This window comes from Choloepus didactylus, chromosome 9, assembly GCF_015220235.1.
Source record: "Choloepus didactylus isolate mChoDid1 chromosome 9, mChoDid1.pri, whole genome shotgun sequence".
In the NCBI taxonomy this organism is placed as follows: Eukaryota; Metazoa; Chordata; class Mammalia; order Pilosa; family Megalonychidae; genus Choloepus; species Choloepus didactylus.
Window position 1 is genome coordinate 19,888,707 of NC_051315.1, and position 144,179 is coordinate 20,032,885.

The 144,179-nt window shown below is 37.9% G+C and overlaps 1 protein-coding gene across 5 annotated transcripts; it reads left to right on the forward strand.

Annotated features, from left to right (window-relative positions):
* Positions 1 to 10,161: 10,161 nt before the first annotated feature.
* On the forward strand, positions 10,162 to 98,586 carry SLC35F5 (solute carrier family 35 member F5). Of its 5 annotated transcripts, none has more exons than XM_037849776.1 (16): positions 10,162 to 10,252; positions 55,115 to 55,205; positions 55,354 to 55,495; positions 57,988 to 58,131; positions 63,549 to 63,611; positions 66,795 to 66,879; positions 67,645 to 67,835; positions 70,452 to 70,533; positions 71,468 to 71,555; positions 75,583 to 75,647; positions 80,890 to 80,994; positions 83,645 to 83,804; positions 89,766 to 89,856; positions 93,206 to 93,360; positions 93,893 to 93,986; positions 97,758 to 98,584. In XM_037849776.1, exons 3-15 carry the CDS (start codon positions 55,361 to 55,363, stop codon positions 93,966 to 93,968), a joined length of 1,440 nt encoding a protein of 479 aa, XP_037705704.1. In that variant the 5' UTR covers positions 10,162 to 10,252; positions 55,115 to 55,205; positions 55,354 to 55,360; the 3' UTR covers positions 93,969 to 93,986; positions 97,758 to 98,584. The 5 variants fall into 5 exon arrangements, with proteins under 5 accessions (XP_037705704.1, XP_037705703.1, XP_037705707.1 ...); XM_037849775.1 differs by lacking the exon at positions 10,162 to 10,252 and adding an exon at positions 53,986 to 54,273 and having other exon boundaries at positions 97,758 to 98,585; XM_037849779.1 differs by lacking the exons at positions 10,162 to 10,252; positions 93,893 to 93,986 and adding an exon at positions 53,986 to 54,273 and having other exon boundaries at positions 97,758 to 98,586.
* The last annotated feature ends 45,593 nt before the right edge of the window (positions 98,587 to 144,179 follow it).

Below are 144,179 nucleotides of genomic sequence, written 5' to 3' on the forward strand. Positions count from 1 at the left end.
ATTTTCCATTGCATGTATATACCACATTTTGTTTATCCATTCATTGGTTGATGGACACTTGGTTGCTTTCATCTTTTGGTCATTGTGAATAATTCTGCTATGAACATCAGTGTCTAAGTCTCTGTTCATGTCTCTTGATTTCAATTCTTTGGGCTATACACATTGGTCCTTTTGTGTCTGGCTTATTTCATTTAGCATAATGTTTTCCGGATTCAACTATGGTTTAGGAGGTATCAGAATTCCATTCCTTTTTATGGCTGAATTATATTCCATTGCCTATATTTACCACATTTTGTTTAGCCATTCACCTGTCAACGAACACTTGAGTTGCCCCCAGTCATGTTTAGCCTTTTGAGAAATTGCCAAATGGTTTCTCAGCAGGGCTGCACTATTTACATTCTCAACAGCAGTTTATGAAGGTTCTATAATTTGTCTGTTTTACTATAGCCATCCCAGTGAGTCTGAACTGCTATCTCATTGTGATTTTTATTTGTATTTCCTTAATGCTGAGCATCTTTTTTTTAAAATTCAGTTTTATTGAGATATATTTACATACCACACAATCATCCATGGTGTACAATCAACAGTTCACAGTACCATCATATAGTTGTGCATTCATCACCCCAATCTATTTTCGAACATTTTCCTTATACCAGAAAGAATCAGAATAAGAATAAAAAAAAAAAGTAAAAAACAACACCAAATCATCCCCCCCATCCCACCCTATTTTTCATTTAGGTTTTGTCCCCATTTTTCTACTCATCTATCCATACAATGGATAAAGGGAGTGCCATCCACAAAGTTTTCACAATCACACTGTCACCCCTTGTAACCTACACTGTTATACAATCATCTTCAAGAGTCAAGGCTACTGGGTTGGAGTTTGGTAGTTTCAGGTATTTACTTCTAGTTATTCCAGTACATTAAAACCTAAGAGATGTTATCTATATAGTGCATAAGAATGTCCACAGAGTGACCTCTCCACTCCATTTGGAATCTCTCAGCCACTGAAGCTTTATTTCATTTCGCATCCCCCTTTTGGTCAAGAAGATGTTCTCAATCCCACGATGCCGGGTCCAGATTCATCCCCAGGAGTCATATCCTGCATTGCCAGGGAGATTTACACCCCTGACAGTCAGGTCCCACACAGAGGGGAGGGCAGTGAAATCACCTGCCAGGGTGGCTTAGTTGATGCTGAGCATCTTTTCATGTGTTTATTGACCAATTGTTTATCTTCTTTGGAAAAATATTTATTCATATCTTTTACCCATTTTCAAGCTGGGTTGCTATCTTTTTATTATTGAGTCATAAGTTTTTTATATCTATCCCAGTTAAAAGTCCCTTATCAATAGATGTATGATTTGGAAAAATTTTCTCCTATTCTGTGGGTTGTCTTTTCACTTTCTTGACAGTATCCTTTAAACCACAAATGTGTTGAATTTGATGGTGTCTAATTTATCTGTTTTTTCTTTTGTTGTTTGTGCTTTTAGCATCTTATCTAAGAAACCATTGCCTAACCCAGAGTCAACATTTATACCTATGTTTTCTTCTAAGAGTTTAATGGTTTCTCTCTTACATTTAGGTCTTTGATCCATTTCAAGCTAATTTTTTAAACTTTTTATTTTGAAATACTTTCAAATTACAGGAAGCTAATTTTTTTTAATGGTGTGATAATTTGTTGGCCTATAAGCTCTCTCTGTTGGTGAAGAGCTGTAATTTCTCTTTGTATCCCCTGAAAACATTTAGAGCAGGGTTTTTACAAACCATTAGGATTCATGAAACTCAATCAGCAACTCAGAACAAGGACTTTTCTAAAAAATGAAATAGTATAGAGAAATATCAGATGGCAAAAATGTAGTTAAGATAGATATTATTTTAAGGAACTTTAGCTTCAGATTTATGTGTGTGTGCGCATGTGCGTGCATGAGCTCATGTGTGTATCCATGTTTGTACTGAGTTGAGATGGAAAGCATAATTCTTACATTTGATACAGTTTGCTTGGAAAACATTGATCTGGAGTACTGTGTCTCCCTCCCATTAGGTGATAATTGAAAGAGTAAATTAATAAGAGAATGATCAAAGGTTGCTTTCTTTTTGTCTGTAGCATTCTGTCTTCCTAGGAATGCATTTGTTGGATAAAATGACTCTGGGAACACAGATTTTAGGAGTGCAGGTGACCTCACCCTCCAGCAGGACTCAACTTGCCCTTGGCCTTTGGCACTTTCAAGTGAAAATAAAGATAAGAAAATGCCAGCTCCCAATGGGGACGTTCTCTCTCCTCTGGCTGCTTGTCAAGGGTAATTCCAGTTTTAGATAGACAGTCTGACTCACAGTCATTTGGCTTCTTTGGTTTGTAGGGTGAGTCTTGTCAATCATCTTGCTCTGGGCATATCATTCCAACAACGAACCTCCTCCAAGAAAAGCAACACTTAAATTAGTAGATGAACAATGTGAAATTGTTTAAAGTAGACACATAGGTACAAACAAATATGTAGAAGGCCCCCAGGGAAATATTCAGAAAAATTAGAGATTCAGTTCTATTTAACAAATAAATTTTGAGAGAACAACAACAACAAAATGCCATCATTACTAATTCTGTGGTATACATAACAAACCTTAATATTTTCATGAATAAATATGCTAATGTGTAATCTTTAGCATCAGCTATAGAAGGTTTAAATGTACCATACCTTAGTATTCCAATAACTAAGTTGCTAGGAATCTTGAATCAGAACTGATATTAAGTAATGAAAGCAAAACATAACTACTATTTGAAGGATTTAATCAGAACATAGAATTTAGTGGGGAAAAGGCTTTTAGAGAGCTTTAGGGACTTGCTCAAGGTTATACATTTCACCAGTTGAGGGCAAACCTGAAATTAGAACCCAGCTTCCAGATTTCTCTTCCAGTGCTCCTTCTACTTTGCTGTTCTCTAGTGTTTTCCTTAAATTCTTCGGGAAGCTACATCAATGAGGTCACAATTAATGAACCATAATTAATTCATCCATTTATCAAAAGTGAATTGAATGCCTGCTATGCGTCAGGCTCTTTTCTGTGACAAAGTTCCTGTCTTCATGAAACTCACTTTTAGTGGGGGTGACAGAAAATGAGCTATTAAACAAAAATTAACAATGAAGGTCTTGCAAAGAAAAGCATAATAAAGGAGCAGCACTTTAGTTCTTTGGTTAATAGGAATTTGTGAAAATGGTCACGTTACCTGGATGGAAAACATAAAACTGGGTGGAATATGAAAGTCCCAATTCCAGCTCAAATCCCTTTCCTCCATTCTGTGTTGAACAGTACCGAAAGAGTGGAAGACATTGAAAAGATTTAGTTTCTTCTCTGCCCTGGGGCTACTCTGCTTCCTTGAATTGAAGGATTTAGGGAGGGAAATTACATCATAGGCCATGGAATGCCTCAGATGAGCTGGAGCCAAACTGCCACTGTTCTAGGTGAGTAGTTTAACCACTTTTTGAATTTCAAAAAGGAAAAAGTTTGCAGAAGAGAAAAAACACTATCTGTTTTCATTGTACAGCCAACAACATTAATAAGAATCGTCTTCTTAGGAAGAGGGAAAATACTGATTAGAGACACTGGTTTAAACAGCACCACTGAGAAAAAGGGTTGGAGCAACTTCATTTGATACAGCAAAGTTCCAACACCAAAAGAAACGAGCAAAAACAAGCAAACAAACAAAAAAGATTAAACAGCTGCTCCTGTCCCGTACAATTCCAGAGATAGGTTCTTTTGCTACATTTGCCCCATGACCATCTCAGTGGTGTGGGACTACCTTCCTGAAAGGCAGATTAGTGACTTAGGAACCGAGGAGCAGATCAAAAATTAAAGTTGGATGATCATGATCACAGACACAAAGACCTACTTGCCTTTCTTCAGTGCTTGAAATAACAGAGCAAAGAGTGATAAATCTTTTTTTTTTCCTTCATTTTATTGAGATATATTCACATACCACGCAGTCATACAAAACAAATCGTACATTCGATTGTTCACAGTACCATTACATAGTTGTACATTCATCACCTAAATCAATCCCTGACACCTTCATTAGCACACACACAAAAATAACAAGAATAATAATTAAAGTGAAAAAGAGCAATTGAAGTAAAAAAGAACACTGGGTACCTTTGTCTGTTTGTTTGTTTACTTCCCCTATTTTTCTACTCATCCATCCATAAACTAGACAAAGTGGAGTGTGGTCCTCATGGCTTTCCCAATCCCATTGTCACCCCTCATAAGCTACATTTTTATACAATTGTCTTTGAGATTCATGGGTTCTGGGTTGTAGTTTGATAGTTTCAGGTATCCACCACCAGCTACCCCAATTCTTTAGAACCTAAAAAGGGTTGTCTAAATTGTGCGTAAGAGTGCCCACCAGAGTGACCTCTCGGCTCCTTTTGGAATTTCTCTGCCACTGAAGCTTATTTCATTTCCTTTCACATCCCCCTTTTGGTCAAGAAGATGTTCTCCGTCCCACGATGAGTGGTAAATCTTTTATTCTGAATTGGCTAGTACAGATCTTGGAACTGATGGAGGAAGAAATCTTCACTCCAGCCCTAAATCCAAAGTTATTCACTTGGATGCACATTACTTAAATATAGTAAGCATGAGATTTTTCATTTATGTAATAGAAAAGATATTAACATTATACCTATCTCATTGGTATAATGGAGTAATACACATTGGTAAGCACATGAGTTCTCAACACAGAACCAGGCACGTGGGTAATCAATCAATAACTTTTACAGTTAGCAATCACATCAGCAACACGAATCAAATAGAGTCACAGCTGGATCATCAAAGCTACTTGAGAGCCACTCCAGGAAGGGATCCTGAAAACCTCCCATAATTCAAAATGTGAACAATTCAAGAGAGATTTTCCCCTTAATAAGTGTAATGCAAAATACACCAGGCACATATGCCTAGAGCTTGGTAGTGCATTTCTTACATCAAAATTACTCTTTAATGCACAGTAACCCGTTTTTAGTGTGGGGAATTTATATTATTTCAAATTACGTAGATGAAATGAGACTTTAATTTTTTGTCTCTCACTGTTTCAAATTTGCTAATTCAAATTTGTGTGAAATAGAACTGCCCTGTTTACCAAAGGCCACCCAGTAACAGAGAAGGCCTGTTAAAAGGAAAGAGCTCAGAGTGTTTCAACATACCCAAATAGACAGGAAAACAATGGAAACTGCAAATCCTGAAAGACCCGGAATTTAAATTATTGGAATTATTTTTACAACCATGGAGTCTCTAAAATGATAAATTTTATCTATAAAAAACCTACACAGAATGTGAAATGAAAACCTACAGCAGAATGTGAAATGATGAAAAACTCCTCTGATGGGAAAGGAGAACACAAAAGGAAGGAGAAAAATAAAACCCTATGAACTGCATGGACAAAAGCAAAATTTCTAATAAAGATTTACAATTGGCCTACAAGCCTTGGATCCACATGCTTTCACATCTGCCTCACGGAGGTGTACAAAAGCCCTTCCCAGGACCTGAGATCCAGATTCCATGCTTAAAGCTAGGCCTATAATCACATGAAGGTCCAAAGGTGTTTAGGACATTATAGCTTTACTACCACAATTCTGATGTCAGATCTGGAAGAGAGGGTTTTGGTTTTTATTGGGAGGAGGGATTACTTTTAGTTTTTGGCTTAGACTTAGATCTTCAGCTATTCGTATTTCAGTTTTTTCAAAATAGGTCCAGACAGCAACTGAATTATATTCATGGGAAAAGTTCTTTAAAACCCCACATAATTAGAAACTTGCATAATTCTAGATTCTCAGAGCACATAAACTTATTACATTGCTGAGCATTTCTTACAGCAAATTTTTAGACACTTTTAAAAATGAACTTTAAATTTTGGAATAAATTATATTTACAGAAAAGTTGCAAAGATTGTGCAGAGAGATTCCATACACTTTTCACCGAGTTTTCCCTGCTGCTGGCATCTTACGTGACCATGGTACATGTCAAAATTAAGAAACCAACATTGGTACTATTCAGTAAACTCAAGGCTTTATTTGGATTTCACTAATTTTTCATTTAGTGCCCACTATTTCTTCCAGAACCCAATCCATTTTTAAATACTTTTAGTTTAGGGAAAATTCAAATTATTTGAAATTTGTGCAAACTAATAATATGTTTATATCATGCTGTTTCAAATTTGCTATATTTAAACTAGTAGGAAATGTTACTGCCCTGTTTATCCAAAGACTATCCATAGACTTTTTTTTTTAAATGACAGAAAATAATACTTCATTCACTAATATAATAATATAACAAAGTCTGGAAAGCAAGATATAAACCAACATTTCCTTTCTTTATTTTTACATTACCCAACTGTTTATCTCCATAGGAAATGCTGAGTAGTAAAAAGTTTGATAACATTTTTCAGAAGCTCTATCAAAATATTTCAAATTTATTTCAAGTTATCCATAGGTTTTAACACCAGAATTGTGTTAAATCAATAAAATTGTGTTAATTTAATCTACTGCAGTGGCCTCAGTCAGTGGTGTTCTAATTGGAGTGGGTGGAAATGCATGAGCTGTACTTTAGAGTGATTTCAGCTGGAGATTTCATTTGAAGAAAAACCACTAGTAAAGAATATCCAGAGAAAATCACCAGAATAATTTAACAAATACTAATATCAAACAAACACCAGATGTGATCATGTTATAAAAAGCACTCAGAAAATCGTCTAGACAGACACCATTTTTTATATAAATAGTTTAAATAAATATTTTTACTGCAAGAACACACAAGCAAAATATGTAGCTGTACATATAGCAGAAAGGGAAGCTGACAGCTCTCTTAAGGTCTGGGAGTAGGGATATGTTGAAGCCTTTTTGTACAGGCTTGCAAGAGTCAATTGTGTGTGTCTCTTCCCATCTCTATATTCAATGATGTCATGTTGGTAGGAGTGTTTACATCACAGAAATTGGCAAATCAGGGCTTTTAAAAATTTATTCAGAGAGCCGGTTTTTTAGAACATTATTGTCTGGAAGTCATACAGCATCATTTCCACTGCATTCCATTTGTCCAAGCAAGTCCCAGGGCTGGCCCAGAGTCAACATGGGAGAGGAAATAGCCTCTACCTCTTGATCAGAGGAGTGGCAAAGAATTTGTGGCCATCTTTATTTAATTCAGCAGTCTGTCCTCCGGACACAAACTGTTTACATTCTTTCCACGTACAAACTGTATTCACCTTTCCCAAGATACCCCAATGTCTCATTTCATGGAAACATCAGGCTCAAAGTCCAGTATTTCATGACCTGCAGCATGTGCAGGTGTACATGGAGCCCCTCTGGTGAGGCTCCTTTGGATCTGGAGGCCGGGGAACTGTTTTGTGGTCTCCCCCCACCCCCATGCCAAACATACAGTGGTAAGGCAGGAACAGGAAAACTACAACAGACACGCCCATCCAACAGCAGGAAGAGCAAGTCCATAGTGATTCTGAAATCCACCTGGACACATGCTGTCAGCCCCCCACCCTTCATTCCCAAGACTGGGAACTGAATACCCAAGATGACCAACTGCTCATCCTCCAAGAACACTCCATGTGACTTCTCTTCATTCAGTAGTGTTCTAGTTTGCTAATGCTGCTGGAATGCAAAACACCAGAGATGGATTGGCTTTTATGAAAGGGGGTTTATTTGGTTACACAGTTGCAGTCTTAAGGCCATAAAGTGTCCAAGGTAACACATCAGCAATCGGGTACCTTCACTGGAGGATGGCCAATGGTGTCCGGAAAACCCCTGTTAGCTGGAAAGACACATGGCTGGCGTCTGCTCCAAGTTCTGGTTTCAAAATGGCTTTCTCCCAGGACATTCCTCTCTAGGTTTCAGCTTCTCTCCGAAATGTCACTCTCATTTGCTCTTGGGGCATTTTTCCTCTTAGCTTCTCTGGAGCATAAGTCTGCTTTCAAAGGCCATCTCCAAAATGTCTCTGTAAACTGCAGTTCCTCTCTCAGCTCCTGTGCATTCTTCAAAGTGTCCCTCTTGGCTGTAGCTCCTCTTCAAAACGTCACTCACAGCTGCACTGAGTTCCCTCTGCTGTCAGCTCAGTTATATGGCTTCACTGATCAACTTAGACCCACCCTGAATGGGGGGAGAAACACCTCCATAGAAATTATACAATCAGAGTCATCGCCCACAGCTGGGTGGGGTGCATTCCAAAGAAACACTCAAAGAATTACAATCTAATCAATACTGATAACGTCTGTCCACACAAGATTACATTAAAGATAACGGCGTTTGGGGGGACATAATACATTCAAACTGGCATAAGTAGTTTCATCTAAAATTCTTTGCAGCATGGCAGCTGGCTTCCAAGAGGGCAAAAGCAGAAACTGCCAGGCCTCTTACAGTGTCACCGTCACCCAGTGTTGCCTGATTTAGCAAATAAAAATATAGGATGCCCAATTAAATTTGAATTTCAGATAAAAAATAAATGCATTTTTAGTGTAAGTATGCCCCATTTTATTGTTTATCTGAAATCAAATTTAGCTGGGCATGCTGTACTTTATCTGGCAACCCTACTTCCCTCACATTCTAAAGGTCAGAGCAAGCAAAAAGCCAGCTCACATTCAAGGATAGGAGAAAGAGACTTGACCTTTTGATGGATGAGTGGCATGCACGTCAAGGGGGGGAGGAATTCATGGTGGACATCTTTGCAAACTACCACACTTCAGCAAAAGCCTTTGAAATGTGCATCTCACTACAAAGCCAGTGGTTCTATTCCTACGGATTTTTCTAAGCACACTATTAAAGATGTGCCATATCGGTGTTCACTGTAGAATAGCTTATAACAGGGAAAAACAGAAAACAACCTAGTTGTGCAAAGATAAGAGATTATAACTAAATTATGATAAATCCACACAACAGTGCTATGGAACTATTAAAAGTGATTGTTGTGGAACATTCACATGTATTTAGTCTTCCTTCTAAAAACTATTGAACTTCTATGTGCCAGGCACTGTGTTAGGCCTTAGGATACAGTGGAAGACAACACAGAGCTCATCTCTGGTCTCAGGCATCTTACAGACTGGAGGGGCAAGATTGATATTAAGCAGATAATCACACACCTGACTAACTGACTATCTGTGACACCAAAGGACAATTCCTGGGTAATAGGAAATTATCTCAAGTGCTAACTACTGGGGACTGGCTTGGGGGAAGGGGCAGGAAATAAAGTGAAATCTTCCCGAAAGAAGTGACAATTGACCTGGGGTTAACCAGGCAAAGGGTAGGGAAAGAGAGTACCAGGCAGAGTGAACAGTTGAAGGATTATTAATAAATATTTATTGACATGGAAATGTGATCATAATATATAGTTAGATATGAGGTGCTAATTAGACACCCAAGTGGAGATGCTAAATAGTACACAAGTTGGAAGCCTGAGGAAGGTTAGAGCTGGATATATACATTTGGGAGCTACCAGCCTATATCAGTGGGGTGGGCAAGGATGTAAGAAAATCAGGAAGGTATGGGATTATGAAAACCAAGAGAAAGTTTCAAGAGGGAGAGAGCAGTCGCTTGGAATGTGAAGGAGGTTTGACTAAGATGAAGGCAGAGAAAAGACCATTGTATTTGGCGACATGGAAGTCATTGGTGATCCTTCTGAAAGTTTCAGATTTAGTGGGGAGGACAGAATCCTGACTGAAATGGATCAAAGAAGGAAAATAGGTAACATTCATTTGAGCAATTTTGCTGTCAGGGGAGCAGAAGATTTGGGCAGCAACTAGACAGGAATGGGAAGTCAAGAGCAGGTTTGTTTGCTGATGGAAATGATCTCGCAAAGAGAGCAATCAATAGTGCTATTTGCAGGAGTGAAAGTTCTTGAGCAGGTGAGAGGAGATGAAATCTAGAGCCCAGGTGAAGGGTTAGTCTTAGCTAGGAGCAGAGACACTTTCTGCTCTGGAAGCAGGAGGAAAGACAGAGAGTGGGTCCCAGTTCAGGAGCCTGGGGAGGTGCAGTGTCAGGAAGATGCGAGAGTGCTTGTTTCTTCTATCTCGTGAAGTATGAATCAAAGCATTAGTAAGAATGGGAGGGAGGGAGAGAGAGACATTAGAAACATACTAGAATAATTCTTCAAATGTACTTTACATTGCAGGTCGACTACAATAATTTGCCCAACAAACTCTACAGTTTCTCAAGATCCCAAACAAGAAAAGGAATGAAAGGAAGCCACAATAAGCAATGAGAACAACAGTGCATTGATCAAGGTGAGTTTACTGAAGGATTTTCTTTATAATCCCAAAGGGAATTAGTAATCATGTGTTAAAATTCATCAATGTGAATTTAGCAATTAGGAAAATTCCCAAGTCTTAAAAGGGGATTACACATCAAAGTCTTTTCAAAGGCATCCATCCTAGAATTAACAGAGACCCAGTGATGTCTGTTTTACTGACTTAATCAGTGCATTGAATTGTTTGTCTCTATCAGCAAGATGACAAAAGGTAGTTGGATGGCACATCTACCATGACCAAAGCAGCTCAGACATGCACAGACTCCTGTCTCTTGATAAAATGTAATACACTACCTTAAATTGCATAAACTACTTACATTTACACCAAAAGCTGATGATCCTGGGAGTGTTTTTTCAGAAGCTATTAGAAAAATGAAATTTGAGTAAAGTTTTTGGGTCATCAGTGTTCTATATTTAGAATCTTCAAAAATTCAAAGATCCTAGCAATTTGTCACCAAGAAAGAAAGGAAATGGGGTATTCCAGTTTGTATTGTGTCCCCCAAAATGCCATTATCTTCGATGCAGTCTTGTGTGGGCAGACGTATTAGTGTTGATTAGATTGTAATTCTTTGATTGAGTGTTTCCATGAAGATGCGACCCACCCAACTGTGGGTGATAGCTCTGGTTGGATAATTTCCATGAAGGCATGGCTCTGTCCATTCAGTGTGGGCCTTGATTAGTTTACTGGATCACTATATAAGCTCAGACAGAAGGAGCGAGCTTGCTACAGCCAAGAGGGACACTTAGAAGGACACACAGGAGCTGAGAGAGGAATGTCCTGGGAGAAAGCCATTTTGAAACCAGAACTCTGGAGCAGACACCAGCCACATGCCTTCCCAGCTAACAGCGGTTTTCCCGACACCATTGGCCATCCTTCAGTGAAGGTACCCAATTGTTGATGTGTTACCTTGGACACTTTATGGCCTTAAGACTGTAACTTTGTAAACAAATAAAACCCCTTTATAAAAGCCAATCCATTTCTGGTGTTTTGCGAAAAGGCAGCATTAGCAAACTGGAACAATAACATAAACTTCCATCTTAAGAAATGAGAAAAAGAAGAGCAAAGTAAACCCAAAACTAGCATATAGGAAATAATAAAGATTAGAGCAGAGATAAATGAAAGAGAATAGAAAAACAATAGAGAAAATTAACAAAACAAAAAGCTGGTTCTTTGAAAAGTTCAACAAAATGGTCAAACATTGCCAGACTGACCAAGGAAAAAGAGAGAAGACTCAAATTACTAAAGTAATGAATAAAAGAGAGAAAATTACTATTAACCTTATAGAAATTGAAAGAATTATAAAGGAATACTATGAGTAAGTGTATGCCAATAAATTAGATAACATAGATGAAATGAACAAATTCCTAGAAAGACACAAACTACCAAACTAACTTGAGAAGAAATAGAAAATCCAAGTAGACTTACAACAAGGACAGAGATTGAATTTACTAAATCAAAAACTATTAAAAAAAAAAAAAAAGTACAGGCCCAAAGAGCTTCACTGGTGAATTCTTCTAAACATTTAAAGAAGAATTAGTGCCAGTTCTTCCAAATTCTTCCAAAAAAAGAAGAGGAGGGGACACTTCCCAACTCATTCTATGGTGCTAGCATGCTAGCATTATCCTGATACCAACACCAGACAAAGATATCAGAAGAAAGAAAACTAGAGACCAAGATCCCTTATGAATTAGATGCAAAAATCCTCATAAAAATACTACCAAAGTAATACCCTCTCTTTGCTAAGGAACAGTTTTCTCATGGGTTAGGCATTGCACTCCTGTGGCCACCAATTCTTTGCCCAGGCAGCCACAATTTGACTGTTCTCCTACAGTGCTCTGTAGGAGACTTCTGTGAGCTGCCTTCCACATGCAGAGTAAATTCTGGGATGGTGAACCTGTGATGAGTATCCTGGTTCAGTCCCTCAGGATGCCACCAGGTGGAGTGTGCCGGACATAAATGCTCCCAGTACTCTGTTTCCTCCAGAACTGGGACGAAGGACTTGCTCTGGGAGCACAGACCAGCTCTGCACCAAGTGAGGGGATGAGGGAAGGGCCAGCCAGGGCACCATTTTTAAGTAGCTTTTTTCTTGACTCAGTACTCGTTCTGTATCTGCAGGCCTTTAACTGTTCTCTGGAACTCTGAGAAAAATGTTTCTGCCAGTCTTGCTGGTTGGCCAAAGCTTCTGTAGGGGGATGGAGCCCTGTAGCTTCACACTCCACCATATTGATCAGGGAGAGGCTGGTAGATTGAACTATATACCCCAATTTAGACACATTCTTAATCTTAATCTGCATTCCTGTGGGTATGAACCTGTTGTAAATAAATCTTAAAGGTGTTATTATTAAGATGTGGCCCATTTGAAATGAGGGTGGGTCGTACTCCAGATTCTGGCATCTTTTATAAGCAGAAGAAATCCAGGCATAGTCAGAGAATGCCATGGAGAGGAGCTCGGAGCTAGAAGTCAAAGGAATTCAGAAGATGCCTGGCAGGGATACAAACCAAGGAACTCCAAGGATCACTAGCAGCCAGTATCGGAATGTTACAGACATTTGAGAGAAAGCATTGCCTTGCTGATGCCTTAATTTGGATTGATAGCCTCAAAACTGTGAGCCAATAAATTCCCTTCATTTAAACCAGCCCATTGTGTGGTATTTGTCATAGCAGACAGGAAAACTAAGACACCGGGAATGTCTTAAATGTCTCCTTTATTTTTGAAAGATAATTTTGCTATGTATGGAATTCTCGATTGACAATCCTTTTCTTTCAGCATTATGAACATGCTATCTCACTGTCTTCTGGCCTGCATGGTTTCTGATGAGAAATTTACTGTTAATCTTATCGTGGCTCTCTTGGGCATAACAGGTTGATACTCTTTACTGCTTTCAAGATTTTCTCTTCGTCTTTTGAAGTTGATCGTAATGTGTTTCAGTGTGGATCTCTTTGAGTTTATCCTCCTTGGAGTTCATTGAACTTTCTGCATATTCAGATTAGTGATTTCATCAAATTTTGAATAATATTCCTTCAAATATTCTTTGTTCCCCTTTCTCTCTCTCCACACCTTCTGGGACTTTCATGTGAATGTTGGCTTCCTTGAGCGCAGGTCTCTGAGACCCTGTTCATTTCTCTTTACTCCTTTTTCTTTTCTTTCTCAGAATGGGTAATCTTAATTAACTTCTCTTCAAATTCTCTGATTCTTTCCTTTGCCTGCTCAAGTCTGCCACTGAGCCATAAAAAAAATTAACTTTTTTCATTTCAGCTAATATACTTTTCAACTCTCAAATTTCTATTTGGTTCTTTTTCATAATTTCTATCTCTTTGTTGATATTCTCTATTTGATGAGACATGGTTCTCATGCATTCCTATAGTTCTTCATCCATGGCTTTCTTCAGTTCTTTGACAATATTTTAGATAGTTGATTAATGTATTTATCTAGTAAGACAAACATCTGGGCTTACTTGGGGACAGTTTCTATTGATTTCTTTTTTTACATGTATGGAACATACTTTTTTTTATTATTGCATGTCTCACAATTATTGGATGTTTAAAATAACATAATGTGATGAACAGATTCCCCTACCACCAGCCCAAGGTTTTGTTGTTGTTGTTGCTATTTTTTTGGTTTGTTTGTTTAGTGACTTTATGAACTAATTCTATAACATCTTTATTTTTTGTCATGCATGGCCGCTGAAGTCTCTGCTCAGTGAGCCTAGTGGTCAGCTAATTATTGAACAGAAATTTACTTAACTGCCTAAATTCAATATGTCTCATAATATTTGAAGAGAGGGTCTGTATGCATTTGGGGGTATGCCTTCTACACTCAGTCAGACATTTAGAAGTTCTCCCTTAGCCTTCCCTTTCTGCTTGCACTGAGCCTCAATATCAGCTAGATGTGAAAGCATAGTGCCTTTTCAGCTCTTTCCTGAGCATGCTGCCCAGTTCTGGGCATGCAAGCAGCTGTATACATGCACAGAGACTTCTAATTTCCCAGAAATGTGTTGGAGGATATCTCAATTCCTGGCTTTCCCTTTTAAGCTTTTTGGTTAATTTGTTCCATATGCTATACACCATCTTAGGAAGCCATGATGTTATATAGTTGCCTATACTTGATTTCAACAAACACTCTGGGAGAAAAGACTTTTTTCACTGTGATGGTTCAGAGTCAGGTCAAATACAGATAAGCTTGCAAGTGAGTTCTTCCTGCAAGACCAGACTGGTCAAATTATGACAGTTCTCTAGGAATGAGATTTCAAAGACGCTCCAACCCTCCAGTGGCTACAAGGCTGCCACTTTTGAATACCAACGTGGGCTGTTAGTTTTCAAGGCTACCACAGAGGTGGGTAGCAGGGGATGGGACTATGGCAAGTTAAAACACCACAAAGCTCATTGTTCTTACTGAGATTCAACCATTTTACTTGAGTAAATGCTCCCTGGATTGCTGCAAACCTTTGTTAATTTCCTGTGTTCTGGAAATACTGATGTTGGCAATTTTTACCAGTTTTCTCATTGCTTTTAAGGAGGAAAGCATTTTTGGAGGTCTTTTTCTGCTATTTTCACTGATGACACTTTTGATTGTTTTCTTTATCATTTTTGTAATATATTCTGAGCATTCTTTAATGTTTGGGGCAGGTCTAAATTTTTTTTTAATGTTCCTAAAGTTGAGCTCTGGGAACATGTATTGATTTATTATATGGAAATATATGGAAATCTTTTTTTATTAATTTTAGCTATAAATAACTTGTTTGGACAGTTACTTCATATTTAGGAGAGACTCAAGGATTATGGCATTGAATGCATCCCTGTCTAATTTTTTGGTATTATTCAATGATACTTTTTATATATTTATCTAATTTGACCACTTTATTTAAAATTGCAATCCCCTCTCTAAAACTCCTGATTTATCTTCCCTTTCATTTTTTTACACAGCACCTTCCTCTACTCCCATGTAAGAACCATAAAGGCAAGGATATTCATTGGTTTGTTTGTTTAACAATGTCGAATACTCAGGGACCTAGAACTTTGACTGGTTCATAGTAAGCACTCAGTATTTGAATAGATGAACCAATAATATCCCTACTTGAATTGCACTCTGAGGACTATTTATAGCCCAAGTGCTAACTCATCCTTAGACCCACAGACATTTCCTGAGCACTTGTCTGCTATGTCCTGGTATAATAAGACACAATTCCTGACCTCCATATTGGAATCAAAGAACGGCAATAAAATCTCAGTGAGGTTTTCCTTGTCTTTATAGAAGCGGAAATAACTGGGAGAAGAAGAGAAAGAGTGGTGTGGACAGTATCTGAGGGCTTAAGAGAGAAGGAAGGACTGAGAACTCATTAATTCAGGCTGGGGGCACAGGGCAGGGAGATGAGAAGTCCTAAAGGAAATGAGGACTTGCATTTAGGATATTGCAATTGGTTTGAAGTGGCTGGAAGGATGGATGTTTGGAAGTGGTGAAGAATGAGGTGGTAGGGTAAATAAAGCTCAACAGCTAAAGAGATTTGTCTGCCATTTTAGCGAGGTTGCCCTCCATCTCTGGGACCAGGGAGAGCCACTATTTTTCTTTTTCAGGCAATTGATGTGGATTTTGATTGGGTTGTGTGAAGAGTGGAAAAATCCAGATATACCTTTGGAGGCTGGTTTATGATGATTATTTTTGTTTTATGCTTTCACTTGAAGTAAAACTGATCATTTTTCTAAACTAAAAAGGAGCTTTGTGTTCCCAAATTCTTGGAAATCCTGTTTCAGTTATAAAAGTGTAAAATATAAGACATGTAAAGTATAAGACAAATTTTATGCTGAACTCCTCTGGTTTTGTGGAAAAGGCAACCACAAATCATTTTTTTTTTCCTAAAATCACTGTTATTGTCCTAGATTATTTTGCAAGTGCATGTTTCAGTGAATGAAACCTACAGTGGTTATGCCTGCTGATGAAAGTTATGTTATTATGGATGGAGCAGATACAATTTTGGTTAGGAAGAACTGTTCTTCTCATGAAGAAATAATGAGTGTGTGCCTCATTTCTTGGAGCTCCTCTCAAAGAGCAGGTGACTAAGTGGTATAGGTAGCAGCTGCCTACACCATGGGACTCATGGTAACGCTTTCATTAAAATCATTGCCACCAGGATCAGGGGAAAGATGCCTATTGATCCAGTTCCTGTCCCTGATATAACATTTTATGGGCTCAGAGATGATCCCTTAGGGCATATTGCTATTCATTATGATGTTGCTCTGGCCCTTCCATGGCTGTTCTTTCTGTCCTGTACATTTTTGTTCAAATCCCAACAAAAATGGAAAAAAGGACACTGGCTTCAGAATTAGTCACTTATTAGCAACAGTAGCAGAAATAACAATAGCAGCTAACAATTATCAAGGGTTTACCATGCACAAGCCTAATCTCATGCAGTCTTCACAACACCTGACAAGGTAGGTGCTGCTATAATCTGCCTGTTTTAGGAAACCAAAACACAGACCACATGACCTTGGGTGAAATTTTTACGTCTCCTTTTTCTACTGTAAAATGAGAACAGGAAAATTATGCCTAAAGTTATGCCTATTTTTCATTTAATTCCCATAAGTGAGAAAACATATAAAATTCTTAGCACAGACGCTTGATGAAAGGTAATTACACTTTTGATATACCTGATCTATATGATGGAATTACTTTTCAGGTATATAAAGACAGTTCTCTCTCCAAGCTCCCCCAAATTCCTTTACCTTCCTATTGTTTTCACATTCATTATCCACCCTGATCACATCCTGAAGTGCTTCCCTACAGTGTTTGGGGTCCGTACCCCCCACTTCTCATTAAAAGGACAGTGTTGTTCAAAAGAGCTCAGGGAGCTCTCCAGCCTGAAAATGCACCCAAAGACATAACTTATTTGACTGTAAGGAAAAAAAGGAACACCCTGCTACCAGGAACACCAAAACCCTAAACCCCATTTGTTTTTGTTTTCTCATTTTTACATTATTTATTGTGAAATATAACATATATACAGAAAGGTGATAACTTTCAAAGTATGATTACCAAGTAATTATATAGGTAATTTCACAGACTATTATGGTAAACCTCATTTGTTTTTTCCCAGCTCAGAGCCACACAGATGACACTTACATGTGTGAACTCTAAGACATGTGAGAAAAGGAAGTGGCCAGAAGAGAATAAAATTAGAGGAGAGTAGACAAGAACTTCAGAGCTACTGAGCCCTACTGGGAAGGGAGAGTCCAGAGAATGCCCCCCACCCCCACCCCAGGACAACACTAGTTCAACACCCAAGTCCACAGTCCCTTCATGGCGGATGTACTGGAAGGACTCTGAGGTTGGTTCAGTCATGGTAACCAAGGATCCCTCAATGGCAATGTGAGCAGCTGGCTGTATGTGTGCCTGTTCCTGCCCAGGTCTGGGTTTCACCAGCCAGGCAACCTAAATCATCCAAATCCCTGAAAGTTATCAGGAGGGAAACTCCTCTTTCCCAGATTTGTTCTTGACAGATCCTCCTGGTAAAGTTTTATATGATACTCATTATTGATGACACTAATCAATAGATTTGGACAGCTGTCATTTTTCTTATATCCAAGAATCAGGAAGACAGGAGAAGAATTAAACTAATGACAACATTATTAATAATAACTATACTCAAAAAATGAAAGAAAGAAATGCATTTCAGAAAGATTACAGACATAGCTAAAAACAAAACAAAACAAAACAAAACAAATAAACCAAAAGAAACCCTTCTCAGGCACAGTTATTATTCTCTTTGGGGCTCCTTGTCTGGGCACTAGGTATGTTTTTTTAGGTCTGCAATGGAGGGCTAGGAAGAAGGATCTTGGTAAATTTCATGAGAAGCATTGAATATAGTTCATACCACCAAATTCCCCAGGAATTGGAGATGACCATGGTCCAGTTCCTTCACCACCTAAAGGAGGCAGCTAAGGTTGCAAGAGGTTCTATGACTTTCTCAAGACTATGCGTCCACTTTGAAAGGAGCCAGGGTTAGAAGAGTTCACATGTTAAATGACTCGGGGTAAATTTTTGTGCGTGTGTGTGTGTGGTTAAGTATTGTGCCAGTTTGAATGTATTATGTCCCCCAAAATGCCATTATCTTGATGTAATCTTGTGTGGGGAGACATATTAGTGTTGATTAGATTGTAATTCTTTGATTGTTTCCATGGAGATGCAACCCAACCAACTATGGGTGATAACTCTGATTGGATAATTTCCATCGAGGTGTGGCCCTGCCCATCTGGTGTGGGCCTTGATTAGTTTACTAGAGCACAGTACAAGCTCAGACAGAAGGAGTGAGCTTGCTACAGCCAAGAGGGACACTTTGAAGAATGCACAGGAGCTGAGAGAGGAGGTGCAGTTTACAGAGACATTTTGGAGACAGCCTTTGAAAGCAGACTTTTGCTCTAGAGAAGCTAAGAGAGGACAAATACCCCAAGTGCAGCTAAGAGTGACATTTTTGAGGAACTGCAGCCTAGAGAGGAATGTCCTGGGAGAAAGCCATTTTGGTACCAGAACTTCAGAGCAGATGCCAGCCACGTGCCTTCCCAGCTAACAGAGGTTTTCCGGACACCACTGGCCATCCTCCAGTGAAAGACCCGATTGCTGATGTGTTACCTTGGACACTTTATGGTCTTAAGACTGTAACTGTGTAACCAAATAAACCCCCTTTATAAAAGCCAACCCATTTCTGGTGTTTTGCATCCCACCAGCACTAGCAAACTAGAACAAGTATTAACAGAAAATACAGAGAAATAGAAGGACAAAGAAGCAGGAAATAGGGGTCATTAAAAACACCGAATACACATTTACTGAGCTGACCTTTGGTTTCTTGGACACAGGCATGAGTTTTACAGTCACACAGGACAAGGAAGACCCTGTTGATTGTTAGGCCAGAATCACTGTGTCATATCAGTGTGCTATGGGGACTGCTTAATATTAAAACAAAACAAAAGAAAACATTTCTAATGCAAAATTTTCAGTATTCCTTTGAGGCTCTCTGCAGTTCTTTTCAGATTCAACTTTAATGAGGAATTGTTTCTACTTGCTATGCCCTCCTTCATCTTCATTTCCTCAATAAGTCACTACTTTCTTACATTTCTCTTTCCCAATCAGAGACCTGATGCATCCTCATTTGTACTCTAGTAGAAAGTCTATTATCCAGGGGAATTCTCCCAGTTATAGGTCTCTCTGTATGTGTAGATGTATAAAAAAAATACAGAAAGGAAATACACCTAAATATTACCAGTATTATTATGTAGATTGTGAGGTTAAAGGGGACTTTAATTGATATTTTGCTTTTCTTTCTGTATTTTTAAAATTTTCTTCAATTCTGTCAAAAAAAGAAAACCATTTTTAATATAAATATCATATATATGTATGTTTGTGCATTTGTATATATGTATATGTATATACACATATATCTGTATATGCATGTGTATGTGTGTATATCTTAGCATAGTTCTGGAAATTTTCTTTTAGTAGATTCAGTAAGATTTCCATAGAACTTGTAACATCACACCCTTTCTCCCTAGATATCAGCTCCAACATTTTCTGTTACATACAAAGGTTTATGAAGAATGGAGCATAATTTCAAGAGACACAACACTGATTCTTTGCTGACCAATTTTCTGATTCATGGATTATGTCATCCTCTCCCTGATATGAACTGTAAAATATGGAAAATACAGTGTTGTCTTCCTTTAAACCTTTAGGAATGTCAAAGAGAAAGAGTACATGGGTTCAAAGCATTATTTTTGGGCTATTTTGTGACAAGTAGTAACATGTATGCAGTTGAAGAGCATGCTGTTCATTGAATGCTTTTGTTGTCAAAATTAAATGGTTTTAATTATATCATTTACCTTTTTCTGCAAAACAATAGTGTGTTATAGAGGATGTGAGGCATTAATTTTTGCTCAGTTGAATGCAAAGGAGGCTCTGACACAAAATATTCAATGTGATTACTACCCAAATGTTGAGTCCAGTTGGAAAATACAGAGCTGACATTATGATGTTACTAACCGAGAAAGAGTCATATCATTGCTTTCAGATTTTCAATAAATATGCCAAGTAACCAAGTATCAATGAGCTCAGTAAATATACATGAATTAGTCCAAATAAATAATGAAGGAAATGAAACATAAATGGAAATGAACTAAGATAGAATCTACTAAAATCCTATAATGAATTTAAGGGGAAATTTAGGCTTCAAAAATAAGCCATTATAAAAGGTATGTGCTAAGATATTAACAAATCCCTTTTGAAATTCTTGCCTGATTGCCATCAGCCTCAGAATCTTTTCTAAGATGTTTTATTTCTTACACTTTAAACAAGAGACTTCTGACCCACGTAAGTGGACTGCTATACATATATGCCATTAAACAGCAATCTGTACTCAAATTCCTGATTGTTGTTGTCATTATTGTTAATGTAACACAATGTTTTGAAAGGTATCAGACTGCATTCTACAAAGGTTGCAGTTTACCTGCCAGCCGGGATTCCTGAAAGCACAAACCTCTCTGTGGACTTACTTTGAGTGTTACCTGGGATAGGGATCTTATTGTTTTTTTATGTATGGAAACTTTCAATGATTATTAATAATTAGTTACACAATAAGGAGAAATGAATAATATCAATAACATTAATACTACGAAACCCTTAGGCTTTATGTGAAGAAACACGAAGGCATAAAGGAATTAAGCAGTTTGGTTTCTGAAATTAGCCTTATTATTTGTTAAGATTTATATTTCATGTTTTGTGATTTTGAAAGTTGCCTCAAAACTCCTCAGCTTGGCATTCCATCATAAATTCAGCATTCCTTCTCTGTTCAGTTCCTCAGTGTTTTCCTGCAAGGCCCTAGTCCTGCACCCCTCAATGTCCTTTAATTGCCTAGACCAGAGCAGGACTATACCCCTCCAATAACAATTTATTATTATCTCAGGGCCCAACTGAGGCTCATATGCTTAGCCAGACCCCACAATTCCATGAAGATCCTTTACTGACTTTTAATTTCCTTCCTTCCTTCCTTCCACAAATAGTTATTGAGTGCTACTATGGATTGAATTGTGCCCTTCAAAAACATATATCAAGTCTTAACCTCAGGTCCCACGAATGTGATCCAGTGTGGAAATTTGAACATGTTATTAGTGAAGATGAGGCTGAAATGGATTAGTATGGATCCCAATCCAACGTGACCGGTGTCCTTAAAGAAGAGGAAATTTGGACACAGTCATAGGAAACAGAGAGAGAAGACGACCATGTGACAGAGGCAGAAATTGAATTACACCGCAAGTGAAAGAAACCCATGGATGGCTGGCAAGCCACCTCCAGAAGCCAGAAGAGAAGCATGGAACAGACGTTCCTGACAGACTTCAAAGGAAGCATGGCCTTGCTGACACCTTGATTCGGACTTCCAGCCTCCAGAACTGTGAGACAATACATTTCCATTACTTTAAGCCATATAGTTTTCAGCCCTGTGTTACAGCAGCTTTAGAAAACTAAGCAAGTGCCCACCATGGCGCAGACACTGTTTTTGGCCTTGTTATAAAATGACATTAGAGCATTTCAAATGAAGTGAGAAGTCAATCATGCATGAATTTCGAGATAAAGTATTCCAACTGAGGGCCTGCCAAGACCTGTGTTAGCTATCTATCGCTGCAAAACAAATGATCCCAAAACATTTATTGTCTCCCTCAGTCTCTGTGGGCTAAGAATTTGAATGTGACAACTGGGTGGCTCTGACTCAGAGTCTTTTAAGATGTTGCTGTTGAGATGTTGCTCACAGCCATAGTCATCCAAAGGCCTGACTGGGGCTGAAGGATCCACTTCCAAGATGGTTCACTCACACAGTGCTGGTTGTTGGCAGGAGACCTCAGTTCTTCCCCATACGGGCCTCTCCATGGACTGCTCGAGCATCCTTGTGACATGGTGGCTGACTGGCTTCCTCCAGAGCAAGTATAGGGGGCAAAGTAGAAGCCACATGTCTTTTATGACTTAGCTCCAGAAGTCACACACCATCATCTCTACAATACCTGTTGTTACACAGGTCAACACTAACCAGCATGGAAGGGGACTATCCAGTGGTGTGATGCTATGGGGATGGGAATCATCAACTTGGAGTTGGCTGATCAGGACAGAGGTTGGCAAGTTCAAGGAACAGGAAGGAGCCCAGTATGATTGCAGGGGGATGAGTGAGGGGGCATGTGGGAAGAGACAGGGGCAGAGGGGCAGAAGGAGATCAACTCATGTGGGGCTAAATAGGCCAAAGTAGAGACTTCTGATTGTACACTGATTATGAAGGGAAGCCATTGGAAGGTGGCAGGATAATTTATTGAATTAGTAAATTCTGTTTGTTTGTCCAGTGTTTTTCTTTCCCCCCTCACGTGCAGCAGGTAGCCTAAGCTTTGTCATTCTTGGCCTCAGGACTTCTGACTGGGCTGCAGGCAGAAGCAGTATAAGACCAAGGGCTCTTCTAGGGTTGGTAGAAGCCTAACATCTCTGAAAGGCTTTTGTTAGGTTTCCTCCAGGTAATGGGGAGAGGAAACATTGCTTTGAGAAGCTCCGAGGCTGGGAAAGAAGAAGGATCCTAGAGGCATTGAAAACTATTTGAAATCATGGGCTATGGATTCCCCAGCTTTGCTTTCTTGCAGTGACCCTGGGAGGATGCGGGTCAAGACCTCAGAGGAGAATGGTTTTGTAGGGTCTTCAAGGGGAGGGAGGGACCTGAAGCAGCAGAGTCACAGGACTCAAAGTGTGGCTGTGAGGTAGGTAAATTGCCAGGAACCAGCAAGGTACCATGCTATCCCCAGGACTTTTGCAAAACTGTCCTCTGGGGAGAGGTCCCCAAAGTCACTGAAGTTGGGTTTCTCACCAGTCTGGTAGGACAGAGACTCATAGTCATAATTAAAATGGTTTAAAGAAAGGAAAGGAATATCATATTTCTTAGACAACTCATTTTGTGCACTGATATTCATTTATAATACACAACAAATGTGTTTTAATTACATCCCTATTAAAGTTTGCTGCTTGATGTTGAGATATAGTTCTTGCTTTACCTTTAAACACATCACTTGGATGCAGTCATTTGGAATGGGGCTAGATTCCCACAAGAATAGTGCCTCTGCTCATCTGCATGGTAATAATCAAATGATCAGTCAGCCTCCACTTGGGTTGCAGCATTCAGTCTCTCCAGCTGGGGCTTCTAGCACCAAGTACTACAGACATCTCCTGAAAGAGGACAAGCTGAAACAAAATGCCAACTTCTAGCTCAAGTAAAGCCACCCTTGCTGAGGCTTCTCATTTGGTGGCCACAGCCACTCTAGTAGGACATTCCAGGGCCCATAGACTGGAGTATCCATACCTGAAGTGTAGCTTGCTGTTCATTGCTGCAGTTAAACCTTCTTTGTCTATAGCTGGTCATTGATAGTGGGGTTGAAATGTACCCTGGAGAAGACAGCTGAGAAAGCGGTGGCTTCTTATCTGGGTAATTGCATGTTGCAGGAGATAATGTCCATGGCTGTACTGCAGGTTAGGAGGTTGAGCTGGCTGGGCTCACTAGTGCTGATGACTGATTTGCATTTGGGAAGAGGAGACTGAGGGCTGCTGCCTCAAACCTGGCAGGAACTCCCAGAGATGGTGTGTGTGAGTGTGTGTGTGTGTGTGTGTGTGTGTGTGTGTGTGTGTGTGTGTGACAGAAATAGCTGGCCTGTCTTAATAGGCATAAGAACCTGTGTGTGTTAATCTTTGTTGCAGTTGATGTTTCTAGTGAAAAAGACACCACGAATCTGAGATTTGCATGTAGGAAGTTTATGGGGGCATGCTTTTAGTATCAGCACCGTTGAGGGAGTGAAGGAAAGAGGAATAAGCAAAAAGAGAAATTGAATGGCTATGCAGTCCCAGCAAAGGGTTCAGCTAATCGCACAAGGAGCACTGGAGCAAGGCGTGCCCTGCAGAATTGTCCTGATTGAGGCATGCTCCCTTTCCCCATCAGTAGATGAGGGGTGTTTCCAGGAAAGGGATGAGCCCCTGGGAGAAGCACTCTCTGGATATTCAGCTGAGAGCTCCTAGCCTTCAATACTCCCAGCAGGTAGAGAAATGAGGACTGTATTTCTGACAAATAGGGGAGAGAGGAGATAGTCTTGCAGAACACCACATCATCCACTACAAATCTTTTTCACATTGTGAAGAATGGACATGTTCGGTTAAGGGGCACTCATAATAAGTTTACAAAATTAGGTGAGGAAGCACAGCAGAGCTCTCAGCAGTTGCACATACTGACTGCATGTAAAACCCTAACGTCATTCAGGATTCAACAATAATCACATTGCCCAGTAATCTTGTTGCCCCCTCAGAAGCAGACACTAGTGCTCCTAGTCCAGCGACTCTGATAATTCCAACTTCACTCTTCTCTAATAGGCCTCTGCTTCAAATGTTCTCTTGAAATTTCCACCTCCTCTAATTGTTCTTTCTTTTGCATTCATATCCTCCTAATAGGGAATCTATTGGGGTCCGTGAGTCTCCTTACAATACAGCTTGCCCCCATTGGGTTGATTTCTTGGGCTAGGCCACCTCAGCCTAGAAATGGTTGCCTTTGGTCAGGCATGAAATGAACCAATTATGTTTCATTTCAGCTATGGTCACATGACAACAAGCTAGGCAAGGTCCGCTGGGGTCACTCTGCCCAGAAGGAACCAGGAACCTGGCAAGTATTTGGGCTTGCTGGTGCACAAGGGTTTCCAACTTCTTTCCTAGAGGGCAAGCCTGGGTACTGAAACAGAAACAGGCACAGCTCCACAGAAAATTAAGGTGTGGGCTTCCTAAATGCTTTTTCTGATGATATTTGTAAAGATTATTGCTAGACAGGAGGGTATGAATGTGGGTAAGAAGAAATATAAGCACTGGGAATATCTGATGGTATTATTGATGAATAGCTACTATTCAAAAAACCTTTCTTTTTTTTCTCAAACCTCATTGATACATACATGTGACATTTTTTGAGTGGTAGCAGATGTAGCAAAAGACTACAGATTTAGATGGCCTAGAAATGACCTCTTGTTGAAGAAAAATAGGACACTGCCTTGCACCTGCCTCCTCATTTCCTGCTTATAACATTTTTTTTTAAACCATTTTGAAGTGAACAATTCAGGCCTTCAGTACATTCACGGTGTTATGCAAACACCACCTCTATCGAGTTCTGAAACATTTCCATCACTCCCTAATAAAAACCCCATACACACTAAGCAGTTGTTCCCATCTCCCCTCCCTCAGCCCCTGGCCACCATCAATCTGCAACCCATCTCTATAGATTTGCCTATTCTGGGTATTTCATATAAATGGAATCATATAATATGCAACCTTTTGTGTTTGGCTTCTTTCACTTAGTTTTCGAGGTTCATCCATGTTGTAGCATATATTAGTAGATCATTTTTTGATGGTTAAATAATATCCATTCGTCTATTGATGGACGTGGCTTGTTTTCACCTTTTGGCCATTGTGGATGATGCTGCTATGGACATAAGTGTACATATACTTGTTCAAGTACCTGTTTTCTATTCTTTTGGGTGTATATCTAGGAGTAGAATTGGTGGCTCATATGGTAATTCTATGCTTAAGTTTTTGAGGAACTGTCACACTGTTTTTGCTTGTATCTCTTAGCTGTTTGTTTGTTACAACCTATACTGCTGTTTTTCATTTATCAATTTTAGACTATTTGTTTTTTATTATGGTTTATGAGGATTGAGTTATCTTATACCTCACTTCTTTTGATTGGGGAATTGTGTTAACTTCAACCATCCTTAAAGAGATTAGAACATTAAATTCCTATAAGCCATGCACACTTTAATATGAATGAGCCCATCAAATTTTCCACATTTCACAGTTAGTTAAGGGCACTTCAGAAAAACTTGGATGTCCACGCAGAAAGGTATGCCTAATAGAGAGACACACAATGACTAGAGATGACAGGAAAATGTGATAATTTCTACTCTTAGTTGATTGTTTGGATGCCTACTTCCAAATAACCTGTGTGTTGCTATTTATTGATTTTTGTGTTTTAGGTACCATTTATTGACTTCCTATCAATAGCTATTGACTGTGCAAGATAAGGTGCTGTCATGCATACATCCTTCTTAAGACTCCTTCCACCTAGTATATTTAACATAATGTTGGTTAATTTTAGGGTATTTATAATATAATTTTGTTACTCAGCATTTACACTGGTATGACTACGCATGCTATTCAGCTATGCAGTAAACTATAATTTCTTTTCCCTTGCTGCACAACGTTTTGTTTTCCCTAGATTTAGACTTGCATAATTTTTTCATTTGTTCTGTATTTATCACTTTATCAACACCAAGCCCTTTGCCAGTTGTCTAAATCTCCTCTCAACACATCCATTCCCACTAGGTATTCTGTCAATTTTATCTTCCTAAAGAAATCTATTTGAGATTTTTGACAGGCTTAGACTTGGACTGGTTTCCTTTGGGATCTTTCTTCATCATCATCTTGCAGATTCTCTTCTGCTTTCTTCTTATTGGATCTCCAGAGATTGTGTGATGGACATCCTGTTTCCCATCTCCTTTGCCTTCTTTCCTGGTTTACTCCTATTTTGGTGGAGAAAATCCTCCTCAGAAAGGTTGCATCAGAAGTAACTATTTTGAGTCCTTACACATCTGAAAATATCTCCATTCAACCTTTACATTTAATTGATAGATTGACAGGGTATAAGATCCTAGGTTGGAAACAACATTCCTTCAGAATTTTAAAGGGGTCACTCCACTGTATTCTAACTTTGAGTGTTCCTCTTGAAATGCCAAAAGCCTTTCTGATTCCTGATCGTTGTAATGTGATCTGTTCTATCTTTTTCTAAAAGCTCGTAGGATCATCTCTTTGTTCAGGTTTTCTGGAATTTATCATTGGTTAGGGCCCATTTTCATCCACTGTACTGGTTACTTGAACCTGTTCAGAGCAATTCATCACTTTTAGTTCTAGAAAATTTGAATGAACTCTTTTGAACTTTCTTTTTTTGAACATTTATTTTCTAAGTCTCTGTCATAATACATAATAGATTTATTAAGATACAATTCACATACCATAAAATTCACTCTTTTAAAGTGTACAATTCAATGGTTTTTAGTATATTCACATAATTGTGCAAACATCACCACTATACTATTCCAGATCATTTTTATTACTCTAAAAGAAAATTGTACCCATTAGCAGTCACTCTTATGTTCCATTCCCCTCTCCCCCTAGCATGTGGAAAACACTAATTTACTTTACATCTCTATAGATTTGCCCATTCTAGACATTTTATAAGAATGGAATCATAGAATAGGTGGCCTTTCAATTAGCATAAAATTTTCAAGATTTAACCATGTTCATAGAACTAAATAAAAATTCAGAGCATCATTCTGAAAAAAAATGAAAACGTTTTTTGAGAGGGTCCATTATCTCTTTCCTTTCTCAATTTACCCCTTTCTAACGATAATACTCTAAATTGAATCTTGGAAAGAGAAGAATGGGAAATCTTAAAAATCAGGAAATCATTTTTTTTTTCCTTTGTGGGGAGGTGGGCCTCAACATTTCTATATGGCTGTACATAATAAAAAAATATTTTCAGTAGTGACTGGTTGATTTCCTAGCAATAGTTAAGGATGAGCTGCCTCGCTTATCAAGAATATACTTTCTTTTCCCTAATTCTTAGAGGTGATCCTCTGTGTCCTGATCATTTACTTTCTTTCTACTTGACTCAATTATCCATTATGTTGGTTATGCTTCAGTTCCACTACATAGAAAAAAATCTAAAATTTCATATCTTAAACATACAAAGATTGATTTAATTTTGTCTTTGAAAAGAAGTCAAAAGGTAGACTATCCCAGGCTGTTGTATGAGGACTTTACTTCTTCTATTTTCTTTTCTTTGTGGTTTTCATAACAAAGTTTGCTCCATGGTTCAAGATAGCAGCTGGAGCTCAAGCCATCTCAGCTTTATTCCAGATAGCAGAGAGGAAGAAAAGAAGGACCAAAAGGCATACCTTAGCTGTGTGTTCCCTCTTTTAGAGTCTTCCTGAATGTACTACCCAACAATTTTTGCTTACATATGTTTAACCAGAACTTATTTGCAATATCAAAGGAATAGGAAACACAGCCTTTTAGTTGGACATGCTGTTACTGTGAATAAAACCTGGTTCTATTGAAATGGAAGAAGTAGAGAGTGCATATGGAGTAGGTGCCTAGCAGTCACTGCCATGTCTATGTAATTAAAAATATTTTCCTATTTTTATAAACATTGGCATCTGATTTTCTGAAAAAATGATGGTGAAGGGATTAGTAATTAAAAATATTATTATGTTTTTGGAGAAAATAGCTTTAGGTTTCCTCAAGAAAAACATGTTTTATGTATGTAGAATATTACTTGTAATAATATACTTGTAGAGAGCTATAAGATTTTCAAAGTAGTTTCAAAGAACATTATCTAAGCTGGTAGTTCTATCAGTCTTGTTTGGTAGGTAGGACAGAAATTACAACGTTTATTATGAAGATGATGGGACTAAGGCACAGAAAGATAAGTGTCTTCCAAGAGGTCACCTAGGAGTTTTCAGAGCTGAGTTTAGAGTCCAGGACTTCTAATTCATTCTCCAGTTTTCCCACTTCAGCATCAGATGGGAGCACTGTGGGAAGGAATAGCTAACATGAAGGGTTTTGGTAGTGTTGGGATGGAGAACAGAGTCGGTGCAAGCAAGCATGGCACCAATATCAAAGTCATCTGCCTTCTCCTCAAGACGGTCTCGCTGTGAATTATGCATATTTGTCAAATGCCTGTAATGTCCTCATCCCCTGTTTAGAGCTTCCATTCACTGTAGTGTAAGGTAAGTGTTGGCGTCAAATCCTGTTGTACATGTACTGAACGGATAAGGCAAAATACCAACTTGGTAGTTATGGACATTTGACCATAACTACCTCATATTTTTATGCATAAAGAGAGTTCACCAAGAATCAGAATATTTAGAATTGCATATTATTTCATCATAAACAGGGACTATGAAAATAAGTCATTATGCAGAGTCTGTGGATAGTGAAAATACTATGTATATTTTACATATTAGGATGTCATGAAATTCTTGTTTTCATTTGTTTATTCATTTGAGTTGTATTTGGGTTAGAGATTTTGTAAGCAACAGGTCTACCAAGAAAAAGAAATCAGTTTTTATATTGTGCCTTAGGGGAAAATGTGGTTATTAAAGCATGTTAATTTTTAACTGAAAGACAATGGCCTGTTTTGAGGGAAGGGTTAAGCAACAAAACTATTTAAAAATTAACTTTTATAAGCATATAGCCAAGCATTCAATGGAGGTTTGTGCTTCCTGTGTACTGGAAGCACTTTACAGAACAATACTAACAATATTTTAAATAAGAAACATCTGTAAATGCAAAGCATACATAGAATTGCACAGCAATATAATAAGGAAATGAAACTTTCTCCTTCAAATTCCAAATACCAGAATTCCTACCAATAGTAGTAATTTATTTAGGTTCTCTCAATGTTCAATATCAATAACAGATATTACATACCAAACTCATAATATCAGAGGTTTTACTCATGGCCTTTGCTTTCATATTACATATATTTAGGAGTAAAGGAAAACACAACCTTTAATTTTTTGTAACTTTCTTCTTATGGAAAATTTCAAACATAGGGAAATAGAATAATATAATGAACACTTAGGTATCCATTACCCAGCTCCAACAATGATCAATTCATGGCTAATCCTGTTTCATCTATTTCCCTGTCTCCTCCCATTCCTGATTACTATGGACTTCATACCTTTTCATCTGTAAATACTTTGATATATACCTCTAAAACCACAGCCTTTTAAAAACATAGCTGTGATATTACTATGAACTTCATAACTTTTCATCTGTAAATATTTTGATATATACTTCTAAAACTACAGCCTTTTATTTATTTATTTATTTATTTTGAAATAAATTCAAAGTTATAGGAACACTTGCAAAAACAATACTAACCCCATACACAGGATTCCATCATACCGTGACCCCCCTCCCCCGATAGCCCAATCCACCAACTTTAACCTGCTGTCACATCGCTATTTCTTTCCCTCCCTCCCTCTCTATCATCCATCATCTATTGCTCTGTCTTCTGAACATATGAGAGCTAGCTGCTCACACCCTTGAACAAACGCTATAATTCACATATACACTTCCCGTGAATAAGAACATTCCTTTATGCAATCCCATTAAGTGCAGCTAAGAAATACAAGAGATTTAACAATGATACAAAGCTTACATTCTATATTTCCTTTTCATGTTTCAACTGTAAAACTACAGCCTTTTAAAAACACAGCTGTGATACATGGCATCCTTTGGGATTTGTTCTGTGGCCACTTGTCGCATTGCGGTTTGGGAACTGTCTCCTTTCTGTGTATATGTTGTGTTTCACAGTGGGGAGGTGGCTGGGACTGTGGTACTGTGACTTGTGACAACTCCGGAAGTTTCCTGTATGGCTGCTTGTTGGGTCATGCTTTGAAGGATGTTCCCTTTTTGTGTGTATGTTGTATTTCACATTGGGAAAGTGGCTGAAGCTGTGGAACTGTAACCTGTGATATTCTTTGAGATTTGCTCTCCAACTACTTGTTGGGTTGCACTTGGAAAGTTATCATGTCTATGTATATATTTTATATTCTACAATAAAAAAAAATTTTAAAAACATAGCCTCTGTGGTAGGTTATAGATGGCCCCACATTTTTTAGCACCTGCCATAGAGAGAAGTGGTAACTCCCCTCGCCTTGAGCCACAGCGACAGAATAGAATGTGACAGAAGAATCTTTCTGGGAATTCCAAGGTTAGTTCTTAAGAGAGGCCTTGCTACTCTCACCTGGAGCTCTTTGGACACATTCTCTGAGAGCCCTGAGCTGCCATGTAGGAAGTCTGACATCCCCAAGACTGCCACACTGACGAGGCCACAGGTAGGTTTTCTGGTCCAAAGCCTTCCGTTCTTTCTTTTCACAGCACCAGAAACGTGAATAAAACCATCTTGGACCCTTTAGATCTCCCCTTCTGCCAGCTGAATAATAATGGTTATCTTGAGATGCTAAGTTTGGGGGTAGTTTATTATTCTGCAATAGATAAAGTGTAGCAACGACAAAACTATTATCACTCCTAAAATAATTAATAATATTTCCCTAAAATATCACATATCCAATGTTCAAATCACAAGTCATACTCACTGTCCCATAATTTTTAAAAAACATTTTGTTTTAATTGCTATCCAAATAAGGTCTACACATGGTAAACTGGGTTTAATAATGTCCTCTCCAAGTTCATGTCCACCTGGCTTCAGAGTGTGACATTACTTGAAATAGGATCTTTGAAAATGTAATTAGTTAGAATGAGGTCATAGTAATCCAATATGACTGGTATCTTTATAAGAAAAGGGAAATTTGAACACAGAAGGAAGACAGCCATGTGAAGACACAGGCAGAGTCTGGAGATATGCTACCACAAGCTAAGGATTGCCTGGGACCACCAGAAACTAAGAAGAGGCAAGGAAGGATCTTCCTCTAGCGACTTCAGAGGGAGCATGATTCTGCTAATACATCGATTTTTTACTTCTAGCCTGCAGAACTGTGAGAGAATAAACTTCTATTGTTTTGAGCCTCCCAGTTTGTGGTTCCCAATTAACACATATGGCAGTTGATTTTTATAAATCTTATATCTCTTTGGTCTATTGGTTTCCTCTTCCTTTTTTTTTCTCCCCCCCCCCCCCCCACTTTTAAACAGTTTAAGGATCTAGAGCATTTGTCCTGAGAGTTCCCCCAATCTGGATTGTCGTATTGTTTAATATGTTCTTCTGCCAACTGTGTTTCCTGTAAACTGATAGATCTAGAAGCTTGATCAGTTTCAGGTTTGAGTTTGGGCCAGGCTATTTCATAGGGTGTTGCTTACTTCTACCAGGAAGCATATCATACCATCTTATCTCTTGCTTTGTGATGTTAGTTGACAGTGACAAGCATCACGTACACCCATTTTTAAATTTGGGATTGCAAAATAGATTGGTGCAAAGCAAGGGAAGAAAGAATTTCAGCAGCATAGGATAAAAAGCATTTATTTGACTCATGAGTTTGTGTGAGTAGACTGGGGGGTCAGCTGATCTACTCTGGGCTTGGCTGGGGCAACTTGACTGCTCCACATACCCCCCATCCTCTTCCTGGGACCAAACGACTATCCTGGATCATAGTTTTCTCATGATGATGGCAAAGCCACAGAGAGCAAGTAAGTCAGATTGTCAAATCCAAAGTCAAGAGGTGGGAAAGTAGTGCTGCCTTCCAATGGAAGGCTCTGCAAAGTTACATGGGAATGGGCATGGACAATGGAAGGGGTGAATAATTGGGTCAACAACAGCATCTAGCACAGTGATATTCCACCATTATTTCTCCTTCATTAATTAGCCAGAATACATCTATTAAAAATAAACATGAAACTTCCCTTCATCAGCTACTTGGTTACTCTGAGGTACAATTAATTTAGGAAAGGTAGGATAGATGTTTGATTCCTTCTCTTTACCAATTTTTCAAAATAGCTGAGGCTTAGTGTTTTTCAAAAGTGACAAATGAGTTTTAAGGTTTTGTTTTTTTTTTAATGATCTCATGGACTTCAGACATATTTGATGTATTTCAGTCTATTGCAACTACTATTCTTATTGTTGCTCAAATTGTCCCATCTTTTGCCAATAGGAGCTTCATGAAGTTGGCTCCTGAATCTTTTCACATGCCCATAGTAACCTTTGATATTTGCCTTGTTTCTGATATGACAGACCCAAAATTAGGCATCCAACACTCATTTTTTTTTAATGCATGGATAGATCCAGGGATGGAAGGTTAACTTAATTTTTAATGTATCTGAGGAAAGTTTTAGTCCTGAAAGACTAATTTTTTTACCAGGGCAAATCATGTATAAAAATATGCCCTAAAAATTCAAATTAATTAATATGGTATTATAATTGTTTAAATTGTATTTCATATGGGAAATCAAGGACTATTTGGTGAGGACTGACTTCAGCGGGAATAAGTCAGGGATGAAGATCATCGTTTTGTCTCATGTCAGCCTTCACCCCCTCTTCAGTCTTGAAACGGGGGCCTAGGAGGTGACATCTTGCCGTCAATGCCAAAGACTAGAATTTGTCTTTGACTTTAGCTAGAGGTGCCCCTCACAAAGCTTTGCTGCATCTCTCCTATAGTCACATGTATTTAGTTTATTACTAATTCAATTCAAATACTCTTCACTAATTCTAGGATTGTGTTAAAGTTACCAGTTGGGTCTATATGAAATATAGGATAAATATAGTAGAAAAATAAAATATATTCCCTGCTTATACAGTCAGGTTGGAGAGACAAGATAAACCCTGGTCCAATGAAATGATGACCCAGGTTAATATGTACTTTCATATTCAAATGAGAGGTAGTAACAGTTATTACTGTAGGATTTCAGAGGAGAGAAAGATTTATTATCTTAGCATGGTCTGAGATAGATTTATGGAGGAGTTGTTCCTTAATCCACATCCTGAAGAATAGGTGTCATTTTCAAGGGTAGAAAAAGGGACTTGAAGAAACATGGAGCAGTTATGAGGGAAGGACAGTGGGGAGGCTTGGAATGAAGGGTTTAGGTTGGGAAGTCGGGTTGAAATGTTTGGAACATGTTGGCTGAAGTTGGTCTCTTGACAAGTTTGAATGTTAGGCTGAAGAGATTAGATTCCAGAAAAGCATCTGTTCCCTTCATCTCAGCTGCCAAGGTCTTTGCAGTTAACCAGTTGCTAGGCTATTTATTATTTTATGGAAAAATTCCAGGAGTATGATTAAAGTAGGAGAACTATCAGAGTTGGAGTGGTAAGGAAAGCCAAACAGAATAAGGACTTAAGTGAATGGCAAGGAAAAAAGGGGGTAGGAAACTCAGAGAGGGGCATGTTTTCATTCATTTAATAAATATTTATTGAGTGCCATGTTCCGAGGATAGAGAAGAACACAATGCATTAAGCACCTGTTAATTCAATTGAAGAAGAATCAAAACCTTAATGTGGATGAGTTAATAATTTAAACCTTAAGAGTAGAATTTCAGACTATGTGATAGCCCAGGAGATGAGGTATTTTTTGTCACAGTCGCCTTTCCCCTCATCTCAGATAACACCACGTGGTAGGGCACCTATTCTCCTACCCAGGTGTAATGCTAAACTGGTTCCTTTCTCTGCACGCTCATATACTCGGCCTTTAAGAGCTCTGAGAAGGACAAGGGGGCAGTAACAGCCAGAGTTCAGAAAAGTTGAGGCTAATAGCTGAGTAATATCAAGTGCTTTGGAGTAGGAGCTACTTTAAGAGAAATTGTCAGAGAGCAGTTGCCAGGCATTCATCCCATTAGTCAATATGAACTTAGCTCCTCCTATGCTTTAGTCACTAATCTAGGTGGTGGGGATGCAGTGGCCAAGGAAACAGGAAATGCTCCTGCACTCATGGTGCTGACTTTCTGGTGGAAGAGACAGGCAAAATAGTAAATGAATAAATACATACTGCATTTTCAGGTAGTGGTACATGCTATGAAAAAAATGCATAGCAAGGTAGCAGAATAAAGAGTGATGAGTGTGTGTGTGGTGGTGGTGGGGGTAATTTTAGATTGGATGAATGAAGGAAATATCTCTGAGATGACATTAGATTACTTTGGGAATAGTGTTCCGGGGAAAGGAAAGAGCAAATGCAAAGACCTTAAGGCAGGAGGGGCTGGGAATGATTGAGGGGCAGCGAGAAGGGGTGTGTCTGGAGTCCTGTGACCTTGTGGTAGGAGAGGTAGGCAGGGGCCAGTGTACTTAGGGCCTTGTAGGCCTCAGTGAGAAATGTGGAATTTTCAATGTGATGGGGACTGTGGGATGGTTTTGAGAATGGGAGTGATATGGTCTGATTTATATTTTTAGAAAATTATTCCAGATGCAGTTTGAAAATAGACTATATGAAGCAAGAGTGGAAGCAGATCCTAGGAGCAGTTTTGTTGGTCAAGGTGAAAGGTAATGATTATACAGACTAGGGTGTGGTGGTAGATGTCGTGAGAAGTGGCCGGACTCAAGATGCATCTTGAAGGTAGAGCTGGCAGATCTTGTTGATTACTTGGGGTGTGAAGAAAAGAGGTTAATAAAGGGTGAATGGTAGACCTATTTACTAAGATAGTGAAAGGCTGGTAGAGGAGGTTTGACAATAAATATTTGTAGAATGATTGAATGAATAAAATAATCAATGAACCTTTAAACTTGGGGAAATGAGGATGGGTTCTTTAGTTCTTCACTATTACAAGACAATAAGAGCATGTGATGGTCTAGAGTCACACTAGATTATCATAGAGCGAGTTTCAGGGGCTGAGCGGTATAGAAACCATTGAATAATACTGAGTACTTAGGAGTGGCATAGTAGAAAAAATTTAAACCAGTGTTCTAAAAGAATTAACACTGGGCTGGAGGTCAGAATATTTTCAGGGCTTAAGTGAGGAATGGAAAAAGTTAATTAGGCATTTCACCCCAAAGCCTTTGAACTTTGTCTTGACCAAGTTCTTCCATTGATCTACCACTTCTAAAGGGGGAATGGAGATTTAAATTTTTTCTTGACAGTGTAGAAATAATCAATTGAATGTTGCCACTTCAGTTGGAACTAGAAGATAGAGAATCCCTCCAACCATTTTTTTTTTTCATTTTTATTGTGGCAAAATGCACATAACATAAAATTTACCATTTTAACTGTCTTAATGTGTACAATTCAATGGCATTAGTACACTCACAATGTTATACAACTATCACTGCTGTATGGTTCCAGAACTTTCCATCACCCCCAAAAGAAACCTCATACCCACTAAACAGTCATACAAACGCACCCATTTCCCCCTTCCCCTAGTCCCTGGCAACCACTTAACTGCTTTCTTTTTCTATGGATTTGCCTATGCTGGACATGTCATATAAATGCACCTGGCTTCTTTCACTTAGCTTAAAGTTTTCAAAGTTCACTGTGGCTATAGCATTTATCAGTATTTCATTTCTTTTTATGGTCAAATAATATTCTATTGTATGAATATACCACATTTTGTTTATCCATTCCATACATTGATGGACATTTGGGTTCTTTCCACATTTTGGCTATTGTGAATAGGGCTGCTATGAGCATTTGTACGCACCTTTCTGGTTGAACACTTGCTTTTTTTTTTTTTAATTTTATTTTGAAATAAATTCAAACTTACAGGAATACCCATACACAGAACTCCAGCATACCCCAACCCCCCTCCCCTGATACCCCGATCCACCAACTTTAACATACTGTCACACCACCATTTCTTTCTTTCCCTCTCTCCCTCCTTCCTTCCCTCCCTATCTATCATCTATCATCTATTGCTCTGTCTTCTGAACATATGAGAGCTAGCTGCACACATCCTTGAACAAACAATATAATTCACATATACATTTCTCATGAACAAGAATATTCTTTTATGCACTTCCTTTACGTGCAGCTAAGAAGTACAAGAAATTCAACATTGATACAAAGCTTACATTCTATATTTTCTTTTTTTTTTTCTTATATCCCAACTGTGTCCCTTTGAGCCTCCTCTCCTTCATCCTCAGATCCCATCCAGGATCTTCCTTGGCATTTAATTGTCATTATCTATTTCGACTTTTTTTTTTTTTTTCAATTGTGGAAACATATGTACAGCCTAAATCTTCCCATTCCAACCCCTCCCTAGCATTCCATTAGTGGGATTAATCACATTTAGAATGTTGCAATGCTATCACCTTCCCACCATCCATTATAAGAAATTTCCCTTTACCCCAAACAGAAACCCTACACTTATTTCTTAACTCCCCATTGCCCCTTCCCCCCACTTCTCATAACCCATACTCCACTTTTCATCTCTATGGTCATATTCTCTGATACTTTCTTTGTGTTTATTGTGGGGCTTCAATTTAACCTCTTACGTCTATAACAATCTTGTTTTTCTTTGATACCAACTTAACTTCGATAGGACACATAAACTATGTTCCTTTACTCCTCCATTCCCCCACCTTTATGCAGTTCTTGTCAAAAATTACATATTTTACATTGAGTCCAAAACCACTGATTTATCAGTACAGTTTATGTATTTTAGATCCTGTAGGAAGTAAATAGTGGAGTTACAAATCAAAAATACAGTACTATTGGTATTTATATTTACCATGTGATCTTTACTGGAACTCTTTATTTCTTCATATGGTTTCAGTCAATTGTTTAGTGTCCCTTCCTTTCAGCCTGCTCAACTCCCTTTAGCATTTCTTATAGGCCTGATCTACCGGTGATGAAGTCCTTCAGCTTTTGATTATCCAGGAATGTTTTCATCTCCCCCTAATTTTTACCTTCCAGGTGTTTGTGAATTTTCTAAGTCTCTGATGGTTATTGATTTCTATTTGTATTCCACTGTGGTCAGAGAATGTACTTTGAATAAATTCAATTTTTTAAAAAAATTTATTGAGGTTTGTTTTGTGTCCCAGCATATGATCTATTCTGGAGAAAGAGCCATGATCACTATAATAGAAGAATGTGTGTCCTGGTGATTTGGGATGTAATGTTCTATATATGTCTGTTAAATTTCTCTATATCACTCTCTCCTTTCTTTGTTTCTCTGTCGGTAGGGCTCCCTTTAGTTTATGAAGTAGGGCAGGTCTCTTATTAGCAAAATCTCTCAGCATTTGTTTGTCTGTGAAAAATTTAAGCTCTCCCTCAAATTTGAAGGAGAGTTTTGCTGGATAAAGTATTCTTGGTTGGAAATTTTTCTCTCTCAGAATTTTAAATATGTCATGCCACTGCCTTCTTGCCTCCATGGTGCCCACTGAGTAGTCACTACTTGGTCTTATGTTGTTTCCTTTGTATGTGGTGAATTGCTTTTCTCTTGCTGCTTTCAGAACTTGTTCCTTCTCTTCAGTATTTGACAGTCTGATCAGAATATTTCTTGGAGTGAGTTTATTTGGATTTATTCTATTTGGAGTTAGCTGGGCATTTATGCTTTGTGTATTTATATTGCGTAGAAGGTTTGGGAAGTTTTTCCCAACAATTTCTTTGAATACTCTTTCTAGACCTTTACCCTTTTCTTCCCCTTCTGGACACCAATGAGTCTTAAGTTTGGACGTTTTATTTTATCTATCGTATCCCTGAGATCCATTTCGATTTTTTCGATTTTTTTCCCCATTCTTTTGTTCTTTCATTTTCCGTTCTGTGGTCCTCGAGGATGCTGAGTTGTTGTCCAACTTCCCCTAATCTTGTATTATGAGTATCCAGTGTCTTTTTAATTTGGCCAACAGTTTATTTTATTTCCATAAGACCTTCTTTTTTTTTATTTACTCTTGCAATTTCTTCTTTATGCTCTTTTAGGGTCTTCTTTATGTCCTTTATATCCTGTGCCATGCTCTTCTTCATGTCCTTTATATCCTGTGCAATGCTCTCATTGCTTGATTTCAGATCTTTGATTAATTGCACCAAGTACTGTGTCTCTTCTGATCTTTTGATTTGGGTGTTTGTGTTTGGGTTCTCCATATCGTCTGGTTTTATCATATGCTTTAAGATTTTCTGTTGTTTTTGGCCTCTTGGCATTTGCCTTATTTGATAGGATTCTTTCAGGGTCTATAAAATATCAATCTCTAATTTGTCAGATCTACAGCTTGGTGCCGTACACTTTCTCTAACTAACCAGCAGATGGCATCCATGAGTCACCCATTCCCCTCAAGTCAGTTCTCCCAACTTTGTCTTTGTGGTGTGTGGGGAAATGATTCTTGTGGGGTTCAATTGGTGTACTAAGTTTCGTTGTGTTGTTGGTGCTGTCCGCCCTGAGTCTGGGTTGGGTGTTTGAGCAGTTTGGGAGGTAGGGCAGCTTTAAAAATCAAATCTCCTAGGTGTTCCCAGAGATTTAAGGCTGTTGCAAGAGTCCAAGCCTTCACCTCAGTCCCGCCACAGATCATCTCTGCCACTGACCCACAAGTCCCTGGCACTGGCGTAGGGTCCCTGGGATTTCCGAGTGGGTCTCCCTTCTCAGACTTGCTCTTCCAGGCCTCTACTGAAGGAAAGCTGTGCTATGTCACAAGTGCACACTGGCCCGCCAGGGAAGCCCTGGGCCGCTGGGCCATGAAGTGGCATTTCCAGCCTGCTTTAAAGATGGTTGAATGGGGCGTGTTAATTTCCCCCTATTCACACAGCTCTGCCTTCCCAGCCCCAGGACAATTAGCTGTGGGTGCCCTAATGACCACTGTCCATGGCCGATATTGTGGCGTGTGCGTGGTGCTGCGGAAAACACTCCCCATCACACTGGGACCCTTGATGCGGCTCTGGGCTATGGGTCCAGCCACAGGTGGGAGCGTCCCAAGCCCGCTGGGGAGATGGTTGCAAGGGGCAAGGTTTCTTTCTCCTTTTGGCTCCCCTCTGCTCCCCTGGCCCCGAGACAATCAGCAGCGGGTGTGGGAAGGGGTATCCTCCATGCCAGACACCGAGGCATTGCTTCCCTGTGTGGTTCTCACCATTGTATCCGCAGTTGGTCCCACGTTTTTGTTTTGTTTTGTTTTGTTTTTTTCTTATTTAAAAAGAACTAGTCCATCTCCAAACACCAACCCATTGTTTCCCCACACTGCAGTGTGGCTGCTGGACTTTCAGCAGGCTCACTGACTCGTTTCAGAATGCAGACTCCCGGTTTCACCAACTGCATGGTCCCTGTGGATTTAGCAGACCTTGTCCGGTTGGTGCATCGCTGGAACTGGTGTTCTGTGTCACTTTCTGGCTTTTATCTAGTATTTTTCACAGAGATGTTTTTTTTGCCCTGTCTTGTCTCCTCTCCAACCAATTTTAAAGGCTGTCATCCAGATGTATCTTTGGCATATGTTACCTAATAAGAAAAGCACAAACACTTCCTTAATCAGCTCAATTCCATCTTGCCCATAAGCCTTACTGGCACACAAGTAAATCATGTTTAATGCAGATGACGAAGGTGTAATTTCCATTCCAGGAAGCCATCTACGTGTCACTGTTCTTTGCCACAGGTATCAAAGCAACTGCCAAGCCTGCTGACCTCCTGAGTTGATTTGCCTCACGATTACTCTAGATTCTCTAATTGTTAGCATTCAGCCACATTTGCTTTATATCTATATCTACATATAAACATACATGTGCACATATCATTATTACTACTATTATTATTATTGCTATTATTAGTGTTGTTGAATCATTCAAGAGTAAGTTGCAGATACTATAACTCTTTACATCTTCCTGATGTTTTCTTTACAAACATGGGCATTCTCTTACATAGTCACAGTACAATAATCAAGTTCAGTAAATTTAACTTTGATACCACATTATCATCTTATGTATAGTCCATATTTAAAATTTCAGTCATTGTTCCAATAATATTCTTTATAGAATTTTTTTCTTTTAATCCATCACATTGTGTTTGTCATCTTATGACATATTTGACTCTCCTAACTCTATAGTCAGAGCCATTATGTTCAGATATGGTTCTTTGCTTCCCTTAAAGTCATTAAGCACCAGTTATTTAGCATCTGTCAAATAGTTAACACTACATTAAGCCAAGAGAGGACCAAAAATAATTAGACATGAAATTTCCTAGTCTGCCATCTCTTGGGAAGACAGTATTTCCATCCAAGAAACAACTAAGTTGTAGTTCCAGAGCAAGACACCAGTAAGTATTAAATAAGCTGGATATAAGATCTTAAGGAATTCAAAGTTAAAAAAAAAAATAGGAAAAAAAAATAAAAGAAAGGAGCACTGTAGGGCCAAGGTTAGCCTCCAACTCTCTGTGTTGGGTATTGCTCTTCTCTACTGAAAACTGAGTGGGGGTGAAACTTGGTCACCAGGAGTTTTTTAAAACTCCCTATATAATACTGAAGTGGTGCCTGCGTTGAAAATCACTGTACTAGAATCTAAAAACATCTCAGCAAGCACAAACAGCTGCTCAGCCTCATACATTCCTTTAGACGTATCCCTGACCTCTATCCAACAGATGCCAGTAACACTACCCTGTTGTGACAAACAATTATGTTTCCAGACATTGCCAAATGTCCCCTGGGGTGGGAGTGGGGGAGACAATATCAACACATTGAGAAGCATCAGACTGGACTGAGCTCCTCAAGGACAAAGGTCACTTCTGATTTATTATTGCATGGCAAGCACCGTATCTGGCCCAGAATAGGTACATGAATCTTTGCTTAATGAAAGAACTAAGGAATCCCAGCACCACATTTCTGCTAATCTGTTCAATAGTCCCACTATGTTCACACTGAATTGGGCCAATTAAAGCTTTTCCCAGTGAACGAATGAGCAAGGTTTAGGTTGGTCCCATGTAATCTTTATGACGAAATTGCATTTCAGTCAAAGTTCAAAGCACTAGTTGACCAATTATAAAGCATAAACTGATAAATCCAGCAAGGTACATGATTAATTTCAGAAGATTTATTTTTTTTATTTATTTAACCTAAAAGATAATGGACAGTTTAAGTCTGGCCTTAAGGAAGGTGGTGTGATGAAGGCAACTGGCATCTCCCACTGATGGGGACAGCCTGAGAGGGATGTGCAGGGGCCTGGGGTAGTGCTTCTTGGGGAGTGATCAATCTGGTCTGTGAAAAAGATTGAAGAGTCAATCATGATAAACTGGCAGGAATCCTGTCTAGGCCGCAGCATATGCACAATGTGAAAACAATCTTTTATCTTGTATTTTAGTTTCTTAGGCTGTTCAAACAAATACCATGTGTTCTAGTTTGCTAATGCTGCCTGAATGCAAAACACCAGAAATTTACTGGCTTTTATAAAGGGGGTTTATTTGGTTATAAAGTCACAGTTTTAAAGCCATAAAGTGTCCGTCAACAAAGGGCACCTTCACTGGAGAAAGGCCATTGGCATTTGGAAAACCTCTGTTAGCTGGGAAGGCATGTGGCTGGTGTTTGCTTGCTCCCAGGTTGCATTTCAAAGTGGCGTTCTCCCAGGATGTTCCTCTCTAGGCCGCAGCTCCTCTTCAAAATGTCACTCTCAGTTGTTCTTGGGGCGTTTGTCCTCTCTTAGCTTCTCGGGAGAAAGAGTCTGCTTCCAAAGGCCATCTTCAAAATGTCTCTCAGCTCCAGCTCTTGTCTCAGCTCCTGTGCTTTCTTAGAAGTGTCCCTCTTGGCTGTGGCAAGTCCACTCCTTCTCTCTGAGCTTTTATAGCACTCCAGTGAACTAATCAAGGCCCATGTCTAATGGGCGGGGCCACACCACTATCCAGTCAGAGTTATCCCCCACAGTTGGGTGGGTCTCATCTCCATGGAAACACTCAAAGAATTACAATCAAATCAACACTAATACGTCTGTCCACAGAAGATTAAATCAAAGATAATGGTGTTTGGGGGACATAATACATTCAAACTGGCACACCATGAAATGGTTAAACAATGGGAATTTATTCGCTTACAGTTTTGAGGCTGGGAAAATGTACAAACTGAGGCATCATCAAGGCAGGGCTTTCTCTTCAAAGACTGTGGTGTTCTAGAGCTGGCTGCCACTGATTCTTGGTTCTTCTGCCACATAGTAAGGCTCATGGTAGTGTCTCCTGGTCTCTTCCTTCTCTTCTAGGTTCTGTTTCAGCTTCTTGCTTCCTGTGGCTTTCTCTTTGTCTGAATTTGATTCTGCTTAAAAAGGACTCTGGTTAGAGAATTACAATCCACCCTGGTTGAGGTGGACCACACTTTAACTGGAGTAGCCTCATCAAAAGGTCCTATTTACAATGAGTTTGCACCCACAGGAATGGATTATATTTAAGAACTTGTTTTTCTGGGGTACATATGGCTTCAAATGACCACACCTTGTTTATTTTTGTCACACAAGAAAGGAATGGGAAAAAGTTACTTGCATGCAAAATCACCTCATTTAAAAATACTATCTTAAAATTTGCAAAGATGTTAATGCTAAATTTAGTGGACTCTAACCATATTTTTCAGAATTTCCTATTTCATATGTCCTTCTCTTATATTTAATGACCTTAAAAATGATACTGTTTCAATGATAACAGCTGCTCCAAAGAGATGTTAATGAGACAAACTCCTGGCAGGGGAAGGAGTTGAAGTTCTGGTCATTCTAAGAGGGATTTCCTGAGAGCTTTGGCTGTCTTGTCCTTTTGCACTCATAAAGTCCTGATATTGTAAGTCCCTATTTCATATTTTTTGAACTGCAATTCAAATACCTTGAATGCCCAGTAAAGACATTGGAAGTTGGAGCAGCACTCTAGGTCTCTTAGAGTTTTCAAGATTTATTTTTTGTCTTAGTTTCTTTGCTGCTATGACAAATAGGACACAATGGGTTGGCTTAATAATGGGAATTTATTGTCTCATGGTTTTGGAGGCTGGAAGACCTGCTTCCTTGCTGGCTGGCAATTCTTGGGGTTCTTGACTGTACTTTCATGTGGCAATGTCCTCTCCTTTCTCTTCTGGGTTCCCACTGACCTCTGGTTTCCAGCTCCTTCTCATGGTTTTCTCTCTCTAAGGCCTCCAGTAAGAATAACATCTTCAGAAGGTCTTATTTACGAATGGGTTACGAATCTACACCCACAGGAATGTAGATTAAAATTAAGAACACATTCTCCTCCTATCCCCCGGGGTACATGACTCAATCTACTATACCTTTTAAAAATCTAACCTAAAAATATTCACATACCCAGTAGTTTACTGCTTTAAAAAGGACATTTTCAATAGGACTCATTCCTGCACTGCTCCCCACTTATATATCACAAGACGGTGTTTTGGTTGATATGTTCTACCTTAGTGAATAACCTTGGCCCTTGTTGCTTGTTGATTCATATCCTATTTCCCAGCCCTCTGCTTCTCTTTGTCATCTGTTAGCCTTATCCTACAACACTCCTCCCCCCAGCCTGAACTGGTTCACCACTAGTTTCATCTCTGATATTCTATAGTGGCTATTATAGATAACAGAGTGGGACTTGATAACAACGTCCTGTGTTTATTGCTTGGTTCCTACATTCTGTGTCTTGAGCCAGCTTTATTGATTCAACAAAATTGTGCATGATCCAGGTACCCTTTTAGGCATAAAGATCTGCAGATTGGCTCTGCTGTAGGAGCAGTATTTAATACTCTGCATGCCAATTCCACATCTGAGTCAGTGGTTTTAATGCCATACAGTGTCTTGGCTTAAATGACAGAAATTTATTGTCTCATGGTTTGGAAGGCTAGAAATCTAATGTCAGGGCATTGGCAGGGCTAGCTTTCTCATGTAGGCTGTAGTGTTGCAGCAATTCTCTGTCACATGGCAATTTCTTTCTCCTTGCATCTGTTATTCTGATTTCAGCTGACTTCTGACTTCTACTGACTTTTGGATTCTAGTGACTGGATCTGTCTGAATTCCCTTTGCTTATAAGAATGCCAGTCATGTGGATTGAGGCCCATCCTGATTCAATTTGGCCTCATCTAAATAGGATCTCTGCAGATCCTATCCATAAATAAGTCCACACCTTAGTTAAAACAGGCGTTCCTCATTTTATTGAGCTTCTCTTTATTGTGTTTCACAGATACTGCATGTTTTTTGTTGTTGTTATTTTGTTTTTACAAATTGAAGTTTTGTGGCAACCCTGCATAGAGCATGCCTATCAGAGTCATGTTTCCAACAGTAGGTACTCACTTCATGTCTTTGTGTCACATTTTGGTAATTCTCGCAGTATTTCAAAATTTTTTATTATCATCTTATCTTCTATGGTGATTTGTGATCAGTGATCTTTGATGTTACTATTGTAATTGTTTTGGAGCACCACAAACTGCACCCATATAAGATGGTGAACTTAATCCATAATTGTTATTGTGTTCTGACTGCTTCACCAACATCTCTCTCCCTCTCCTCGGGCCTCACTATTCCCTGAGACACAACAATATTGAACTTAGGCCAATTAATTACCCTACAATGGCCTCTAAGTGTTTAAATGAAGTCTGTGAGGCTATAGCCGCCATAGATAGTGATTCCTCCGATGGATCTGGATAAAGGCAATTGAAAACTTTCTGGAGAGGATTCACCACTCTAGATGCCATGAAGAACATTCATGATTCATCGGAGGAGGTCCCATGATTTGGAAGAAATTGATTCCAACCCTCATGCATGATGTGCCAGTTTGAATGTATTGTGTCCCCCAAACGCCATTGTCTTTGATGTAATCTTGTGTGGGCAGACCTTATCAGTGTTGATTAGATTGTAATTCTTTGAGTGTTTCTTTGGAATGTGCCCCACTCAGCTGTGGGTGATGACTCTGATTTGATAATTTCCATGGAGGTGTTTCTCCGCCCATTCAGGGTGGGTCTAAGTTGAGTCACTGGAGCCATATAAATGAGTTGATATACAAAGGGAACTCAGTGCAGCTGTGAGTGACATTTTGAAGAGGAGCTACAGCCAAGAGGGACACTTGAAGAAAGCACAGGAGCTGCAGATGAGAGACAGTTTGAAGGTGGCCATTGAAAGCAGACTCTTGCTCCGGAAAAGCTAAGAGAGGAAAAATACCCCAAGTGCAACTAAGAGTGACATTTTTGAGGAACTGCAGCCTAGAGAGGAACATCCTGGGAGAAAGCCATTTTGAAACCAGAACTTTGGAGCAGACGCCAGCTACGTGCCTTCCCAGCTAACAGAGGTTTTCCGAACACCATTGGCCATCCTCCAGAGAAGGTACCCAATTGCTGATATGTTACCTTGGAACACTTTATGGCCTTAAGACTGTAACCGTGTAACCAAATAAACCCCCTTTTAAAAAAGCCAATCCATCTCCGGTGTTTTGCATTCTGGCAGCATTAGCAAACTAGAACACATGACTTTGAGGGGTTCAAGACTTCAGTGGAGGAAGTAAGTGCAGATGTGGTGGAAATAGCTAAAGAACTAGAATTAGAAGTGGAGCTTGAAGATATGATTTAATTGCTACAATCTCATGATAAAACTTTCACAGATGAGAAGATGTTTCTTATGGATAAGCAAAGAAAGTGGTTTCTGGAGATGGCCTATACTTCTGGTGAAGACGCTGTGAACATTATTGAAATGACAACAAAGGATTTAGAATATTACATAAACTTAGTTGATAAAGCAGCAGCAGAGTTTGAAAAGGATTGACTCTAATTTTGAAAGAAGTTCTATATGGGTAAAATGCTGTCAACTAGCAGTGTATACTACAGAGAAATATTTTGTAAATGGAAGAGTGAATTGATGTGGCAAACTTCATTGTGGTCATATTTTAAGAAATTGCCACAGCCTTCCTAGCCTTCAGCAACCACCACCCTGAATAGTCAGTAGCCAGCAACATTGAGGAAAGACCCTATACCAGTAGAAGGATTAAAACTTGCTGAGGATACAGATGATGGTCAGCATTTTTTAGCAATAAAGTATTTTTAAATTAAACTATGCACATTGTTTTTTAGATGTAATGCTATTGCACACTTTGCCTGTTTGTATATGTATTATGTCCCCCAGAAAAAGCCATATTCTTTAATGCAATCTTGTATGGGCAGATGTATTGGTGTTGATTGAGTGTTTTCATGGAGATGTGACCCACCCAAATGTAGGTGATAACTCTGACTGGATAATTTCCATGGATGTGTGGCCCTGCCCATTCAGCGTGGGCCTTGATTAGTTTACTGGAGCACTATGTAAGCTCAGACAGAAGGCGCAAGCTTGACAGCCAAAAAGGACACTTTGAAGAATGAGCAGGATCTGAGAGAGTAGCTGCAGCTGAGAGACACATTTTGAAGATGGCCATTGGAAGCTGACACTGACATTTTGGAGAACGCCATTTTGAAACACAACCTGGGAGCAAGCAGATACCAGCCACGTGCCTTCCCAGCTAACAAAGGTTTTCCAGATGCCAATGGCCTTTCTCCAGTGAAGGTACCCTTTGCTGATGCCTTATCTTGGACATTTTATGGCCTTAAGACTGTACTTTGTAACCAAATAAACCCCCTTTATAAAAGCCAATCCATTTCTGGTGTTTTGCAAAAGGGCAGCATTAGCAAACCAGCACACCCTGCTATAGTGTAAACATGACTTTTGTATGCACTGGAAAACCAAAAAATTTGTGTGACTCACTTTATTGTGATGGTCTGGAACTGAACTCGCAATATCCCTGAGGCGTGCCTATAATTTCATTTTTCAAAGGTCCTATTTACAAAAGCATTCACACTTCAAACCCACAGGAACTTGGATTAATACTTGGACATGTCTTTTGTAGGAGACTTGATTCAATCCCCAATCATCTCATACCTCCTCTTGCCCACCAACCTGTAGCCACATGGCTTCTTTCTTTACCCATCAGCTGCTTCCTCCACCTGGATTTTTGTCCCCACAGGTGTTTACATTATTGGTTCAATCTCATCATTAAGAAAAAAGTCAATCCATTGAAAACTAACCAATCCATCAAAAACTGGCCTCTCCTAGTTACTTTCACCTATCTGCCTTTATTTCCTTCAGAGTGTTTATCACAAACTCTATTGAATTATTTACGTATTTGCTTCTTATTTATTGCCTACCTCCCCCCTCTTAAAAAAAAAGATCGAAAATATCAGGGCCTTATTTGTTTTTTTTAATTGCCATATCTCCAGTGACTTGAATAAAACATGGCATATATCAATAAATATTTATAGAGCCAATGACTATATCTTCCACATTGTCAAGTACAGTGCTTGATAGTCATAGAAAAGGCTATCAATAAACACTTTTAGATGAATTGCCATATTAGGGTCTATGATAGGAAACAATAATACTTTTTCAGACTTGTAATACATTCTGAATTCTAGTTCTATAATATTTTATTCTTCAGAGTTACCTAGGTTATCTAATTTCTTGGTGTATAGTTGTAGTTATGTCCCCCATTTCATTTCTGATTTTAGTTTTTTGTGTCCTCTTTTTGTCTTTGTCAGTTTAGCTAAATGTTCGTCAATTTTATTGACCTTTTTAAAGAACTAACTTTTGGTTTTGTTGATTCTATTGTTTTTTATTATTTATTTCTTTTATCTCCTCTCTAGTCTTTATTTCCTTCCTTCTACTCACTTTGGGTTAATTTGCTCTTCTTTTTCTAGATCCTCCAGTTGTGAAATTAGATCTCCAACTTGAGATCTTTCTTCTTTTTTAATGTAAGCATTTAAAGTTATAAATTTCTTTCACAGTGCCGCCTTTCCTGCATCCCATAACTTCTGGTATGTTGTGTTTTCATTTTCATTTGCCTCAAGATATTTCCTAATTTCCCTTTGTTTTCTTCTTTGATCCATTGGTTATTTAAGAGTACATTGTTTAATTTCCACATATTTGTGAATTCTCCAGGTCTCCCTCTGTTATTGACTTTTAGCTTCTTTCCATTGTAGGTGAAGGTATTGTTCCGATTTGCTAATGCTCCCAGAATGCAAAATACCAGAGATGGATTGGCTTTGATAAAAGGGGGTTTATTTGATTACAAAGTTACAGTCTTAAGGCCATAAAGTGTCCAAGGTAATGCATCGACAATCGGTACTTCACTGGAGGATGGCCAAGGGCGTCCAGAAAACCTCTGTTAACTGGGAAGGCACGTGGCTGGCATCTGCTTGCTCCCAGGTTGCATTTCAAAATGGTATTCTCCAAAATGTCTGCATCAGCTTCTGACAGCCATCTTCAAAATGTCTGTCTCAACTACAGCTAGCTGTGAGCTCTTTCTGTCTGAGCCTTTATAGAGCTTCAGCGAACCAATCAAGGCCCGTGCTAAATGGGCAGAGCCATGCCTCCATGGAGACCATCCAATCAGAGTTATCATCCACAGCTGGGTGAGTCACATCTCCATGGACACAACCCAATCCAAAGTTTTCAACTTAATCAACACTAACATGTCTGCCCCTACAAGATTGCATCAAAGAATATGGCTTTTTCTGGGGAACATAATACATTCAAACCAGTGCAGGTATATTGTATGATATCAATATTTTTGAATTTATTGAGACTTTTTTGTGACCTAACATACGGTCTATCTTGGAGAATGATCCAGGTATGCTAGATTAGAATGTGTATTCTTCCATTGTTGGGTGAAGTGTTCTATATATATCTATTAGGTCTAGTTGGTTTAGAGTATTGTTCAAGTCTTCTATTTCCTTATTGATCATCTGTCTAGATGTTTTATCCATTATTGAAAGGTATATTGAAGTCTCCTACTATTCATGTAGAACCAACTGTTTCTCCCTTCAAATCTATCAATATACACTTCATATATTTTGGGGCTCTGCCATAAGGGGAACATAAATTTATAATTGTTATGTCTTCTTGTTGAATTGATCCCTTTATCAGTATATAGTAACCTTCTTTGTCCCCTGTAACAGCTTTTGACTTAATGTCTACTTTATCTGATATCAATATAGCTACTCTAGCTGTCTTTTAGTACTTGCATGGTATATATTTTTCCATCCTGTCACTTTCAGCCTACTTGTGCCTTTAAATTTAAGGTCAGTCTCTTATAAAAAGCATATAGTTGGTTCATGCTTTTTTATTCATTCTGTCAATCTCTGTCTTTCGATTGGAGAGTGTAACCCATTTACATTAAAGTAACTATGAATAATGCAGGACTTTCTTCTGTCATTTTGGTACTTTCTCTTTGTAAGTCTTATACGTTTTTTGACTCTCAATTCTGTTAATACCTACTTTAAAATTTATTTGATTTTTTGTATGGTATCATTTTGAATCCCTTCTCATTTCTTTCTGAATTTATTTTTCATATATTTTCTTTGTGGTTATTTTGGGGCCAGAATTTAACATCCTAAGTCTATAACAATCATGTTTGATTTGATTCCAACTTAACTTTAATAGCATGCACATACACTGTTCTTATACTCCTCCATACTCCCACCTTTTTGTTGTACTTGTTAAAAATTTTATTTTTATACATTATATGTCAAAAACCATAGATTTATCAGTTCCCTTTATGCTTTTGTATTTTAGAACTTGTATGAAGTAAAAAGTGAGTTACATACCAAAAAAAACACAATTGAACTGGCATTTATAATTACCCATATGGTTACCTTTACTGGAGGTCTTTATTTTGTTATGCTGCTTCAACTCACTGTCTAGTGTCCTTTCTTTTCAGTCAGATCAACTCCCTATAGCATTACTCATAGGGCAGGTCTAGTAGTGACAGATTCCCTTGGCTTTTGTTTATCTGGGAATCTCTTAATCTCTCCCTGATTTTTGAAAGCAAGTCTCACCAGAAATAAAATTCTTGATTGGCAATGTTTTATTTCAGTACATTAAATATTTTGTTCCACTTCCTTCTTGCCTTTATGGTTTCTGATGAGAAATGGGCACTTAATTTTATTGGCATTTCCTTGTACATAACTCATTGTTTTTCTTTTGCAGCTCTCAAAACTCTCTCCTTGTCCTTGTCCTTGCACAGTCTGATTATTAGGTGTCTGGGTATGGTTCACTTTGAGTTTATCCTGTTTGGGGTTCATTGGGCTTTTTGAATGTGCTTATATTCATGTCTTTCATTAAATTTGGGGAGTTTTCTGCCATTATTTATTTAAATATTCCTTCTGCCCCTCTCTCTCTTTCTTCTCCTTCTGTGACCCCCATAATGTGTATAGGTATGGTTAATATTAGGTGTCCCACAGGTCTCTTAGGCTCTGTTCACATAAAATTTTTTTCTTTCTGTTCATCAGCCTGAATCATTTTGTCTTGCTTTAAGATCACTGATTCTTGTGCCAGTTCCAATGAGCTGGTGAAACTCCCTAGGGAATTCTTCATTCCAGTTGTCATGGCCTTCAACTCTAATATTTGTTTGATTCCTCTTGAGAATCCTAAAGAGATTCTTATATTATTCATTGTTTTCCTCATACGCTTTAGTTCTTTCTCAGTGTTTTCCTTTAACTCCTTGAGCATACTGAGGATCATTTTTTAATGTATTTGTCTGGTATGTCCAAAGTCTGGTCCTCTTTGGATGTGCCATCATTTTCTGTTTCTTTCTTTGTCTTATAATTTTTTGTTGCACACTGTACATTTTAATATTTCAAAGTGTTAAATCTGGGATTTAGTCCCTATTCCTAGAGCTCTCTGTTCCTTACATTTTTGTCCAGCTAGTGACATCAGAAATTCTATCTTATTTAAAAGCCCTCTGGTTCTCCTCATATACAGACTAAAGTCCAAACTCCTCAGCCTAGTTTCCAGAGCACACTCTAGTCTCACCAGAACTCACTTGGCCTGTCTTATTTTCCATTGTTTCTTTACATATACCATGCTGCAATCTCACCAAAACTCACTTGGCCTGCCTTATTTCCCATTGTTTCTCTACATAAAGGCAATGCTTTGCCAAACCGGTTTTATCACTTTCTTCAGAACACACCTTTTTCTATTGTTCATAATTTTACTCACCTAGGGAAAAAATCCTCCCCACCCCCCATCAAAATCCTACCCATCATTAAAATCAAGTTCAGATTCCACCTCTTTTCTACACTTGATATTAGCTAAAAGGCCGAGAAGCAATCCACCTCTTTTCTAAAGCTTTTTCTATTATCTACCTGAAGAGAACATGCCCCCAAAACTCTCTTCATCCTCTCAAAGGCAGGGCATGAGTGGCCACTAATCAAGGACTGTCTTGGGATGCCTATTCTGTCAATGTTGGAACTTCCGTTAAAATCTTTGTTGATATCTTGCTCTTCTAACCTGTCTGTAAGCTCCTTGAAACTCTTAATAACTTAGATATTTCAAAATCCCCCAAGTTTATGACTTCTATTAAAGCTATGGCTTACTCTATAAAATGTGCTTATATGAATGTGCTTATTCATGTCTTTCATTAAATTTGGGAAGTTTTCTGCCATTATTTAAATATTCCTTCTGCCCCTTTCTCTCTTTCTTCTCCTTCTGCAACCCCCATAATGTGTATATAGGTATGGTTAATATTAGGTGTCCCACAGGTCTCTTAGGCTCTGTTCACATAAATTTTTTTGAAATTCACAATTGTTTTTTTTTTTTTTAATCTTCATTTTATTGAGATATATTCACATACCATGCAGTCATACAAAACAAATCATACTTTCGATTGTTTACAGTACCATTACATAGTGGTACATTCATCACCCAAATCAATCCCTGACACCTTCATTAGCACACACACAAAAATAACAAGAATAATTAGAGTGAAAAAGAGCATCAAATTGTCTTTTATACACCATTATTTGTTTTAAAAAATTGTGTACCTCAATCTATTCATTAGCATCTTAGAAGCAGATTGAATTAAAAATATTTATCAAGGTGACCATGTGCCCAGCAGTCAGAAAGATCCTTGGAAATTAAAAATAAGCATAGATGGTTTCAGCTATTAACTAGAGAACCTCAAGACTCATGATGTAGTTAGTTAGTCAGCTGTAATCTTTCTAGGATAAAAATTGAGTTATGGTCTTTGAGACTTGTTATACAGGAAAGTTTGTTCATGACTGCCCTGTATTAGCAGCACAACTTTGCTTTTAGATGCATATTGTGGTATAAGTACTTTACTGGGGAAATTATAGTCTCTGGAGCATAGTGTGGAAGATTTTTTGAAGATGTCAGGACTCTTAATTGAGAGATTTCAAAAGGATTCAGACAGGGATTGACTGTAGATTAAAAAGGAAATTAATAAAAATAAAAGATCAAACTTTTAGTCTGGAAAATAGTGGTACCAATTGATAGAAATGGAGATGTGGGAAAGAAATTAGGTATAAGGAAAAGTTCAAGAAAGCAGCATGTGCAAGTTCATTTAACAAGTATTGGCTAGCAACTCTGCTAGGCACTATTCTAGATGATGAGGATACAGGGTGAACTAGAGACAAAAATCCTTGCTCTTTTGGAATTTATATTTGGAAATGTAGACGGTTGAGACTGGGGGAGGCCTCAAAAAATACACTGATGGTAGACAATTTCATTTAAATCACAGAACCCTGTTGTCTTGTTTTTGCTTTCTAAATACAAATCAGGATGCTGGCCAAGTCCTTTTGGATGTGGGATATGAAAAAGACAAAGTTCAAGTAAATTGCTAACGCTTATGGAACTCTTCTTATGTGACATGATATAAACCCTTCACACATGTAAACTCATGTAATCAGGCATACACATGAAATACCAGATAGGGCAGGTACTATCATTATCCCCATTTTCAAGATGAAGAAATTTGAGGACCAGGGAGGTGAATGCAGTTTGCCTCTGACTCGCAGAGATGGATCTAGTTAACCTACAAAAGGACCCAGGAAGCAAAAATACTCCCAAGCCTCTCTGCTTTTCGGTTCTCTCCTAGAAAAAGGGAAATCGAAAGTTTCGGAGGTCCAACTTTTTAAGAGTTGATAGCTTTCGTCCAGGACGCGCCAAGTGGCGGCTCGGCCACCTCCCTCGTTCTTCCTTCCGGCTCCAGCCACCTAGGCCCACTTCCTTCTACTCCCTCCACCTCGCCCTGCTTCCCTTTCTCCTATCTTCCGATGCTTCCCGCCTTCACCGCTATTTTTCATCGCGTTGTGCCACCCGCACCTAGAAACCCCCTGCCTGGGGCCGTCGCGTCGCCCTGGAAACACGCCCTGGCGCAGGCCGCCGTCGCGCTGCCGTGACGTAACCGCGCGCCGCTGCCTTCGGCAAGTAGGGCGGGGACGCGAGGCCAGGCGGCCGGGGGCGGGGTCGGGGCCTGGGCCGACCTCCAGGCCTCAGCTGCTGTCGCTCTCTGCTGAGTGTGTTCTGCTTGCCCGCTCCCCACCCTACAGGGCCGAGTGGAGTCGGGTGGCGTCGGTGGCCTCCCCCTGAGGGGCCCCGCGGCTTCAGGGTCTCGGCCTCCACCGCGGCGCGATGTCGGGCGCGGCGACGGCTCTGTGAGTCCGAGGCCGCGGCCGCAGCGCTGGGCGGCGGTGGGCCCCGGCCGGGTCCGCTCATGGTGCCGCCACGACGCCATCGCGGGGCAGTAAGGCCAGGTAGGCAGGCAGGGGAGGGCGCCGAGGTCACCAGGAGGCAAACCCGAGCGGAGGCCCGTGAGCAGCCCACCTCCCGCTCTTGTTGGCAGCCGACATGTCCTCGGGGTCTCTAGAGGCGGGTGAGGGGTAGACTGGCGTTAAGAGCCGCTGTCTCCTCTGGCAATTGAGGAAGCTACCGCCGCCTTAGGACTTTATCTCATTCCCTGGGAGTCGCCCTGGAGAGGCGGCACTGGCTTAACGTCTTTTTCTACCCCTATAAGGATTCTCTTTAGCAGCTGTTCCTCCTTCTCCTCGTGAATTAATGTTTTCGGGGTAAAACAACTAGATATAGTGACGAGAGTGAGTGAGTGGAACGTGGAGGATCCTTTTCCTTTGCCACTTGAGATACCTGGAAGGGTGCCCCAAGAGCCACAACAAATCATTCCTCTCCGATAACCAAATTCCACTCGAAGAGATCAAGGATAAAAAAAGACACTTTTAGAAACGCATGTGTTTAGACCCTGTGCCTGGGATGGGTTCCTCTGAAGGGAGAGGCAGAGGGAGTACTGTATTTATGAAACTTGGAGAAGTTATTTTCTGGCAGTTAACTATTCTCGAATGTGCCATATGTTGACTGTGGACTTTTATTTTTTTTCCCTGCACCAGATACTACTTTGACCATAACCGGAAGTGTACAGTGGATAACATGAAAGTAGAGGAAAGTGTTCAATTACATTTAACACATTTTGGTATTTTTCTCTTCCTTGCTTTCATTTTAAAGGTGCAGAGTAAAAAAGATAATGATGACTGTTATTTTGAGTTGTTGATGTTATCATAAGCATCGTTATGTTACTGTTTTTAGGTGTGCTGAGTTCTTCACCTCCTTTTAGACTCAGAGCTGCCAAGTTTTCAGGCACTGCTTTTGAAGACGTAAGAAAGACCCTTAAAATAAGGTAATGTCCACACTTTTAATCAAAGGTTTTCATACAGAACATTAAATCCTAGCTAGTGTCAGATATTCCTTTTACAGTAGTTTTCTCATTTTACATGGTTGCTTTCCCAAAGACATCTCTAATGTGATCTCTATTTTCCAAATAACAGACTGCAAATGGTGTGTGTATTTATCAAGAACCGAATGAATTCCCAAAGCAGTGGTTTCACTCAGCGCAGGCGAATGGCTCTTGGGATTGTTATTCTCCTGCTTGTTGATGTGATATGGGTGGCTTCCTCAGAACTTACTTCGGTATGTAGTTCTTTTCTAGGAACCATGTTACATTATAGGAACCTGTAGTATCTCTAGTGATTGTCTCATGCCTACTAAAAGCAGTATTTTGAATATTATTGAATTATTTTCTTTGATATTGAAGTAGGGTTAATTCAAGTTGAAACTGAAAGGGTAACCTTTTTTGTTTCATATGGTTTTCTTATATTTTGTATCTCTTAGGGAGGGTAATTTGGAAATAGAAACTATATACATGTTTTCTTAAAATTTGAAGGTGTTTCTTTTGATCTTTTCTAAATTCACTTTCTTTGTCTATAAATATTATTTTCATTCATGATGAAAAACTGTCACCATTTAGTAGAAAGAATGTTTTTGGACAAATGAACAAAGTGATCTGACTTTTCACATACAGATCACTATTAAACACATACATGGACGCATGCATATTTATATGTTTGCTGACTCACATTATTGTGACATGCGAGTTATACAATGATTGCCTTTTAGTTAAATTTTATTTGTCTTTATTGATGACATATTGGTAGTAATGTGGTATTTTGGTTTCAGGAGCTGGTTTTCTTTATACTTATGTAATTACTTTATTCTATTCGGTTAATGGTCCCTATAAAAAGACAAGCAACTCTTATTCTCAAAGATAATTGCACTTCTACTTACATGTTGCACTCTTAAGGCAAATATACAAAAGGAAACTAGCCTTTGTAAAGTGAAATTCCACGTCAAAAGAAGCTGTATGATTTTGCAAGTCTTTTCACATACTAGCTAAGGAAATAGTTGACATTGAAAGTAAATAGTTGATATTGACATTGTATCCAAGATCCTTAGAAAAAGTTTCATGAGTAAAGAGATTTTTAGCCCTTTGGAATTAGGGTTTGGAATACAAAAGGCCATTTAATTTTCATTTGAAACTTCTTCTTTGCCTTCTTTTGAGTTAGCATTCTGGAGTTTAAACTCAAAAAAATTTCTAATGTTGTCAAGGGAAATAAATAGTTTGTTTTTCATACATCAGGTAATAAAATTTAGAACAAAGACCATCTGATTATATTAAAGCTTAGCAGTCTACATCTAAGCAAGGAAAAAAATACTTGTCTCTATTTTTTGAAAAAGTATAATCTATTAGAAAGGAGACATTTTATAATTTTGTTATCTGAGGGCATACATAAGGTGTCCAGTCCTTCAGTCAACTATGCTTGTAAACCTTTGAGATAAATTGTGTATTTCAAAAAGAAAATCATTTTGTTATGGAAGTTTTCTAACATATAAAAGTAGAGTATAGTAAGTCTCTACATACCCATCACTCATCACTCACCTGTAACAGCAAATTATAGCTATCATGTCATTTTACCCATAAATTCTTTCTCTAAAATGGAAATGGACTTAATTTTTCAAAAACAAATCAGCTTAACCATTATCACAGCTAACAACATTAACTATAGTTCCTTAAAATCACAATACCGAGTCCATGTTCAGATTCCTGCAGTTACGTAAAAGACTTCTTTTGTTTAGGTTTGTTAGTGTCTAAAGAAATATTGGATGTTGCATTTGTTATCTTTTAAGTCCCTTTTATTCCTTAACTGTCTCCCCCACTCCTTCAGATTGAGTCCTGTGTCTTTTTTATTATCACCCCATTAATCTTTTTGCTTTGGGCACAGGATCCCCTGGACTTATCTTGTACATCTCCTGCCCCATTCCTAGATTTGTCCATTTGTTCATGGAGCCATGATTTCTTTTAGTGTGAAATGGTACAGACCACTGTCTGTGTCCTACAGGTACTCATTCCTCGTGGGTTGTCATTTCAGTGCACATAAGTGGAAATTTTTTTTTATAAGGAGACACACACAAAAAATCACATGTTCATAATGATATTTCCAATTAAATGAAGAATACGGGTTTTTATATAAATTCCTAATAACATGAAACTTCATGCAGTGTCCTTTACATTGCATTCTATTTCGTAGTTTAATGCCTTGCTTTATGCTATTGCCTCTGCTTGCGCTGTTATTGAGCCCTTCAGTGACAGCTGAGGTTTGCCTTTCTTGGCAAATGTTTCCATAGCCTCCAAATTGTTCTGTCTCCCTTTGATGCTTCCATGCACTTTTTATACCTGTTGTCATGGTACCTGGCGCATTATGTTATATTTTCTTCACATAGATCTCTTCTTCTAGATTGTAAGCTACTCAAGGACAGGAAAGCCTGTCTTATTCTTCCTTAAGCTCCTGCACAGGTCCTTGTTACACAGTAGGTTCTCAATGAGTGTTGAACAAAACTTTTTTTTTGCAGGTTGTTGCTGCTTTTTTTAGGGATATTATCCTTTATATGCAAAGCAAAAACAATATTCAGGAGTGAATATAGACAATTTTTATAATTCCTTTGATCTTTCCCTTCCAGTTGAATTTCTATAGAGTTAAAAAAAATCATGTGATGGCTTTATTTCAGTGGAGATGCATAATAAGGCTTAAAGTCATCTCATGGTTGTCTGTTTATTTCCTTTACAGTATGTTTTTACTCAGTACAACAAACCGTTCTTCAGCACCTTTGCAAAAACATCTATGTTTGTTCTGTACCTTTTGGGCTTTATTGTTTGGAAGCCATGGAGACAACAGTGTACCAGAGGATTTCGAGGAAAGCATGCTGCTTTTGTAAGTTATTTATTTATTTATTTATTTATTTTATTTAGTTATTTTTTTTCATTTTTATTGAGATTGTTCAGATACCATACAATTATCCAAAGATCCAAAGTGTACAATCACTTGCCCCTGGGTACCTTCATACAGCTGTGCATCCATCACCACACTTAATTTTTGTTCAATTTTTAGAAACTTTTCATTACTCCAGACAAGAAATAAAGTGAAAGATGAAAAAAGAAAAAAAGAAAAGGAAACTCTAAACCTCCCCTATCCCTAACCAACCCCCCTCAATTGTTGACTCCTAGTATTGATATAGTACGCTTGTTACTGTTTATGAAAAAATGTTGAAATACTACTAACTGTAGTATATAGTTTGTAATAGGTATATAGTTCTTCCCTATATGCCCCTCTATTATTAACTTCTAATTGTATTGTCATACATTTGTTCTGGTTCATGAAGTGATTTCTAGTATTTGTACAGTTGATCATGGACATTGCCCACCATAGGATTCAGTTTTATACATTTCCATCTTTTGACCTCCAACTTTCCTTCTGGTGACATATATGACTCTGAGTTTCCCCTCTCCACCTCATTCACACACCATTCGGCGCTGTTAGTTATTCCCACATCTTGCTACCAACACCCCTGTTCATTTCCAAACATTTAAGTTCATCGTAATTGAACATTCTGCTCATACTAAGCAAGAGCATCTACATTTCTTCCACAAGGCAGGAGGGAGAGTCAAAGAAGGTAGAGAGGCAAAAGGAAGAGGAAACAAAAAAAAATGACAGCTAGGAAGCAGCAAAAGGAAAAATAACCTTAAATCAAAGTAGAATAAAGAATCAGACAATACCACCAATGTCAAGTGTCTAACATGCCTCCCCTATCCCCCCCTCTTATCTGCATTCACCTTGGTATATCACCTTTGTTACATTAAAGGAAACATAATACAATGATTCTATTAGTTACAGTCTCTAGTTTATGCTGATTGCATCCCTCCCCCAGTGCCTCCGCATTTTTAACACCTTGCAAGGTTGACATTTGCTTGTTCTCCCTCGTAAAAGAACATATTTGTACATTTTATCACAATTGTTGAATACTCTAGATTTCACCAAGTTACACAGTCCCAGTCGTTATCTTTCCTCCTTTCTTGTGGTGTTTCACATGCTCCCCAACTTTCTCTCCCAACCGTATTCATAGTTACCTTTGTTCAGTGTACTTACATTGCTACCATCTCCCAAATTTGTGTTCCAAACCACGCACTCCTGTCTTCTATCACCCTGTAGTGCTCCCTTTAGTATTTCCTGTAGGGCAGGTGTCTCATTCACAAAGTCTCTCATTGTCTGTTTGTCAGAAAATATTTTGAGCTCTCCCTCATATTTGAAGGACAGCTTTGCTGGATACAGGATTCTTGGTTGGTGGTTTTTCTCTTTCAGTATCTTAAATATATCACACCACTTCCTTCTTGCTTCCATGGTTTCTGCTGAGAGATCCGCAGATAGTCTTATTAAGCTTCCTTTGTATGTGATGGATCGCTTTTCTCTTGCTGCTTTCAGGATTCTCTCTTTGTCTTTGACATTTGATAATCTGATTATTAAGTGTCTTGGCGTAGGCCTATTCATATCTCTTCTGTTTGGAGTACGCTGCGCTTCTTGGATCTGTAATTTTATGTCTTTCATAAGAGATGGGAAATTTTCATTGATTACTTCCTCTATTATTGCTTCTGCCCCCTTTCCCTTCTCTTCTCCTTCTGGGACACCAATGATACGTACATTATTGTACTTTGTTTCATCCTTGAGTTTCCGGAGACGTTGCTCATATTTTTTCATTCTTTTCTCCATCTGCTCCTTTGCATGTAGGCTTTCAGGTGTTTTGTTCTCCAGTTCCTGGGTGTTTTCTTCTGCCTCTTGAGATCTGCTGTTGTATGTTTCCATTGTGTCTTTCATCTCTTGTGTTGTGCCTTTCATTTCCATAGATTCTACAAGTAGGTTTTTTGAACTTTTGATTTCTGCCGTATACATGTCCAGTGCTTCCTTTACAGCCTCTATCTCTTTTGCGATATCTTCTCTAAACTTTTTGAATTGATTTAGCATTAGTTGTTTAAATTCCTGTATCTCAGTTGAAGTGTCCGTTTGTTCCTTTGACGGGGCCATAACTTTGTTTTTCTTAGTGTAGGTTGTAATTTTCTGTTGTCTAGGCATGGTTTCCTTGGTTATCCAAATCAGGTTTTCCCAGACCAGACCAGGCTCAGGTCCCAGAGGGCAGAAATATTCAGTATCTGGTTTCCCTGAGGGTGTGTCTTAGAAAATTGCTCCACCCTTTGATGCCTCAGGTCACTGTGCTTTTCTGCCCAGCAGGTGACGCCTGTTAGCCTATAATTCTTGACTGGTGTGAGGAGGTATGGCCATGTTCCCCCAGGCTCTGGGGTCTGGTTCTGAATGGAAAGGGCCCCACCCCTTTCCTCCTAGAGAAGACAGACCCCCCAGGTGGAGGTCATTAGCATTTCAATGGTCTTGCTCTCTGCTTGTGCTGTCTCCGCCCTTCCCTGAGTCACAGCCCTGGAAACTGAAAATGACTGGGGCTTTCTCCACTGAGCCGAAAAAGAAACAGATAGTCCCCTTCAGACCCAGTCAAGGCGACCCTCCGGCTCTCCCAGGTCAGTCGTCACCCAAAGCCTCTGTCTGTTTTTTGGGGCTGCATACCTGTAGTGAGCAGTTCACACTCGCTACTTAAAACCCCAGTTGGAGCTCAGCTGAGCCGTATTCGCTTGCTGGGAGAGACCTTCTCTCTGGCACCAGGAGGCTTTGCAGCTCGGGCTATGGGGGAGGGGGTCTCCCGACCTGGTTCCGCAGGTTTTGCTTACAGATTTTATGCTGTGTTCTCGGGCATTCCTCCCAATTCAGGTTGGTGTATGATGAATGGATGGTCTTGTTTGTCCCCCCGCAGTTATTCTGGATTATTTACTAGTTGTTTTTGTTTTTTTGTAGTTGTTCCAGGGGGACTACTTAGCTTCCACTCCTCTCTATGCCGCCGTCTTGCCCGAGTCCTCAGTTATTTATTTTTAAGTGTTTGATGGGGAGAGAGTATATTTTCTCAAAGTTTAAGCTGCATTAGTTTCTTTAAGGGACAGTCAGATTTGAGTTACTCATTTAAGTGAGTGAAGATAGTGTAAGAAAAACTTGCTTTGGTACAAATGTTTACGTTTAGTCTTCTGATCAACTTGGTAATGGAATATTTTGCAAGAAATTGAAAGTACATAATCACTTTCATTTCCTTACCCCATCACATCCCTCTGAGTTGTTAAAATTTCTTAAGTAGCCAAAATTGACTAATGGGGAGAGGAAGATGTAAAGTAAGGAATAGGAAGAATAGCGTCTTTAGTTATTTGCAGACTGAATGAATGTCATCTAATTAGTTGAGAAGTAGATTGTAAAAGTAAAATAATTCAAGATTTTAGTTACTAAAATTAAAATAGCATATTTCAGGACATATCTCAGATTTTTGGATTATCTTCTTTCATTGATAAAACATATCATGCTGATTCATAGTGTTGAAAGAAATGATAGTTTCCATAGTGATGTTTCTTCCTTGTAGAAGTAGGAACTTTGAATTTTTAGAATGAAGAATATAAACAGTGTCCCTTCTATTAATCTTATTGTCTTTTATGTGTATAATTTGGGGGGGGGGCAGTGTTAAAATGGTATTATTTGTTGTTTTATCTAATGAGTACATTCTTAAAAAATTACTCATCAGATTTTTGTCAGGGGATTTTCAGTAATCCTAGGTGAAACCTAGAAATGTATACTCTTGTGCCCAAACAAATTTAACTTAGCAAAAACATAAATAAATTTTACTTTGCAAAAGTAATAAATGTATATTATAGAAATGTATATTGTAATATTACATATAAAAATACATGTGTATTCATACATGTACATTGTAGAAAATTTAGAAAATATAGAGGAACAAAAAGAAGATAATAATCCCTTATAATTCTACTATTCAAGGATAACCACTGGTAATATTTTGGCATATGTCCTGCCATACTTTTTCACATTTTTCAATGTGTATTTTTCTTTTATTTTATATAAAAATGGAATTGTTCTATTTTGTCCTGTTTTATAACCTTCTTTTTGCACTTAGTAGTATATTATAAAAAACTTTCTATGCACTTTAGTATTACTAGAACATTTTTTATTGTTAAATATTTTTTAATTTTAGTAGTGATTAATGTTGATTGTTGAAGATAAACTGTGGTAACAAGAAGAATAAAAATAGTCTACCCGTAATCTCACCATCTCAAGAATGGTCATATGTGTATGTGTGTATATTAAAAATTATTTGTAACAGAATAGATGTAGTCTATATGTATTGTTTTGTAACCTGATTTTATTTTTCACTGAAAAGATACCATGAGTATCTTTCCAGTTAATAAACATGTTATCATCTTTCCTATTTAAGTAACCTTTTACAGTTAGATTTTTTTTTTCTTTTGATATAAGTAAACAGGAGCATCTTTATTCACATCTATAATTATTTACTTAGGATAAATTCCTAAAAGCATAATCACTGGATAAAAAGTCATGTTTAAAGCTAATTTACTTTCTGCAAAGGTTGCACCAATTCATACTTCCGTTAGCAGTGTATGAGATTGAACCCTTAGCAAAACCCCCAGATTTGGTAGTTTGGTTAGGTGAAGAGTGGTATCTTGTTTTAATTTGCGTGTTTTTATTTACTTTAAGATATATGTTGGCCAGTGGAATTCTTTTGTGAGTTGTCTGTGTATTGTCCATTTTTCTACACTGACTCCATCTTTTTCCTTTTTAAGAGCATGAGCGCTGATGTTTAAATCCTGCCTGCTCTGTCACTTGCCAGTCATGTGATCTTGGGCAAGTTATTTAAACTTTCTGGCCCTTAGTTTCTTTATTTGTCAAGCAAAGATGAGGATAGGGTAACTGTGGGTAGTAATTGAAATCATGCTTGTTCAGCACTTGCAGTGTTTCTCAAAGTGTGCTCCAGACCCTGGGATCCATTTAGGGAATATTGAGGTCAAAACTATTTTCATTGTGATACTAATATGTTATTTGCTGTTTTCACTAGTCCACTCATCCTTTCCCTATTAATAAGCTTTGGACTAAGACTAACTTGGGTTTTAATCCTGGCTCTGCTACTTAGATGAAATCTTTAAGCCTCAATTTCTTCACCAATAAAGTGAAAATAATAATACCTTACCCTGCATGGGTGAATACCTGGCATATAGTATTCAGTCACTAACTTTCATCATTATTAACAGTACAGTCTTATAGGTCTGCTTTCAATTTTTAGTTCTATTGCTTTGAGCTGTATCTATTCTTTTGCGCTGTATCTGATTAGTCCTATTTTATAACATGAATTTAACTGAATTTTATGTTACATGTTCTGTATTTAGTTTGCAGATGCTGAAGGTTACTTTGCTGCTTGCACAACGGATACAACTATGAATAGTTCTTTGGTAAGTGTTTCTCATCAAGAAAGAAGTAGGTAGTTGAGCCATGGCAGGAAAGACTGAAACAACTTCAGTGGCACCACAGCTAAAATAGGATATAGATAAAGCTCAATATTGGGTACCCCCATGAAAATTCTAATTTGTTACTTTCTTCCTGAGGATACCTGGGGCCTAGAGTAAGCATTTTAGCCCGCTGAGGGGAGAGAGGAAAAGAGGAAATGAGTTAAGGCGTTGTTCTGGTTTGCTAATGCTGCTGTTTTGCAAAACACCAGAAATGGATAGGCTTTTATAAAGGGGGTTTATTTGGTTACAAAGTTATAATCTTATGGCCATAAAGTGTCTAAGGTAAGGCATCAACAAAAGTACTTTCATTGGAGAAGGGCCATTGGCATCCAGAAAACCTCTGTTAGCTGGGAAGGCACATAGCTAGCATCTGCTTGCCCTCAGGTTGCGTTTCAAAATGGCATTCTCCAAAATGTCAGTGTCAGCTTCCGACAGCCATCTTCAAAATGTGTCTCCCAGCTGCAGCTAGCAGTGAGCTCCTTCTGTCTGAGCTTTTATAGGACTCCAGTGAACTAATCAAGACCCACTCTGAATGGGTGGGGCCACATTTCCATGGAAACTGTGCCAGTTTGAATGTATTGTGTCCCCCAAACGCCATTATCTTTGATGTAATCTTGTGTGGGCAGATGTTATCGGTTTTGATTGCATTTCTTTGAGTGTCTTTTTGGAATGTGCCCCACCCAGCTATGGGTGATGACTCTGATGAGATATTCCCATGGAGGCATGGCCCCACCCATTCAGGGTGGGACTTGATCAGTGGAGCCATATAAATGAGCTGACTCAAAGAGAAGGAACTCAGTGCAGCTGTGAGTGATGTTTTTGAAGAGGAGCTACAGCCAAGAGGGACACTTTGAAGAAAGCACAGGAGCTGCAGATGAGAGATATTTTGAAGACAGCCGTTGAAAGCAGACTCTTGCTCCAGAGAAGCTAAGAGAGGACAAATACCCCAAGTGCAGCTGTGAGTGACGTTTTGAAGAGGAGCAAGCTTGCTAGAGAGGAAAGTCCCGGGAGAAAGCCATTTTGAAACCAGAACTTTGGAGCAGACGCCAGCCACATGCCTTCCCAGCTAACAGGTTTTCCGGACGCCATTGGCCATCCTCCAGTGGAGGTACCCGATTACTGATGTGTTACCTTGGACACTTTATGGCCTTAAGACTGTAACTGTGTAGCCAAATAAACCCCCTTTTTATAAGAGCCAATCCATCTCTGGTGTTTTGCATTCCGCAGCATTAGCAAACTAGAACAGAAACATTCAATCGAGAGGTCACACCCTAATCAAAGGTGTCACTCACAGTTGGGTGGGTCACATCTCCATGGAAACAGTCAGAAGTTTTCAACCTAATCAACACTAATACATCTGCTCCGACAAGACTGCATTAAAGAATATGGCTCTTTCTGGAAGACATAGTATATACAAACCAGCACAGTGTGAAATAGTAATGGACATTTCTTTGTCTCTTACCAACTTCATCACTTTGTATTCATTATTATATCATCATCATTTAGAAACAAATATTTTTCTTGGCACTGAGACTATATGCCCAGATTGTTCATTTCTTTGTTCCACGGGTATTTTTAGAATACCTAATATGTGCTGGACATTTGTTCTAAACTCTGGAAATGTAACTTATGTTCTAGTATGTGAGAACATATGTCTGTTGGTAGCAGGTAATATGCAAACAAATAAGTAATTTATAATTTTACTGTTTATAATCTAGTTGGAGACATAGTGTGTATAAATCTTTTTATGCCATCACTAAGACATCTCTTTAAAATGTACTGTTGGCAATACTTCTTTCCAAACTTTGCATTCTATCTGAGACTAATTTTAAAGTTACTTTAAAATTTAGTAACAGTTTGTGAAGCAGTGGCTTGGTGATCTTATTGACTATCTAGTTTTTTGTCTTGTTTTTAGAACTACAGTGGCATGCAGGGTAGGTTACTAGGGAATATGAATTTATGAAGCTTAGAGACCGTAAGGGTTGACAAGATTATTTAATGTCATTTGTCTGTATAAGTGCTGAAGCATAGTTAAGATAGCAGCCTGTTCTTCTAACTACTCTTCTACTAACTCTTGCTATTGTTTATAAGCTGTATATGTCAGATTTGCTGTGGACCAGATGCTGTCATAAAGAGCTCAGTATAACAAAGAAACCAAGTTCTGTAGTCTCTTCACTTACTGAATATTTTTTCATTGGCAGAGTTCTGTTCCAGGAGCTAAAGGAGAAATCAAAGATGTTGGGGGGAAGAAAAAAAAAAGAAAAATTCTGTTAATGTAAGAAACAGCCTAGTTGGAGAGTTTTGCCTTGCCTTAAATATAGCTCATCTGAGAGCATTTGGAAAATCACTTGATGAATTTAGAACCACCTAAAAATACAGAGTTTTAAAGCATGATCAGACAACTCTGGCTTTAATTTTAGTGTGTCTACCACCTGGTTATTTTATATCTCAGGTTCTAGAAAAGTTCTTTTAAAAAATCTTATTTCATAAGATTGTTGTGAGGACTAGTGACAAATGTATATTTAACTGTTTAGGACCTGGTACCTGGTATGTAGTAAGAACTGTAAATGGTAGCTTTTTTCCCCTAATTACCAGGAATTTTTGGTTTTATTGAATCTTAGGCAATAAGAAGAAACAATATAGCAAATATAAATACATATTGTATGTTATTTGTTCATTGTCTGCCTTCCTTTTATACTGTCTGACCATTGAGGACAGAGACTTTGTCTTAATCTTATAGCCACAGGACCAGAACAGTGGCTGACATAGTAGGGACTCATAATATGCGTTTATTAAAAAAAAATGAATGAAAATAGGTGAAAGATAATATGTTACCTGAAAGGTCTGTTTTTATGGCATTTCAATATCAAATGTCAAAATGTGTCAGTGTTATTGTATTAGACTACTAAAGTTTAAATAGATTCTTTTCTGTCATTTTACCTGTATGGATCAGTTAAGTTGCCTTATTAAACTTTGAAAACGCATTTTGGGGAAAGTTAATGCTGTAATGTGATAGTGAACAGCTGTCTTTGGATGGTATCTGGGTCTAATTATCATCCATTTAAATTTTAGCCAATATTTTGGCTCTTCTAGTTGTTATTTAAATTTGCTTCTGTTACATTTCAGAGTGAACCTCTGTATGTTCCTGTGAAATTTCATGATCTTCCAAGTGAAAAACCTGAGAGCACAAATATTGATACTGAAAATCAAAGTAAGAACAACTAAGAATTTCATAAGTTAGAAATGGTGGTAATTTTATCTGGCCACCCCAAAACTTAGTGATTCTGTGAATTAATTGTATTTACCTCTCAATTCTTCTGTTCCACTTGGTGTATGCTAGGCCTACAGTCTTCCAGATTGTGAATCTGATTTGGTTTAGTCATTTTTGTATTACTTCATCAGAGGATAATTTCCAGAAATCTCTGTGGTTTCATCATGTATTTTAAAAAAAAATAAACAATATTCTCTTCAACCACTCTCCCAAAAAGACCCCGATAGCAAATTAGAGGAGTTTTGCTTGTCCTGTGAATTTAGTAAAGAATTTCAGCTTCAATGTAAGGCACAGTAGGTATTACTCATAGTATTTCCCTGTAAGGAGTGGACCTTCAGAGGGATCTTCTGCATGCTTGCCCAAGAAAATAATTCTCATAACTTTATAAGATTTTATAAATGATAAAATAATAATCATACTACAATCCTGAACCAGCTGATTGTGCATGTATACAATTGGAGAAACCTTGTTTGAATATTGGTCTTATTTTAAAACCTTTAAGACATTTTTGTAGATGAAAGTTTTTTCCTAACTCTTTTGAATGTACAAAATTGCCCCAGGTAATAATATAACTGGTATTTTGACTCACCTATCTGCTCACAGATGGTTTAAATAGTATGCTTTTATCAGCAAATTAAAACTGGTAACTTTTAATGGATGCAAGGGGAAACATTAATGATTTTGTACTATGCTTTTTTTTTTAAGCTCCCAAAAAGTCTCGTGTAAGGTTCAGTAATATTATGGAGATTCGACAACTTCCATCAAGCCATGCATTGGAAGCTAAATTGTCCCGCATGTCATACCCTGTTGTGAAAGAACAAGAATCCATACTGAAAACTGTGGGGAAACTTACTGCAACTCAAGTAGCAAAAATAAGCTTTTTTTTTTGCTTTGTGGTAAGTCTTCTCTTTCTTATGTTTGGAACTTGAATTTTAAGGCAGTATTACATACCAAGAACATAGTATTGAAACGTGATACTATTAGGTTGCTTAATTATGACTTGAAACTCTGCTATCTAGATTTAGATTTATTGGGGAATTAGAGTATCAAAGTTAATAAGTGTTCAGCCATAGAAAATTAGAATTCAATAATTCCTATAACACTAAAATTGTTTGTATATGGTAAGTTCTTCAGAATTTTGCTTTGCCTCAGGGTCAGCATTATGAATAGTTATTTCACACTGATGTATTCAAGGGCTAATCATATCCCGATAGAGTTTACTATATTCACTGATTTCTTCAAATGAGTGTTGTTGCAGTTTTATTAAGTTCATGTCAATGTGGTCACATATTATTTTAGCAAGTACTCATAGTAAACATCTGTACAGAATTTCTAGGAATTTTCTTGATGGCTGCACTATTATTTTGGTATAGAGACTGAAGAGTGTGCTTCAGATTACATGTAGAATAGTGATACAGTAAATAAAGTATTACTATTTAGGGCTAAATTGGGATTAGAAACTTGTATGAGTTAGTGAAAACTAACATTTAGAATTTAAAAAATGAATTTCAGTGCTACTTTATATATGTATCATTAGAGGGAACCTAATCCAGTGTTGTTTAATATGAGCCTTTAAAATTCAAGTTTATACTGAACACATTAAAACACTAGCCAATGCACTGCTACCTATGTTGGTATTTTTACTCTGGTTATAAGGTTTGTTTTTTTTTTTACTTCACAGTTTTGCTTCTTATACTCATTGCTTACATAGCCCATTTTTCTTTTTCTCCATTCCTGAATAGCTTCTGTTTTAGTGATAACCTTATTAATACATTCTGCTGTGTAAATCAAAAGTAAATCTTCGGCAGTTGAAATATGATAATTACATATGCAATAAAAAGTCTCATGTATTGGAATTATATTGTGATTTCTGTTTGTTTTAAATGAGTGTAAGCCAGGACCAAAAAATTGATTATATGCTAATTTTTCTTTAAGAAGATGAGATGATAGGTAATTAAAGTATCTGTATGGTAAAAGTTAAAACAAGAGTGGAAAGATAAGAGCCAGATTAAATGCATAATGGAGACGGAAGGAGCTGGCTGTCTCAGCTGATGATTCTATCAGGAACTTTAAATTGAAGGAAGAAAGGTACTTCAGGTGAACACACGACTTATTTCTCGGCAGATTGGCAGTCAAGGCAAAAGGAAAAACCATGTGAATGTCGCAGCTTGTTGTCTATTGAAAGGAAGTATCTCACATCATTGGATAGTCTTTCCCGTTGCAAAACTCTGTGAGAAATTTGTTACACAACTTCTTTTGTAATAAGGCACTATTCTGAATAGCAGGTTTACAAATATGTACAAATAATAGTCTTTATTTAATCAACCTTAAATAAATTCTGAGAGCAGAAAGCTGTATTAGTATTTGGTAAAGACATTTCTATAGGAAGTCAGAATAATACAGTCCAGGTATATAGCTTTCTGGAAACCTAACTTAATAAGTGGCAACTTAGATAAGGTCTGGAGCAGTTGCTGTTTAATAGAAGTATAATGTGAGCCTCGCTTACAGGCCAAATATATATTCTAAAATTTTCTAGTAGTCATGTTAAAAGAAAGTAAAAAGAAACAAGCGATGTTAATTCTAACTCTGTATTTTATTTACTCTACCAAATATAGCATTTCAACGTCTTATCAATATAAAAATTATTCATAAGGTAATTTACACTCCTTTTTTGGTACTAAAATCTTCTAAATCCAATGAGTGTTTTACACACATTTCAATTCACATGAGCCACATTTCAGTTCCTTGGTAGGCATATGTGGCAAGTGGCTCTTGTATTGGACTGAGCAAGGCAAAAGAGCTAATGATTACCATATTTGCCAGCACTCCTTGAATACTGTGTGTCTTATTAGGGCTTATTGTGTTTTAATTTTTTTTCTGAAAAATATAATTTACGTGATACTGTTTTTACCAAGAATGTCTTTTATGACAATTTAAAAATGAATTAGCATCCATAAAATAAGGAAATATTATATAAATTATTTGCTATGAATTGACTAATTATTTTTAAGTGGTTGTCCTAAACTTTGGAATAATGAAGAGAAACATTATAAGGCTAATTTTTATTGGAGGATAATTGACATGGGCCTTCTCTTGTGATGAGGGTTCCTTGGACTGGAGAGTCAGAGAATGGAGTTCTGAGAGTTGGAGAACAGGGAAGGCCTTTCTGGAAAGAGTCCAAAGCTAATGATGAATTCTTAAGATCTTTGAATGCCTGCTATTTAAGTAATCTTTTTATTTCTTTATCTTGCAATTTTAAACCTGAATGCTAATTTTTAACCAACTATTATTATTAATTTCTTAAGGGAACTTGGATAGCAGAGATCTTAGGCCTGAGGTAAAGTACTTAGTCCTTTTTTTTTTTAAGCCAGTGATTTTTTTCCAATACCAAGCAGCTTTTAAAACCTCTTACGATAATAGTGTTTAGGGGGAGAAAAAAGGGCTGATAAAATTGTAAAGGCAAATATAGACCAATGTCATTCATTAGATTTCACTGTTTTCCTTTTCTTTAGTGGTTTTTGGCAAATTTGGCATATCAAGAAGCACTTTCAGACACACAAGTTGCTATAGTTAATATTTTATCTTCAACTTCTGGTAAGACATTTGTTTTTAAAACCTGCATTACAAGTTAAGGCCAATTTCTGATGCGCACACACACACATTTCTATCTTGTTCTATATTATTACCTTTAGTTCTAATGTATTCTTAATCATTACAGTTTCACGCCATAACCTTGTACTATTTATATTCCTGCAAAACTTTACAGTATTTTTTATACAACAATATATTAAAATTTTATTGGGAGGTTCTTTGTACTGCAGTTGTCTTTTCCTTCACATATCCTTTCTGAAGATGTTTTTCTAGACCCTGTGGCTAAATATAATTGCTTATTTCAAAACTATAATTTGCCCTATGAAAGGTGTTTCATTTTTAAAATTGAATCATCTTCCAAATAAGGAAGATAAAAAAAAAATTTTTTTTAAATTTAGATATACTTATCAAGTGTTTAACTGCAATTTTATTTAAAAATTATATTTTTAAAAAATTATAGAAATAATATATGCTTACTATAAATAATTCAGGGAAATTGTATAAAATAAAAGGCAACAGTGCTGTTTCCACTAACACACACCCAAATGTAGTCACAGTTATAGTTTTGGCAGTGTTCTTCCAGGCTTAAAGGAAGTATTTTTGAAGCTGTAGAAATAACTTTAGCACACAGGCTTGATTATGATGAGGTTAGAATGTCATATTTTATGCTTGATTTAACTCCCTTATTAGTTTAAAATAAACAGAACAACACTTGATCTGTACTGTTGAAACAAGCATGGTTTAGTTCAGAGATTTTTTGTATCTTTGAATATTTCAGCCTGGGTAACATCAGTCTTATTTTTAGTTATTTAAAAATGACAAGAAATAGTTTAAACGTCAGGTATGTAATTTTCTTAGTTAAACAATCAAGTTGTTAATAAATAGTTTTCACAGTATTGAAGCTAGTAAACCTTTTTTCTTCCTCTTTTCCCCATAGGACTTTTTACCTTAATCCTTGCTGCAGTGTTTCCAAGTAACAGTGGAGATAGATTTACCCTTTCTAAACTATTAGCTGTAATTTTAAGGTAAGAATATAGTGTAATAGCTGGTTCATTTTGCTTAAAAATAAAATTTAAAAACTATCTGGCTGTGATCTCATAGAAGTTTATATTATTTTATTTTATAATGTGTAGGCAAAGAAAGATGAGAATAAGAGAAGATTTTAAATGACCATCGTATTACTCAACTCTCCCTCACAGCTTTGACTTGTTCTCCAAACCTTCCTTGTTATGTCACTGGGGGAGAGGACTCGAGGGCAGCTTTGGTTCCCATTCATGTGACTGCAGACTTAAGTATTGCCCTGACACACTTACATATCAAATGCCAACTTAATCCTCATAACCTCCCAAGTTTCTGTTTCTTTTTCTTAAGGCAAGTTTTTTTTTTTTCTGTTTTTTTTTTTTTTTTTTTTTTTTTTTTGCTTTCTAAAACCTTAATCTTTATTTCTAGATGCCTTAACATTCAGTCTTCTCTGATTGTCACAGCCTCAAGTGGTCTTTTCAGTTATTTTTTGTATAATTCATTTGGCAATTTTCTATTACAATATAACGTCAATCTTGTTGATAACCATATTTAAATCTTGTCTGTTTATTTAACTTTGTCTTCTTCTCTAATGGATTGTAAACAACTTAAAGACCAAGACCTTGTGTTATACTTCTTTGTGTCACTAAAGACTCAGCATAGGGCTTAGCTCACAGGCACTACACAAAAAAGATGTGTTGGTTTGGTAAAGCTGTTGTTTTTGTGAGAGAGAGAAAATCAGAAACTAGAGAAGGTAGTGGAATGATTTAGTGGAGACTAGTGTTTTAAATTCACAGAGCCGTGTTTGAATCAGCTCTTCTCTTTGCCCCTGGGCAAGTCTCTTAAACTCTCTGAAAGCATTTTCTAGGAAATGGTGGTAGTATTATCTATTTAGCATGTTGTTTTAGAGTTTGGAGGTAATGAGACTGATGTAGGCGACCATATGAATAAATGATAAGTCTTTACTATGCAGTTTTCTCTTTTATAATGGTAAATTAACAATGGTAGTTTCAGTGGGCAGTCCTGTTGATCTAAATGATATGCGGCTTAGATTTTATGGCCACTGGGAATTTATTCTTTTGCATAGTTGGTTAATGTATTTGCCAAGTATTTTATTTTTCAATAAAAGTTTGGTTAAATAAACCATGGTTTATTCATACAATGGAAAACTGTGCAACTCTTGACCACAGTGACATGTAATTAGATGTGCTCATATGAAAAGATACACAAGATATATAGCCAAATGAACAAGCAGAATAAAAATAAATTTAAAAACCCAGAGAACTGTACAACATAAAGATTAAACTCCAGTGTAATCCATGGACTACAGTCAGTAATATAACCACAGTAATACTGTTTAATCAATTACAACAAAGTTACCACACCAATGCAAAATGTTTACAATAGGGGAAACAGTGAGGGGAGTGTAATATGGGAACTCTGAACCTTCCACCTGGCTTTTCTGTAGACACATAACTGCTGCAATAACAATAAAAATTTAATGGGGAAAAAAAAGAAAATTTGGCCAACCATATTTTTGCATTAGAGAATTATAGTATATTTGTATTGGGGAAGTAAATGAGGTTTTATTCAACCTCATTCACAATTTATGTTAATTTCTAACTTCCCTTTGCACCCTTAATAAAGAAGAGTTTGATAAAGAAGAAAACAGTTGTAAAATGTTTAACTTGACAATATTTTGACAGAGTCCATTATACCTTTTTAAATTATATCTAGAACTGGGGTCAGGAAACTATGGTCTGCTTGTGGCTTGTTTTTGTAAATAAAGTTTTATTAGAACATAGCCATGCCCATTCGTTTATATATCATCTGTGGCTGCTGTTCCGGTTTGCTAATGTTGCCATTTTGCAAAATACCAGAAATGGATTGGCTTTTATAAAGGGGGTTTATTTGGTTACAAATTTAGAGTTCTTAGGCCATCAAAGTATCCAAACTAGGGCATCAATAAGAGGATGCCTTTGCTGAAGAAAGGCCAATGGTGTCTGGAAACCCTCTGTTAGCTGGGAAGGCACATGACTGGCGTCTGCTGATCTTTTTTTTGCTCCTGGGTTCTGGTTTCAAAATAGCTTTCTCCCAGGACATTTCTCTCTAAGCCTCTGGGGGTGTTCTTTTAGTTTTTCCCAGGCAAACTCGGGGCTTAGCATCTCCAAACGTCTCCAGACATCTGCTTTCAATGGCTGTCTCCACAATGTCTCCCTCAGCTTTTCATGGGGCGTTTTTTCCCTCTACTGTCTGTGTGAGCTCTCTTTAAAGGACTCCAGTGATCTAATTAAGACCTACCCTGAATGGACAGGGTCCACATTTCCATGGAAATAATTTAATCAAATGTTTCCACCCTAATCAACAGACTAATCAGTCTGCCCCCAAAAGATTGCATTAAATAATACAGTTTTTTGGGGGACATAATGTATCCAAACCAGCACAGCTGATTTAGAGCTACAGTGGCAGAGTTGAGTTGTGACAGAGACCATGTGGTTTGCAAGCCTAAAATATTGACTGTCTGTCCCTTTAAGAAAAAGTTTGCTCAACCTTTGGACTATAATTGTTACTTTAGAATTTTTTTTTGGCATAAGTATATGTTTTTAAAAATACTGTATTAATGTTTGTTTGAATACTTCATTTTGAACTGGCCTTTCACAAAGAGAGTCAATTTCTGAGATTATAAAAGGAATTTGAGATAGCAGTAATCTTATTTTGTCAATTGAGAGACAAGATAACATAGAGCCTTTAAGAATGTGGTCTCAAGCCAGGCTGCCTTGGAATCCAGTTCTGCCTCCATCATTGCTAGTTTTGTCATTTTGAGCAGGTTTCTTCCCTCTTTGTGCCTTAGTTTTCTCATCTGTATGTTGGGGATAATATGGATTTATGTTGTATTGATGACTTCATGAGCTAAAACCTCTAAAGTGCTTGGAAAATGTCTGGTGCACAGTATGTGTTCAATATGTATTAAACATCAGTGTTATTTAAATGGAATTGAAACCTCTTAGTATTGTAAAGATTATTTAACACAATATGTGAAGGTTTCTAATATGTTGTGGGTGCTCAATAAATAATAACAATGAATTTGACTAATGATTATATAACAGAAAATTGTGATTATTTAATTGAAGAGTATGTGTATTTAATGTAAGGACTACATTTGATTTGGCATAATTCCAAGAAGGGGGAAAATATTCATTTTTGTATTCCTTTCCCAGTGCCACTTTGGTCTTTCTGATTAATAGATAACAGCATTAGATAAATATTTTTTAAAATTAGCAATATCTCATCTATTTGTATAGACATACACAATTTATAAGATGCATAGGAATAGGAAAACATTGTAAGCTCCATGAGGCAGGGACCACGTCTGTCTTGTTTACTTCCATATCTCAGTACTTAGCCCATATTAGATGTTCAATAAGTAATAATTGAATGAGTGAATGCCATCTGATTTCTCCACATCCTTAATTCAGTCTTATTTCTATCCATTAAAATAATGGGATTAATGGAATTATTTAAGAATAGTTTTACCATTAGTTTAGGTTTTATCCATTAGCAAGAGTAGCTCCATTATAGGTGTATATGGGTTGACTATATGTATATCTACAAAACAAATACTAGAAGTTGGTTAATTCTTCCCAAATTGAAAGACTATAGATAGCACAGTGGGTAAGAGCACTGGACAGTGGAGCAGGATGCCTGGGGGTAAATCCCAGCTGGTGCTGTTGGTCAGGTTATTTCACCTCTATGCATTAGTTTTCTTGTATAAAATGAGAATGACATTCATTTCCTTTTTAGTCCTTTTAAGGTAATAGCTGCATTTTGGGCGGATTCAGTGAGTTAATACAAGTAGATCACTTAGAGTATTGCCTGTTGTTATTAGCTATTATTAATTAAATCACTACAGTCTTTAACAGCTCAACCTGAAGTTAAGATTAGTTTTGATCACTTTTAAATAATTTTTATCTTTATAATTAGCCTTTTAAGGGGTTTATTCTTTTGCTCATCAGTAATGACTTATTCTTGTAGCATTGGAGGTGTTGTGCTGGTAAACCTGTCTGGGTCTGAAAAATCTGCTAGAAGAGATACAATAGGTAAGTACCTGATTCTCTTGTTTTCTCTGTTAGAGTGTACAGAAAGTTTTGTGCATATCACACACACACAGGGTGGAACTAGCGGGGTTTTTTCTTTTCTTTTTTTTTAAATTCTTTTCTTTTTTAACATTTCCTTTTGAAATAATGTAAAAAAATTAAAAAATGGTTTCGGTAATTCCCAGATAGCCTTTAATTGGATTCCCTAAATGTTAACATCATATATAACTACAGTATAGTAACAAAAGTCAGGCATTAACATTGATACAGTACAATAATTTGTAGACCTTTTTCAAATTTCACCATTTTCCTCACTAATCTTCTGGGCCTGGATAAGGTACAGCATGTGGTTGCCATGTCTCCTTCATGTTCTTTAATCTGGAACCATTGCTCAGTCTTTCCTCTTGTTTTGTGACCTTGACATTTTTTTCTTTTTCATTTTTATTGAGATCATTCAGATACCATACAATTATCCAAAGATCCAAAGTGTACAATCACTTGCCCCTGGGTACCCTCATACAGCTGTGCATCCATCACCACACTTAATTTTTGTTCAATTTTTAGAAACTTTTCATTACTCCAGACAAGAAATAAAGTGAAAGATGAAAAAAGAAAAAAAGAAAAGGAAACTCTAATCCTCCCCTATCCCTAAGCAACCCCCCTCAATTGTTGACTCGTAGTATTGGTATAGTACGTTTGTTACTGTTTATGAAAAAATGTTGATATACTAACTGTAGTATATAGTTTGCAATAGGTATATATTTCTTCCCTATATGCCCCTCTATTATTAACTTCTAATTGTATTGTCATACATTTGTTCTGGTTCACGGAAGCGATTTCTAGTATTTGTACAGTTGATCATGGACATTGCCCACCATAGGATTCAGTTTTATACATTCCCATCTTTTGACCTCCAGCTTTCCTTCTGGTGACATACATGACTCTGAGCTTCCCCTTTCTACCTCATTCACACATCATTTGGCGCTGTTAGTTATTCTCACATCTTGTTACCAACACCCCTGTTCATTTCCAAACATTTAAGTTCATCCTAATTGAACATTCTGCTCATACTAAGCAACCACTCCCCATTCTTAAGGCTCGTCCTATATCTTGGTACCTTATATTTCATGTCTATGAGTTTACAGATTATAATTAGTTCCTATCAGTGAGACCCTGCAATAATTGTCCTTATGTGTCTGGCTTATTTCGCTCAGTATGTTGCCCTCGAGGTTTTGACATCAACCCATTTTTTTTTTTTTAATATGGTTCTGTTCACTCACCATACATTCCATCCCAAGTAAATAATCGATGGTTCTCTGCATGGTCATACATTTATGTGTTCACCACCTTCACCACTATCTATATAAGGGCATCTACATTTCTTCCACAAGGCAGGAGGGAGAGTCAAAGAAGTTAGAGAGGCAAAAGAAAGAGGAAAAAAAATGACAGCTAGGAAGCAGCAAAAGGAAAAATAACCTTAAATCAAAGTAGAATAAAGAATCAGACAATACCACCAATGTCAAGTGTCTAACATTCCTCCCCATCCCCCCTTCTTATCTGCATTTACCTTGGTATATCACTTTTGTTACATTGAAGGAAGCATAATACAATGATTCTATTAGTTACAGTCTCTAGTTTATGCTGATTGCATCCCTCCCCCAATGCCTCCCCATTTTTAACACCTTGCAAGGTTGACATTTGCTTGTTCTCCCTCGTAAAAGAACGTATTTGTACATTTTATCACAATTGTTGAATACTCTAGATTTCACCAAGTTACACAGTCCCAGTCTTTATCTTTCCTCCTTTCTTGTGGTGTCTCACATGCTCCCCACCTTCCTCTCTCAACCATATTCATAGTTATCTTTGTTCAGTGTACTTACATTGTTGTGCTACCATCTCCCAAAATTGTGTTCCAAACCACGCACTCCTGTCTTCTATCACTCTGTAGTGCTCCCTTTAGTATTTCCTGTAGGGCGGGTATCTTGTTCACAAAGTCTCTCATTGTCTGTTTGTCAGAAAATATTTTGAGTTCTCCCTCATATTTGAAGCACAGCTTTGCTGGATATAGGATTCTTGGTTGGCAGTTTTTCTCTTTCAGTATCTTAAATATATCACACCACTTCCTTCTTGCCTCCATGGTTTCTGCTGAGAGATCCGCACATAGTCTTATTAAGCTTCCTTTGTATGTAATGGATCGCTTTTCTCTTGCTGCTTTCAGGATTCTCTCTTTGTCTTTGACATTTGATAATCTGATTATTAAGTGTCTTGGCGTAGGCCTATTCATATCTCTTCTGTTTGGAGTACGCTGCGCTTCTTGGATCTGTAATTTTATGTCTTTCATAAGAGATGGGAAATTTTCATTAATTATTTCCTCTATTATTGCTTCTTCCCCTTTTTCCTTCTCTTCTCCTTCTGGGACACCAATGATATGTACATTATTGTACTTTGTTTCATCCTTGAGTTCCCGGAGACGTTGCTCATATTTTTTCATTCTTTTCTCCATCTGCTCCTTTGCGTGTAGGCTTTCAGGTGTTTTGTTCTCCAGTTCCTGAGTGCTTTCTTCTGCCTCTTGAGATCTGCTGTTGTATGTTTCCATTGTGTCTTTCATCTCTTGTGTTGTGCCTTTCATTTCCATAGATTCTACTAGTTGTTTTTTTGAACTTTCGATTTCTGCCTTATATATGCCCAGTGCTTCCTTTACATCCTGTATCTCTTTTGCAATATCTTCTCTAAACTTTTTGAATTGATTTAGCATTAGTTGTTTAAATTCCTGTATCTCAGTTGAAGTGTACGTTTGTTCCTTTGACTGGGCCATAACTTTGTTTTTCTTATTGTAGGTTGTAATTTTCTGTTGTCTAGGCATGGTTTCCTTGGTTATCCAAATCAGGTTTTCCCAGACCAGAACAGGCTCAGGTCCCAGAGGGCAGAAATATTCAGTATCTGGTTTCCCTGAGGGTGTATCTTAGAAAATTGCTCCACCCGTTGATGCCTCAGGTCACTGTGTTTTTCTGCCCATCAGGTGATGCCTGTTAGCCTATAATTCTTGACTGGTGTGAGGAGGTATGGCCATGTTCCGCCAGGCTCCGGGGTCTGGTTCTGAATGGAAAGGGCCCCATCCCTTTCCTCCTAGAGAAGACAGACCCCCCCCAGGTGGAGGTCATTAGCATTTCAATGGTCTCTCTCTCTCTGCTTGTGCTGTCTCCACCCTAACCTGAGTCACAGCCCTGGAAACTGAAAATGACTGGGGCTTTCTCCACTGAGCCGAAAAAGAAACAGATAGTCCCCTTCAGACCCAGTCCAAGGCGACCCTCCGGCTCTCCAAGGTCAGTCGTCACCCAAAGCCTCTGTCTGTTTTTTGGGGATTCGTACCTGTAGTGAGCAGTTCACACTCGCTACTTAAAACCCCAGTTGGAGCTCAGCTGAGCTATATTCTCTTGCTGGGAGAGAGCTTCTCTCTGGCACTGCGAGGCTTTGCAGCTCGGGCTATGGGGGAGGGGGTCTCGCGACTTCGATCCGCAGGTTTTGCTTACAGATTTTATGCTGTGTTCTCGGGCATTCCTCCCAATTCAGGTTGGTGTATGATGAGTGGATGGTCTCGTTTGTCCCCCCGCAGTTATTCTGGATTATTTACTAGTTGTTTCTGGTTTTTTGTAGTTGTTCCAGGGGGACTACTTAGCTTCCGCTCCTCTCTGTGCCTCCATCTTGCCCAACTGACCTTGACACTTTTGACATACTGTTCAGTTGTTCTGTAGAATGTCCTGCAATTTGGGTTTGTCTGATGTTTCCTTATTGTTAAATTCTGGCTGATAATTCTTTGGTAAGAATACCATAGAAGTGATATTTTGTATCTTGAATAGTGCATTGTATCAGGTTGCCCATGATGATGACTTGTCCTATTACCAGTGTTAACTTTAGCACTTGGTTAAGGTGGTGCCTGCCAGGTTTCTCCAGTGTAAAGTTGATAATTTTTCCCTTTGTAAGTAATAAGTATCCTGTGGAGAGATACTTTGAGACTATACAGATACTCTGTTTCTATCATATTTTTGCCTATTAATTTTACCATTAATTGGATTCTTGTCTGAAACAGTTATCACTGTGGTAGACGCTTAGTTTTTTACTCATTTCTAGATTTTACAAAAACAAAGGTAATGGAAAACAGCTTAATGGTTTCCCTCTGTAGACATTTGAACTGTATTGAGAAGAACAATATTTTCTAAACTATTCCTAGTTGCTGCCCAGCGAGCTATGCCTTGAACCGCCTCACCTCTTTGTCACCCAGAACAACTTTGTGTATATAAAACAATGTATATATATATAGTATGTTGGTGGGGGGAGAGGTAGAGGAATTTTGTTGAAAGGGTTTCCTGCTGCTTTAAAGAAATTTGGAAATAATAAGTGGATTTAATAAAACATTGGGCAATTGGATAATTGATTAAGGTATTGAATATGATAATTTAGTAGACAACATATTATTTGGCTGTTTTTAAAGTCTTAAATGTTTTTTGAAAGTGAGTTAATAAAGAGAGTCAGTATTTTTCACGTACTGTGAACCCAGCATTATTAGATATCATAGAACGTTAAAAAGTATAAATCATGTATTTGCAATTTTCAAGGAGTTCTTAATTTTATTTAGTAAATGAGATTTATAAAATGAAAGAACGGGAAAATAAAATAATACCATATGTAACCAGAGTAAGTATTAAATTGTCTAAAATGAAAGAGAAGGTGTATAGAAATTCAGCAGAGTAGAGAAATGCTTTATGGCAGAGATGAGACTTTACCAGAGCCTTGAAGATGTGGATGGTGTTGGTGGAATATAGATTGGAAATGATACAGAGAGTACCTGTAGGGGTGGGCAGAATAATATGAGCAACAGCTTAGAGATGGAAAGAAGCATTCTAAAGTTGGACAGTTTCAGGTGTCAAAATTGTTTATGAAGATAAAAAATAGGAAATACACATTTCAGAGTTTAAAAACAAAGTGCTACATACTTGATGTGTTTTATTATAATATGTAAGTGCTTGACTAGAACATTGAGGTGAATGTTTTTGCATGTATTTGTTTACACATTAGCTTCTTTCGATACTTCTGGAGCACTTGAATATGGGATAGAATATACCTTGTCTTTTCATCTCTTTATACTCATTGCTCAGAATAGTATCTGATACATTGTTAGCTTTTAAATAAGTGTATTTTGCGTGAGTTAATGAATGGAATGCTTTAAATATTATGTTGATTCTTACAGGTTCCATTTGGTCTCTTGCTGGAGCCATGCTCTATGCTGTCTATATTGTCATGATTAAGAGAAAAGTAGACAGAGAAGATAAGTTGGATATTCCAATGTTCTTTGGTAAGACTATCCTTAACTTGTGAGGCTTATTAAAGAATTAATTTAGGGTTTTATTTTGTTTTTTTTTTTGGAGGGAATAGGGAAGTCTTTTATTTTTCCTTTCATACAATTCTTTCTTTAAAAGAATTATGAAGTCCATTCTCAATATTTTTCTCTTGCCTTTTCCTGCATAGTTGTGGACTTCCTATTCCCTCAATGTTAGATTGACAGACTTCTAACATCTTTTTTTGCAGTGATGTTTTCAGCCTGTGGGTCAGATGTTTTCCTTATTGATATGGCAGAATTATGCTATTATAAGCATATGAGAGTATATCTGCTTTATTTTGCCATTTTTGAATTGTTGGAAGCATAGGATTAGGAAAACTGTCCCAAAGTGGTATTTATAATACTGTTTCAGTCTATGTGCTTATTTTCCTTTAAGATTGTAGGGCCATCTAAAGGCTTTGCATTTGCAATTTATCTTGAAGACTCAGGCTCTTTTATGACAGATTCTCAGACTACCCAATTTCAGCTTCTAGCATCAGTTCTTATATTTTAATAAACTACCTTATATGACTTACAGGTTCTCCTTTGCCTAATATCAGCTCAGGAGAGAATGGGTGGCATCTGTTGGGTTGTAAGAGAAGAGCACATTGACGAGAAGATACATGAATATCAATAGATAAAGAATCCTGTTGATGAGAGTTTAAACTGCCACGTACAGGGAATTAGGAAACCTGGTTTCTAGCTTTTGTAACTTCATTTATATTATATTCTTCTGAAAAATGAGAAAGTTGGCCTAGATCCTGGGAGGATTGGGGGAGATGGAGTCACATGTGGCCCTGGTTCTTGTACATCTCCGTTGCTTCAGCTGAAAGAGTTCTGCTTTGTTGGGCTTTTGCATCAATTTAATTTGCAGAAAGTATTTTTTCTGCTAAAGATATTTTGAATACCTCTACCTAAAGATAAGCAAAAATAAAACATTTGAAAAACCACCAGACTGGGTGATCACTCAAGTTCCTTTTAAGTATAGAATTCAACAAATCTACCTGTATGGTAGGTTGTTAATTTACATGGGATTTCATAGACTTGGCAGTTCAGGACCAGAAAATATATATGTCCAAGTTTGTTGTTTTAATTAGAACAATTTTTTAATGTTATTCAAGCATTTTGAAGTCACAGATCCCTTCTGTGTGTATGTTTTTTTTTATTTTATTTTTTATCACTAGATTTCTTAAGTTGGCTTCCCTAGAAGCAGAATGTGAGACAGGGATTTTGTGCAGGTGATTTATTGAGGGATTGCTCTGCAGGAACACTGGTAAGGGAGTGAGGGAAGCAAGACAGAGAAGGAGAAAGAACCTGTGGTCTCAGGTAAGGTCCAATTCATGGCAGGTATAGGGGAGTATATGTCTGGATTATAGTTGTCCTGGCCTTGAGCCTTGATGGTGACTCCTCCACTGGTCAGTCCTTGGCTACAGAGCGTGTGAGATGATGGGGCTGGGACCTTCCTGTGAAAGACAGACCTGTTTGCTTTCCGAAGACAGTTCTTCCCAGAAGGTGGATAAGTATGAGTCTCTAGCAGCACATAGGGAGTGGTTCTTCCAAACCCCATTAAGAAGATTCATCTAGGCATCCTAAATACTAGTTCGTTATTTAGGTGATGAAGCAAATATAAAATATCTACTGAGTTTACTTTCCTTTGAAGAAAGCTCTTTAGTTATCTCATGAATCTCAGAGTGGCTCTGTGACATTAAGTTGTATAGAAAGTGCAATAAAAAAATTACTGTAAAATTGATATGTTTTTCCTTTAGTCTTTGCATTCACATTTGTATACAAGTATATGTAAACTTACATTTCTATACTAATAATAGCTAGTCTTTTTTAAGTGCTTACTATGTACCAGGTACTATGCTATATTTTATGTTTTACCTAATCTTCCCAACAACCTAAGCAGATACTATTTTACACTTATAGATTGGAAAACTGAGGCTTAAAAGAGGTTCTGCACTTGCCTGAGGTCACACTGCTAGTGAATGGTAGAGCTGGGTTTGGAACCCAAGGCTGTCAGAATGCTACGTTTTATAACTTCTTCCTTTATAATTAGTCAATCTGCACTTACTTGGTATGTCAAATAGCTATTTGTGTATGTATGGTGTCTCACTAACCTGCTTATGAGTTCTGCTAAGGCAGGAACTGAGAATTTTATCTTCCTAGCATTTACAGGTGCCTTAAACATAAATGAGTTTATTAAGAGAGCAAACGTACAATTTCTCATAATTACCTAGACTGAATACACAGACACACAAACACACATAGACCAGTTATATCTTTAAATTCTAGGACAGTCTGTTGTTAGTAGCTAAAGTTGACAACCCCTTCTCTTTGAATTGTTTTAAATGGTTTTTCCCGAGTTTAAATTACCACAGTAGTTGCTCCATACAGTGTAAATAGTTGAGCCTTAAAAGCTCATTGATCACCAGTTGTTTGATACAGATTTTTCTCTGATGTTAAGCTATTTGCAGGACTGACTTAAAAATAAACAAATTCACAGTAAGGAAACCTGTTGGAGCCTTTTGTGTAAAAGCTAATATTTTCTAATTATAAAGTTATAAGTTTGGGAAATTGAAATAAGTCACAATGACTAAATTTTATCTCTTTTATATATATTTAGGTTTTGTAGGTCTGTTTAATTTGCTGCTCTTATGGCCAGGTTTCTTTTTACTTCATTATACTGGATTTGAGGACTTTGAGTTTCCCAATAAAGTAGTATTAATGTGCATTATCATTAATGGCCTTATTGGAACAGTTCTCTCCGAGTTCCTGTGGTTGTGGTAGGTACTATTTATTTATTACCTCATGATTTATTAGTTATTAGTTTATAGATATTTAAATTTAGGCATTGAATGTAAGCATTTAGATTTCGTCTGTCTTTTGATGACCCCCTTCTGTACATTTCTCTTCCTCCACATACTTACTATTTAATATAATCCTCCATTGCAGCAGGAACTTTGTTTTTGTTTGTATGTTGGTTTTTGCTTTGTTTTGTTTTCTAAACCTCTGTGTACCTATTGCATACAATAAGCACGTAGAAGAAACTCAATAAATAGTTGTTGAATGAATGAATGAATATGGTCTAAATTTGTAAAAGTGTTTTAGAAAACTGTTATACAAATGAAAGGAGCCATTCATTATCTAATGGACATCCAGATGTACTAGATATGCATCCCAAGTATGAATGTATGAGTTCGGTGTGAGAATCTTGGTACTTTGCTTTAGGAGTCTGTGTTTTGAGATTATCTGTTTTCTTGCTCATAGGCTTTTTAAAAATTTTTTAATTCAATTTATTGAGATATATTCATGAACCATACAGTCATCCACAGTGTACAGTTATTCACATTACCATTATATAGTTGTGCATTCATCACCAGAATCAATTTTTTAACATTTTCATTACCACACTAAAAAAAGCAATAAGAATAAAAATTAAAGTAAAAAAGAACATCCAAAACATCCCATATCCCCCATCCCTTCCTATTATTCATTTACTTTTTGTCCTCATTTTTCTATTCATCTGTCCATAACTGGATAAAGGAAGTGGAAGCCACAAAGTTTTCACAATCACACAATCACACAGTGTAAGCTATATAGTTATACAATCATCTTCAAGAATCAAGACTACAGTTTCAGGTATTTCCTTCTAGCTATTCCAATACACTAATAACTAAAAAGGGATATCTATATAATGCATAAGAATAACCTCCAGAATGACCTCTTGACTTAATTTGAAATCTCTTAGCCAGTGAAACTTGATTTTGTTTCATTTCTCTCCCCACTTTTGGTCCGAGAAGGCTTTCTCAATCCCACAATGCCAGGGCCAAGCTTATTGCTGCGAGCTGTGTCCCACATTGCCAGGGAGTTCTATACCCCAGTGTGTTTACCTGTGGAGTTGGCTTAGAGAGAGAGGCTGCATCTGAGCAACAAAAGAGGTTCTCTGGGGGTGACTCTTAGGCAGCATTACAAGTTGGCTTAGCCTCTCCTTTGCAGTAATAGGCTTCATGGTGGCAAGCCCCAAGATTGAGGACTACAATGGTAGTCCCCAGTGCTTGCAAGAATGTCAGGTTTAGTATTTCCAGATTTTCCCCCAGTCCTTCAAGGGGGCTATGCAAATACATTTTTATTCTCTGCCCAAATTACTCTGGAATGTATTGGGGCTTCACACTAACCTGTGCAAACCAACCAGATTTCCCTCCCTATTCAGAGTTCCATGTAATTATGTTGTTTGAATAAACTGACCATCCAAGTTAAATTATATAGTGTGTTATAAAAAAATATAGATTTTGCATCTAAAAACCATCTCTTCTTTTGGTCTCACACAGAAGTTGAAGTTTTAAAATACCATTGATATTGTCCTTTACTCTATAGTCGGATTTACCTTAGCCCTAACCACGTCCCTTTTGTTCGTATCTCTAATTGAAGTCTGATCTCTTTTTTCAGACTCTTTAACATTTGCTGTTTGGTAATGCTGTCATTCATAGCTCCTGGACTCTGGCTCTGAGTCTCAGTTGTCACACAGATAACCAAAGTTCCAGGGACTGACCAGGTTGTACACAAAAGAGTTCAGTATATCAGAATTTAGAAATAGCCATTAAACTCAGGAATAGATGTAACTGCTGTAAGAGCTTGCAATCTAGGAACCTTTACAATAAGCCTTCCCCTGATAACCTGTGCTCTCAGATTTAATTTTCAGAGTTCTCACATTACAGTTAGTTCATATTAGTGAGGCATTATAATGTTTTTCTTTTCATTTCTGGTTTATTTCACGCAATATACTGTCCCCAATGTCCTTTCACCTCACAAATCATTCCTCATAGCAGCTCAACATTCCATTGTATGTATACACCATAGTTCGCCATTCTGTTTATTAGTCCATGTACCCTTAGGCCACATCCATCCACTGCGAATCATGAATACTGTCACCATAAACCCCACTGTGCAAATGTCCATTCTTGTCCCTCTTTTCAGTTCTTCCAAGAATATACCTAATGACTGAGTTGCAGGACCATATGTCAGCCCCATGTTTAGCTTCCTGTGGAACCACCACACTGCCCTTTAGATGGGCTGCACCATTCTACTTCCCCACCAACGGTGATTAGATACATCCCTTTCTGCACATTTTCTCCAGCATTTGTATCCCTCTGCTTACTTTTTAGATGGTTTTATTCACACACCATACATTCCATCCTAAGTAAACAATAAATGGTTCCCTGAATAATCACAGTTATGCATTCACCACCACTATCTATATGAGGACATTCCCATTTCTTCTACAAAGAAAGGAAGAAGCAAAAAAAGAAAGGTCAACTAAACAGCAACAAAATAAAAAATAAAATTAAAATAAAATTCAATTCAAAAGTCAGACATATCACTGTGACTAAGAATCCCATAACCCTCCCTCATATCCCCCTCTTCCAGATATTTAGCTTTGTTATATTGCATTTGTTACAATTAATGGTAGCATATTACAATGTTACTGTTAACTATAGACTCTAGTTTGCATTGATTGTATTTTTTCCCCAATACCATTCCATTTTTAACACCTTGCAAAGTTGATGTTCATTTGTTCTCCCTCATGTAAAAACACTCTCATGTTTGTACATTTAATCACAAGCATTGACCGCTCTAGGTTTCACTAAGTTATACAGTCCCAGTCTTTATCTTCTATCTTGCCTTCTGGTGTCCTACATGCCTCTAACCTTCCTCTTTGAACCGTACTCACAGTCATGTTCGTTCAGTGTACTTAGAATGTTGTTTTACCATCACCCAATACTGTGCTATCCATTTCTGGATCTACACAGTCAGTTCATTCTTTACTCCTTCAACATCAAATGCCGGATGTTTACCCTCTTTCTGCCTCCTGGTATCTTCATTTTACATTCTTCTCCAAACCTCTCTCTCCACTTTTCCTGTCTTGCTGTAGCACTCCCTTTAGTATTTCTTGTAGAGGAGGTCTCCTGTTCACTAACTCTCTCAGTGTCTGTTTATCTGTAAATATTTTAAACTCTCTCTCATTTTTGAAGGGCGGTTTTGCTGGATATAGGATTCCTGGTTGGCAGTTTTTCTCCTTCAGTACTTTGAATATATCATACCACTACCTTCTCGCCTCCATGGCTTCTACTGAGAAATCTACACTTAGTCTTATTGAACCTCTCGTATGTGATGGGTTGCTTTTCTCTTGCTGCTTTCTGAATTCTCTCTTTGTCTTTGACATTGACAGCCTGATTAGTAGTGTCTTGGAGTAGGTCTGTTGGAATCTATTCTGTTTGGGGCACACTGCACTTCTTGGGCCTATAATTTTATGTCTTTCATAAGAGTTGGGAAATTTTCAGTAATTATTTCTTCTGTTATTCTTTCTGCCCCCTTTCCCTTCTCTTCTCCTTCTGGGATAGTTATAACATGTATATTTGTGTGCTTCATGTTGTCATTTACTTCCTTGAGCCCGTTACTATTTTTCCATTCTTTTCCCTGTCTGTTCTTTTGTGTATAAGATTTCAGATGTTTGTCCTCTAGGGCACTGATCCTTTCGTCTGCCTTTCCAAGTCTGCTGTTGTGTCTGCATTCTGTTTTTCATCTTTTCTGTTGTGCCTTTCATTCTCATAAGTTCTGCCATTTGTTTTTTCAAGCTTATGAATTCTTCCTTATGGTCACCCAGTGTCTTCTTTATATCTTTCATCTCTTTTGTCACATTTTCTTTCAACTCATTAATTTGATTTAGAAGATTTGTTTGAACAGCTTTAATTAGTTCTTTAAACTCTTGAATCTCAGTTGAGGTGTTAGTTTGTTTCTTTGACTGAGCCATGTCTTTGTGTTTCCTGGTGTGGCTCGTGATTTTTTGCTGTCTGTGTACCTGATTTTCTTGATTAGTTTATGCTGGAGGTTGTTTTCTCTCTTTTGCCTTGAGTTTTCTTGTTGGTTTTCTTTGATCTCTATATTTCTTTGTTTCTCTTGCCGGCCAGTTGTCAGATTGGCTCTGCCCCCTAGTCTTCCCCCCAAATCATGTACCCATCGTGGCCTGCCACAGGGATAAGAAGTGGGCACTGGGCACCCCAGCAAGTTCACTAGATCTGCTGGCTTCTAGTGGTGCTGTTTTCCACTGGTCAGCAAGACCTGGGTTTGTTTTAGAGCTCTGCTTTGACAGTTGGGTTGTCTGTATTTTTTAGCCCAAACCAGGCTGGGTTTCTGTGCACGATGTGTAGACCAACTCCTGTAGTCCTAATAAAGAGTTTGAAGCATCTTTTAAAAAAGGTTTTATTCCCTTGCACTTTCCAGACAGTCCTACATATGGCACTGTTTGGTAACTTAATCGTCCTCAGAGGCTGCTTTGCCTCTGAGCACAGGTTTGGTGTACGTAGGAGATCTGAAACTGTGGGATTCCTATGCCCTCAGTTTGCCAGCCAAAATGTGTCTCAGTGTGGGCTCCATCTGTGGCAGAGTACTCCATCAGCTGACCCAGTACTCCAGCTGTCCCCAAGGCAAGGAAACGGCCACTGATTGCTTCTTCCTTCAAGGGTGGGGGAAGGGTTTTCAGACTGAAGGCTGGAAACAGAGTCTCTGTCCACGTTTTCTCAGCCTCTTTGTCCCTTACTGACCTGGGCCTTGAGGTGTCTTCCCCTGCTCCCTGAGTCTTCAGACAGTGAGAGTATGTCTCACTGGTGTTAGAGATTTTAAAATCTGTGTCCCTGGTGGGAGGGATCCCGTCTGCTGACTGCATGCCTTTCCTGTATTGAGCCCGGGGGAGGGGGAGGAGAGAGGACCAGCTGGTCTGGGACGGAAGATTCCTACCTGATATTCCTTCTGTTTCTTTAATTCAGCATCTGCAGGGTCCTTCTCCAGTTTGTATCCTCCTCCAGAGTTTCAAACAATTCAGAATTGTCCTTTTTTTCTTTGATTCTCTGTAGAGGAGTTTTCAGTAGCTGTTTATTTCACCGTGCTGATGACGTCACCCTGCTCATAGGCTTTTTTGTCTTGTTTATTCTCAGGACCTTTCGTATGTGTGAGCCAGATCCATAATCTGATTAATTTGTGATGTTAATGTATTTTTAAAGTGATTGTCAAAATAATATTAAAATAGTTTGAAGTAATATAATATATGGGTTTTGAGAAACTTTTCAAATATAGAGCTTTTTACTGAGTGTCTTTCCCTCTAATAGAAACTTAAAAAGAAAAACAAATTTTACTTAAACTCCTAAATGAACTTTATTAAATACCAATTAAGACTACTGAAACTACTAGTTTTCCCTTGCAGAAGACTGCAACAATATAGCTTTTTTTCGTGCAGTAAGATATTTTTGCTTTAATGACCTGCTGGCTTGTCATTTTCTTAACATCTGTATTGTAAAGTATTGTCCTACAGTCTTAATAAAGCTGTTTCCTTTGTTTGCTATGTATCATTATCACAAAACTGTAAGAGCTCTTTTTGACAGTTTAACACAAGTTAAGAAATATACACTATACTTACAAAGTTGAATATAATCTGTAAGCAAACCTTGAAAAGAGAATTGAAGTACTTTGAACTTTTTATAGTTGTTTTTATATATTTGGGTTTTTAATATTTGAAGATAAATTTTAAGAATCATCTTGATAACTTTATTATGTCTTAGTCCTTCCTAAGCTTTTATTTTTGTTTCTGAAATCTCAAGCCTTTATTTTAGGATAGACAGTCTTTGTTCAGTGTTATTCTTTAGTTCTTTTATTTTTTTAACATGGAAATGCATATTTCTCTCTTTTATTTTTAGGGGCTGCTTTCTTACCTCATCATTGATAGGCACACTTGCACTAAGCCTTACAATACCTCTGTCCATAATAGCTGACATGTGTATGCAAAAGGTAAGGCAAGCTATTAAATATTTTAGGTATATTTTTAAAACAGAGCTAATAAATATTAAGGGATGTGACTAAATAATAAGACAGTGACCATGAATCATACTTGATGCCTTTCTTGCCAAGATGCTTACTAGGTAGAGATATAAAAAGTAAAAAGATATTGATAATCTATTACTTTTTTAGCTTTTCAGTTTTTTCCTAAGCTTCTGAGTTAAGGGTAGTATCTTTATATGTAGTTCTCCAGTTTTTGAGCTGATTATATTCCTCATGTTCTTTGGTAAGTTAGTAGCATGGAGCAGGTTATATATTGTAACATATAAATAGTAATAGTGTAATTTCTAGGATGAACGCCAAAGGTTCCTTAATACTATCCTAATATTACTATAGATAGAAGCAGCACATGTATAATGTTGCTTCTCAGTGAATGGTCATTTCTATCTGACCACAGCAGGTGCTCCTTCCCTCTTCTCTGAAGTCCTAGTCTGGATGCAGGAATTCTTGTGATAAACATTGGCCGTGATGAAGAGAATCTGGGGTGTCCCTACCTACCAGCAGCCTAGAAGGGAGGAGTGTCTTCAGTGTTCTTAAGGGTAGCAGGAAGAAAAGAGGTGTGCCATTAGCTAATGTTAAAAGATATATTGTAGCCATTTATCACTCAGTTCAGTATTTGTAAGCTTTTAACTCCAAGTACTAAGTATCAAAAGAGTGTGCATGTAAATTTGTTTTAATATACTTTGAAGAGGGAAATAATTGAAAGCCCAAAGGCTTATAATGTGTGTAGAAGTTAAAATCAAATTTTTAAAGCTGTTTTTCTTTAGGTCTTTGTGCAGTTTTTAGGACAAAGGCAGATACTCTCAGTAATATGTATACCATATGTACCTTCTTTATTTAAAAAACAGTTCTGAGATATTTAACTTCGTTTTATGGTACAGTAAATTCTTAATTATTTGTCAGGGTTAAAGAATGGTGATCTCCTTAATTGAGGATTATCTTATATACCATGCATTTTCAAAGAATGTGAATATTATAGTTGTGCAACATTAGGTTCTTTTATAGATTTAAATAATGTTCAGGTCCTTGTACCTCTTGGGATCACAATCTTGAATATCAACTGAAATTGTTCGTGAAACTGGGGAAGTGTGGCTTATTAGAGGATTTGGTAAACTGCTGTATAAATCAGCTTTTATTGTGTTGATGTCTTGAACACATCATTTCAAGATTTGAAAAACAAGTCGAAGATTAAATCTGGGGAATTTTCTTAAAGAACTGTCACAGGGAATAATCTTATTAAGTGATTTTATAGCAAAACACAAGAAAAGGGAAATGTTTATGAATGTAATTTCTTGGAGCAACATAACCACAGTCCTTTCTTAATTGTCTCCACATGGGCAACCAGTTAAATGAGGAGGTAACCGTTGGTGGAGATTGAGAGTAAAGAGAGAACACCTGGAAAAAGTAGCAGGGTTTTTCCAAGAGCTGTAATAGAAACATGATAGCAGAAATCTTCCACTTTTGTCAAGTTCTTGGTTCTAACAGACAAGCATTTTTATATGTAGTTTCTGAAGTTTTAGCATTTATTGACATTATTTATTAAACTTGAAACAAATTATTTTAACCTGTTTGTATTTGATATATTGTGCCATACAAAGGTTCCCTGATCACATTCAGATTTTCCTTCAGATATATTTGGGAATCCAAATTTTTATTTTTGTTTACTTAGGCAATTTTCTTTGCTAATAAATAACTTCATTTCATTGTTTTTATAGCGTGTCAGAAATCATTTAAAGTTTTTAATTATGTGGCAATACATAAATTACTGCTTTGTTAAAGTGAACTTTGCCTTTAAAAGTCATCTAGAACTCTATCTACGTGGATATCAAGTGTCATGTATTTTAAACTTTGCTTGTATTTACTTAAGAAATAAGGTTATTTGTTGAATGTTCATGAAGTCATTTTATTGACTATTTCTACATTTTTTTAACCCTCATTATTCTTAAGTTTTTCATACTTTTTTTGGTCTTGGGTCATTTAAATGTATAATGGTTTTTATAGATTATTAAAGATTCCAGCAACTATTCCAAGTATATGTTATAATTTGCTGATAATTTTATAACTGTATGAACTGTTTTAGTTTTTCTTAATGATTGCTTCATTCCTGGCTGTCCCTAGACCGATTCATCCTTTGTGTGTGTACCACACAAATAACACATGCATTTTAAAAGTAGTCAGAGCAATTATTCTTGTGTTATTCATTATACATCCCTCATAAAAAACATTCTTCTCACATAAACCCTTTACTCTATGGTGCTATGAAATAGAATAGGGTATGTTTTCCACAAGAGGGAGCATTGCCTATAATTCTAAACCTCTTTTTAACACTCAAACAGGGTGAACACATTTTCCTTTTCTAAAGACAGGAGTTACACTTTTCATCATTATTTTTAAAGCAAACCACCAGTCTGTTGCACACGTCTGAATAACAAATCAAATCAGGCTTCTTAACAATTGTTTTTGATCCTTAGTTTATTCTAAGATGGTAAAAATAAACCAGTGAAAGGGAAGAAGGATCTTTGTGTGTGTGTATGTGACTTTCATAGTATCTCATCATTTTTAATTTTCTTGATAAACCTGGTAAAATGATGGATTGGAGAATTAGACTTGGTGACTTCTAAGGGTTTTTCATTGTTGAGGTTTAACTTGCTTGTTGTCTTTGGCTGACATTTTCTTAGTAAAAATATTTTTATTAAGTATTTTAATTAAGAAAATATTTTTTGTTTTATTTAGTCATTATTTTGTTTTGAACTTATTTTCATTTGCTATTAGATAAACTGGTTTTGAGTGTCAGGATTAAAATTTGTTGCAAACTGTTATAAAAGGTTTGCAAAGGTTGCACTTGAGTTCCATTTGTTTTTAGTGCCATCTTAAAAAAACTGTTATATAACCATTTAAAAAAAAAATATGAGTTTTTGAAGGTGACTTCAGAAACAGAGGAGGAGTGATCAATTTGAAATTAGGCAATGAACAGTGAACAAGAAGTGGGCAAAGTGGCGTGCAAGACAAAACAGAGTTTCATAGTGGATATTTCTGCTCTTGGGTATACTATACCTAATAAGTGAAAAACATGCTTTCTTGCTTTAGGCTATTTTTCCAAGTAAAGAACTATTGTCGGTAATTTGAGACAAGTAGAATTGTAAATTGAAGTCATGAATCCTTGTATTTAATGATATATTGTCAGTGCTTAGTATTACCTGCTTGGTATTTTAACTTATTCATGTTAGTTTTCATAAATAGAAAACTTATGTTAAAGGGGAAAATTGTCCTATTGATAATTTTTTTGACCTTTTATTTTTAGGTACAGTTTTCATGGTTATTTTTTGCAGGGGCTATCCCTGTATTTTTTTCATTTTTTGTTGCAACTCTCCTATGCCATTATAACAATTGGGATCCTGTGATGGTAGGAATCAGAAGAATTTTTGCCTTTATATGCAGAAAACATCGAATTCAGAGGTAAGTTTAGTCCCGTTATTGCTTTTTCAAATAATGTTTGTTAAACGAAGTGGGAATTGTCATATTTGCCTAGCTTTTAGAGATTTGGGGAAGGAATTATTGAAAGATTATAATTTATATGTACTGTGCCAGATAAGAATAAAACAATTTCTTCAGATCCTTTGGGTGATAAAGTAGTTTCTTTTAACTCTTTTTTTCATTTGATTCCCCAGTAAAAACTGAAGTACTTATTTGCTATTTTGCTATAACAAATTTAACTGTAGAATCTTTTAGTGATTTGAACATAATTCATAATAAAATATGGCAGCATTGCCTGAAATTTTCTTCTCACAAGGGCCTTTTAAGAGATAACTTTTTGCATTTTTCTCTAAAAAGAGCCCAGCACAAGTTGTTGGGAGATCTTGTCGTAGTTTTGATTCTGCCATGAACTTGCATCCTTGCCTCACTAGCTTCAGCTAATAGCATAGATAATCTTTAAGAGTTCCTTTCAGCCTTAAGGCTTTACTTAACTATTGATTTTTTTTCTCTTAAGAGTCCCAGAAGACAGTGAACAGTGCGAGAGTCTCATTCCTATGCACAGTGTTTCTCAGGAGGATGGTGCTAGTTAGCTGTTGTCTGTAGCCCAGGTTTGTATGTGAGCTGGCATTAACATTGGAAACAATTCTTACTCTTGTAATTCTCAAACACAGAACTGATATTCCGTACTTAGTTGTTTGAGAGGCCCTTCAGCCTGGAGATCAAGGGTCTGGTATCTGGAGTCAAACTTACTGGCTTCCAATTCCAGCTTCTCTGTGTACTAGATATGTGACTCTGTGTAAGGTTCTTAACCTCTCGGTTCCTCAGTTTTCTTATTTGTAAAATGGGGGTTAAAATAGAACCAATCTCACAGGGTTATTGGAAGTATTAAATACTTATGTTTAAAGGACATAATAGTGGTCAATACGTTTTAATTATGCTTTTATTCATGGTAAGGGTCATCCTTTTATTTGATGATGTATTTTAGACAAATTTTCTCTGGTTATAAAAATAATTAAAGTTCAATACTTTGGTGTATATCCCATCTTTTCTCTCTGCACATGTGTTTTACATAACTGGCACTGTTTATGTGCTGATACTCTGATTTTCCTCTTTCACCTAACAGTGTTTCAAGAATACTTCTTCATATTTTAATTTTAAGAAATATTGTCTGTTTTAATATTTCTTACATAACATAAAGTATACATGGATATTTAACGCTTTGCTTAATGAATGCTAAAAATTATCCAGCATATACCTTTGGCAGATACAAAAGTAATTATTTACCTAGAATGCGAGATCACAATAACTGTTGGAATTCTGGAGATTGAGGTCTCTTGCTTCTGAGATATCTTCAGGAAATCTATATTGAAAAGCTTCCTGATGGCAGCTGGGCGTCTTCTCCTCACCTAGGACACTGTACAACTCCTGTCAACTCCTAGCCTTCCCAGGAGACTTGAACCTTAAGTTTCATTAACTTCATGGTAAATTCATCTCTAACCTTAGGATAATTGTCTTGTTCTGTTTTTCTTTGGGGGGCCATTTTTAATCTAGTATTTATTGTTACACATGCACACAGTTTAAAGCTTTATAGGTCTACAAGACTTATACCAAACAGCTGTCCCCTGCCATGCACTGTCTATCCCATGTTTTCATTATTTTCCCACTTCCAGGAAATCACTTTAAACTCTTATCTGATTCATATGGTATTACCTCCCTAGCTCTGTAAGTAACGTGCTTATATTCCTATTTCTTCATTTTTCAGTTTTAGGCTTTTTCTATTGACTTTCCCACTGAAGAAGATAAAGATGGATTACTTTCTGTTTACCCCTCCTCTCCTTCTACCCACATGGCTACCCCACATAATCCCTGCCTCCTCCTCATCCCAGGGTAGTTGTTGCTGAGTCTGTATCAAGTTTTTATATTGTTTTGATGACTTGAAATTAACTTTTCTTTTCCTGCATAATATTTTGTTTTTCTTGGAATTTATAATAGTTTTCTTTTTTTAAAATTTGTTCTTTTATGTATTTATCACTAATCCAATCTCAAACTCGTTCCCCAGTCTACCTTCAGAACATTGAAATGCATGAGGTAGTATATGTCTAGCTTCATTTTCTTGAAGAAACATTTCCTTGAGGATTCTGCTTGCTCCAAAATGAACTAGGTGTTCTCCAGCTTGCTGCATAGCTGTTGTCCTAAGATCTCCCTTCACCATCATTCTTTGTCTCTCACTTTTGCAGTAAATCCTTGGTTTTCTGTTATCTCTTGTCTTCTCTTTATTGATTTTCACCATTTTTTGTTAGCATATCCTCTGGTAGCTTCCTGAGGAAGGATGCTTGGGAGGTAAATTTTTTTAAGGATTAACATGTCTGAAAATATTTTAACATATACCTAATTTATAGTTTGGCTGTGTATGGAATTCTGGGTTGGAAATTATTTTTTTCAGACTTTTGAAGGCAGTTTCCTGAATTGTTGAAAAATCGAATGCCATTCTGATTCTTGATTCTTTGTACATATGATACCTTAGCCATTTATCTAGTCTTGTCGCTCCCCAAACCCATCTTTCTCTCTTTCTTTTTCTTTCTTTTGCTCTCTTTATCTCTCTCTGGAAGTTTGTAGGGTCTTCCTGTTTCTGTGGAAGTGTTGTGCCTTCAGGGAGGTCTGCCTGATTGTGCTGGGCAATTGATGGGCCCCTTCAGCCTGGAAACTTCTCTTCTGGGACAGTTTCTTGATTTATTTATCTATTAATTTCCTCTCCAATTTTTTCTCTTTCCTTTCTTAATGGAACAGTTGTTATTTGGATATGGACCTTTTGGGATGATCATCTAAATTAATTTTTTCTTTTATATTTTCCTTTTTACCTTTTTCTGCTTTCTGAGTGCTTACTTCAACAATATTCTCAGCATTATTTGTTTATAATTTAAATTTATTTTTCATTTTAGTTTATTTCTGCTGTTTTGCTTTAATTTATGCTACATATTATTAAGTTCTAAGAGTACTTTTTTAGTCTCTTATTCCACTTTTATAGCATTCAGTTCAGTCATGAATATAATATCTTCTTTCATTTCTCTCTATATAGGTCCATTTTCCTCCAAGTTGCTTTTTTCTGCTTGCTAGTTCTGCCTTATATAACATGCTTTTCTCAACTATCTGGTTGGTGATCCTTGACTCTCTGCTTATATTTATGAGTGAATGGCATACTTAAAAGCTAATATGAAGCTCTGTTGGCATGGGTAGGGCTTGTCTGTTGAGGGTGGTCTGGTTGGAGTGCTGTCTTACAGAACCCTGAATATGAGTTATCTTCAGATCTTTTCTTTCTAACAGATCAGATTTGATTCCTGGGCATTGCCTGGAAGCTTATGCCTGATTACCAACAGTCTGGGAGAGGAGAAGAAAGTGTGGGTGTCTGAACCTTGAGAACGTAAATTTTGGCTTGATCCACTTATTTTCAGTAGGAAAATCTCCCATCAATTGTGCCTGGCATTTCCTCTGTCTAGAGACCCTCTGATACGCCCTTTTTACAGAATAAACCTCAAGTCTTCTAGCTGGGGTGGAGAAAGAGGCCCTTGAACAGTGGTGAAAAGTAAGAGTAAGGCACCCGAGTGTCTAAATGCTTTTCCTGTAGACTTCATACCTTTTAGTTCCTGCTTTTAGTTGTTTCTTCACCTGTCCTTACAGAGATGCTGGTTGTATCTTGCTTTCTTATTGTTGAGAGTCAGCTGTTAATAGTTTCTCTCTCTCCTCTTTTCTTTATCCATATGTTTATTCCATCAAACAAAAATCCCTTTATTATCTTTTTAATGAACTTTAGGAGTGAAACTAAATATGTGCTTTTTTGCCACATTTAAGTTAAAAACACAACACAACAGTTATTCTTCAAAGCTTTTTGTTGCTGGAATTTATGCAGTTTCCCTCCTTGGTGCTTCGTATGTTATTCCCATATTCACACTCACACGCACCCACCTAGGCAAGATTTCAATATTTTTGGAAGTGAGAGCTGGATAAATGGGAGACAGTGAAGAATGAAGAAGATAGATTACACTCAAGTAGATTAGAGTAGAACAGGTTGGGTTGGTGTCTTTTTCTTGACAGGTGTAATGGTGGAGTATACCAGGAATAAAACTAAACACTGTTACATGATCTTGGGGTAGTGCTGGATGTCAGCCTTTAAAATTGCCTTAGAACTCACTTCCTTGAGTTTTTAGTGCTTAACTCCAGTTCAGGTACCCAGGATTGTTAAGTATATCTACCATGTATGGTATATAATTTAAGGTTAAAAAAATTTACTTTTTAAAAAATATTTCCTTTTTTGTAAAATATAGAGAGTTAAAATTATGGAAATTGTAATCTAATGATGATTTTGTGTGTGTTTTTATTTTTAGCCTGATAATGGAACGTTATACAGCGAAGAGACAATCCCCGACTAAGTTTTTGTAGAAAAATGTTTCAGTGCCTAGTCTGAAAAATAACAGTTTCAGTTCTTTGAAACTCTAAAACATATTTTCCTCATATCTGTTTTCTTCATTTTGATAATGAAGTACTTTGCAGTGTATGTATCTTTAGAAGTATAGGGAGTTCCAGTCCACAAGCCACCGAAAGGACCAACCTGCCTTAAACCCCTCAAGGAATTCAGCTGATGAAACAATTTGAACCAACCAAGGAATAAAATCCTAATGTTCTGGAGATTTTATCTTCACATATTTGTTAAATGCTGGATTATAGTATGAAAATGTTTTCAAGAAATCATTTAAGTATATAGATCAGTGTTTCTTACAGGTACAATGCTAAAATAAGCTGCCTGTAATAGGTACAGATTATATTTTTGAGTTTTGTAGAATATTGCAAAGTAACAACACAGAAAAAGTGTTTAATTTATGCAACAAGTTCGTTCATACAAATTTGGTGGGACTTTTAAAAGAATAAATATTTGGGAAAAGATCTGGTTCACTTACACTATGTTTACTGTATTATCCTTTCATAGCATTAGGTGCCTTGTACTTTAAATCTGTGACAAACCATGACAAACTTTTAAAGGGGAAGTATTATTGTAAAATGAAGAATTATGTATTTCTAAAGGCTGTATTGCTGTAAATTTTATTGATAAAGCTCTGCTTAATTTAGAGTTTTGGAGAAAGATTCACTCTTCAATTAAGAAATTTTCATAATGGAATGATTTAAATTGAAGTGATAAAGAGTATTATTGAAATAAAATGTTTAAAAATATTTATATACGTATTTTCTATTATAGTTATATCAAGTGGTTTTCTAGTTGTTTTTTTTTTCCACATGTAAGTGTGCCATATTACTTTAAAACTGGATGCCTCTTCTTTAAATAATTTTAGTTTTCCTAAATACATTAATGGTCAGAAATACCACAAAAGGCAGGCAACAAGGAATTCTGTTGTAAAAATTACATTACAATTTTTCCTCTACCAAGATTAAATTAAATATCAAATACTTCTAATTGCAGGTCTTAAGCTTCCTCTCATATATACTGAACATATGGTTCAGTATTCATCCAGGCTTTGATTAATCAAAACCCATTTCCTTTTCAAGCTTTGTGAAAAGCTTGTTAATGAATCTGTTTTTTTTAAAAATTCCCTTTGCATGGTTTTGCTTCAGTTTTTCCTCTTCATGTTTTTAAAATTACTGTAAGTCTAAAATGAAGTTTAGCCTTCCTCCAGCTTAGTCCTGAGAACTTTTATATTATACTAACTTAAAAGATCGTTATGATATTGAATTTAAAAAGACAGCTGTTTTCTAATTTGGAATTTCCAATTCTTGTTAAGCTAAAAATCATTGATTTTATTTTACTTTTGACCTGTATAGCTTGACAATGTAAAGACATGTAAACAGTGTGGACTTCTAAAGAATTTTCTTTTAAAATGTACTTAATGAGACATTTCAATAATTCAGAGACTAATTTTGAGGTCTATTATCTAGAAACCTTTTCTGCTTTTTACTGTTTGAAAGTTCACAAATGTTTTCAGCAATTTACAAGCTAAAGTAGTTGAAACAGAGGGGGTAAAACTCAGATTTTCAATTACTCTGTAAATATGCTAGCAAAAGAAGTTGAACTAAGAGTTTTTGGTTGTTCATGTGCTTTTTGTTTGCCTTAGCATTAGCTCATGTGTTGTCACTACTCTGGAAGTAGTAAGCCTTGGTTAACATGCCTGATAGATCTTGAGCAGGTCTTCCTCCACTAGGCTGCTTTTCTGTTCAAGAACTACCTCTCTGGGAGGAGGCACTGTTAAATTGGTTAATTGAAAGTATGAATTACTACTTTTTTACTCACCTATTTTTTCTCAGGGTTTCCGTATCTGAGTGGTAATTGTATTTGAATACTGTAGCCAGGGTGAGTGAACAATTGAGGGCTTCCTTTCTGTGCCTTGTTGGTTAAGAGTTCATATTTTCAAGAAATAGAATTGTATTGGGTTACTTCCATTCTCTGGATCACACAGCAATGTAGGAGTCAAGGGCCTCGGGATCACAGCAACTGCATCACAGGCTTTGGGGAATTTTGGGGGAGAGGTTACATTCAAATAACTGCTGATGTCCTTCCTCAAGATTAGAAGAGTGTTGGTCCATGATTATATTTTTCTAAATCTAAAAATACAGTAGAGTCCTAATTACTTGTTTTCAGTATTCTTTTCTTCCCATACATATTTAAAATCCTATCGTTTAATGTTTCAAACTATGAGCTTGATTAAAGGAAGCCTCCTATTTTGTCAGAAAGATTTTCTGTTAGATGAACATCAGAATCTCGACTAAAACAAAACAGAAAAATAAGACTAGATGGATGCTTTTTGAAGCCCAGAAAAGCCATTAACTGTATCTAATGCACCTATACTTATTCCCTTAAACAAATTTTGATTTTCTTTTTTTTTTTTTAATCAAGCTTCACCTTCTTTCAGCCTGGCTTAATTTCTTGCAGTAAACTGATCACCCTTCCCCTACACACACACCCACACACACACACACACACACACACACACACACACACACCAACACACAAACAGCTGAAGAATAAAGTTCATTGTTTTCTGTAGAAGTGAACTCACAAGGTTAAATGTGAATGTTTTCAAAAGTACACAGCATTGTTTTCAGGAAGAATGCTAATGCCCACTTTGAAATTAATCATGTGGAGCCAGTTTGGGTTGCAAGCTATGACTCAAGGAAGCCAAGTTTTTCATAAAGCACCAAAGGTAAGGTCCATAGCGCTAATCCTCAGTGTGCTGGTTGAGGAAATAACATATTTTTAAAGAAGGATAACAGAGGAATTAATTACAAAATATTTTTTCCAGAATCATATTAGTAAATAAATATTATTTTCATTTTAAGCTGTTTTAATTGTGAAATAATCCTATTTCATTTCTCTCTACCCCCTTTTGAAATCCTCTCTATTAAATGATATTTTTGGAAACATTCACAGAAATAAGAGATGTTATCTTATTCTGTGCCATCTACAGAATTTATATAGCTAACGTCATTTTTTTTTTAAGTAGAGAATAAGTTTACAGAAAAATTGTGCATAAAATACAGAGTTCCCACATACCATCCTATTAAACCTTGTGGTATACATTTGTTACAATTCATGAGAGAACAGTTTATAATTGTGCTATCAACTTTTTTTTTTTTAAATAGAAGTTGTGGGTTTACAGAACAAACATGCATAAAATACAGGATTCCCACACACCACACCACCACCAACATCCTACATTGGTGTGGATCATTTGTTAAAATTGTTGATAGCACATTTTTACAACTGTATTATTAAAGTCCATGTTTTAACTTAGGACTCACTGTGTACTATAGTTTCATGGATTTTTTTTTTAATTTTTATTCTATTACCGTATATTTGACATAACATTTCTTTTAATCATGCATAGATATGTATTTCAGTGCTGTTAATTGCACTCACAATGTTGTGCTACCATCACCACCTTCCATTACCAAAACATTTCCATCATTCCAAATAGAAACCCTGTACATTTTAAGCCTTAACTTCCCATTGTCTGTACCCACCCTGTTCCCTTGTAACCTGTCTTTTAGATTCTGACTCCATGAGTTTGCTTGTTACAATTGTTTCAAATTAGTGAAATCATACAATATTTGTCCTTTTGTGTCTAGCTTATTTCACTCAAGGTTCATCCATGTTGTTGCATGCATCAGGACGTCATTCCTTTTTATGGCTGAACAATATTCCATTGTATGTATTTACCACATTTTATTTATCCATTCATCAGTTAATGGACACTTGGATTGTGTTTTGGTTTGCTAACACTGATGGAATGGAATATATAAGAAGTGTACTGACTTTGACCAATGGGGATTTATTAGCTTACAAGTTTACCATTATACGGCTGTGAAAAGGTTCAAATTAAGATATCAACAGGATGATACCATCCCTGAAGACAGGTTACTGGTGAGCTTTGGCTCCTCTGTCAGATAGCAAGGCATGTTGTGATATCTGCTGGTCTTTTCATGGGTTTTGTTTCCAGCTTCTGGCTTTAGTAGCTTTCTCTCAGCTTCTGTGGGTGTGTCCTTGTCTCTTGGCTTCTTTGGGGCTTTTTCTGTGAGATTCTTTGGGTTCTCTGTGTCCTTTATCTTATAAAGGACTCCAGTAAGAGGATTAAGACCTGCCATGAATGAGGTGGGTCACATCTCAATTGAAATAACCTAATCAAAAGGTCCCACCCACAACAGATCTACACCCACAGGAATGGATTAAAAGAACGTGATCTTTTCTGAGGTACATAACAGCTACAAACCAATGAAGTTTGCTTCCATTTCTTGGCAGTTGTGAATAATGCCATTACCAACATTGGTGTGCAAATACCTGTTTGAGTCCCTGCTTTCATTTCTTTTCGGTACATACCCAATAGTGGGATTGCCAGGTGATATGATAGTTCTATACTTAGCTTTCTGAGGAACCGCCAGACTGTCTTCCAGAGTGGCAGTATCATTTTTCATGGCCACTAGCAATGAATGAGTGTTCCTATTTCTCCACATCCTCTCCAACACTTACTTTCTGTTTTGTTTGTTTGTTTGTTTGAATAGCAGCCATCCTAATCGGTGTGAATTGTTATCTTGTGGTTTTGATTTGGACTTCCCTGATGCCTAATGATGCTGAGCATCTTTTCATGTGCCTTCTGGCCATTTGTATATCTTCTTTGGAGAGATGTCTGTTCAAGTCTTTTGCCCATTTTTTAATTGGGTTGTTTATCTTTTTGTTAAGTTGAAGGATTTCTTTATATATTCTGGATATTCATCCTTTATCGGATATGTGATTTCCAAATATTTTCTCCCATTGTGTCATTTTACTTTCATGCTAAAACAAAAGTTTTTAATTTTGATGAGGTCCTGTTTGTTTGTTGTTTTTTCTTTTGTTGCTTGTGCTTTGGGTGTAAAGTCTAAGAAACATTGCCTAACAAAAGGTCCTGAAGATGCTTCCCTAACTCTTATATTAAAGTCTTCGGGAACTTTTGTTAAACATAAATTGGTCATAAGTGTGAGGGTTGATTTCTGGGCTCTCAATTCTGTTCCACGGGTCTGTATGTCTGTCTGTGCCAGTAACATGCCGTAACATGATTACTGTGGCTTTATAGTAAGTTTTAAGATTGGGAAGTGAGTCCTCCAACTTCATTCTTCTTTTTCAAGGTGGCTTCAGCTATTTGGGGCCTCTTCCTCTTCCAAATAAACTTGAAGGTTGACTTTTCCATTTCTGCAGTGAAGTTTGTTGGAATTTTGATTGGGATTGCACTGAATCTATAAATTGCTATGGGTGTTGCTGACGTCTTAACAATATTTAGTCGTCCAATCCATTAACAGAGAATGCCCATCCATTTATTTAGGTCTTCTTTGATTTCTTTTAGCAATGTGTTGTAGTTTTCTGTGTACAATTATATCCTTGGTTAGATTTATTCCTAGATGTGCCAGTTTGGATGTATTGTGTCCTCCAGAAGAAGCCATGATCTTTGGTGCAATCTTGTGGGGGCAGATGTTATTAGTGTTGATTAGGTTGGAACCTTTTGATTGAGTGTTTCCATGGAGATGTGACTCAGTCAACCATGGGGGAGAACTTTCATTGGATTATTTCCATGGAGGTGTTGCCCCACCCATTCAGGGTGGGTCTTTATTGGATCACTGGAGTGCTTTAAAAAGAGCCATGCAGACAGTGTGATTGTAAAGACTTTGTGGATCACACCCCCTTTATCTAGTGTATGGATGAGTAGAAAAATGGGGATAAAAACTAAAGGACAAATGGGGTGGGATGGGGGGATGATTTGGGTGTTCTTTTTTCACTTTTATTTTTTATTCTTGTTCTGGTTCTTTCTGATGTAAGGAAAATGTTCAGAGATAGATTGTGGTGATGAACGCATAACTGTGTTATCATACTGTGGACAGCGGATTGTATACCATGGATGATTGTACGGTGTGTGAATGTATTTCAATAAAACTGAATTTAATTAAAAAAAAAAAAAAAAAAGCCACGCAGGCTCAGATGCAGAGCAGCTGTGAGTGACATCTTGTAGAGCAACTTAGAGACAGTTTGAAGACGGCTGTTGAAAATAGACTTTTGCTTTAGAGAAGCTAAGAGAGGACAAATGCCCCAAGAACAACATTTTGAAGAATGCACAGGAACTGAGAGAGGAGCTGGAACTCAACCCGGGAACAACAGATGCCAGCCACGTGCCTTCCCAGGTTACAGAGCTTTTCCTGGATGCCATGAGCCTTTCTTTGATGAAGGTATATTATTGACACCATAGGTTGGGCACTTTTATGGCTTTCAGACTGTAACTTTATAACCAAATAAACCCCCTTTATAAAAGCTTATCCATTTCTGGTATTTTGCATAATAGCAGCATTAGCAAACTGGAACACTAGATATTTGATTCTTTTAGTTGCTATTGTGGATGGAATTTTTCTCTTGATTTATTCTTCTGATTGTTCTTTGCTTCTGTGTATAGAAATACTACTGACTCTGGAGTATTGCTATTGTACCCTACCACTTTGCTGAATTCATTTATTAGCTCTAGGAGCTTTGTTGTGGATTTTTAGGGATTTTCTCCAAATAGGATCATATCATTTGCAGATAGGGAAGGTTTTACATCTTTCTTTCCATTTTGGATGCCTTTTCTTTCTTTTTCTTGCCTAATTTCTCGGGAAAGAAATTCCAGTACAATGTTGAGTAACAGTGGTGACAATGGGCATTCGTGTCTTGTTCTTGATCTCAGAGGGAAAGCTTTCTGTCTTTCACCATTAAGTAGGATGTTAGCTGTGAGCTTTTCTATATGTCCTTTATCATGTTGAGGAAGTTTCCTTCTATTCCTAGTGTTCTAAGTGTTTTTATCAAGAAAGGGTGCTGTGTTTTATCAAATGTCTTTTTGCATCAATTGAGATGACTGTGTGTGTGTGTGTGTGTGTGTGTGTGTTCATTCTGTTAATGTGATATATTACATTAATTGATTTTCTTATGTTGAACCAATCTTCCATACCAGGGATGAATCCCACTTGATCTTGGTGTATAATTCTTTCAATATGCTGTTGGATTCAGTTTGCTAGTACTTTGTTGAGGATTTTTGCATCTGTATTCATAAGAGATATGAGTCTGTAGTTTTCTTTTGTGTGTGTGTGGTATCTTTATCCAGCTTTGGAATGAAGGCAATGTTGGCCTCATAGAATGAGGCTTTTCAATGTTTTGGAACAGTTTGAGCAGAATTGGAATTAGGTTTTCTTGTAATATTTGGTAGAATTTCCATGTGAAGCCATCTGGTCCTGGGCTTTTCCTTTTTGGGAGGTTTTTTGTTATTGAGTCAAACTCTTTACTAGTAATTGATCTGTTGAGATCTTCTATTTCTTCTTGAGTGAATGTAGGTAGTTTTTGTGTTTCCAAGAATTAATCCTTTTTGTCTAGGTTATCTAATATATTGGCATATAGTTGTGCATAGTTTCCTCTCATAGTCCTTTTTATTTCTGTGGGGTTGGTAGTAACATCTCCCTTTTCAAATCTAATTTTTGTTATATGTGTCCTCTTCTTTTCTTTGTCAGTCTTACTAAAGGTCGATTTGTTGATTCTGTTGATATTTTCAAAGAACCAACTTTTGGTTTTGTGGATTCTCTCTACTTTTTTTTTCCATTTCATTTATTTCCATGCTGATCTTTGTTATTTCCTTTCTTCTGCTCACTTTGGGTTTAGTCTGCTCTTCTTTTTCTAGTTATTCCAGTTTTGAGGTTAGGTTTCTGATTTGAAGTCTTTCTTCTTTTTTAATGCAAGCATATGGAGCTATAAATTTCCCTCTCAGCACTGCCTTCGCCACATCTCATGAGTTTTAGTATATTGTATTTTCATTTTTGGTCACCTCAGGATATTTCCTGATTTCATTTGTGATTTCTTCTTTAACCCATTGATTGAGAGTATGTTGTTTAATTTCCACATATTTATGAATTTTCCATTTGTCCTTCTATTACTGATTTCTAGCTTCATTCCATAGTGGTCAGAGAATATACATTGTTATGATTTCAAAATTTATTTATTGAGACTTGTTTTATGACCCAACATGTGGTCTATGCTGGAGAATGAACCATGTGCACTTGAGAGGAATGTGTACAATGTTCTCTAAAGGTCTGTTAGGTCCAGTTAATTTATCATTTTATTCAAGTTCGCGGTTTCCTTATTGCTCCTCTGTATAGCTGTTCTATCTATTGATGAGAGTGGTATATTGAAGTCTCCAACTATTATTGTTAAGACATCTATTCCCCTGTTATGCCACTTTTTGTCTCATGTATTTTGGGGCACCTTGATTAGGTGCATAAATATTTATGATAATTTCTTCTTGGTGGATTGCCCCTTTTATTAATATATAGTGTCCTTCTTTGTCTTATAACATTTTTGCATTTAGAGTCTATTTTGTCTGATATTACTATAGCTATCCTAGCTCTTTTTTGCTTACTGTTTGTGTGGAATATCTTTTCCAAACTTTCACTTTCAACCTATTTGTATCCGTAGGTCTAACATTCTCTTGTAGGTAGCATCGAGATGGATCATATTTTTGTATCCATTCTGCCGACTGGTGACTTTTTATTGGAGAGTTTAATCCATTAACATTCAGTGTTGTTATAGGTAAGGCAGTACTTACGTCAACCATTTTATCCTTTAGCTTTTATATGTCATATCTTATTTTCTCTCTCTTTTTATCCTTTCAGTTACCCTTAGTGATAATCTTCATTTCTATACTCTCCTCCAAGCCTCTCTCTCCTGTCTTTTCTTTTCAGCCTGTAGAACTCCCTTTAGTATTTATTGTAGGGAAGGACTCTTGTTAATGAACTCTCTCAGCTTCTGTTTGTGAATATTTTAAACTCATTTTGGAAGGATAGTTTTGCTGGATAAAGAATTCTTGTCTGGCAGTTTTTCTCTTTCAGTACCTTAAATATATCATAGCACTGCCTCCCTACCTCCATGGTTTCTGATAAGGAATTGACACTTAATCTTATTGTGGTTCCCTTGTATGTTATGAATCGCTTTCGCTGCTTTCAGAATTCTCTATCTTTAGCAGTTGACATTCTGATTAGTATGTGTCTTGGTGTAGATCTGTTATGATTTATTCTGTTTGGAGTACATTGTACTTCTTAGACATATCTTTATGTCTTTCATAAGAGTAGGGAAATTTTCAGCCATTATTTCCTCGAATATTCTTTCTGCTCCTTTTCCCTTCCCCTTTTGGGACACCTATGACATGTATTTCATGCGCTTTGTGTTGTCATTTTAATTCCCTGAGACACTGCTCAAATGTTTCTATTCTTTTCTCTGTCTTTTCTTTTGTCTGTAAAATTTCAATTGTCTGGCCTTTTAGTCTGCTGATTCTTATGTTCAGATCTGCTATTGTGTGCCTCTAGTGTATTTTTAATCTCTTCTATTGTGCCTTTAATTCCCATCTTTTCTGTAATGTTTCTTTTTATACTTTCAAATTCTTCTTTATGATCACCCACTGTTTTCTTAATATCCTTTATCTCTTTAGCCATGTTTTCCTCCATCTCCTTGCATTGGTTTAGGAGTTTTGTTTGAACATCTTTGATTTGTTGTTCCAAATTCTGTATCTCCTCTGACTTTTTAATTTGTTCCTTTGGGCCATATTTTCCTGTTTCTTATAATAGCTTGTAGTTTTTTGCTGGTATCTGGGCCTCTGATTATCCTGATGAGATTATTCTGAAAGTTGGTTTCCCTCTTTTGTCTAGGATTTTGTTGTTGATTGGGTTCATGTTAAAGCTCTTCTTTCTCACTTGTTTGTATTTCCCAGCCAAAACAGGGACCCACGCAGTCGGTGCAGACCAGTTCCAAAGGGCCCTGGGTAGAAAGCAACTTCCCAAGATTGCACTTTCCCAGCCTGTCCAGCAGATGATTCCTTTCAGCAACCTATTCCACACAGCTCTACAAAGGCAGGGTATTTTTAGCTTTCTGCTCAGCTTCTGAAGGGAATGGAAACAGTGGCACTGTGAGCACCTGTTGGGAAAGGGCCAAGGTTGTGGAACCCAGAGGACTAATTTCACTGGCCAACAGTTGTATCAGAACTGTGTCATGTTCTCCTCTGTTCCCGGCCGGGCATGAAGGGTGGGGCTTCCCCAGCTCTCCCAGTCTGAGGCAGCCCACTGAGCAGGAAGCAGGCTGACAGAAGCTAGTTGCCTTAAGGGTGGGGGATGGGAGCCAGGCGCTGTGGCCCAGCAAGTCACTCATAGTAGTTTCTCTGTCTCTTCATTCTGATTGTCCCTGGTTGTTCCCAGAACGGCTGCTTTGGAGAGTTTCTGCCTGTCTTCTGAGTGTTTTTGGTGGAGGAGTGAGTTCTGCTGCTCCTTGTTACACCATCTTCCCAGAAGTCCTCCCTGTAAATCTTAAGAGCCTTTAATAATCTAGGACAGAAGATGAATTCATTGTAAATTAAAAGCAAATAATGACTTGGGAATTTGCTATTAATATAAAGCTTTTTTTGTTTTGCCATCAGGAGTAAAGATTGCACAACAGTTTAAATCTTTATTTTAATTCAACTTTATTTACTTAGTTTACCTTATTTTCCTTCTTTCTCTAAGTATTTTATATATCTTAAAAGATAAGCACCATAATAATGTCCTTGCATTTAAAAAATGCTGTCCTATAGAATTTCCTATATTTCATATATATTGACTATCAGAATGCCAAATAATGAAATCACTGACGCATATTTAAGAAAAAATCACAAAAAGGAAGTATTTAGTGCTCTTGGGTTAGAAATATTTGCTGAAATACTAACGAGGAACGGCAGTATCTCCAAAGGGTGAGAACATTTTGAGTATGTGATGACATGAATGCAATCTTATTTTGGGGGTTTAGGATGGGGAAGCACTCTGATGAAGGCAACATTCCTTTATAATATTTTAACACTTGGAAAGTAAAAACATCCAAGCTGGAACTTTTAAAAAATCACTTCATGAAATTTTAAATTTAATTTTGCATGTAATTTGTTTCATAGGAACTACTTTTATTAACTTCCATTTAGAAGTGATCCAAAGTTCTTTTTGTCCCAAGCTTTCAGTATTTTCAGTGTTCGTTATTTCTCAGCTTGGTTTTCTTAGGCATTGTTTAAATTATGACAAGTACTATGAAAGTCAGTCATGCATGAGTGTCCATTAATTTCACTGGGTCCTTACAAAGGCAGGCAGGATGAGTTTTGTTCCAGGGGTCTTATTTTTGAAACTAGGTGAAACAGTTTTTTAGAATCTTACTACCAGTCTTTGCTTACTTAAGATATCTTTTACATTTTTATTTGTAATGCAAAATCCAATGTCAATCAGACAATATAAGATTTGTCAAAGAAAAACTGCACTGCACAATGTTTGGTAAGCTTGGCTTTATTTATAGCTACCATGGTAGGGGAGAGAGAGAACTTAACTCTGAGGAAGGCAGGGGAGGGTTTGAGTTTCATAGTCAGGTTAAGGGCAATGGGAAAGTTCCAGTAAGCCATCTGGCAAAGTGTGTGTGTATGTGTGTGTAGGGGTTGGTAACTTGGAATAGCTAGAATCCGAAGTTGTCTTTTTTCCATTTTATTCCCCCCTGCAGTCTAAGCTGTATTTTTCTGCAGTCCCACAGCTGTAAGATTAGTTGCAAGGTAGTCAGGGCAGGAAAGGGAGCTGACAGGGGCACGTGAAAAGCAAGGCTTGGTCAAGACAAAGAAAAATAATCTTGGTCATGTTAAAAGCAAAATTTTGTTGAAAGCTACCCCGTCTTAATTATTCTGTAATAAAGTATAATACACTAAGTTCTTTGACCTTTGTAGTAGCTTAGTATAAAATCATATATTTTTTAATACGCATGCTCCATGTGAAGTTCCACAGACAACCTGCTCTAGGGCAGTGGCTCTGAAATTTTAGGGTACATAAGAGTCACCTGGAGGGCTGGTTAAAATACAGAATGCTGGGCCCCTACTGAGTCAGCAGGTAGGACTAGAGGCAGGAATTTGCATTTCTAACAAGGTTCTGGTAATGCCCATGCTGCTGGTTCTAGGACCACGCTGAGAACCATAGTTGTAAGGCCAGAGCATAAACTTCAAAGTTTGATTCCCCCCACCCCATTTCCCATGAGCAGATTTATTTGGGGGCACTTCTTTAAGCTGGGGAGGCCTACATTTGCCTAGCTATAGAATGGAGGTGAGCGCTGCCCACCTCAGCCTGTGGGAAATGAGCTCATGCTGGCGAAAGCCCCAGCCCAGTGGCCTCACATCTGATGCCCTCAGTCAGCCTCATCATCAATATCCTCAACTGGAAAATGAGAACTAAAGTCAGGGTCTTCTAAGGTTCCTTGCAGCTCTAAAATTCTGTGTCTAAAAGGTCTATAGTTCAAGAGCCTACTACAATACCAGGCACCTCACATTTCCTTGGTGCTTTACACAGGGATACTGTGTAGGCCAGGCTTTCGTTTTTGCTCTTAGGGTTTAGCATCTTGACGCTCTAAAATTTTCAGTCAGATTTATAAAGCACCATTTAAACAGTTACATTTGAGCACAGTTTGAATCCATGACAGTTTTATGGAAGCTGAGCAAATAAGTTAAATAGACCACGGTAACGTCCACACACTAACTTCACCACACTGGGGGTCCTAGTGGTGGCAGGAAGAAATATGTACAGTAGTAGTTGTTGTCTACTTGAGTTTCACACCACATTAAATAAGCTGCCAAACAAACCCAAGCTAAAATTCAAGCGTGTAATTGTAGTGCTCTATTTAAAAACAGGCACTGGCGTATTCACTGTTGTGAATTTATAATCTTAAAACTTGGAGATGCTGAAAGTACCAGGCAAAAATACTACTACATTATTTTATCTTTTAATTCCAACTTGTTGGAAAAAGAAAATAATCAGACCCAGGGTCCTTTTTGCTTTTCTCTAGCCATCTTGGTCTGCTATACTGTATTTATGGGGAGAGGGCTTACAATAAAGTGTATGAAATTCATTGGGGTTTGGAGATACACGTGAAACTTGAATAAGGTATTTGCATCCATCCCGAGTGGTCTCCTTAAGTTACTGATGTCAGGTGCCAGCAGATGAACACTGGGGCTGTGAGCGGGAGGACGTTGCTCATACATTGGATGATGCACTTGAATTTGAAATATCTATTTTTAAAATCTAGAGCAGAAAGAGGATAGAAAAAAGGCAGGCAGGACATTGGTAAAGTCAATTCCCTTTAACGTGATATATCTGATAATGGCAAAACAAAAAACAAACAAACAAAAAAATCAAATGCCAGGCTACAATATAAAGTAAAGGTTCAGCTTGTGTGATCTAAAGTGGGTCTTCATATTCAAATTAGTAGTAGAGGTTAGGAAATAACAGTTGTGTAGAAATAGGTATATATATGTAGTTTGCATTTCTTTATAGTCAGGTTTGTTTTGCTTCTGATAAGTTTACTACACTAAAATTTGAGGTTATCAAATGTCAGCAAACTGTGATTCATTTTTTTATATAAAACAAGAGTGCATCATTTTGATCAAGTTTTAGCATTGTAATTTTATCTGATACTTCCATGTTGAGTAATCAGTGGCTATGTGCAAACACTCCCAGGGAGGTAGTACTTAGTATAGCAATCATTTTATGTAAAAGCTCAATTACCAGACCCGAAAGGCCAGAGGTAATGAAAGAGGACTTTAGAAAGATGAAATATGTTTGTGATAATTTAAAGAAACAGCTCTTTTCCTTAGTGTGGGTAATGTAATGCAGATTTTTATCTCAAATTTATTATAAAACTTGATAATTTTATTATTCCATCTATTTAATAAAATGAAGTGTTCAGATCCTGAAGTATTTAAAATTTAAACACAATTTTAAAACTAGTTTTTAATTCTTGTGTTTTTATGTTACAATTTGGGGACAAAATTATCAATTTTTGAGGCATTTAGAAATATTACTTATTTTTATACTATATAATTTGGATGTTATTTTATAGACTGTGAATCACAAATGAATTATTTAATGTATTATTTTAAAAAAATCATTTGTATATTCTATTTATAGATGTATATTCTATTTCAGTAAAAATATATTAAAAGGTCAGATCTATCCTTGTACGAACAAATATTTGATTTCTAAACTTAACTTTTATTAAAACATTTCCATTCATTTATTCTTTCAAATGCCTAAATCACTTGAGATGCATCTCAGGTATTTGATAAAGTAGTTCTTCCTATGGAGCACATCATTTAGCTTTGAGAGACCAAACATTTAGATATTGTGAGTTGCATCTTATGCCTGTTAGGTGCTAAAGCCAACCTATAAGGTGAGATTTTTGAATAATCACATTACTCTTGGGAACTTTCCACATAGGAGTTCTACATTCCATCTCACCATAATCCTATCAAGTGAGTTTTCCCCCAGAGTTGGAAAGTTCACAGTTCACTATTTTATCGAAAATTATAGCAGTCAGGCTCCCACCAAGGAAGCAAAAATCACACTTGAGTATTTTAAACAGAGGGAATTTAAAACAGAATAGATTGCACAGGTATGGAAAGAGCTAAGAGACGGGCAAAAGACTGAGGCAGCTCAGAAATCAGCAGCAGCAGGAAGCCAACACTACGTCTAGGGTGATGGAGCACAGGGAGGGAGTGTTAACCAAAGCCCAAGGCCAGGGTCACCATGAGGCAGGACCACTGCAGGGCAGAGCTGGAAACTTGGAGCAATGCGACTGGAAGCAAAATACAAAAGGAGCAGAATCACTCGGTTTCTCTCCTCTTTCTGCCACTGGCACCCATTGGCTGGGAGCTGATGTGGGAGCTTCGGGTGCCAACTCCGATTAGGGAGCAGAACAGGGGAAGGTGAGGAATGGGTCTGAGGTCAAGCCAGCCCAGAACTGGTGCAAGCCCTGAGCAGCTGGTTTGCATTAGAGCCCATATTGGATGAAAAACACATCTTTAAACAATAGAACTGCAAAGCTGTCTTGGGACAAGAGATACTCTGCAATCAGGATTGGTTTTGTCCATCACAAGTTCTATCCAGAAAGTGGAGTCAGGGAAAATTGCCTGCCCTGGGGTCTATTTCTTATTCCCACACACCCTCCCGCTTCCTTCCTTCCTCTACTTTCCCAACCTGAGCTAAAGGCAAACGTGGGGGACAGTACTGCCTTTTTAAAACCAGGCATAAATATAAATGTTTTTGGGGTGTCTGAGAAGATAAGCGCTAAAACATTCAGGATAGTGTATTGATGGAAGCGTTGGGAAAGAGGAAAGAGGAAGGATAATTTCCTGGACACTCATGAAAGAGTATTTTCTATGTGGAAATAAAATCTTAAGGAGATAGTGTTCTCAGAACCTTGCTCTGACTATCTGAAACATCTTTTCTTTCTTCATCCACCTGATAAAATTATATAGAGAAAGCCCTGGGACCCCTCAGAGCCAAAACAAAACAAAACAAAACAAAAAACAAAGTATGCTCTCTGGAGTATCCTCTTTACCTTTTTAAATTTGAAATCCCCACCAAGGCAGCTGGCCCAGACAGTCTGTTCCCTAGTTCATACCCAATCCAAAATAAAGCCCACCTGCCCCAAACCCTCCCCTATAAGATGGACAATTCCGGTCCCATCAGTAGAAGTCAAGCTAATTTCCTTTCTATGTCTATCAAAATCCTTTGCCACCCCTAGAACCCCAAAGCTACCTTTGCTGCAGCAAAACTTTAGTGTCCCAAATAAAATGCGGTAGTCTGCAAACTTGACTCCAATCTGTCTTTCACACACCTAATTATTTTTGAAAGTCACTTAATCATTTGTCTAGCCTAAACTTTTAGAAATAAAAAATTAAAGCTGTAGTTCATTCATCATAGGATCATTGTTTTACAATGGAAGGGTCTGGAGAATACCTAGTGGCAAACCTAGGGTGAACTTAGGTCCTGATTTGCCAAGGGCAGTTCCGTTTACACAGGTTGTCCTGGTGTGATCATTAATAATGCCCTCTTCCACTCTCAAAAGTGTCACAGGTTAGACAATAAATTACATGGTTACTCCAATGTACCCCACGCTTCCTGATGACTAGTCTACTGACAAAATTTGTGTTTTCTGATTCTAATCTAGTGTTTTTAACACTGGACTTCTGTGCTTCCACAAAGGAAGAAATACTGGTCTTTTGACCAGGACATTAAGAGAGCCCTTCCTAGAGACAGTTTCCCTCCTGGATTGGACCTCTTACTGATGCTAAGATATTTCATTGAGGCAAGTGAAGAACCAGGGATCAGGTTGGCTTTATTGGTCCGAATTTCACTTCCAAAGGCCAGAAGCCAGATTATTATTATCCAGAAGCAAAAGTTAATGAGCAAATAGTTTTAAGTCAGCACCGAGGAGAAACATCTAGAATCAAACCTAGCCACATAGGCCGAAATCACCGTAAGAGCTAAGGAAATTAAAATACACAGTGGGTGCTGCTTTCATAAAGATTCAAGAAAAAACTTAAGAGGTAAGTGCTGCACTTTCAAATGAAAATTAGCAGGTTTCATTAGCTTTGGATGAAAAAAAGTAAAAATGCTTTGGGTAAAACAAATGACCGTCTACTAATCTCTAAGTGTCTTGCATCATTCCATAATGACCTGAGACCTTATCGAGATGACTGCTCCTAAAATACCTTGGTGGGTGCACTTTAAAATGCTCTAATTTAAAGATGGAAACTTACTGCATGGGCCAGGGAACATTTCTGGTGTATACCCAGGAAGACTGCAAATAGTTAGGCCTTAGTGAGGGATGATAAATTAGATGAATACAGCCAAAGAGACTTATAGCCTTACAAGGAATGTATTCAGAGAACAGCATGGAGAAGGGGATCGGGTGCTTTTGAAAACATCAATTATTAAATTTCTATGAATGTGATGGAAAGAAAAAAGACTGGCCTTGACCAGCATCTTTTGGTAGTGTTAAACCCATTCTGAAAATATCCACAAGTTCAACATAGAGTGCACCGAAGCACTGCAGCCATCAAAATGAGAGGCTAACTAATGAGACCTTGCCTTTTGAGTGCATTTAATTCAGGAAACTATTAGGTCCACTTTCTTAGACAATGTTTACAAACAACTAAATCTTGTGTGTACTTGTGTGTCCTATAAACTGTGATTTCAACTCAATTTTTTTGAGGCTTATTTTAACAATGAATTATTTAAGCATAACTACATAGAAATATTTCTGAATTCAAGTCCTGCTGAATTCTAGTGTCTCACAGGATTAACTTCTTGGGTGTTCCAAAACAAACATAACAAAACACAAAAACATATTGCATGGTCAAATAAGTCAGTGAAACATGTAAAGTTAAACAGTACTCTTCACTGCACGATTCTGTAGAATATGTAATTGCGATATAAATAATGACTCCCTAAAAGGGATGAGGTCCAATTTGCAGTTTTCTTCAAACTTATTTGATCCCTGATCCTCTCTCCCCCAAGCTCTTGCTTTTTTGCTAAACTTCTATCCATATATGTAGAGACACTTGCCTTCCACAGAAGACACTTTAGAAAATGATATAGAAGGCAAAATGGCTCACAAAAGGTCAGGAATCTGTAGGTATTTTTTGTGGTGTTTTGAGTTTGGGGTAGAAGAAATTTCTCCTGAGATAATGAAGAGACTGAATGAATGACATGCCTTGTTAGACAGACAGATGGCAGATTTGAAGAGCTCCGGCAAGCAACTTTGTGTTCCTAATAAAGATAAAATATTTTTACCTTCAGTTTGTAGTAAAACATTACATAGCAGCATGAGATAGATAAAGCAGTTCAAGAATATCTCCTATGCTTCCTACATTGATTCAAGAAACCTGCAGAAGCTCAGCAATTACTGCCAAAATGTCTTTGTGGGCATTAGGTTAATAGAAACTGGAGAAGGGTGGAAAAGGAGGCAGATGCTAGTAATTAAGAATAAGGACTCTATTTGCTACGAGGCTTTGTAGGGGCAGCACTTGGTATTGGCATTTGGTAAGTATTTGTTTTGAAATTGGAATTCTACTTTGTTGAATTTTAATCATAGACAGGGAAGTACATTTTCCCACATGTAAGAATATGCATTAGCTAATTTGAGTCATAATAGGAAAACATCAGTTTTCTAACTCATGGTATGTAACAATTGTTTTTCTCAGTGAAGTTTTGCTTTAAGACAGATTAAGCTTGTCAAGGGAGAGAAAGGAATGAAGGTCAAGACTGGCTTACTTTTGCAGATGACTGCAAGAGGGAAATGGGGGAAGGAATGGATTCATCAAATTTTGAGCTATGTACTTCATTAAGTAAGAACTTTGCTATTAGAAATTATTCTACACATCTTATTTTGCTTCCTCAATGAGTATGCTAAATGTCTTTTGAAACCCACCTTCAAACACATCATGAATATATTAAATAGTAGTTCTGTAATTGAGAGTGATAATGTAACATTTGTGTATCTGGTGTTTGCAAAACACAAGTTGTAATTAAACACTTGTGTGAGTATCCAGTGTTTGCAAAACTGCAGGGAATGTATTGATGAATAAGATAGTCTAATCTCAGAGTTTACAATCTTTGGGGGGAGTGATAAGAAAATTATATAAATAACAATAAAATAACTATATAAATAAATAGGTTACAGTAGTTGCCATTATTGGGCATTGAGACAAGGGGGCATTCCTAGCCCATTGAAGGGGTGAGAAAAGGCTTTACACAGAGTGGCATTTGAAATGAACTTTGAAGGCTGAGGTCAGATTTTGAGAGGAGGTATTGGTAGGGAGAAGAGAGAAATCAAACGACTGCATGGAGTTGAAGAAATTTGTGGATGTTTGAGGAAAAGCAAGTAGTCTTGTTAGTTGGAATTGGAACAAGCATTAAGGCATTTGGGAAATTGAGTTAGAAAAGCAAATTGTGAAGTATTTTCCTCCATGATCTTGGATAAGTTACTACTGTCGCCAAGCCTCAAAGTCTTCCTCTCTTAGTTGAAGGAAATAATTACACCTTGGAAGCATGAGGGTGAGAGGTAAAGATAATAGGTGTACAACATCCCCAAAAAGAGCATGACGAACACCTCTCACCGAACTGTTGCATTATTAAATTTTATTTGTATTAAAGAGCAATTAATTGTGGCATTTGGTGATATTTGAATTGGCAGTTTCAGTAGAAAGTTGAGAGTTGAAAACTAAATTGAAAAGGTTAAAATCAGGGTGATTTTTACTTTTGTGTGTGTGTATATGTGTGTACACAAGAATTCTCTAGAGTACTAGTTATAAATGTAGATTCCAGGGTTCCAGATGTCTGATACAAGAGGCCCAGGAATGTGCATTTTTAGCAGTCAGATGACTAATGATATAGAGGCTCCACAGAAGCCATTTTAAGAAACCATGGATCAAGGATTGAGTAGGGAATAGGTAAGGGCAGATGAGATGGGCAGTGAGTGAGGAATGGCAGGTTCCAGGTGGGTTATCTGTGGCTGTGGAGCCTCAGGTGCACTTGTGGGTACATTGTAAATGGCCAGTATAGAGGCAGGTACATAGAAAGAGGGAATCAGATAGAACAAGGAGGCTAATGCACCAATAGCCAGGAAACAAGGTAATGAGAGGAACAACTCACCTTAGGAGTTGAGATTAAGAATAGCAGGGAGTCTTGATCTTCTCTGAGAAGTGGGAGGCAAGCCTATTGGATGGGGGAAAGATTCGACAACCTGAGGAGAGTAGAGGCAATAAAAAGGAGGTCACAGGAAATGAAATGCTTGTAGAGCACCTCTTTTTAAAAGTGGTGATGCAAGCTACCACTTAAATTTGTTTTTGCATTGGGACAGCAGGTGGCGCTATAGTAGTACATATGCTGATAGTTGGTCTCAGCCTCCTAGACCAGCTCTTGCTGAATGGGATTCATAACCCAATTTCAAGCGCAGTATTTCGGGAGCATCATTTATTAACTTTTATAGCCATGAACCTTCATAGAAGGAACTTTTAAGGTTTTGCTTTAGTTATTAAGGTATCTAGTTTTTGATGTTGTGTTTTTTTTGAATTGCCAATTGCTCAAGTCAAAAAGAAATTAATTCTGTAGAGTTTAAGGGAATTATTACCCCTGACTGATTGTCTTCACTTGAGGCACAGAGTGGAAATTAGAACAGAGAAAAGACTGAGAAAAGAGAAGAGTGCAATTTATAGGATGACTTCTTGAAGTAGAATAGCTGATTCAAAGGTATGGATATCAGATGTTTTGTTAGATGCTGCCTAATTGCCTCCCACCAAGATTGTGCCAATTACCTTATTTTTTTTCTAAACTTTTAACTTTAAAACAATTTCAAACTTACAGGAAAGTTGCAAAACAATATAGAAACAATATATAGAACTCCCAACATACCCCTCTGCCAACTATTAGCATTTTATTGTATTTGTTATTATCACTCTCTCTATATATATCTACCCATCTGTCCATCCATCCATCATCCATCTGCTACCTATCTATCCATCTTTCTCATCTATTATCTAAACATTTGAGAGTAGGTTGTATACATTAAGCTCCTTTACCGTTTGATACTCCCATATATATTTCCTGAGGACAAGGGCATTCATTTACATAACCTTAAGTAAAGCTATCAAGTTCAACAAATTTAACATTGATAGAAAGCATACAGTACATATTCCGCTTGGCCCAATAATGTCCTTTTGGGCTTTTTCCCCTCCATTATTAGATCTAGCCCAAGATCATATATTGCATTTAATTGTCATTGTCACTTTAGTCTTTCTCTTTTTTTAAATTGTGGTAAAATATATACAACATAAAATTTCCTATCTCAACCACTCCCAAGCACACAACGTAGTGGCGATGATTGCATTCAAAATGTTGTGTTACTATCACTGCCATTTATTAAATAGAAATCCTGTACCCTTCATGCATTAACCCTCCCCGCTCCTCCTCCCCCAGCCTCTGGTAACCTGTACTCTTTGTTTCTGTCTCTGTTGATTTGCATTTTCTAGTTATGTGGAATCACACAATATCTGTTCTTTTGTATTTGCTTATTTGACTTAACACGATGTCTCCAAGGTTCATCCATTTTGTAGCATATATCAGAACTTCATTCCTGTTTACAGCTGATTAATATTCTGTTGTTTGTATCAACCACATTTTGTTTATCATTTATCCTGGTCCCTGTGATGCGAAGCTTTTGGCCCTGGCCTTGTTCACACAGTGTTCCAAATGAGCCAACATCACATGGGAAGGCTTATATGTGAAGAAGGTGAAAGGGAATGACTGTTCTAGAACCCTTTTCACAGAAAAATGCAAACATGGTTTCATTGTTTTGCCAGAAACGTTCTTGGCACCAAGTCACTTAAATTCCTATCCCTAGGTGACAGAATGCCGGTGCCTTCAAAAAGAATAACCCTCCTTAGGGAATCCATGTCAGACAGAGATGTGAACCTTACCACTGATGATGCCCCCATCTCTAATGGCTCTTTTGGAGAGCTTGCTCATGTCTTTAAAAGTTTCTACAGTAGTTCCTCAGCAATTTTTTTCTCAATCCTTTCAAAAATGGTTGCTGCAGTTGTAACCTGTCCTTGCTGAAAGAGTGCTGTCCTCTTGAATGTAAAATTCTCCAGTGAAGATACATTTCCCCCTTTTCACTCCTGTGGTTAGCACTGCAACAATAGCAAAATTGTTCCCTGACACCTGAACTTGGGGCAGGAAATCTAAAAATACACAATAGCCACCACTTTCAATGTGTACTAGACCAGAAGATCTGTGCTCACACGCAATTCTGACATGTACCATAAAGGGAGTTGGCATTCTAGTGGCAAATGTCATGCATTACAAAGACTGAGGCAGACAGTGTGAAGAAGGATGTGAGCCCAATTCCTTCTGTTTTCATCCTCTTTCGAGCACAAACCTACACTATCAGCTCCACAATGGGGAAACCATGAAGAATCACAGTCCTCAGGGAAGTAATTAGGGGGAGAGAGGAGAAAGAAGTATATACTAGTGTAATAAAACTGAGCTTGAATAGAACTCTGGTCAAAGAGAGAAACTGATTTTAGAAATATAATAAAAAAATGGATTATAAATATAATAAAATGCCACAGAGTCCTCTTCTATCTTTGGAGAAAAATATATGTCTAAAAAGAAGCTCCAAAAAGAAACAGAGTCACTAGAAAAGCATTTGACAAATTAATAGATTCTTTGGAAGACTTAGGATGAGTGAATCCAGTCATAACAGGAAGCTAAAAGGAAAACTCATCTGGCTAAGTCCAGAGATACTGACTTTCTCATGGCAGAACCCTGGATACTCTCCTTCTCTCTGCCTTACATGGCAGCGAGAGGAAGGAGACCCGTAGGAAATTTTGACATCTTGGTTTGCTGCGAAACAGAGTCACTAGAAAAGCATTTGACAAATTAATAGATTCTTTGGAAGACTTAGGATGAGTGAATCCAGTCATAACAGGAAGCTAAAAGGAAAACTCATCTGGCTAAGTCCAGAGATACTGACTTTCTCATGGCAGAACCCTGGATACTCTCCTTCTCTCTGCCTTACATGGCAGCGAGAGGAAGGAGACCCGTAGGAAATTTTGACATCTTGGTTTGCTGCTGCTAGGAATTCCTATTCTCTTAGGGTAGCAGAGGAGCTATGGTGAAAAGAAGAGAGCTTATGAGCAGTGTGGCAGCCAATGTGGCCGAAACAAGAATGAGCTTTGGATGGAACTGATGTATACAACCCTAATCTCTTGCTCCTGTCTTGGGTTGACAACACACTGCATATGTCATTTCCACTTCAATTGGAGGTAGAATCAGACCTTCCTCTTTATTCTTTAAAAAAATACCCCATCAGTCAACTTTCCTGTTGGGGTCGGTTTTACCAATTGCATTCCATCCTATGAGCTTGAAAACTTGGAGGCAATTTGAAAATTTTCCTTCCTCCCACATTTCCGTAAGTCACAAAAATGTAGCTAATTCTTTCTTGGAGGAGTTAAGCTTTCTGTTTAATTTTGGCAGAGGACCTATCAGGGAGATTAAAGGAACTCTAGTTTAACCTTCCTCTCATTGCTGGGTTTCTTTTCTATTTAATAAGAAAACACCCAGCCTCTATTTTCAAAGCTCCAGGGAGTGTGGGCTCATCTGTGACAAAGAGAAGTCCATTTGGATAGCTCTCTGCATTTTTGCTATCTGCTTCCTTAATTGCTTGGTGTTGCTCCACTGAGCAAGTTTGTTCCCTCTTTCCTACGATGGCTCTTCAGATATGGGAGGATGGTTTTCATATCCATCCCATGAGCTAGTCATAGTTGGGACATGACTCACTTTTCCCCAGGAATGTGTCTCCATCAGCCACACTGGTCTCCATGCCACCAATCTCATCTGCAATCAGTCTTGTACTTGGCTGCTAGATTTATCCAAAATCAGTTTCAGTTATCTCCCTGTCAATCACTTGTTGAAAATTTGCCAGAAGGTCCCAGTCTTATTAAAATCAATCTCAGGCTAAGGTTTTTTTCAACCAGCCCTACCCAGTCTATGCAACCTTGTGTCTGTCTCTTTACTTCCCAACAAGGCCATCCTGCTGAGGTTAGGCTGACCTTTGTAAGGGTCCCCAACTAACTTTGCTCATCTATGCTCTAACCTTATGCTTTCCCAGTGGTTCTCATCTGGCAAGCTTGATACTGGCCTCTTCAAAAATATTCTTCCTGTGTGGCCTTGAGGACTCACCTTCTCCATAAAACCTATCCTGGCTGACATTAACCTTCCATGAAATGACACAAATCTGAATTCCTGTCTTATAAATGGAGATTTACGTTTGGGGAGTTTATGGGGCCTACTCTCAGATATTCCCAGGGAGGAATAAGGGAAGCAGGATTGGGCAGAATGAAATATTGAACTGCAATGCAGTTACAACAAGGGCTTGAGCCAAACCATGGGGCACTCTGGATGGAGTTAGATGGCCTTTCAGAGTTGTTCCTGTTGAGGCTGGGGGCTGGCTCTTGTATTTCTGTATGAATCAGTCATTGGATATGGGTTGCCCCAGGAAAGGAGCATAAACCTTCAGCAGGCACCTTCCTTTTGCAGAGAACAAGTGTGGAGGGACGCCACTGCGAGTTCTCAGCAGGTAGCTCTCCCATCAGGGGGGAAAATGAGCGTCTCAGCTCTGAGACGGAACCTAGGCAGCAGTTCACAGCATCCTCTACAATGCGGTTGTTGCTAGATGCACATGAGTTTCAGTTGATTCTGATGAGTCCCCTGGAAAGAACTGCTGTTCTAGCTCCTTGAGGTGGTTCTAGGAGCCAAGGACTGTGGGTGTCCTTCCTTATTGTGCTGGTTTGAATCTGTTATGTCCCCCCAAAAAGCCATGTTCTTTAATGAAATCTTGTGGGGGCAGATTTATTAGTCTTTTGATTAGGGTGGGACCTTTTGATTAGATTATTTCCATGGAGATGTGACCCCACCCATTCAGGGTGGGTCTGGATTAGTTTACTAGAGTCCTTTAAGAGAGCTCATGGAGAGAAGGAGCTCAGAGAAGCTGAGAGAGACATTTTGGAGAGAAGCTAAGCTATGTAATCCAGAGTTTACCCCAGAGAAGCTAAGAGAGGACCCCCAGATGCTTAAAGAGAATCACCCTGGGAGAACAAGCAAGGATACACAGAGGCTGAAAGAGAGAAGCTAAGAGAGACAGAAGTCCAGAGGCATTTTGGAGAAAGCCATTTTGAAACCAGAACCTGGGAGCAAAGAACCAGCAGATAAGCCTTCCCAGCTGACAGAGGTGTTCTGGAGGCCATCAGCCTTTCTTCAGTGAAGCTTAGCAAATTGGAACACATATCAAACCCAGCACTGCATATGAGAGGGACAGACCAGTACAGGTCAGAATGGCTCTAAAGGGTAAAAATTTGAAATGCCATTAATATTGTAGGCAGTTTGGAGGTGGGTTTGCCTAAACATTAGGAAAGTCTTAATTGAATAGAACCCAGGAATCTGAACATGTTTACAGGCTCTGAAGAGTTGATTATAGTTGTAGTATAATTTATTGGCATATTACATACTGAAAAATACAAATCCTAGGTGTACAGCATGACACATTTTAATAACTTAGTGAATACATCCATGTATCGAGTGCTCAGATCAAGAAAAAGAACTTTGCCACACCCCAGAAGCCCTCTCATATGCTCTTCCTGTCCCTGCCCTCTATAAAGGGTAAACCACCATCTGGACATCTTTCACCATACATTAGTTTGCTTGTCCTTGAATTTTATTTAAAGGAATTGTACAGTGTGCAGTCTTTTGTGGCTGGCGTTTTTTTGCTCAACATTATGTTTGTGAGAGCCATCCAAATTATGTGTAGATGGAATCCACTCATTCTCATTGCTATTTGGCTTTCTGTTTTAGTTCTACCACAATTTATTTATTCATTCTACTTTGAATAGACATTTGGTTATTTCCAGTGTGGGGCTATTATGAATAGTGATGCTATGGTCCCTCTTATACATATCTTTTAAGTGAATATGCATATGCATTTCTGTTGGATATATACCCAGAAGTGGAATTACTGGACCATATGTATACATATGTTTAGCTTCAGTTGATACTGCCAGTTTTCCACAGTGGTTGTACCAATTTACATGCCCAACAGCTGTGTCTGGGAGTTCTAATTGCTTCATATCTTTGCCACCATGTGGTAGTCTCTGGCTTTTTAAATTTTAGCTATTCTGTTTGGTATGTAGAGTTTCTGACTGTGGTCTTAATTTGCATCTCCCTGATGTCTATTGGAGCTGAGCATTCTTTTAATTCTTTTTGGGTATTTTTCCAAAAAAGATTGTTTAAGGCTTTTGCACATTTTCTATTGGGTTGTCTGGGCAAAGGTTTCTTTATAGTATGATGTCATGGATTTATATTTATTGACATGTAAAAATGTACAAAATACAGTAAGAGGAAACTAAAGGTTATAAGGGTTATAATGCAGCTTAGGTAGTAGAATCATATTTTTATTTATAATATAAATTTGAAGGGCAAAACCTTATTAATTATAGTTTTCTCTATTGGGAAAGATCATGGATAATTTTAACTTTCTATCCTAGCTATCCTCATTTGTTATTGTCTTATTAAATTTGTTTTAATCACCAATCTGGAAGAACAATGAAGCTGTTTTCATTTTGAAACAAACAATCAAAAACCAAAATGAAACAAAACCTTGTCAGCACATGCTGGTTTGGATCAGCCATCGTCCTTTCCCATCTGGAACACTGAGAAGCACTGAGGAAAAGCATTCTCCCTTGGCATGGTTTGAAAGTTTGAGTTAGGAGAAGAGAGTGTAATAACGAAGAATATAATAGCTTTTATTGGGTAACAGCCATGCACTCCCTCCCATCCCGGGGAGCGCAGGAGATGTTCTGGCCATAAAGAGTGGCTAATTACTTAAATTGCCTCTTCTTTGTGGGAATAACCTTCCAATGCCACTGGCTGGGGTTATTGGTCTTATAACTGACGTCCTGCTGTTAGCTGGGATGAGGAAAGCACATTATTACACGGTGCAAGTGTAATGCTTTTGTTTACATTTTACAAGGCAAATGGGGTAACTTCTGGTCTTATGTAACCCTGAGTTCTACCAGAACCTGCACTAAGAAATGTGATGTCGGCTTCCCTCCTTCTCTTTCCTATAAACTGAGAAAATAATATCAAACCAGCCAACCCACTATCAAACAGCTTTTTAAAATTTTTGAAACAATTTCAAATTTACATAAAAATTGCAAGTACAGTACAAAGAACTCTGTATTCCTGAACAATGTGAGAGTAAATTGCCACATGATTATTCAACACTCCAGATTCTTTAGCAAGTCTTTCCTACAAAGAAGGGCATTCTCCTATAAAGCCACAATACAACCATCGAAGTTGGGAAATCCACATTACTACCACAATACTACCATCCAAACTCAAGTTTTTTCACTCATCCCAGTAATGTCCTTTATAGCAGAAGTTGCATTTCAACATTGCATTTAATAACAGAGTTTTTCATGACTGCATTGAAAACCTGCAGCTGTTTAAAATTGAGCCGCTGTTGGCCAGGCATCCACCTGCCTCCACTCCCCGACCCCCCACCCCGCCCCAAGGAAAGGAAGCCCGCAGCAGAAGCTGTGCAGGCTTGCTTTTGAGACTTAAGAGGAGGGCTGAGATGTTCTTGTCCCACACACAAAGGCAAGCTCGGCTCTGCATGGGCAAACGGGGTGGAAAGAGGGATGCGGGCTAGGGAATCTTCTTCAGACAGGGACAGCACCCTGGGGATGTCAACTAAACCCCAGACAAAATTCCCCATCTCTTGTAAACTGTGACAGAGTTGCCAGCACTTTCTTCGTCATCTAAGAGTTTTCACTTCCGTCTTTGAGAGAATGTCATCTTGGTGGGAGGTATGATTGTCCTTACATATGCCACTTTGGGAACAGAACATGCAGCCATAATCACTGAAAGGAAATACCCTAGCATGTGGGAATCCGTCTTGGCTGACCTAATGATGCTCTGCGAGGGAGGTCGTCTGGCTGGAATGCCAAAGGCATCATTGGTTTCTGGACGCTCCAGAAGGTCACACATTTCTATGTATTGAAATAATGCTCTGATGCACGGATATCTCTCTCATATGTATCTCCTACTTATTCACTATTTGAATCTTTATTTTAGTTTTTGAATAAGTGATACTTGCACATGGTACAAAATTCAAAGATCAGAGAGAGGAAATGGTGAATCATCTCTCTCCCATCCCTTTTCCTATCACCCAGTTCTCCTTCCTGGAGCTGTCAGTGTTCTGCAGTTTCCTGGGTACCTTTCCAGAGGTAATCTCACCCATTTTCTCTTGATATGTCTGTCTCCTTGTTTCTTGAGGGCAACTATTGTGTTTGACAATAAATAAGGTAAAACTGCTTTGCAACCTTGGTTGTGAACATAGAGCTAATATTGAAAGCATGAAGTTATTGGAATGGTGTGTGGGGGGGTACAATTTGGCCTATTTAACAATAAAATATTATTATACATGAAAAAAAAATCCCCATCTCCACCTTTTAAACTTTTCTCTCTTTCTTCTTCCCATGGCTCCCCTTCCCAGTCCCTTTTACCTACTTCTTCTCCTCTCTCTCATTATTTTCACATACTTTTCCAAATTTTTTAACTAAATCCCTCTGTTTCCTTCAAAACTCCTTCTTAAGGAAACCCAGTGAACTATCAAAAGTTGTTTTCTATTGGGGGTTGGGAAAGGTGAGAAACAAGACTTTCTCTAGCTGACTTTCTATATTGTTCTGCTTTAAAAAATCATATTACTATATTATCTTCTTGACAAGAATACATAATGACAAAATAACACCAAAACCAAAATGTTCCTTGGTGTATCCAACCACTAAATAAATCTATTTGAGGAGGTAGGCAAAGAGCAAAACTATCATGTTTCCTATCTTTATTATTAAGAAATACTACATTTTTGGCCCGTTTCTTGCCTCATGCCTGTGTTTCTCTGACTTTGCCATCACTGTGTCTGACCGCGAATATGAAAAGGTCCCACAGAGGGGACTTTTCAAATTTTTTCCTAGCTCCGTGGCTTTCTCTGTCCTAATTCTTCCTCCTCAGGCCCCTTAGGTTGGGTGTTCTCCAAGGTTCTGTCCTGTCCTGCTTGCTCTTTACACTCACTCTCATGATGCTCTCATCCACTCCCGTAATTTCAGCTCTGGATGACTTCCAAATCTGTGCCTTTCAAACTGACATCTGTCTGAGCTCCAGGATTCCATTTCCAATGCCTATCAGATACCTTAAACTCATCCAAATTATTGTTACTATTTCTCATCCCCTTTAGAGCAGCTCAGCCTACCAAATTCTGAAGTGAAAACTTATGTAATTTTTTATTCCACCCTCTTTTACCTTCTCCCCTTCCAAGCTTTGGCAAGTTATCAAATTTTCCTTTGAAATTTTGCTTTTATCTTTCTGTCTCCATTCCCATATCACTTTTGTCTCTAGTATTTAATAAACATAGTAAGTTTTCTAGTTTTACTCTAGTACTTTTAAAATTTTTAACTAATTTGCTTTAACAGCTTTATTGAAGTATAATTTACATAGCATAAAATTCACCTGTGATAAGAGTGCAGTTCATTTATTTTTGTAAATGTATAGAGTTTTGTGACCACATTGTCTTGATTATGATAGCTTTGTGGTAACTTTTGAAATCGGGTAGTATGAGTCCTTCAATTTTGTTTCCTTTTTTCAAACTTGTATTGACATTTCCATCAACTCAGAAAGTTCCCTTATACACATCTACAGTCATTTCTTATTCTCCCTTCAGCCCAAAGCAATCCCTGATCGGCTTTTTGCTTCTATGGATTTCCCTTTAGAAATTTCATATAAATGAAATCGTGCAATATCTAGTCTTTTGTGTTTGGCTCATTTCATTTAGCATAATGTTTTTGAGGTTTATCCATGTGGTATTATCAGTGGTTTGTTCCTTTTTATTGCTGAATAGTATTCCATTGCATGGGTATACCAAGTTTAGTTTATCTAGTCACCATAGACATTGGGACTGTTTCCAGGTTTTGTCTATTATTAATAATGCTGCTTCCAGTATTCATATATGCTTCTTTGTACAGATATATGTCTTCCTCTCTTTCTCAGTAGATACTTAGAAATGAAATTGCTGGACTATTCAGTAAGTAAAACTTCAAACAGTTTTCCAAAGTGGCTGCACCATTTTAGAATCTCACAAGCACAAACTTGCTTGATATTCTCAGTCTTTTAAATTATAGCTAATCCACTGAGTGCATAGTGGTTTTAATTTGCCTTTCCCAGATAATTATTGATGTTGAACTTTTTTTCATGTACTTATTAGCCATTTAATTACCTTCACTGGTGAAAAGTTTACTAAAATCTCTTGCATATTTTTAAACTGTCTTCAAATTATTGCGTTGTAAAAATCCTTTCTATGATCTGGATACAAATCCTTTATCAAACATATGATTTGAAAATATTTTCTCCTAGGGTACGGCTTGTCTTTTTGTGTTAATGGTATCATTTGAGGAGCAAAATTTTAAGTTTTGGTAAAGTCCAATTTGTGAATATTTTCTTTTAATCAACCATGCTTTTGGTGCCATGTCTAAGAAATTTTTGCCTAATTTGAGGTCACAAAGATATAGCTTTAGCACTATTTAAAGCAATTTTTATAGCTTCAGCACTTATATTGAGGTCTATGTTCCATTTTAACAGTATGATGTAAGGGTCATTTGTTCATATATGGATATCCAATTGAACCAGCACAATTTGTTGAAAAGGCTATCCTTTTTCCAGTTGATTGCCTTAGCACATTTGTTGAAATCAGTTGTCCATAATTATAAGAGTTTATTTCTGGACTTTCCATTCTGCTCCATTGATCAATATATGTCTATGCTTATGTCAATTCTATATCATCTTGATTACTGTAGCTTTATAGTAAGTTTTGAAATCAAGTAGTGTGAGTCCTTCAATTTTTATTATTTTTTTTCAAACTTGTCTTTGCTATTTTAGGTCCTTTGCATTTCCATATAATGTTTGGTTCAACTTGCTAATTCCTAGAAAAAAGGATTTTGATAGGGATTGCATTGACTGTATAGATCAATTGGGGAAGAACTGCCATCTTAAAAACATTTAGTTTTCCAACCCATGAATATGGTATGTTTCTCCATTTATTTAAATTACTTAAAATTACTTTCAGCATTGTTTTGAAGTTTTCAGTGTATGGATTTTACACTTCTGTTTTATATCCAGTACAATGTTGAATAGAAATGATGACATCGTATGTATTTATCTTGTTCCTGATCTCAGAGGAAAGCTTTCATTCTTTTACCACTAAGTATACTTTAGATGTAGGCTTTTCATAGAAGCTTTTTATAAGGTTGAGGAAATTCTGTTATACTTCTAGTTTGTGTCGAGTTTGTTGTTTGTTTGTGCCTATCAAGAATGGGAGTTAGATTTTGTGAAATGTTTTTTTTTGTATCTTTTGTGATGATCATGAGGTCTTTGTCCTTTATTCTGTTAATAAGGAATATAATATTAATTTGATTTCAGATATTAAACCAACCTTACTTTTCTGGGATAATTCCCACTTAGTCATGGGGTATAATTTAAAAATATATGTATGTTTCTGGTTTTGGTTTGCTAATATTATTTTTTAAAGGATTTTTTCATCTGTTTTCAAGTGGGATACTGGTCTGTAGTCTTCTTTACTTGTGATGTCTTTATCTTTCTCTGATATTTGGGTATTACTACTGGCCTCACAGAACTAGTTGGTAAGGGTTACTTCCTTGTGTATTTTCTGAAAGCATTTGTATAAAATTGGTAATATTTTCTCCATGTATATTTAATAAAATTTATCAGGAAAGCCATCTGGGCCTGGGTTTTTCTTTGTGGGAAGATTTTTAATTACTAATTTTATTCCTTATGCTTTTGGTCTTTTCAGACTTTTTTATTTCTGGTTGAGTAAGTTTTGATAATCTGTATCTTTTTAGGAGTTTCACCCAAGTTGCATAATTTGTTGGCATAAAGTTGTTCATAACATCCATTTAGAGTTTTTAAGTTTCTGCATGGTCAATAGTTACAGCCCCCTATTATTCCTGATTTTGGTAATTTATGTATTCTATCTTTTTTTTTTTCCTGTCAGTCTAGTAAAAGGTTTATCAATTTCATTCATCTTTCCAGAGAACAAACTTTAAATTTTGTTGATTTTTTTTGTTTTTTTTTTAAATTTATTTGATTTCCATTCTAATCTTTATTTTTTCTTCTCTTTTGCTTACTTTGAGTTTGATTTGCTCTTCTTTTTCTACCCTCTTTAGGTGCAAGCTTAGATTATTTACTATAGTTTTTCTTCCTTTCTCATTTAAGTATTTAAAGCTCTAAATTTCCTTTTAGCACTGCACATTAACTGCACTTACAAATTTTATTATTTTGGTTTTGTTTTCTTTCAGCTTGAAATACTTTCTAATTACTGTTGTGATTTCTTCTTTTACCCATGGGATTTTAATAAACTATGTTTTTTAATTTCCAAATATTTGGTGATGTCCCAAATTCCTTTCTGTTGTTGATTTCTATTTTGTTCCATCATGGTTGGGGAACATATTTTGTATGATTTCAATCCTATTTAGTATTAGTTGAGACTTGTTTTATGATCTTGCAGCTTATCTATCCTGGAGAGAGATCCATGTGCACTTGAAAACAATGTGTATTCTGCTGTTGTTGGTGGAGTATTCTATATATGTTAATTAAAGTTAGTTGATAGTTATTCGAGTCTTCTATATTCTTATTAATTTTATCTTCAGTTGTTCTATTAATTACTGAGAGAAGGACTTGAAATCTCCCATTATAATTGCTGAATTGTGTATTTCTCTTTTCAACTCTGTCAGTATTTTCTTCACAACTTTGGTGCTCTGTTATTAAATGCATATACAATTATAATTGTTATATCGTCAAACGTTTTGATTCTTCTATCATTATGAAGTAAACTTCATCTCCAGTAATATTTCTTGTTTTAAAGCCTATTTTGTCTGTTATCAACATAGGCTCTCCAGCTCTCTTATGGTAACTGTTTGCAATATATATATATATATACACAATATGTATATATATATATATGTGTGTATATATATTATGGTAACAGTTTGCAGTATATATACTTTTTTTTTATGTTTTAACAATTTATTTCCTGGACATAGCAATTGAAGGTGCTAAAAAACCAAATAAGATTTTTGGATTTGAAATGAACCATCATATTATCCTCTGTTTTGATTTGCTAAAACTGCTGGAATGCAATATACGAGAATTGGACTGGCCCTTACAATGGGGGCCCATTAGTTCACAAATTTACAGTTCCAGGATCCCAAAAGCATCCAAACTAAGGCATCAACAAGCATATACCTTCAATGAAGAAAAGCTAATAGCATCTGGAAAACCTCTGTCAGCTGGGAAGGCACTTGGCTGGTGTCTACTGGTCCTTTGCCCCTGGGTTGCATTGCTTTCAACTTCTGATTCCAGTGGCTTTCTCTTTAAGTGTCTGTGGGTTCTCACTTAGCTTCTCCAGGGCAAATTCTGGGCTTTGTCTCTTAGCTTACCATTTCCAAACATCTTTCTGTCTGCATCTCCAAGCATCTGAGTCTGTGTTGGCTCTGAGCTCTCTCTCTCCCTGAGCTCTCTTAAGGACTCCAGTAAATGAATTAAGACCCACCTTGAATGGGCAGGGTCACATCTCCATGGAAACAACCTAATCAAAAGGTCCACCCACAATAGGTCTGCCCCCACAAGAGTGGATTAAGAGAACATAGTCTTTGATGGTGATGTTCTCACAAACACTGGGGACTGATGGCTCCACATGCTGAGCCCTCTGTCTTGGGGCCCACCCCTGTGAAGCCCACCACCACAAAGGAGAGGGTAAACCTACCTACAATTGTGCCCAAGAGTCTCCCCCCAAGAGCCCCCCCACCCATCACTCAGATGTGGCCCTCCCCCTCCAGCAAAGCCACCAGCAAGCGAACTCACTGCCCTCCCCACTACGCGGGACCCGACCCTCAGGGGTGTAAATCTCCCCAACAACTCAGGACATGACTCCTGGGGAATGAATCCAGACCCGGCACCTTGAGACCAAGAACATCCTCCTGACCAAAAGGGGGATGTGAAACAAAATGAAACAAAGCTTCAGTGGCTGAGAGACTCCAGATGGAGTCGAAAGGCCACTCTGGTGGACATCCCCACGCACCATACAGACAACACCGTCTAGGTTCCAATGCACTGGAATAGCTAGAAGTAAACACCTGAAACTACCAAACTCCAGCCCAGTAGCCCTGACTCTCGAAGATGATTGCACAACAACACAGACTACAAGGGGTGACAGCATGACTGTGAAAGCCCCGTGGATCACACTCCCTTTGTCTAGTGTATGGATGGATGAATAGAAAAATGGGGACAAAAACTAAATGAAAAATAGGGTGGGATGAGGGGGATGATTTGGGTGTTCTTTTTTATTTTTATGTTTTATTCTTATTCTGATTCTTTCTGGTATAAGGAAAATGTTCAAAAATAGATTGGGGTGATGAATGCACAAATACACGGTGGCACTGTGAACCATTGACTGCACACCATGGATGACTGCATGGCATGTGAACACATCCCAACAAAACTGAATCAAAAAAAAAGAGAGGACATAGTCTTTTATGGTGTATATAACAGATTCAAACCAACACACTTGGCTCTCTCCAAAATGTCTATGGACTTCTGCCTCTCTTAGCTCTTCTCTGAGCTCTCTGCTTGTTTCTCCCTGGGCATTTCTGTCCAAGTATTTCCGAACTTCTTAGTTTCTCTCTTAGTTTCTCCCAGGGGCAAACTCTGGATTACATTATTTTAGCTTCTCTCCAAAATGTCTCTCTTAGCTTCTCTGAGCTCTCCCCCACCACCCAACCTCAGCTCTCTTAAAGGTCTCCAGTAAATGAATTAAGACCCACCTTGAATGGGCAGGGTCACATCTCCATGGGAACAATCTAATCAAAAGGTGCCACCACAGTAGGTCTGTTCCATGAGAGTGGATAAAAAACACATGCTTTTATGGAGTACAAAACAGATTCAAACTAGCACACTCCACCCTTGGACCCCAAAAAGACATATTCTTTCCATATGCAAAATACATTCATTCCATCACAATATCACAAAAGCTTAAATCACTTCAGTAACAACAAACAAGGACAAAGTCATATCAAAATCTGTTACAGGCATGGTTTGCCCTAAAGCAAAATTCCCCTTTGGCTGTGGACCTATGAAACTTAGAACAAGTTATCTGCTTCCAATATACAAAGGAGGGACAATCATAGGATATATGTTCCCATAGCCATAGGGAAAACTGGAAGGAAAACAGGGGTCACAGGACTCAAAGAGTTCCTAAAATCTGCAGGGCAAACTCCCTTAGATTTCAAAGGCTACCAGTCATTTATAAAATGACATTTCATCTTCAGGGCTTGAGAGAGTGGGAGTCCCACCCTTTCCAAGGGCTTGTGCAGAGGCCCTGTTCTCTCCAAACGCTGCACTGATTGACCAACATATCCAAGTGTGCGTATTTGGACACGTTTATGGCCCTAGAACTCCAAATTTGCAACTGAATAAATCCCCTTTATAAAAGCCAATCCACCTCTGACACCCTGCATAATGGCAACATTAGCAAACTGGAACAGATACTGGCACCAGAAGAGTGGGGCACCGCTGAGTCTGCAAACACCAAACATGTCGGAATGGCTTTTTAAATGGCCAAGGGGAAGACCCCGGAAGAACGGCGAGGAGCCTGACAGAAAAGGCCCAAGTGGCCCCCAAGAGACCGCTGGCAGAAACATGGACTCCAAAGATACCTCTGACGAGGCCCCACACAGAAACTATGAATGTGTCACTGCAAACTGGAAAAGAGGCGATCCCTGTTCCAAAGCGGCAGAGAACCTGGCAAAACCGAGCCCCAGCGTCAGATGGAAGGCAGAACCCAAAAGCGACGAGCTGAGATGATCCCCAAATCAAATGCAGAAATGAAGCCTGGCTTCTTGAAGATATAGTAAAATGTGAGAGGAAAGAGAAAGCCGAGAACTGAACTCCTGGGCACAAAGAAACCAGAAACTGATGGTCTGGAAAACTCTGGGCCCCAGAAAGTGAAAGAAACCCCAGAGGCCACAGCCCCATGTGAGAATCCAACAAAACCTATAACCAGTCAGCCATTTCAACACAAGCCAGGACCGGAGATGGAATCATCCAGAAAGGATCCGTGGAAAGTCCCACTGTCCGATGTTTTGGAACCCTGTATGCTGCATGCCAAGCCAACACATTCTATGCAGGATATGCACAAACAGAACCATTGCCAATCTGGACCAAAAGGGACAGATTGAAGGAAAACCCTCCTCAGAGAAGTCAGAACCATGGAAGCCAAGGTCCGAAGTCAAAAAATTCCGGGCAAGAAGAGCAGAGCAACCCAGGCACGTGGGAAGCATGAGCCTGCCCCGGAGGCAGGGGGTGGGCCCTCTGTCTCCATGCTCAGGAAGAGTGCTGCCACCCCAGGCCTCAGAGAGGGTGGAGCACACTCCCCAGAGACCGGGGAGAGCCTGGCCCCCACCCCACTGCCTGGAGAGGGGAGAGCCCAGGCCCTGGAAATGGCAGAGCGTCTGGGTGCCGCCCCAATGCTCGAGGAGAGTGGGGCCGAGAAGGTGGTCTCCCCAATACGTGTATATGTTGGCACACTCACCCCAGCATTTGGAGAGAAAATGGCTGCTGTGTAAGCCTTTGGAAAGTGTGGGAACTGCCACTCTCTCAAGCCCTAAGGATAAAATGTCATTATATAGATGACTCTCAGACTTTGAAATCTAATGAAGTTTACCCTGTGGGTTTTAGGAACTGTTTCAGAACTTTGACTCCTGCTTTCCTTCCAATTTCTTCCTATGGCAATGGAAACATTTATCCTATGACTATCCCTCCTTTGTATATTGGCAGCAGATAACTTGTTCTGAGTTTCACAGGTCCACAGCCAGAGGAGAATGTTAGGACTTTGTACTTATCTATATTGTGATGGAATGAATGTACTTTTGTTTTTGTAAAGAGCATGTATTTTGGGGTCCAGGGGATGGAATGTGCCAGTTTGAATATATTATGTCCCCCAGTAAAGCCATATTCTTTAACGCAATATTGTGGGGCAGACTGATTAGTCTGTTGATTAGGGTGGAACCACTGATTGAATTATTTCCATAGAGGTGTGGACCCCACCCATTTAGGGTGGGTCTTGATTTGTTCACTGGAGTATTTAAGAGAGAAGCTAAGAGCTGACACAGACCCTGATGCTTGCTGACACTTGGAGATGCTTGGAGTTGCAGACAGAAGAACGTTTGAGGATGCTGAGCTAAGAGATGAAGCCCAGAGTTTGCCCCAGAGAAGATAAGAGAGGACCCCCAGCATTAGAGAGAAATGCCCTGGGAGAAAGAAGCAAGGATGCACAGGAGCTGAGAGAGAGGAGTGAAGACAGAAGCCTAGAGACATTTTGGAGAAAGCTATTTTGAAATGCAACCCAGGAGCAAAGGACCAGCAGAAGCCAGCCACATGCCTTCCCAGCTGACAGAGTTGTTCCAGACACCATTAGCCTTCTTTCACTGAAGGCATCCTCTTGTTGATGCCTTAGTATGGACACTTTTATGGCTTCAGAACTTTAATTCTGTAACTGAATAAATCCCCTTTATAAAAGCCAATCCATTTCTGGTATTTTTCATAATGGCAGCATTAGCAAACCGGAACACCAATTATTGGGGAGACCACCCTGTTCTCAGTCCCACTGTTCCCAAGCATCTTAGCACCACCCGGACTCTCCGCCATCCCCGGAGCACAGGCTTCCCCCTGTCCCCCAGGAACATGCCCCACCCTCCCCGAACTCCACGGCAAACCCACCCTCTCCACACGCACGGGCGGGCCTGCTCTCCCAACCTGAGGAGTCCTAGCTGCAGACCCCAGCCTCCATGGCTCCACCCTTGAAGAAACCTTTCCCTCAGTCTGTCCCTTTTCTGTCCCTTTTAGTCCAGACTGGCAGCAGCCCCGTCCACACAGATCCCACAAAAAAAAGTGTCAGTTCCATATGCAGCACACAGGAATCCCAACCACTAGACAACCGGACTTTCCACAAATCCCCCTCGGACGACTACATCTCCAATCCCGGCCTGCAGTGAAATGGCTGACTGGTTCTTCCGTGTTCGGTCAAATCCTCACATGTGGCACCAGCCCCAGGAGTCCCACCCTCAGGAAGCCCAGAATTCTCCAGACCACCAATCCCTGGCCTCTTTGTACCCCCAAGTTCAGCCCCCGGCATATCTCTTTCCTCTCACACTTCACTAATAAGTTGCAAGGAGAAGCCAGGCTGCACCCTCCATATCCAACCCGGAAATCTCCTCAGCTAAACATCCCAGCTCATCGTCCTCAAACTCTGCCCTCCATCCAACAGCAGGACTCAACCCCGCCAAATTCTCTGCCTCTTCAAAACAAGGACTGCCCTTCCCCCAGTCTGCAATGACCACACTCACCATCCGTCCAAGGCCTCACTGAAAGTATCCCTACCATCCACATTTCCACCAGCAGTCTCCCCAAAGCAATCCAGGCCCCCTCCATCAAGTTCCCCATAATTTCTCCAGAATCATCCCCCCACCCACCCACAAAGCCGTTGCAGTGTTTTTGGTATTCACAAATTGCAGCAGCTCATTTCTCTGATACCACAATCCGCTCTGGCCTGCCAAAATCACTGGAATGCAATATACCAGAATTGAACAGGCCCTTTTCTTTTTCTTTTTCTTTTTTCATTTTCACTGAGATATATTCACACACCATGCAGCCATACAAAACAAAGTGTACATTCAACTGTCCACAGCATCACCACATATTTGCGCATCCATCACCAAAATCAACCCTTGACATTTTCATTACCACACACAAAAATAATAAGGATAAAAACTGAAAAAGAACAATTAAAGTGAAAAAGAACACTGGTTGCCTTTTTTTTTTTTTTACCTTCCCCCATTTTTCTACTCATCCATCCATAAACTAGACAAAGAGGAGTGCGGTCCACATGGCCCTCCCAATCACATCATCACACCTCATAACATTTTTACACAATCTTCTTCAAGATTCACAGGTTCTGTATAATACTTTTTTAAAATTCAATTTTATTGAGATATATTCACGTACCATATGTGCCAGTTTGAATGTATTATGTCCCCCAGAAAAAGCCATATTCTTTGATGCAGTCTTGTGGTGCAGATGTTTTGGTGCTGATTAGATTTGCATGGAAATGTGCCCCACCCAGCTGTAGGTGATAACTCTGATGAGATATTTCCATGGAGGCATGGCCCCACCCATTCAGGGTGGGCCTTGACCAGTGGAGCCATATAAATGAGCTGACAGGCAAATGGAAGTTAGTGCAGCTGAGAGTGAACTTTTGAAGAGGAGCTACAGCCAAGAGGGACACTTTGAAGAAAGCACAAGAGTTGCAGATGAGAGACATTTTGAAGACGGCCATTGGAAGCAGACTCTTGTTCCAAAGAAGGTAAGAAAGGACAAATACCCCAAGTACAACTAAGAGTAACATTTTTGAGGAACTGCAGCCTAGAGAGGAACATCCTGGGAGAAAGCCATTTTGAAACCAGAACTTTGGAGCAGACGCCAGCCACGTGCCTTCCCAGCTAACAGAGGTTTTCCGGACACCATTGGCCATCCTCCAGTGAAGGTACCCGATTGCTGATGTGTTACCTTGGACACTTTATGGTCTTAAGACTGTAACTGTGTAACCAAATAAACCCCCTTTTATAAAAGCCAATCCATCTCTGGTGTTTTGCATTCCGGCAGCGTTAGCAAACTAGAACACCATACAGTCATCCAAAGTGTACAATCAGTTGTTCACAGTATCGTCATATAGTTGTGCATTCATTACCTCAATCTATTTTTTGAACATTTTCCTTGTACCAGAAAAAGTGAAAATAAGAATAAAAAGTGAAAGTAAAAAAGAACACCCAAATCACTCCCAACACTGTATTTTTCATTTAGGTTTTGTCCCCATTTTTCTACTCATCTATCCATACACTGGATAAAGGGAGTGTGATCCACAAGGCTTTCACAATCACACTGTCATCCATTGTAAGCTACATTGCTGTATAACCATCTTCAAGATTCAAGGCTACTGGGTTACATTTTCATAGTTTCAGGTATTTACTACTAGCTATTCCAATGCATTAAAACCTAAAAAGGGTTATCTATATAGTGCATAAGAATGCCTACCACAGTGACCTTTTGACTCCATTTGGAATCTCTCAGCCACTGAAACTTTGTTTCATTTCATTTCATTTCGCATCCCCCTTTTGGTCAAGAAGATGTTCTCAATCCCACGATGCTGGGTCTAGATTGATCCCTGGGAGTCATATCCTGCGATGCCAGGGAGATTTACACCCCTGGGAGTCAGATCCCACTTAGCTGGGAGGGCAGTGAGTTCACCCGCCAAGTTTGCTTAGCTAGAGAGAGACGGCCACATCTGAGCAACAAAGAGGTACTCAGGGGAAGACTCTTAGGCACAATTATAAGCAGGTTTAGCCTCTCCTTCGCAGTGACGAGCTTCATAAGAGCAAGTCCTGTGATAGAGGGCTTGGTACATCAAACCGCCAGTCCTCAATGTTTGTGGGAACATCAGCAACAATCCAGGTGAGGAAGCCCAACACCTCTGCATTTCCCCCCAGCTCCTCAGGGGGGTCCTGCATATATATTTTTATTCTCTGTCCAAATTACTTTGGTATGTGTTGCTATTTCACAGTAACCTATGCAACCCTACCAGGTCTCACTTCCCATTAAAAGTTCCATGTAATTATGGTATTTGAACAAACTGTACGAGTTAAATCGATTAGGAAATATAGATCTTGCACCAACTAAACATCTCTTCCCTTGGTCTCACATGGAATTTGAAGTTTTAAAACGCAGTCAGCATTGTCCTTTACCCTTTGCCCCGATTTGCCCTAGTCCTAACCACATCTGCTTTATTCATATCTCTAGTTGAATTCTGGACTTTTTCAGCTTTTTTAACAGTTGCTATATGTGCTAATATGGACACTCATATCTGCTGAGTTCTAGCTCTGAGTTTCAGGTGTCACACAGATACCCACAGTTCCAGGGATTGATCAGGTTATACACAAAGGGATCAGAATCTTGGAATCTGGAGATAGTCTTTACAATTCAGGAATAGATGTGACTGCTGGAAGAGCTTACAATCTAGGGACTGTTACAATAAGCGTTCCCCTGATAAGCTGTATTTTAAGGTTCAATTCTGAGTTTACACATTGTAGTTAGTCCATATTGGTGAGGCATTATAGTGTTTGACTTGGTTTCTGGCATACTTCACTCAACGTGCTGTCTACAGGTTCCATTCACCCCATTGCATGTCTCACAGCTTCACTCCTTCTCACAGTTGCTCATTGTGTGCACACACAACAGTTCACCATTCTGTTCCTCAGTCAATGTACCCTTAGGCCACCTCCACCCACTGCAAATCATGTACACAATATATATACTTTTAATCTACTTGTGTCTCTGACTTTAAAGTATATCTCTTACAGACAGCATATAGGAGCCAAGCAGATAATCACTGCCTTTTAATCAGAGTGTTTAATCCATTCATGTTAAATTTAATTATTGATATGTTTGGATTTACACCTGCCATTTTTCATTTGTTTCCTGTATGTGTTATTCTTTTGTTCCCCTGCTCCTCTTTACTGGCTTCTTTTGTGTTTGACAATTATTTTTAAGTGTCTATTTAAATTCCTATGACATTTTATTGATCATCTTTTGAGTTATTTTCTTATGGGTTACTCTAGGGATTACAATATATATCTTAACTTATTACAATCTATGTCAGTTTAGTACCTCCATTTCACCCCCTCATTTGTGTGTTATTGTTACATATATTACATATATGTCATAAATTCAACAATACAGTGTTGCAATTATTGCTTTATGCAATCATTTGTTTTTTAAAATAAATTAAGAAAACAAAAGAAAAATACCTATTTTTACAGATTTTTAATGTTTGCCTACCAATTTATCATTTCCAGTGCTCTTCTCTTTGTTTCTTTCTTTGGATTCAAGTTACTGTCTGGTATCTTACTTACCCCCAAAAGCCTTCCTTTAGTATTTCTTACCAGGCAATTCTGCCTACCTACAAATTCTCTCAGTTGTTTTTTTGTTTGTTTGTTTAAATCTGGGAATGATTTTATCTCACCTTCAAATCTGAAAAATAGTTTGGCTGGACATAGAATTATTGATTGACACTTTTTTCTTTTATCTCTTCGAATATGTCATTTATTGTTTTTTGGCCTCTGTTGTTTCTGATGGAGAGTCAGCTGCTATTCAAGATGTTGTTCTCTTGTATATGGTGACTCATTTTTATCTTACTGCATTCAATATTTTCTCTTTCTCTTTTTCTTTCAGCAGTTAACTATGATGTGTGACTCTCTCTGTGTTTATCCTACTTAGGTTCCTTGGGCTTCTTGAATCTATTGATTAATGTTTTTCATCAAATTTGGGAAGTTTTCAGGCATTCTTTATTCAAATATTTTTTCTGCTCTTTTCTCTCTCATCTTTCCCTCCTGGTCTCCCATTGCATGTATGTTGGTTTGCTTGATGTTGTCCCATAAGTCTTTATTCATTTTTTTTCAATATTTCTTCTCTCTGTTCTTCAGAATGGATCATTTCTATTGATCTCTGCTCAAATTTACTGATCTTTTCTTCTGCCATCTTAGATATACTCTTAAGCCCATTTTTCATTTTGGTTTTTATACTTTCCATCTCTAGGATTTTCATTTGGTTCATTTTTATTTTTTATATTTCTCTGTTGCGATTCCCTATTTCTTAGTAATTATCACATTTTCCATTAATTCTTTTAAACATAATTTCCTTAATTTTTTTGTGCATATTTAATAATAGCTGCTTTGATATCTTTTCCTGTTATATCCAACATATGAACACACTCAGAGTTAGTTTCTATTAGCTGTTTTTATTCCTGAATATGGGTCATGCTTTTCTACTTCATAATTTTTGTTGAAAACTAGACATCTCAGATAATATATGGTAGTAATTCTAGATTCTGATTTTCACCCCTGAGTTTTCTTTTCTTTTCTTTCTTCTTATAACTTCCCCATTACTTAAACTCCCTTGTGGTATGTGGCCACTGATGTCTCTGCTCAGTTTTATAAACTTATTTTGTTTTTTCAGCCTAATATCTTAGGGGTCGCCACCATGACTCTGTAGCTGAGTAGCCAGCTGATAATTTAATCAGAGCTTGTGCTCAAATACCTCAAGTCTGTAAAACTTCATCCTCTGCCAGTGGATGTGTGTGTGGGTTGGGAGGCACATTCAAAGTTCAGCCAGTTCTGAAGTCTGCCTTGGCTTTCACTTGATGTAAGGCTCTCTTGAGTCTCCCCTGCCCTTGTACGTAGTTTTCCAGTCATCCAGGGATGTATGGAAAGCTTCTCTAGACCTTCCATGGCTCTCTCACCCCAGAATCTCCCCACATATTCCTGGCTTACCCAAAATGGGACTGCAAATTCTGGTTAACTGAGCTGCAGTGTTTCCCAATTCTTTTTGCACTAACTTTGCTACTTTATCTGACACCATCAGTCGACGTTTTTCCTCTCTACCCCAAATAAAGTCTCCTTCTGGCAGCAAGGCTGCTGATTTACTCTGTCAGGTCTGTTGGGTGGGAGACCAGAGACCCCAGGCAGGAAGCCTCAGGCTCCTTCTGTTCTTATCTAAAGTTTGTGTAGATTTTAATGAATAAATACTTTTCAATTTAATGTTTGCCTTTGGTTGATTTCCAGCAGTAAAATAGTTGTTTTAAACAATTTTATCTAGTTTTATACTTGCTTTCTGTGTGTTCTAAGGGGAGAATTTGCCAACCTTTTCAGGTTACCATAGTGAAATGTCCCACCTCTGGTATATTTACAGTTTTATTTTTTTTTAATGTTTAAGACCTTCTCCCTCTTGCAGTTTTAATTTTGTATATAGTTCGACACAGGGATCTAACTCCCCCCACCACCAAACAAATAGACAATTGTCCAGACAACTTTTGGCTGATGGAATCCAGACCCAGTCTTAGTTGTTTGTTTATACAATTCTTGAAAGAGACTAATGTCGTTTGAGTGTGGGTGTTGATTTTGGTGCAGCTGTGGAAGGAAATGCCACACAGGTCCTTGAAATAAACTCACTCACCTCCATGTATCAAGATAAGAGGCAAGAATCTGTACGCCATGGATGAGATTAATCTATAGGAATCTTCCCAGGAATTATTAACATTTAGTTTGGATTTGTAATTGAGTCGTGTCTGAATGTGGCCTATTTATGACTCTACATATTTGGCTTTCACATCCTGTCTGTGTGTTTTCCTGTATCTAACCTCAAGCTTAACATTTTGGTTTTAGCTTTTTTACTATCTTGGTAAACTACTGATAGCAGCTTAGAGCACTTTGCATGAGTAAATCCAGAAATTCCTTCTCAGCTACTTGAGCCACAGGTTGTTTGTCCCAACAAGAGGAATGAGGTAGGATCTAATCCTGATGGTCGGGTTGCACTGAGCTGTCTTTACTCTTTGGGCAGCATGTAAAATGTCTTCATGGATATACCAATTATTACCATAAACCCAGAATAAGTACTTGGAATTATTTTTCCTCCACAGGTAACATTGGCACCTTCACTCTCCTTTACTTAGCCATCTTTTAGGACCAGTGGCTTCTATGGAAGTCATTAGCCCAGCTCACTCCTATTGTCATGATCTAGTCTAATTGAACCATCCACGAGAGGCCAAAGGCTACAAAAGAGTGGGTGTTTTCGGAAGCACTTTCCAAATAAGTTCCTGCCTCTCTTTTTTGTATGAGGTCAGGCTTGCTTGCTGATGTGGTTGAAAATATGATGTTGGTGTAACGGAGCGGTAAGATGAGGGATGGCTCCCTTCACCTAACACAGGTTTTTTTTTTTTTTTTTCCCAAAAATAAGAGGACAAATTGTGAAAATCAGGCCACAATAGAAGGGATTAGCAAACAGTTTAAGTCTTCCCAGAAGTAATAAATATTATGATGAGATTTGTAAATACACTGTTATATGATGACACTGACATGATTTCCCAAAATCTTACCAGATTTTCCAAAATCTTAGATATCATAGCTTGTTTTTCTTGTAACTATTAAGGAACATATACACACCAACAAAGTTAGTCTACACTTAGGAACTGATTAGCATTTCACCACTACTGATTTTAGACTAAGCCTGCCAAATAGTTATATCATTGTATACATATATATATACACACACACATATATATATATATGTGTGTGTGTATATATATATGTGTGTGTGTATATATATATATGTGTGTGTGTGTATGTATGTATAAGAAAAATCAACTTTGGATAAATTGTTTTATTGCAGTGATCCTTCAGTAAGGGATAATCAGCAGATCACTGCGGAATGATGTAGGACCCTCACCTCTTTCTATAACAATTCTTTGTTAACTAAAAAATCTCTTAAGCACCACTATTCAACATGAGGATGTTTTCTGAATGGAAAATGGGCTTCTTCGCTTTGGCAGGTAGGTCTATCTCTGTAATAATTAGAGATAGCATATGATATGTAACCTACACTCAGTAAATGGTAGTTATCAATATTGTCATCATCTTCATTCTATGATTATTATTTTGTGATATAGCTAATGCGAATTGATTTTTAAGGACATGACCCATCCTTAAACGAAATAATAGGGTCATGTTTCTGACTCTGTCAAGCCAAGGTCCAGACAGACCCTAATGCAAGGCCATCTCTCCATGGTGCCTTCATGGTGACAACTCTCCCTATGTGGATGCATCAGCCAACTTTTGCCAGTTGCACATTGCTGGAGTCAGCTACTTGCTGCTGGGGAGTCGTGTGGGGTGAAGTAGACCTGCCAATGGGGAGTATCTTTGATTCTGCCTGTATCTATGGCTGTCTTTGTGAGTAGCATGGCAGAGGGTAGCACACAGGTTTTGAGGTTTAGATCCAGCCCCAGTCATTGACTAGCTGTGCAGCCTTAGCAAGTTGCTTCACTTCTCAGAACCTCAGGTCTCTCATCTATAAAACAGGAATGATGATACCTTGCAGGACTTTGGTGAAGATTGGAGATAATAAACCTGAGACACTGAGTATACCTGAAGAGCTTGTGGTGACTTGGAGTTATGTACCCTAGAAAAATATGTTCTTAATCTCAATCTATTCCTGAGGGTGTGAACCCATTGTAAATGGGATGAGGTGATGAGGTGACTGCAGTTAAGGTGTGACCCAATGGAATCAGGATGGTATTTATCCTATCCCTGGAGGCCTCCTAGGGAAGGCCACAGAGAGGGAAGCCACAGGGAACAGCCAGATGCTGGAAATCAACAGAACCTTGACGAGAAAGGAAAGACACCACCATGTCCTTCTCCATGGGACAGAAAAGCCAAGAACTCCAAAAGTTGCCAGCTAACCAGAAAATACCCACTTTAGGCAGAGCAAGCCTTCTAGCCTCTGAAACTGTGAGCCAAAAAATTCCTGTTGTTAAACTGACCCATTGTTTGGTATTTGTTTAAGCAACTGGGAAACTAAAACTGTGCTATTATTTAAATGCTTTGGCTGCATCCATTCATGACCCCCTTTTTTGGAGGTGTTATGTAGATTAAATGAAAAAAATTGTAATGTGTCTGGTACATAACAGACTTTTAATAATTGCTAGACTTTTATGTATATTTCAAGGAATAGTTATTTAATGGTCTCCTTTAAGTGTAACTTCTGAACTGAGAGTTAAG

Bases quoted from the DNA above. Each gene is read 5' to 3' on its own strand.
- SLC35F5 (XM_037849775.1), top strand. From the start codon at position 54,234: ATGGTGCCGCCACGACGCCATCGCGGGGCAGTAAGGCCAG. The intron at 63,612-66,794 runs GTAAGTGTTTCT...GTTACATTTCAG, and splicing joins CAACTATGAATAGTTCTTTG to AGTGAACCTCTGTATGTTCC. The intron at 71,556-75,582 runs GTAAGAATATAG...TTATTCTTGTAG, and splicing joins CTATTAGCTGTAATTTTAAG to CATTGGAGGTGTTGTGCTGG.